This window comes from Symphalangus syndactylus, chromosome 23 (assembly GCF_028878055.3).
Source record: "Symphalangus syndactylus isolate Jambi chromosome 23, NHGRI_mSymSyn1-v2.1_pri, whole genome shotgun sequence".
NCBI classification, from domain to species: domain Eukaryota; kingdom Metazoa; phylum Chordata; class Mammalia; order Primates; family Hylobatidae; genus Symphalangus; species Symphalangus syndactylus.
In genome coordinates, this window is record NC_072445.2 from 39,505,253 (window position 1) to 39,639,551 (window position 134,299).

Below are 134,299 nucleotides of genomic sequence, written 5' to 3' on the forward strand. Positions count from 1 at the left end.
TTAATCTTCCTTCAATTGTTTTAGATAAGAGATCTCTAAAATCCTTTTTCTTTCAATGGTGTACTTAGTTCCAATAGAGACTCAAACACCTTTTTTAAATTGCAGATGGTAATTTTCCAGGTTTTTGCCATATAAGCAGCAAGAGGTATTCCTAGAGGAGGCATCCCCAACTATTCCCTCTTAGAAATGGGTTTAAGATAGCAAAATACAACAAAAGTCTTGTAGAGATAGGACTGTTTTTTTGTCCTAATAAATCCAACCAGCAGAGATGGGACCTTTTAAGACAAAACTCACCTAAGGGCTCGACACATTCAGGACGAAGAGTATGCTAATGTGTCTCAGACTCCCAGTCCTCTCAGACCAGCCACCTGACTTGAACCCAAGAATTTCTACCCTCCAGATGGCAGAGATCAAGAGAGAGAGTACCCCTACATGGTTACAAAGTCGAGCTCTCAACCACATAAAACAAGGCGCAAGGGAAATCTCATCCAGTTTTTGTTTCAAGGACCTGCAGCAAAGTTTGTAACCAACCAGTCTGCATGGCTGGCTTGAACAGCAGGCTTACAGGGATCCTAGGCCTGTGTTCTATCCTGTGGTATCCTTCTCCATGACAGAATGACACAAGAAGGCAAAGACAAAGGAAGATGGCAAAAAAGGTGATTTCTGAGAAGGGGCCAAACAATACAAATATTTATAGTTCAAAGTACCAAAAGTACACAAGATTCACTACAACCTAAGACTAGTCACACAAATCTTCTTCCCTATTAATCAAAACTTTGCAGAGGAGACAAACTGATTTTTATTGTTCACTCAACTCATTTGCACAGAGAGAGAAAGGCCAGAGGCTAGCTGGTAAGAAATTAGCTTTTTACCAGCTTGTCAGGTTTCTGGCTTCCCTTTCTCAGCTGCTTCCAGAAGAGCAGAGTGGCTTTTGATGACCCTGCTTGCTGCACCATAGCTGTGGGGGCCAAGCCACGTTACAAAAGAAAATCATTCCTTTTCTTTTCATGGAACCACAGGCAAAAGACCCCCAGTTTTGCAAGAGGCAGCCCAGCAGGTTGTGTGGGGGAACTAAATTAACGTTTCCCATTCCAACAGGAGTTATACACAAATGTCAAAACACAGACACTAGTCACCCTGCTCAGTTCCCAAGTAGTAACCTGGCAAGGCTCAAACCTGCCCCCATTGGCCCCTATCTGAGTCTCCTCCCGAATATAAGCTTCATGGTGGTAGGGCATATTAAGAAAGCCTGGCAGGCTAGGCGCAGTGGCTCCCGCCTGTAATCCTAGCACTTTGGGAGGCCAAGGCAGGCAGATCACCCGAGGTCAGGAGTTCAAGACCAGCCTGGCCAACATGGTGAAACCCTGTCTCTACTAAAAATACAAAATTAGCCAGGTGTGGTGGTGTGCGCCTGTAATCCCAGCTACTCAGGAGGCTGAAGTAGGAGAATCGTTTGAACCTGGAAGGCAGAGGTTTCAGTGAGCCGAGATCACGCCACTGCACTCCAGCCTGAGTGACAGCGAGACTCCATCTCAAAAAAAAAAAGTACCAGAACTAGAATGAAGCTGTTTTCTCTGCTATGTCTTGCAGTATTCCTTCCAGCGCAATTTACTATCAAAGTCTAACATTGTGCCCAATGGCAAAGAAGAAATGTTTGTAGGGTCCAGCTCCAGAACCACAAGGCAGGACAAAGATGGAGTGGATTTGGAACAAAGATGCAATAAAATAATATTGAGCACCATTCACACCTTTGACTGCACAGTTTTCATATTACATATATTTGAACTTTTTTTTTCTTTTTTTTTTGAGACAGAGTCTTGCCCTGTTACTCAGGCCAGAGTGCAGTGGCACCATCTCAGCTCACTGCAACCTCTGCCTCCCAGGTTCAAGCGATTCTCCTGCCTCAGCCTCCCAAGTAGCTGGGATTACAGGCACCCACCATCACATCCAGCTAATTTTTGTATTTTTAGTAGAAATGGGGTTTTGCAATGTTGGCCAGGCTGGTCTGGAACTCCCGACCTCAGGTGATCTGCCCGCCTTGGCCTCCCAAGTTGCTGGGATTACAGGCATGAGCCACTGTGCCCAGCCTGAACTTTTATACAACAATGAAGACCAATCAAGACAAAGCCACCTTATAAGTGAAGAAATTCTCACTCTGTCCCCAAAATAAAGAGACAGCCCTAGTCATTATATAGCTCAATACAGAGCTATATTATTTACTCTTCAAATTCACAGTATCCTTGACTATATATACTCTTACCAAAAGGACTATATTACGACATAACTTCCAACAATTTGTATGTAAAATCATAAGTGTCAGGAGAAGAAACAGTTGCCGAGAGCAGCACGTGTACTGCCCAGGTAGGTGACCCAGTCAGTGGTGGGGACGAATTTACTGACACTCTCAATCCCATGTAGGTCAGGCCCATCCATGGTTAAGGCTGAAACACGCAAGTCCTAGTGGGAGGAATTTGAAAACCAAGTTATGTGAAAAGACCTAGAGGTCTCCAACCTTGGCCTCCGTCCCTGATAGAATCAGAGGAGAGAGGCCTGAGGTGCTGGAGGCAGAAGAGGCCCTGCCCTGTCCAACCCTGAGAGGCAGATTCTCAGTCCCCAGGATGCCAGACACTTTTTTCTCTCTTGTCACTGAGTCTCCTCTCCACAGGCAGAACTGTGGGCTGAACCCTGAGGCCAGCGCCTCTGCTATCTAATGACCACCGCCAAATACTCAGGGCCACTGTTCACTAGGTGGCATCTTACTCTGAACATTACATATTTATTTCCGTGAATGTTTTAGCATAATACCGTGAGATGGTCCTTACTGTCCTCACTTTACAACTGAGAGACAGAGGCTCGATGATCTGAGGAAACCTGCCCAGGGTCACAGGTCGTGTGGCCAAACCCTAACAGGGGCCAGGTCTACGTCAAAGCTCAGTTGAGCTGTAAACAGGGGGCCACCAGATTAGGGGCACCAGCCCTAGGGGTCCTCCAGGGATCTGGAAAGACAGGAAAGAAGGCAGAGAACATATTAGAACTATTATAAAATCTTTAATCTTATGCCCTTTTAATGTGATTTGCGTTTGTTCTTTCAACCTGCATAATGTTTGCACGTTTGTTAGCTGCATGTTCAAAATATATTACTGAATGGAGTGTGTGATCAAAAGAGTTTGGAGATCCTTGCTCCAAATCTCTGCTCCAGAAATCTTCTCTAAAGCGGCGGGTCTCGGAGAAGGAGGCAGGACCAAGAAGCAGCAGCTGCCTGGGAGGCGCCAGACAGAGGGTGCTCCGTGGACAGGGGGAGTAACTCGAACTCGTGGGCCCGGTCAAAGGCCCCCAGTCTGGTCTCACCGGATTTTCCTCAGCCTCTGCTGCCCCCTTGTGGCCACCACGTGGCAGACAGAAAGAGCAGTTCCCAGCAGGAAGACACCGAGGGAGGGGTACGGAGGATGCAGAAAACAATCTTAGAACCGTGGAAGGGAGCGAAGAAAACTAGACACTAAAGACCTCACGCTGTATCCTCATTCCAAACATGCGAAGTTGAAGAATAGCAAAACCGGCGCGGTGGCTCATGCCTGTAATCCTAGCACTTTGAGAGGCTGAAGCGGGCGGATCACTTGAAGTCAAGGGTTCGAGACCACCCTGGCCAACATAGTGAAACCCCGTCTCCACTAAAAATACAAAAATTAGCCGGAAATCGCTTGAACCCGGAAGGCGGAGGTTGCAGTGAGCCAAGCTCATGCCACTGCACTCTGGCCTGGGCAACAGAGTAAGACTCTGTCTTAAAAAAATAAAAAAGAAAAGAAATGTCTTTTCTCACAGTTCTAGAGGCTAGGAAACCTGAGATCAAGGCACTACTGTCTGGTGAGGGCTGTTCTCTGTTTCCAGTATGGCATCTGTTGCTTCATCCTCTGGAGGGGAGGAACACTGTGTCATCACGTGGCAGGGGGTGGAAGGGCAAAAGGGATGAACTCTTTCCATCAAGTCCTTTTATAATGACATTAATCCATTCATGCAGGCTCTGCCAAAAGGCCCTCCCAAAAGGCCCCACCTTCCAACAGTTGCATGGGAATTAAATTTCCAACACATGAATTTTGGGAGACACATTCACACCATAGTCCAGCGTAAGCAATGCGCTGTGCCAGGATTGCGGGGAGGGAAGGAGTAGCTGCAGAAGCAGGGAATAAAGAATTTGGACTGAGACATGTTTCAGTTGACATCCTGGTGGGGAGTGGAGGAGGTGGCTGATGTGAAGAATGTGAAGAAAACAGTGATTCCACTGAAAACACATCCGACAGTCCTCTGTCCTTACCAGGTGCTCCATATAGTTTGGCGAGAGAGGCAGAAAGGTCTGAGTTCCAAGGAGAGGTCAGGGCTGGAGACATCCATTGTGTGGCCACAGCTTCTTCCCAGAGCTTCCAGGAGACGTGTTCACACCACCTCCCACCACCCTCAAGATGCTGTTTGTTCTGTATGTCTCTCCCACCTAGACTGGGAGCCTTGGAAGCCGGGGCACTGGGGGCCAGAGAGCCTTCCAGGCAGACAGACTCTCCTAATGCCCGAAGCAAGGCTAGGCTCAGAAGCCCCGTGAGGAAGGCAGGTGAGGAACAGGCAGCCCTTGACCCATGACTGTGCCAGGTTGGGGACCTGGGACCCAGGGAAGCCTTCTCCGCCTCACCGTCGGCACAGGCCAGGATTGGAGAGTTTACCTCCTTTGGTGTTTACCAAACACACAGGGAAGACCAGTTGTGAGTAGACCAGGGCAGCCCAGCTGGGTGATCAGCAAGTCTCACCACCTCAGGCTACCCTCGTCACACACCGCAGCCTGTCCCCTGCCCACACTGCGCATCTTGAGTGCTCTGACCCCTTCACTACCCCTTCATCCACCCGCCCCCCTGGACAGCAGCCCCTAGACAGGTCCTGAACCCCCAGCCAAGTACCTGCTGTCCGCCCCCAGTGCCACACCCACCCTTACTAGCTCTCACCCACCCTCCCATCCTAAACCTCAGCCCTCCCACCCCCCATGCCCACCTGAGCCCCCACTTTCAGCTGCCTAAGAACTTCCCCCTGATGTGAAGAAAACAGCGATTCCACTGAAAACACATCCGACAGTCCTCTATCCTTAGCTGGGGCTCCATATAGTTTGGCGAGAGAGGCAGAGAAACAGCAACAAAATACACACACACACACACACACACACACAGATTCACAAACACTTTGGATCCCTGGGGCTTCGAGACATTTTCTAAAGGGCAAGCAGTTGTTTTGCTTATTTAATTTTATTGACAATCATCTTGTCATTCACTCTTGTAATTATAAATTTTTGGATTTACCTTTTTAAATATATTTTAATAGATTCCTTCCCCATACTAGACCCCAGCACACAACTACTTTCCTTGTCATGAAAAAAAATAAAATAAAAAATTCATTTGTGATATCTTTACTTTCGCCTGTAGTTTCTAAATTTAAAATGGAAGATTGTCAATCCGTAATTATATGTGTCCAGTAAAAATTTTAAAGACTGTTTCCAGGGTTAATTGTCAATGTCCCCAGGAAAGGGATAACCGGTAATGCCGCCCCAGCCCAGAGTCTCCTAGGACAGCGGCTGACACTGGCCAAGTCCGCCAGGTGCCTCCTGTCCGTCTCCTTCCCTCTTCATCCAGCACCCACTCACTCACCCACGCCAGCCCCAACCTCTTTCTTTATAGATGAAGGAACCGAGTGAGACTAAGAGAGGTTAGCTAGTCTGACCACCGTCACACTGTGTCAAACTCCTAAGCTAAGTGTTTTCTCCACTATTATATACTCTTCTTCTCTGCCCACCAAAAAATTTCTTATCATGCCTTTGTTGAGAAAGAGGAAGGAAGGAAGGAAGGAAGGAAGGAAGGAAGGAAGGAAGGAAGGAAAGAAAGAAAAGAAAAGAAAGAAAACCTTTTGTCCCCAAAGTTAGAAAAACAAGTGAAAAAGGCCCAAGGCTATCAGTGAGGGCTCCAGAACCAAGGCAGTGCAGCCCTGCCCTTTCCTCCCACCTCACCCCTGCTCTGCTTTCCTCAGCTGCTCCTGACCAGCAGGCAGGACACTGGACATGGGTCCCAGGCCTGTGTCACCTTGGGCAGGTCGCTTCTCCCCTCTGGGTCTCAGTAAAAGAAGAAATGGGACCAAGTAAATGGTTCCAGGCTGTGTTCCCCAGCATCCTACATCCCATGGCAACCGTGAAAGGGCACTCTGGGTAGGGGTGGGGTCTCAGGAGGGGAAAGACTCAGCCAGAGCACTGATCCTATATGTCTTCTCTATTTTGGGATTCTAGATATGAGTTTGATGGACAAAATTCCTCTACATTTGACGTGATGTAAAGAAAAAGTTTGAAAGCCAGAGGCAAGACCATCCTGAAGATTCCTTTCAACTTCGAGGTCCTTTCACTTCCACAGGTGATCTGACATCACCACCTCTCTCACCACGCTGACAGCACTTTCATTTTGACCTCTTCTGATGAGGTCACCTGGTATCCACACAGGATGGGGTTTTTTTGTGGAAAATGAAGGATTTCCATACCTGCAAATTTATTACACAAGAGTTTTAATATGGCTGGGCACAGTGGCTCATGCCTGTAATCCCAGCACTGTGGGAGGCCAAGGCGGGCAGATCACTTGAGGTCAGGAGTTCAAGACTAGCCTGGCCAACATAACAAAACCCCATCTCTACTAAAAATACAAAAATTAGTCAGGTGTGGTGGTGTGCACCTATAGTCCCAGCTACTTGGGAGGCTGGGGCAGGAGAATCGCTTGAACCTGGGAGGCAGAGGTTGCAGTGAGCCAAGATCGCACCACTGCACTCCAGCCTGGGCAACACAGCAAGACTCTATTCTCAAAAAATGGAAAAAAAAAAAAAGAATTTTAATCCCAGAGGTTTTATTCATTAGAATTCACTGCTAAACAAACAACCAAAAAAATGTCAGTTAACCAGAAGGATTGACAGAGGTGTCTGATTAACTGGAAGTGTCCTGAAGATGTCCTGACTTTATAAAGACAATTTTGTAATGAATACATATACATTCTGTGAGGGCAGGGAGGGTTTTGCTAAGCACAGGGTAGATAGTCAAGTTTGGTTGACTTACTGCTTGAATAAATGAATGAATACATGAACTTTTTCTCTGGTGGTCAAGAGTAATGCAGGGCCTTAGCTGCTTTGCAGTACATGTGGCCTCCAACGTCACCCTCAGCTGCTTCTGTTGCCAGCATTTAACAGCCTTCTAGTCACTCCTCACTCTTCACAATTCATTAAAACTTTCAGACCCTGGGTCACTGTCTTTCCCTTCATCCCACTCCTGCTACCATTCTTTGTGGCTTCTCTGTCAACCAAGACACTCCACCCAACACACTGGCCTCTCACCTTGACCTTTTGACCTTCTCACCTCCAGTGATCTTGTCCTCCCCCCACTGCAGCCACTTACTCCACAGTCATACCTAGACCTTGTCATTACCTGTACCTGTACCTGCAACCTCTCCATAATCTCAGTTTTAAGTATCCCCCCCTTCCTGTCTTTGCAGATCACTCCCTCTGGTGTCCACCTCCAAAGATCAAACAATATTTTCACTCTCCAGACCTCCAGCCCCTTTGACCCTGACATTATGATATCCTGTGCCCTCCCAACCTTATCCCGCTTAGGTTTCATGACCCATTGTTGTAAAAGCTATCTTGCATCTCAACTCCTATTCCCTCATTCCCTCCATCATGCCTACCTATCAAAAGCCTAGCTCTGGCTACATCCAACTTCCCACCTACTCCATGCCTGCATCCAAGCAGCTGAAGTGGTTGGATAAAAATACTCAACCATGCTCATCAAACATTTACAAACTTCAAGTTGGCCATTAGAAACGCCCAGCAGATAACCTGTCATGGAATTAGAGTAAAGAAAAGAAAAAGAAGTATACAGCATTTTCCTGGCCACTCACTCACAGAATTTCAAGGCAACTATTTCATACTTTCTTGTATTTCATTACACAGCCTCCATCCTCCTCACTTTCTTTTTTTGTTTTGTTTTGTTTTGTTTTGAGACAGAGTCTCACTCTATGGCCCAGGCTGGAGTGCAATGGCGCAATCTCGGCTCACTGCAACCTCTGCCTCCTAGGTTCAAGTGATTCTCCTGCTTCAGCCTCCCAATTAGCTAGGATTACAGGCATGCGCCACCACACCTGGCTAATTTTGTATTTTTAGTAGAAACAGGGTTTCACCATGTTGCCCAGGCTGGTCTCGAACTCCTGACTCAGGTGATCCACCCTCCTCAGCCTCCCAAAATGTTGGGATTACAGGCGTGAGCCAATGTGCTCAGCTCATCTTCCTCACTTTCAACTAACAACCAACCCCTCCACTTGGGCACCAGACCCCACTGCCTCTCACCTACTCAGGGCCATTCCTCCAGCAATACCCCGTCTCCTGCACACCCCCTTTCCCTCTGCAGTGGCTCACTCCCATCAGCAAGCAAACATGTTATTCCTCCTATCTTAGAAAATAAAAAATGAATAATTACAAACCTTCCTCGGCACCCAAACTGAGGTCTCCTTGTACCATTTCCTCTAAAAAGAAACATATAGCAGCCTATGTACAAGATGAGCCTGAACATCTTATCGCCAGAAAATAAGAAAGGCATCAAAGATATTAGTATTGTATCAACTTGAGGCTCATACTGCCCAAATATGGCATAAATGGAGCCTCAGTAAAAATAATAATAGCAAGGGATTAAAACACATTAAAATCAACTGACTCATAGTGATACTAAATAAAGAGTCATTGGTTACCTTTGGCAGATGCTGGAGAACAAACTCATTATTCTGAAAGCTGCTAAATAAAGGGGAAAGAATGGCATCAATCTGCCTTTCCTAAATAAATAATGTCAAAATAGTAGATGGGACATAATCTGTATAAATGAAATCAGTTTAGACAGAATAATAGACTTAGAATATTTGCATTTTACAATCCCTAAGAAAATAATGGATCTAGCAATGCTCATCATGGCTGCCAACTAGAATTCTATGCCTCCTGATAGAAACACAGCACAATACCACCTATGACGTAGCCTTGCCAGAAAATAGATCATGAATCATATCAAGTCTTTAAATCTAACTACCAGTTTAAGAAAAAAATGGGGGAGGCAGAGGAATATGGTAAATTGTACAGTGATTCAATTAGCAAAATTCAGAATGTGGAAGGTTCTATAGGAAACAAGCCATTTCTTCAACAAATAAATGTCAAGGGGGTAAAAAAGATTTAAAGAGACTTAAGCTCCAAGTCTAACCATGAGAAAATCACCAAACAAATTCCAAAAGGGGGCAGCCTGTGTAACACCTGACTAGTACACCTCAAAACTATCAAGGTCACCAAAAACAAGGAACACTGGCAAAACTGTCACAACCAAGAGGGCCCAAAGAGACGTGACAAATACATGAAATATGCTATCCTGGAAGGCCAGGCGCGGTGACTCACACTTGTAATCCCAGCACTTTGGAGGGCCAAGGCGGGCAGATCACTTGAGGCCAGGAGTTCGAGACCAGCCTATCCAACATGGGGAAACCCCGTCTCTACTCAAAATACAAAAAAATTAGCCGGGCATGGTGGTGGGCGCCTGTAGTCCCAGGTACTCGGGAGGTTGAAGCAGGAGAATCGCATGAAACCAGGAGGCGGAGGTTGCAGTGGGCCAAGATCACACCATTGCAATCCAGCCTGGGCAACAAGAGCAAAATTTCGTCTCAAAAAAAAAAAAGGAAAAGAAATATGGAATCCTGGAACAGACAAAAAGACATCGGGTGAAAACTAAGACAATCAGAATGAATAAAGTATGGACTTTAATAATAATTTATCTTTTTTTTTGAGATGGAGTCTTGCTCTGTTGCCCAGGCTGGAGTGCAGTGGCATGATCTCAGCTTACTGCAGCCTCCACTTCCCAGGTTCAAGCGATTCTCTGGCCTCAGCCTCCCAGGTAGCTGGGATTACAGGTGTGCTCCACCACGCCTGGCTAATTTTTGTATTTTTAGTAGAGACTGGGTTTCACTGTGTTGGCCAGGCTGGTCTCATCCTGGCCTCAGGTGATCCGCCCACCTCAGCCTCCCAAAGTGCTGGGGTTATAGGCATGAGCCACCGCGCCCAACCAATTTATCAATATTGATTCATTAATTATAACACATATACCCACACTCATGTAAGATGTTATTAATAAGGGACACTGAATCCAGGGAGGGCACATGGGAATACTCTGTACTATCCTCTCAATTTCTCTATAAATCTAAAACTGTTCTAAAATGTGAATTCCACTTCAAAGAAGAGAAAGAGAGACTTAAGACACATATCAACTGAATACAATGCACAGATATTGTTTTGATATTGATTCAAACTGTATATATATTTAATGGAAAATTTGGGAAAACTAAACATTTCATATTCGATAATATTAAGAAATTATGTAAACTTTTCAGAAACAATACTAGCATAATGGTTGCATTATTTAAGAGTTCTTATCTTTTAGGATACTGAAATATTTATGATAGAAATGATATGATATCATATCATATTATATCATATCATGTCATATCACATCATATCTGGGATTTGTTCTAAAATAATCTGGTGTGGAGGTTGGGAGTAGAGGTGGAACCAGAGTGGTCCTGAATTTTTTTTTTCTTTAGACAGTGTCTCGCTCTGTTGCCCAGGCCGGAGTGCAGTGATGCCATTTTGACTCACTGCAGCCTCTGCCTTTTGAGTTCAAGCGATTCTCCTGCCTCAGCCACCCTAGTAGCTGGAATTACAGGCATGCACCACCATGTCCGGCTAATTTTTGTATTTTTTAGTAGAGATGGGGTTTCACCATGTTGGCCAGGCTGGTCTTGAACTCCTGACCTCAGGTGATCCACCTGCCTCAGCCTCCCAAAGTGCTAGGATTACAGGCATCAGTGGTCCTGAATTAATGATTATTGCATCTGGGTCATGGGTATATAGGAGTTCTTTTTCATTATCTCTATTTATGTGTATGAATTTTCTGGAATAATGAGTTTTTTAAAATTTCTCATGACCTCATATGCTGTCTCGCTAGACATATTTTCTCTGCAACTCTTGACAGCAAAATTCCTTAAGAAATTCTACAACACAAAATGTCTCTACCTCCTCTCCTCTCACAGATTTATCGAGGCATAATTTACATACCATAAAATTCACCCACTTTGGTCGGGAGCAGTGGCTCACAGCTGTAATCCCAGCATTTTGGGAGGCCGAGGTGGACGGATCACTTGAGGTCAGGAGTCCGAGACCAGCCTGGCCAACAAGGTGAAACCCCATCTCTACTAAAAATACAAAAATTAGCCAGGTGTGGTGGTGGCCCCCTGTAATCTCAGCTACTTGGGAGGCTGAGGCAAGAGAATTGCTTGAACCTGGGAGGTGGAGATTGCAGTGAGCCAAGATGGCACCACTGCACTCTAGCCTGGGCAACAGATCGAGACTCCATCTCAAAAAAAAAAAAAAAAATCATCCATTTTAAGTGTACAATTCAATGATTTTAGTATATTTACAGAGTCGTACAACTATCACCACAATCTAATTTTAGAACGTTTCCATCACACCAAAAAGAAATTTCATGTTCCTTTGCACTTAGCCCCCATTCCAAACCTGAGCCCTAGACAATCACTAATCTTTCTGTCTCTATAGATTTGCCTATTATAGACATTTCGTGTAAGTGGATTCCTACAGCCTTTTGAGTCTAGCTTCTTTCACTTAGCATAATGTTTTTGAGGTTCATTCATTTTGCAGCATGTATCCATATTTCATTCCTTTTTATTGCTGAATAGTATTCGATTGTATGGACACACCTTTTTTTTTTTTTTTGAGATAGAATCTAGTTCTGTCACCCATGCTGGAGTGCAGTGGTGTGATCTCGGCTCACTGCAACCTCTGCCTCCCAGGTTCAAGCAATTCTCCTGCCTCAGCCTCCCAAGTAGCTGGGATTACAGGGGTGCGCCACCATGCCCAGCTAAATTTTTTGTATTTTTAGTAGAGATGGGGTTTCACCATGTTGGCCAGCCTGGTCTCAAACTCCTGACCTCAAGTGATCCACCCGCCTCAGCCTCCCAAAGGGACACACCATATTTTGTTCACCAATTCACTGATCAATGGTATTTGGTTGTTTTTACTTCATAGCTATTGTGAATAATACTGCTGTGAATTCTTATACAAGTATTTGTGTGGACATACGCTTTCATTTTTCTTTTTTTTTTTTTGAGACGAAGTTTTGCTCTTGTTGCACATGCTGGAGTGCAACAGCGCGATCTCGGCTCACCGCAACCTCCGCCTCCTGGGTTCAAATGATTCTCCTGCCTCAGCCTCCCAAGTAGCTGGGATTACAGGCATGCACCACCAAGCCCAGCTAATTTTTGTATTTTTAGTGGAAACGGGGTTTCTGCATGTTGGTCAGGCTGGTCTCAAACTCCTGACCTCAGGTGATCCGCCCACCTAGGCCTCCCAAAGTCCTGGGATTACAGGCGTGAGCCACCGCACCCGGCCTGCTTTCATTGTTCTTAGGTAGATACCTAGGAACCCAATTGCTGAGTCATATGGAAAATCTGTGTTGAATGTTTTAAGGACTTAACCAGCTGCCTTCAAGCTCCAAGACAAGATGACGTAGATGCTCTTCTGATTCTTCCTGCTAAATACAGCTACAATCCTGGATGGTATATATAAAACAAACATAAGAAGATCCTGAAAGATGGAGAGAAGGCAGACTGGCTAGGAATCTCAAGACCCGAAAAACCAGTATAGTGGTGAGTTCCCTGGGTTTGGCTTTTTTGCCTCGTATATACAAGACTGGGTGCTGGAAAAGCCAGCAACCAGGAAGCTCCAACAGGAAGTTGAAAAAAATCCCAGAAAGTCTCTGGCCAAAGGACCAAGAAAGGAACATCCTGGAAAGACAAAACTTTTAGACAATGACTACTCTATTTCAGGCAAAAAAGAAAAAAAAGAAAAAAAAAACACTCTCACCCCCATATCTGCTAACAAAGGCTGAGTGAGGAGTTTAGCCATCAACTCCCACCCAGCTGAGGTACCCCTCCCCAGCAAGTAGGAAGCTGGGGCTCTCAGCCCCGCCTGGTGGTATGAAATCCCCCTCCATCACAACCAATGTCACTGGAGACCCCGTGGGGAACAGGAATGAGGTGCTTCTTACTCTCTCAGCCAGTGTGTGTCAGCAGAGACCTAGTGGGAAGCCTGAACCCCCATCCACACCTAGTAATAACAAGGAGCACGGCTCCCTCAAGTGTTCACAGAGGCCAAGTGAGGAACCTGGGCCTCTCCCCCAACCTGACAGCAGTGAGGCAGCACCCTCTTTGCTCAACTAGTGCGGTGTCAAAGGATGATCACTAAAACAGACTTAAATAAGGTCCAGAGTCTCATAACATACAATCCAAGATGTGCAGGATGCAAGCGAAAATCATTTGTCATACCAAGAATCGGGAAAATCTTGTATAAGAAAAGACAATTAACAGACATCATCACCCAAGTTGACTTAAATGTTGGAATCACCTGATGCATATTTAAAGCAAGCAAGTATTTTAAAACAAGTATTAAAAATGTTTTACAGGCCAGGCACGTTGGCTCACTCCTGTAATCCCATCACTTTGGGAGGCCAAGGCGGGTGGATCACTCAAAGTCAGGAGTTCGAGACCAGCCTGACCAACATGGTGAAACCCTGTCTCTACTACACATATAAATATTAGCTGGGCATGGTGATGCGTGCCTGTAATCCCAGCTACTCGGGATGCTGAGGCAGGAGAATCACTTGAACCCAGAGGCAGAGGTTGCAGTGAGCTGAGATCATGCCATTGCACTCCAACCTGGGTGACAGAGCGACACTCCATCTCAAAAAAAAGCTTCACAGGCCAGGCACATTGGCTCACATCTGTAATCCCAGCATTCTGGGAGGCCGAGGCAGGCAGATCACTTGAGGTCAGGAGTTCGAAACCAGCCTGGCCAACATGGCAAAACCCCATCTCTACTAAAAATACAAAAATCAGCTGGACATGGTGGCAGATGCCTATAATCCCAGCTATTCAAGAGACTGAGGCAGGAGAATCACTTGAACCTGGGAGGCAGAGGTTGCAGTGAGCCAAGATTGCACTACTGCACTCCAGCCTGGGCAACCGAGACTCCATCTCAAAAAAAAAAAAGCTTTACAGCGAAGTGCAGTGGCTAATGCCTATAATCTCAGCACTTTGGCAGCCCAAGGTGGGAGGATCACTTGAGCCCAGGAGTTTATGACCAGCAACATAGGGAAATGCTGTCTCTACAAAAAACAACAACAACAAAATAATAACAATAATAATTACCCAGGAATGGTAGTGTGTACTTGTAGTCCCAGCTCCTTGGAAAAAAAAGTTTTTAATTAGCCAGACATGGTGGTGTGTACTTGTGGGCCCAGCTACTTGAAGGCTGAGGTGGGAGGATCACTTGAGCCTGGGAAGTCAAGGCTGCAGTGAGCCATGATTGCACCACTACTCTTCAGCCTGGGCAACAGAGCAAGACCTTGTCTCAAAAAGAAAAGGGGAAAAAAAAAGCTTTAACAAGCAATTACAAACTCTCTTGAAACAAATGAAAATCAGAAATTTTGGCAAAGAAATGGAAGATATAAAGAAGAATTAGGCCGGGTGTGGTGGCTTGCACCTGTAATCCCAACACTTTGGGAGGCTGAGGCAGGCAGATCATGAGGTCAAGAGATCAAGACCATCCTGGCCAACATGGTGAAACCCCGTTTCTACTACAAATACAAAAAATTAGCCAGGCGTGGTGGCAGGTGCCTGTAATCCCAGCTACCTGGGAGGCTGAGGCAGGAGAATCACTTGAATCCGGGAGGCAGAAGTTGTAGTGAGCTGAGATAGTACCATTGCACTCCAGCTTGGGCAAAAAGAGTGAAACTCCATCTCCAAAAAAAAAAAAAGAAGAAGAAGAATCAAATAGAAATTTTAGAACTTAGAAATATAATCATGAAAATTGAAAACTCAATAGATGGGCTTAACAGCAGATTGGAGAGGACAGAGGAAAGATTCAGCGAACTTAAAGGTAGAAGAGAAATTACTCAATCTGGACAACGCAGAAAAATAGACTGAAAAAAATGAACAGAGGTTCATTTACGGGACTATAACAAAAGAGCTAACAAACATTCTGTCATCAGCATTTAAGAAGAAGAGAGAGAGAATAGAGCAGGAAAATGTACTCAAAGAAATAATGCCTGAAAAACTCCCAAATTTGGCAAAAGATATTAACTTATTGATGCAAGAAGCTAAGTGAACCCCAAATGGTATGTTTTCACGTATTTGATGGCCATTTATATATCTTCTTTGGTGAAATGTCTATTCAAATCTCTTGCCCATTTTTTATTGTTATTATTGAGTTATAAGAGTTCTTTTTATATTCTAGATACAAGTCCCTTTTCTGATAAATGATTTGCAAATATTTGATCTCATTCTATTGCTTTTGTTTATCTTTTCACTTTCTTATGGTTGCTGTTGTTTTTATGTTTGTTTTTAATGAAGGCAATTTCCAGATCTTTTCACTTTCTTTTTTTTTTTTGAAACAGAGTCTTGCTCTATCACCCAGGCAGGAGTGCAGTGGCACGATCTCGGCTCACCGCAACCTCCAACTCCCAGTTTTAAGAAATTATCCTGCCTCAGCCTCCCAAGTAGCTGGGACTATATGCATGCACCACCATGCCTGGCTAATTTTTGCATTTTTTAGAGACAGGGTTTCACCATGTTGGCCAGGCTGGTCTGGAACTCTTGGCCCCAAGTGATCCACCTGCCTCGCCTCTCAAAGTGCTAGGATTACAGGTGTAAGCCACCACACCCAGCCTTCACTTTCTTGATGGTGCCTTTTGGAGTACAAAAGTTTTCAATTTTGATGAAATCCAATTATCAATGTTTTATCTGAAGCATGGGCAATATAGTGAGACCCTGTCTCCACACCAGAAAAAAAAAAAAAATTTAACAATTAACCAAGCATGGTTGTGTGCACCTGTAGTCCCAGCTAACCAGGACGCTGAGGCAGGAGGATCACTTGAGGCCTGGGAGTTGAGGCTGCAGTGAGCTATGATTGCACCATGGCACTCCAGACTGGGTGACGTACCAGGACCCTGTCTCCAAAAAGAAAATACTATTTTATTGCTTGTGTATATGTAAGAAAGTGTCATATGTAAGAAATCATTGCCTAGCCCAACATCATGAATATCTACTTTTAGGCCTTTTTCTAATAGTTTTATAGTTTTGCACTTACATGTAGGTCTATGATCAATTTTGAGTTGGTATTTTCTGTATGGTATGAGGTAATATAGGAATTACAAGCTATAAATCCCCTCTAAGCATAGCTTTAGCTACATGTCAAAAATTCTGATACGTTCTGTTTCAGTTTTCATTCAGCTCGAAATATTTTCTGGTTTTCCTTGTGATTTCTTCTTCCACCCATTGGTTATTTGGAAGCATCCTGTTTAATCTTCACACACTTGTAATTTCCTCAAATTTCCTGTTGTTGTTGATTTCTAATTTAATTATATTGTGATCAGAGAACATCTTTGTATGATTTCAGTCCTTTTAAAATTATTGAGACGTGTTTTATGACCTAGCATATGGCCTATCCTGGAGAATGTTCCATGTACACTTGAGAAAAATTGTATATCCTGCCATTGTTTAGTAGAGTGTTTTATAGATGTCCGTTAGACTTAGTTAGTTGATAGTGTTACCCAAGTCTTCTGCTCAAGGACAGCCCTCACCTGTCAGCCCTCTTTATGGACTGCAGATAACTGCTTCCCCAAGGTCACACTCTTTCTAGGGGCAACCCACCTTCCATGACTGATTAATGTGGTGGGCAAAAACCCAGCTCCCTTGCCCCAGTTGGGGATGGCTCTGAAGGGACATCCCAGCTCCGGATTAAATCTCAAAGTCTGCTTTCTGGAGACCCAACCTGTGTACCCCTTATTCAATCAAACTATAGCCACCCTAGTTTTAAAATATATTCCAAATCAGACTCACCATGCCCCAATCATCTCTCACTGGTCACTACATCGAGAATGGCCTGGGCCAAGAGTTGGGGGCAAGTTGGAAGCAAGGGAGCCAGGTAAGATGCTATTGCAATTTGCAATATTCCTAATTAGAGATGGTAGGGGTGTGGTGATGAGCAGTTTAATTTGGTACTTATTTTGAAACTAAAGTTGCCATCTGTTATTGACCTCTCAGTATTTTTTTTTTTGAGTCAGAGTCTTACTCTGTCACCCAGGTTGGAGTGCAGTGGCACGATCTCGGCTCACTGCAACCTCCACCTCCTGGGTTCAAGCAATTCTCCTGTCTCAGTCTCCCGAGTAGCTGGGACTACAGGCGCGTGCCACTATGCCCGGCTAATTTTTGTATTTTTAGTAGAAACGGGGTTTCACCATATTGGTCAGGCTGGTCTCAAACTCCTGACCTCAGGTGATCCACCCACCTCGGTCTCCCAAAGTGCTAGGATTACGGGTGTGAGCCACCACGCCTGGCCTGAGGCGGAGTCTTGCTCTGTCTCCCATGCTGGAGTGCAATGGCGCAATCTCAGCTCACTGCAACCTCCACCTCCCAGGTTCAAGTGATTCTCCTGCCTCAGCCTCCGGAGTAGCTGGGACTACAGGCATGTGCCACTATTCCTGGCTGATTTTTGCATTTTTGGTAGAGACAGGGTTTCACCATGTTGGCTAGGCTAGTCTCGAACTCCTGACCTCAGATGATCCCGCCTCCACCTCCCAAAGTGCTGGGATTACAGGTGTGAGCCACTGCACCCGGCCAACCTCCCAATCTAAAATAGCCCCCAAGTTCTTCTCTGTCCCCTCACCCTGCCTTATATCATCTCATACTCCTTATCGCTATCTGATATTATATTTCATACTTACTTGGTATCTGTCTATTTTGTTCAAGACCATAAATTCAGGGCCTAAAACATTGCGGGGTATAAAGACTGTGTTCAATAAATACTGTGTAAATGAATTGATAAGTAAATAAGCAAATGACATGCATCAGTACTTACTGAATGCTGCACCGAATGTCAGCAAAGGCATAAGAGAATGTCTGGATCTGTAGTTTCTGATGTAATCGAAGCAGAAACCTGTTTCCCAGCCATGCCCACATTATTTTTTTAAATGACAAAAAATAAACCCTGCTAAGACAGATGGCGCCTCAGGGTGGAAAGAACATGGGTTTGGATGTGAATAACTCACATCTGAAACACACTTAGTAGCTACATGAGCTTGCACAAGTGACTCAACTTCTCTGAGCTCCACGTCCCACGGTGGGTGGAGATAATGGTATCCTCCTCCTGGGGGTATTTTAAGTGAGACAGTGCATGCTGAGTTGAGGTCCTGCTCCACACACTGAGGCATGGTCAAGTCCAAAAACAAGTAAATGAAAAAGACAAAAATCCTTGACTTTGTGGAATTGGCAGTCGGTAAATAAGAAATATAAATGAAATATATGTTAGTTAGATGGTAAGAAATAATGAGGAGAAAAGCCAATGGGGGTGGGGAACACGGGAGAAGGCTTCCAATTTTGAAACGGGGTAGCCAAGGAAGGCCTTGATTAGGTGCCTTTTGAGATGAGGGACAGAGCCACGAAGATAGCTGGGGAAGGAAGAAGTTCAGGTAGTGAGAAGGGCAAGTACAAGGCCCTAAGTTGTGAATGTGCCTGTTTCGAGAACAGCAGGAAGCCAATGGGGCTGGATGGTGAGGAGAAGTAATCAAAGATGAGATTAGAGAGGGAAGGGCCTTGGTGGGGCACAGTGGCTCACGCCTGTAATCCCAGCACTTTGGAGGCTGAGGCAGGCAGGTTAGGAGATTGAGATCATCCTGGCTAACACGGTGAAACCCCGTCTCTACTAAAAATACAAAAAATTAGCCTGGCATGGTGGCACGCGCCTGTAGTCCCAGCTACTCAGGAGGCTGAGGCAGGAGAATCGCTTGAACCCTGGTGGTGGAGGTTGCAGTGGGCCGAGATTGCACCACTGCACTCCAGCCTGGGCCACAGAGCAAGACTCCATCTCAACAACAACAAAAAAAAAAAAAGAGAGAGAGAGAGAAAGAGGGAAGGGCCTTGTGTAGAGCCTTGCAGGCCCTGTAAGGAAGTTAGCTTTACTCTGAGTGAGTGGAGAAGCGATTGGAGACTTTTGAGCAGAGAAGTGAGGTGGTCTAACTTGTATTTCAACTGATTCACTTTCGCTGCTGTGTAGAGATATGGACAAGGAGAGCAAGGACAGCAGCAGGAAGACAAGTTAGGAGATGCAAGAGATGACATAGGCTTGGACTAGGGTATTGGCAATAGGGATGAGAAGAGATGAGAAGTGCTCAGATTCCAGATATACATATTTTGAAGGTAGAGTCCATAGGATTTAAGACAGTTTGGATGTGGAGTATGAGAAAAAGAGAGGAGTCAGCAATATCTTCAAGGATTTGGGCCTAAACAATGGAAAGGATAGAACTGCGAAACTCAATTCCATCAGGAAGGAAGAGAAGGTTCAGGGAGAAGATCAGGTCAGTTCTGGACATGTTAAGTTTGTGGTACTTGTACTTGGAAGTAAAAGTCTGGAGTTCCGGGAAGTGTATGATCTTGAGAGTCATCAGCACAAAGGTGGTCTTCATAGATGGTATCTGAATCTGGTAGGGAGCCAGGAGACTGGATAAGATCACCTAGGGAGAGAGAAAAATAGAAGAGGCCCAAGGAATAACCATGGACACTACAATGGTAAGAGGTTGGAGAAACGAAGAGTAACCAACAGGGAGGCAGAGAGGGAGGGGCCTGGGGCTACAGGGGGCTCCACATCTCCCAAACCATATATTTACAAATAATCTCCAAGAGTGGATTACTCTTGCTTATTTCTTTCTTTTTTTTTTTCTCACTCTGGTCTCACCTTGTCACCCTGGCTGGAGTGCAGTGGCATGATTATGGCTCGTTGCAGCCTCAACCTCCTGGGCTCAAGTGATCCTCCCACATCAGCCTCCCGAGTAGCTGGGGCAACAGGTGTGCATCACCACAGCCTGCTAATTTTTGTATTTTTTCATAGGGATGGGGTTTCCCTATGTTGTCCAGGCTGGTCTTGAACTCCGGGGATCAAGTGATTCTCCCACCTTGGCCTCCCAAAGTGCTGGGAGTACAGGCATGGGCCACTGCTGCACCTGGCACTCTTGCTTATCTCTATGGCTACAGTGGCCTATTGCCTTCTTTGTGTTTGGACACATTATCAGGGCCAACCTCGGAGTTAACCTTAAAAGGTTAACAAGTCCCTATGACTGAAAAAAGTCTCTATGACTGTAAAAAGTTACAAGTCCCTATGACTGAAGTGTGAATGACTGACAGGTTTATCCTTCTCAGGGGGTATACAATGAAAGAAAATCCCTTTAACAAAATGAATCTCTATTTGATGAAATACTGTAGGAAAAATGGTCATTTCCCAGAGGGAACTATCTGTATCCCTGGCATGCTGCAGTTCACTGTAGTGACGATGGTACCACCCTGGTCAGTATCAACCCTTGGGAAGCCATTGGGAAGGAGAAACAAGCTCTTGGGGGAGCATCAATACTGCTTTGGGCTGTAAGGTCTTAGAGGCCAGGAAAGGTATCTGGGACACAAGCATAGCTCATAATGCCTGAGCAAGTGCACACTGCCTTACCTTAAGCAGGATAAAGCAAGAAGTGGGCAGGCAGCTTCCCAACACTGTCTTTAAACTCAGCTTCTGCCCACCACACTTCTGGTTCCCTTCCACCTAACCACTTCTTCTCTGTCTCCGTTGCAATTTCTCCTTTTTCTCAAGCTCCAGCCTAGTGCCCCAGCCTCCTGTTCCACAAATGGTGTTAGATCGTCAACATTGCAGAAATGGTGAGTTCAGTTCTTTCCACCAAGGTCTTCGTGGTTCCATGAGAAACCTGTTGTCTCTTCCTATTTTCCTTTCACTACTCACCAGCACCAAATCCCCAGTCAGCAAACCAGAGAGTATAAAAGCAGGGACTTTTACGCTAGGGTTCCTCTTCCCCATACCCACAGTTGCCTCCTCAACTAAGGAAGGTGATGGGAAAATGACAATGACACCAATAGGACAATGGGGCAAAAGCATGGACAGGAAACTCACAAAAGCATGGACAGGAAACACGAATAGCCATTAAACAGTTAAAAAGAATGTTGACACTTAACAACAAATGTGCAATTTAAAGGAGCAGTAAGAGACCATTTCATCTATCAAAGTGGCAAGGATTCTAACGCGGAGGGTTGGCGAGAGTAAGGACACAGGCAGACACTACTAACTGGAGTAGAAAGGCCTGCACTGCTTTCTGGAGAATGGCTTGGCAACACATAGAGACCAAGAGCTTTAAAACAAGTCTATGCCTTCACCCTTTCACTCATTGGTTTCACTTCTAGAATTTAGCCTAAGGAAATATTAGATAGCCATGCAAATATGTAAGTTCAAGGATATTTACCGAAGGTCCGGGCACTGTGGCTCACACCTGTAATCCCAGCACTTTGGGAGTCCGAAAGAGGCGGGCAGATTACCTGAGGTCAGGAGTTGGAGACCAGCCTGGATAACATGGTGAAACCCCGTCTCTACTAAAAATACAAAAATCAGCCAGGCATGTGCCTGTAATCCCAGCTACTCAGGAGGCTGAGGCAGGAGTAGCTTGAACCCGGGAGGCAGAGGTTGCCGTGAACCGAGATCACACCACTGCACTCCATCCTGGACAACAGAGTGAGACTCCATCTCAAAAAAAAAAAAAAAAAAAAAGAAGAAAAAGAAAAAAAAAGAATATTTACCACAGCTCAGTTTATTATATGTTTAAAACTTGAAGGCCAGGTGTGGTGGTACACACCTGTAATCCCAGAGCTTTGGGAGGCCGAGGCAGGAGGATGCCGTGAGCCCAGGAATTCAAGGTTATAGTGAGCTATGTGTGTGCCACTGCACTCCAGCCTGAATGACAGAGCAAGACCCTGTCTCTAAAAAAACAAAAAGCAAATTGAGACCCACCTAAACATGCTATAATAGGAAATTGGTTTAAATGAACTAGTAGAATACTGAGTGACCATTATAAATGATGCTGGCTCACGGGCTTCCTAATGTGATACACTGGTAATCGTGCCCAAAAATGCATAAACACCAGACATACTCAAATTTAGGAACAGTCTACAAAACAACTGACCTGTATGCTTAAAAATGCCAATATCGGCCAGGTGTGGTGGCTCACGCCTGTAATCCCAGCACTTTGGGAGGCCAAGATGGGTGGATTGCCTGAGCTCAGGAGTTTGAGACCAGCCTGGGCACCATGGTGAAACCCCGTCTCTACTAAAATACAAAAAGCCAGGTGTGGTGGCGGGCGCCTGTAATCCCAGCTACTCAGGAGGCTGAGGCACGAGAATTGCTTGAACCCAGGAGGCAGAGGTTGCAGTAAGCCAAGATCGTGCCACTGCAATCTAGCCTGGACAACAAAGCGAAACTCTGTCTCAAAAAAAAAAAAACAAGTCAATATAATGAAAGGCAAAGTACATTTAAGGTACTGTACTCATATTAAAGGAAACTAAAAAGACTCGACAACTAAATGCAATGCAGGATGCCAAATGAGATCCTAGACCAAGGGAAAAAATTGTCATGAAGGACATTATGGGGCAATTGGCAGTACCTGAATTTGGACTGTCAATTAGATCATAGTATTACATCGGTCTAAGTTTCCTGATTTGGATAATTGTACTATATTATGTAAAAGAATGTTTTGTTCTTAGAAAATTTGCACTGATGGATTTAAGGGTAAAGGGTATCTTGTATGCAACTTACTCTCAAATGGTTCAGAAAAAAAATACAAATGTATATTTATAGAGAAATAATGATAAAGTAAATGTGGTCAAATGATATTAGTGGATGAATCTGAGTGAAGGGTATCCTGGAATTCTTTTTAGTATTCTTGCCCCTTTCCCATGAGATTAAAAGTATTTTAAAATAAAAAGCTAAAAAAAGGAAGAAAGTGGGGCTGGCGAAGTATATTCCCCGGTAGGGGAAGGTTCTCAGCAGCAGCCATGAGTGCCTCAACACCAGGGAGAGCACAGCTGCCAGTGACACCTTCTGCCACCCTGGACTCTCAGTTCCCTGTGCTACTAGAGGAACTCGGTGTGTGGTTGACCCCAGAGTTGTCCTGGGTTGACTCAAGAAGGTAGGATGAGCATTTTGAGGCAAAGAATTCTCCTTTGTGATTTTATTTACTCCAATTTTGCATTCTGACTGGCATTCCCTGCATCCCAAGGACCTCGACAGCGGAGGGAGGCAGAGATGGAGGAAGTGAAAACTACCCAAATTCAGTGTTTGTTACAGATAATTCAGACTGCAAAATTTAGGGTAGACTGTGTTCATTTATCACTGATAATGACAGTCTTAACATTCCCCTATAACAGGAAGACCAAGAGTTCCCCAAAACCAGCCAGCATCTTGCCCATTCCCCAGAAGGAGAAAAATAAGTCCTGGCAAGAGCCAAGATAAGGCCCAGAAGCCCCCTGGGTTCCTTTTGCCAAGGTGAGTCGTTTCAAATTATGACAAGTTGCAGGTTCTCTGAGAAGCATCTGTAATAACCTGGCAAATTAAGCGTCCTCTCCTGGGAGGAGGAATACGGAACTCTGTAACCACCCAAAACCTGTTTCCAGGTCCTGCCCCTGGCAGGAGAATTGCAAGGTGGCTGCCCTGTGCAAAGTAGCTCCCCTCCTATCATCTGCCCTCCAGGCACACCGTCCTACTTCCCCCTACTTCCCCAGGGGTTGTCAGGGACAGAAGGCCCCTCCTTCATCCCCCCTAGTGTTCCTCCACTCTTCCCCCGCCCCCCATTACTAGGGTGTCCAGGACATTGTGTGACTCAGGAAACAGCTCAGACGTGAGGCTTGCAGCAGGCCGAGGAGGAGGAAGAGGGGCAGTGGGAGCAGAGGAGGTGGCTCCTGTCCCAGTGAGAGCTCTGAGGGTCCCTGCCTGAAGAGGGACAGGGACTGGGGCTTGGAGAAGGGGCTCTGGAATGCAGCCCCCTTCACTGCTGCTGCTGCTGCTGCTGCTGCTGCTATGTGTCTCAGTGGTCATAACCAGAGGTGAGGCATGGCGTGGGTGAGGTGGGGGACCCATCTCCCTCAGGAGGATGTCCAGTGGGGTGGGGGAAGAGGGCCAAGCCCCAGGCTATGTGAGGGATGCTGGATGGAGGAGATTCTCACTGCCCAAATAGAGACGGCCTCCAGGGAAAGACGACTCTGCCCATGGAGCTGCTTTGGGCCTGGTGCCAGGGGTGGTGACTGCTGGGGGATGGGTGAGAAGGTGCCCACCTCCAGGAAGAACCTCGTCAGCACTGGCACTGGAGGACTCTTGCAGCCATAGGGAAGAGGGGAAGAGGGAACACACTGACCACCTGCTTGGGGAAGAGATGAGAGGGAAGCAGGAGATGGGGACATGAAAGGTCAGGCCTACTAAGTCCCTTTCTTAGTCTAGCTGTCCCCACCCCCCGGATGGCTCAATGCTGGGCCTTTCCGGGAGGAAATCTCTTCGAAGTCTCAGCCATTCACCTCCCGGGAGCCACCTCCGCCCCTCTTCTGACCCCTGTTGTCTTGCTTCCGAGAGATGGAGTCCGAGCCTGGACTTGGGAGGCCAGAGAATAAACAGGAAAGGGGGGTAGGGATTAGTAACTGGGATGGAGGGCACTGGGGCTGGGGCTGGGTACCATGTGGAGAGTGGGGACAGGTGTGAAGAAGAGGTGGTTTAGAGCACCTGTGGGAGCTGCTGTGGGCAGGTCTCTCAGGAGCACCTAGAAGAGGAAAGGTGGAGGCACAGCACCTAGGGCTTCCACCGCGCCTGCCTCTCCACCCTCAGGGCTGCTGTGTGGGAGTTACCCAGAACCCTGTGCCAATGGAGGCACCTGCCTGAGCCTGTCTCTGGGACAAGGGACCTGCCAGTGAGTGTACCTTGCAGGAGTGGGAGACTGGAGAGAAAGGGGGAGGGAGAGCAGTGGGGGAGAGGTGAGGAAGTGAGACCAAAGAAGAAACGGAGGAAGTGAAGGAGATGAAGGGAAACAAATGAAGGCAGAGGAGGGAGTGGGCAAGAATAGGAAGAGGGACCAGTGATGTGAGTTTTCCTCTCCTCCCCTGCCCAGGTGTGCCCCTGGCTTCCTGGGTGAGACGTGCCAGTTTCCTGACCCCTGCCAGAACGCCCAGCTCTGCCACAATGGAGGCAGCTGCCAAGCCCTGCTTCCCGCTCCCCTAGGGCTCCTCAGCTCTCCCTCTCCATTGCCACCCAGCTTCTTGTGCACTTGCCTCCCTGGCTTCACTGGCGAGAGATGCCAGGCCCAGCTTGAAGACCCTTGTCCTCCCTCCTTCTGTTCCAAAAGGGGCCGCTGCCACATCCAGGCCTCGGGCCGCCCACAATGCTCCTGCATGCCTGGATGGACAGGTAAGCGCTGCTGGGGGCGGCCAGGAGGGGACAGGCAGGAGCAACGGGCCAGGCTGTGGGTGGGGAAGATGGAACTGGAGCCTGAGAAACTGCAAGCCGTTTGAAGACAGAAGCCATGAGAATCAACATGCCAATTCTTGGCAATCCACTTACCCACGACCAACATTCAGCAGCATGGTTGTACTGATTGCTAAAATGTTAAAATATTTCCAAATTAAGGGTGCCATGAGCCCCCTTTGTGCACCATCCTGATGCCTATCCTAGCCCCCTTAATCTCCCCCCTGCCTAGCAGCTAGAGGGTCATTGCTCTGCATACCAGGGGTCCTCCAGGCTTTTGCATTCTGAACATCTGAATGGCTCCCATTCTGAGTGGAGGGAGCCATTATATCACCTGAGAAAACTGCAGTGGTGGGAGGCACACCGGGAAGGAGGGATGTGACCCAGAGAGTGGAGTGGGGGCCGCCCCAGGAGGAGGGGTGTAACCCTGGGGCAAGCTTAGTGCTTCAGACTAGGGGCTCTGGGCCAGCCCCTGGATCCAAATGCCAGCTCTGCCACTGACCAGCTACATGACCTCATATAAGATATTTTAGCTTTCTGGTGTTCAGTTGTCAGCTGACAAACAGGGAGAGTAATGGCCACACTTCATAAGGTTGCTGAGAGGACACAAGGAGCCGATGCTCAGGAAGTGCTTGCTCAGCTCAGCACCTGGCACCTCCACTGCTGCCGCCATTACCACTGGTGCACATGGACTGTGAAGTGAATCTCCAGGTGCCTAAACCCACTTAAAGTTTAGGAAATCAGGATCAGAAAGGCAAAGTGGCTCACCCAAGGGTATACAACCAGTTGTGGCACAGCAAGGTGCCACCTGAGTCTCCTGCCTGCAGACGTGGGGTGCTTTTCACCTCCCCCAAGATCACCCACATCCGATTTTCTCAGGCAAGGCCAATTTGCAATACTCTCATCATCACTTTAGAAGATATGGTCACTCCAGAGAGACCCTCCCAAGCCATGACATCACTGAGAGCAGGGGTGATGGAACAGAGCAAAGAGAGTGTGGTAATAAAGGGAAGGAAATATGAAAATGAGACCCAGAGATAATCCAGAATGAGCACTGGGTAACCTCAGATGGGCTAGAATTCATTCAATGCTAGAAATGGCTCCCTCTGTCCTCTGCCTCAGGTGATCAGTGCCAGCTTCGGGACTTCTGCTCAGCCAACCCATGTGTTAATGGAGGGGTGTGTCTGGCCACGTACCCCCAGATCCAGTGCCACTGCCCACCGGGCTTCGAGGGCCATGCCTGTGAACGTGATGTCAACGAGTGCTTCCAGGACCCAGGACCCTGCCCCAAAGGCACCTCCTGCCATAACACCCTGGGCTCCTTCCAGTGCCTCTGCCCTGTGGGGCGGGAGGGTCCACGTTGTGAGCTGCGGGCAGGACCCTGCCCTCCTAGGGGATGTTCGAATGGGGGCACCTGCCAGCTGATGCCAGGGAAAGACTCCACCTTTCACCTCTGCCTCTGTCCTCCAGGTGTGTCCTCACAGGGGATCTCCGGCCGCCCCTCTCTCTGGGCAGGGCAGGATGTCTCCCTTGGATCCCCCTCCCCCAGCTGATCCCCTGACCCTGTCAGGTTTCATAGGCCCGGACTGTGAGGTGAATCCAGACAACTGTGTCAGCCACCAATGTCAGAATGGGGGCACTTGCCAAGATGGGCTGGACACCTACACCTGCCTCTGCCCAGAAACCTGGACAGGTGAGTTGTTTAAGCCACATTCATGACACCCATGGCCCAGAGAGTTGGCCCCTGGCCTCCCCTACTCATAGGGCTCCCAGCCTTAGCCCTTGTTCCCTTCCCAACCCCCTGCAGGCTGGGATTGCTCCGAAGATGTGGATGAGTGTGAGACCCAGGGTCCCCCCCACTGCAGAAATGGGGGCACCTGCCAGAACTCTGCTGGGAGCTTTCACTGCGTGTGCGTGAGTGGCTGGGGGGGCACAAGCTGTGAGGAGAACCTGGATGACTGTATTGCTGCCACCTGTGCCCCGGGATCCACCTGCATTGACCGGGTGGGCTCTTTCTCCTGCCTCTGCCCACCTGGACGCACAGGTATGGGGGTAGAGGGTATCAGGAGGTGGGAGGTAGAGAAGGAGGGTGAGAGAAGTACCAGGAGGACTGCTAGGAGCTTCAAGTGGCCTCTGAGAGCCTCACCCCCTCTTACCCCTCCAGGACTCCTGTGCCACTTGGAAGACATGTGTCTGAGCCAGCCGTGCCATGGGGATGCCCAGTGCAGCACCAACCCCCTCACAGGCTCCACACTCTGCCTGTGTCAGCCTGGCTATTCGGGGCCCACCTGCCACCAGGACCTGGACGAGTGTCTGATGGGTGAGGCCACTCCCACTTCAGAGCCTCTCTGAGCCTCAGACAGGCCTCTGCACTGAAGACAGAAAAGGGCAGATTGCTTTTCCAATTAAAAAACCAAACATCTTTTTCCTCGAATTTGCCCAGATTTGGCATCTCTTGCCTACATGACCCTCTCTCCAATGCTCAGCCCCTCAGTCCCCGTGAATTTGGTCCCTTATTTCCTCTCCATCTTAAAGACACAAGCCCCTTCCCCAATTTGGTCTCGTCTGCCACACGCAGGCCCCCACACCTTCCCTGACAGTCTGACCTCCTTGCCCTTCCCGCCCTGACCCCTGTGGACTCCCAGCTCTTCTCTCCTCCCAGCCCAACAAGGTCCAAGTCCCTGTGAACATGGTGGTTCCTGCCTCAACACTCCTGGCTCCTTCAACTGCCTCTGTCCACCTGGCTACACGGGCTCCCGTTGTGAGGCTGATCACAATGAGTGCCTCTCCCAGCCCTGCCACCCAGGGAGCACCTGTCTGGACCTGCTTGCCACCTTTCACTGCCTCTGCCCACCAGGTACCAGCTGGGTGCGGCCTTGGGTGGGGAAAACAGGGAACTAGTCCTGAACCCACTAGGAATGCCCCCTCCAGGGTAAGGACAGCCTCAGGCCAATTGGCATAAGTTACCACAGATGCTTCTCTCTCTACCCCCAGATGAAAACCCAGGGACAGCCGTGACCCCTAGGAGAAGGCTTACCACAGATGGTAGTGAGGTTATGCATTCCTCAATTTGGGAGGGAGCTGCCATTCATTTCATGGTCGTCATAGAGGCTGCACAACCTGGTCCACTGTACAGCCCAGCAAGAGAGGGTAAAAGAGCAGTTCATAAACTTTCTGTGCCGCAGCCTTTGCTCAGGTCAACCCAGAATACTCCCTCTAATCATAGAAATTCTCCTATGTAGAGATTCAAGGTAATCCCTTAAAATCCCAGAAGCCCTGTGATACAACAGGAAAATCTGGTACAACAAGAAAAAAACTGCTGCAAGACAGCACCGACCTCCAGGCTAGTTTTAAGGGGGAAAAGCCGCCCCAGGGAGAGAGCAACAGAGCCAACATCAAGGAGCTGAATGAAATCAGAAAAACAATCGCCAACTTTATGCCAGGTACTGTCTGGGCATCTTACAGGCATTGTCTCATCTACTTATTACAATAACCCTATGAGGTCAGCACTGCCCATTTTATAACTGAAGAAACTGAGGCACAGAGAGTTTAAGTGACTTGTCCAAGGTCACCCAGCTAGCAAGTGGCAGAGCTGAGATTCAAACCAAGGGCTTCAACAATTATAACCGCTAGCCCATATTGACTTTCTAAACTGAGCGGCACCCAAAGATACTGGCTCTGGTCACCGCACAGACAATCATAGAGGAATAAGAGAAAATGGTTCGGTAACCCAAGGGACAACGTTGTAGATATCAAGGAGCTTCAGAAGCAGACTCCTCAGGCAAGAAGAGAAAGGAAGCCAAGGTCCAGAGGTTGATCCCACCTCAATTCAGGATGAGACAGTGGAGACCAGGATGAACCCGAAGCAACGGGACAAATATAGGAGCAACAAGCTTCCCAGATGCACTTCAAATTCCTCCACTTTGGGATCTCCGTTCTCCCTGGCATGGAGGCCCGCCCAGGCAGAACAAGAGGCGGGACTCATTCTCCAAGCCAATTTATTCCTATTTGTACCCTGAGGTCCTCCAGGCTGATCAGCCTGCCCTGGTGAGCCCCGCCCTCTATATACACAGGAATGACCACAAAAAAGCCTTGCAGTCCTCCCGCAGGTCCCCAGCAAGCACCCTGTTCCCTGGCCTTTCACACCTCAAGGAGCAGGGCCACACACTGCAAAGCAGCGGGGCCTCAGGGTTCATCTTGTTCAACCCCATGCAGAAAGCACCTCGGGGGAGGACCGCCTGAGTGGGGCAAGTCAGGAGCAGGGCCAATTCTAGAACACAGGTCTCCCGGGCAGACCTGGCTGAGCCACAGCCCTCATGACCCCCATGTCCCCAGGCTTAGAAGGGCAGCTCTGTGAGGTGGAGACCAACGAGTGTGCCTCAGCTCCCTGCCTGAACCACGCGGATTGCCATGACCTGCTCAACGGCTTCCAGTGCATCTGCCTGCCTGGTGAGTACAGATGCCTCTCTGGCCACCCTCAGACCCCAGGCCTCTGAACCTGCAGAGTTCAGGCCCAGTAATCACCCAAGGCCTCTTGAAGCTCTCTCTAGCCTAGCCAAGGAGTCCTCCAAATCTGTCTTTTCTCCCCAAAATCTCTACTGTTATATCCCCAAATCTTCCCTTGCTTACTTGCCTATTCTCATCTCTGTCCTGCCAAATCACCCAAAGATCCCTCCTTTCCAGCCCTCCTGCACAGCCTCTGTGTATGCATGTTGAGGTCCCAGGCTGGTCTTGGCACTCTCATCATAAACCCAGGGAAAGCTGCCCCAAGCCTTTCTTCTCCAGCCTCACCGGACACCCGTCTGTCCCCTGCTATTATAATAACTACATTTATTCACCACTTACTCCAGGCTAGCCATTTGGCTGAGTACTTTTCAGGCGTTATGTCATTTAATCTTTTTAACAGTACTATGAGGTAGGTTCCATTATTATTACCCTTTTACACAGAACGAACAGGAAACTGGGGCCTAGAGGGTTGACCAGCTTGCCCAAAGTGACACAGCTGTCAGGTTACTGAGCTTCACCTTTTCTGCATCAGTCTCCTGTCACCCCATGCCCACCCGCCCCAGGTGTCTTCTCTGGGAAGCTCTGCAAGTTCACCTTTCCTGGCAAGGGAAGGCGCCATGCTGTGCCTCCCTCGATGACCTTGGCCTCCTCTCCCCACCCACTTCCGCCCCACCAGGATTCGCTGGCACCCGATGTGAGGAGGATATCGATGAGTGCAGAAGCTCTCCCTGTGCCAATGGTGGGCAGTGCCAGGACCAGCCTGGAGCCTTCCACTGCAAATGTCTCCCAGGTAAACTGGGGCACACACTGTGGGGGACAGCGGGGGCAGGAGGCAGACATCTGTGCAGGTCCCTGACCTTCCTGCTGTGCCACAGGCTTTGAAGGGCCACGCTGTCAAACAGAGGTGGATGAGTGCCTGAGTGACCCATGTCCCGTTGGAGCCAGCTGCCTTGATCTTCCAGGAGCCTTCTTTTGCCTCTGCCCCTCTGGTTTCACAGGTTAGCAGGGGAGGCATTGGAGAGAACTGGCAGAATATTTTATTCCATTTGGGTTGGGGCAGAGTTCATTGGTGGGTGTTTGATGGTTGGGATGTGAGAGTAGAATGAGAATGGTATCCCTTAAAGTTATTTAGTGTAAAACCTGCACAATTGTACAACCATGGGGACAAGGGCAGGGGTTACCATAAGGCCCACATGGGCCCAATGTAAATGGTGTGATTGCGGCTTGGGAGCAGAGGATGGGGCTCAAAGAAAAGGCATTCACTTGCTTATTCAGCAAGCACTTACTAAGTGCCTACTATGCCAGATGCAGAGGCAAACCTGAGTAAGACAGTTGCCATCCTCATGTGACTTCAAGTCTAATACAGAGAGACCAACAAGTCTCCTGTTGGTTATAGCCCACAGAGGTGCTCTGAGAGAAAAATGTGCAGGATGTTACAAGAGCACAGAGGGCCAGCCAACCCAGACTAAAAATGGAGGAGGTGATGGCTAAGACGAGTCTTGAAAGATAAGCAGAGGCTGGGCGCGGTGGCTCGTGCCTGTAGTCCCAGCACTTTGGGAAGCCAAGGCAGGTGGATCACCCGAGATTAGGAGTTCGAGACCAGCCCGGCCAACATGGTGAAACCTCGTCTCTATTAAAAATACAAAAATTACACTTTGGGAGGCCGAGGTGGGTGGATCATGAAGTCAGGAGATCAAGACTATCCTGGCTAACACGGTGAAACCCCGTCTCAACTAAAAATACAAAAAATTAACCGGGCGTGGTGGCGGGCGCCTGTAGTCCCAGCTACTCCGGAGGCTGAGGCAGGAGAATGGCGTGAACCCAGGAGGTGGAGCTTGCAGTGAGCCGAGATCGCGCCACTGCACTCCAGCCTGGGTGACAGAGCAAGATTCCATCTCAAAAAAAAAAGTACAAAATACAAAAATTAGCCGGGCATGGTGGCGGGCGCCTGTAATCCCAGCTACTGGGGAGGCTGAGGCAGAATAGCTTGAACCCAGGAAGCAGTGGTTGCAGCCAGCGGAGATCACTCCACTGCACTCCAGCCTGGGTGACAGAGCAAGATTCCATCTCAAAAAAAAAAAAAAAAAAAAGAAGGAAGGAAGGAAGGAAAGAAGGAAGGAAGGAAGGAAGGAAGGAAGGAAGGAAGGAAGGAAGGAAGGAAGGGAAGGAAGGGAAGGAAGGGAAGGAAATGAAGGAAAGGAGGAAAGGAGGAAATGAGGAAAAGAGAGAAAGAAAGAAAGATGGATGGGCAGGAGTTTGTCTAAATAGAGTGCCAGATAGCATGTTTTAGCTGGAGATAACTGCATGTGCAAAGACACAGACGGAAGAAAAGCCCACCCCATTTAAGGAACTGTAAGAAAGCCAGAGTTAAGGGTACAGCAAGGCAAGGATGAGAAACGCAGCTGTTGTACAAATGTCATGTCCTGTGGGACTGTGCGTATCATTCCGAGAAAGTTAAACAATATCTTAAAGGCAATAGGGACCCATTGAAGGACAGGTTCACGGGTTCATGGGGAGTGAGTAAGGCAAGCATAAGAAGTGGCTTTTGGCCCAGTGAAGGATGTGGAGGAGCTGTTTTCTTTTTGACCCATCTTCCCATCCCAGGCCAGCTCTGTGAGGTTCCCCTGTGTGCTCCCAACCTGTGCCAGCCCAAGCAGATATGTAAGGACCAGAAAGACAAGGCCAACTGCCTCTGTCCTGATGGAAGTCCTGGCTGTGCCCCACCTGAGGACAACTGCACCTGCCACCATGGGCACTGCCAGAGGTAACATCTTCCAGGCCCTCCCCATCTGCCCCCTCCTTTGGGCTCCCTTCGCTAGGACAGGAGAAGACAGCCAGTGAGATGTAGGTCTGTGAGAGATGACCAGTGAGGAAAAGGAAGGAGATGGCAAAGTTCTTGGGGCAAGGCAGTGGGAGGGTCAACTGGTAAGTGTTATCCAAGGAGAATAGAGTCCACAAAAACCGGTGGAAACAGAGGACCAGGGGGTCAGAGCAGAAAGAAGAGCATTAAATCCCAGGGCGAATTAATCATTCATTAGAAAAATATCTGCTGAGGCCAGTCGCAGTGCTAATTACGGTCTCATGCTGGTAATCCCAGCACTTTGGGAGACCGAGGTGGGCAGATCACCTGAGATCAGCAGTTCAACACCAGCCTGGCCAACATGGTGAAACCCTGTAGCTACTGAAAACGCAAAAATTAGCTGGGCATGGTGGCGCACCTGTAATCCTAGCTACTTGGGAGGCTGAAGCGGAAGGATCGCTTGAACCCAAGAGGCGGAGGTTGCAGTGAGCCAAGATCATGCCACTGCACTCCAGCCTGGGTGACAGAGCAAGACTCCATCTCAAAAAAAAAAAAAAAAATCTGCTGAGCACCTACTTTGTGTGGCTACTGTTCCAGGCCCTGGGGGAAACACAAAGCAAAAGAGATAAAGCAACTGCTCTCATGGAGCTTTCATTCTAATGAAGAAAGACAGAAAATAAGCAAGTTACACAAAGAAAATATATATATATATATATATATATATATATATATATATATATATACATAGATATGCACATATCTAGTTGGAGAAAATGAGCAGGTGTTCGGGAGGATGGGGGCGGTGCTGAGAGCAAAGTCACTGAAGAAAGAGGCCAGAATCTCAGGGCCAAAAGAAGAAGTCATAGGGGTCCAGGCAGCAGGGAGGGGAACAGATGCAGTAGGAGAAGAGAAAAACCCTCCCCTTTCGCTTTACAACCAGATCCTCATGTGTGTGTGACGTGGGTTGGACGGGGCCAGAGTGTGAGGCAGAGCTAGGGGGCTGCATCTCTGCACCCTGTGCCCATGGGGGGACCTGCTACCCCCAGGCCTCTGGCTACAACTGCACCTGCCCTACAGGCTACACAGGTGAGACCCTCCCTAAACCATATACACCCTGTGCTGGTCACCCCCTAACTCAAGGATAAGGCAGGTGACCACGGGCCCTGAGTCTCAGTCACCACTAAGGAGAACTGGGCTGCAGGGGACACGGGTGATGTGTGGGAGGTAGTGAGAAAGGAGGTTGATGGGAGAGAATAATAGGGTTGGGGATGAGGAAGGGAAGGAAAAGGAAAGAGGAGGAGAATGGAGGGAGGGAAGGAGGACACCCTTTCTCAGTCCCCACCTGTTTCCTTCAGGACCCACCTGTAGTGAGGAGATGACAGCTTGTCACTCAGGGCCATGTCTCAATGGTGGCTCCTGCAACCCTAGCCCTGGAGGCTACTACTGCACCTGCCCTCCAAGCCACACAGGGACCCAGTGCCAAACCAGCACTGACTACTGTGTGTCTGGTGAGTGCCCACTGTGTCATGGGGCTGGAGGCCACAGGAGAATGGAGGAACTGGGGAGAGTATGCTTGTGTCATATTTTTTAAACTTTAATTGGACAGACCAGCCTGGGAAACATAATGAAACTCCATCTCTAAATTAGCTGGGCACACAGTGGCTAAGGCCTGTAGTCTCAGATACTCGGGAGGCTGAGGTGGGAGGATGACTTGAGCCCAGAAGGTTGAGGCTGCAGTGAGCTGTGACGGCACCACTGCCTGAGTAACAGAGCAAGACCCTATCTAAAAAAAATTAAGTATCATATAAATAAAAATTAATTGGATGGCAGTGAGCTGTTGTTTTGATGGGGGCGTGTATGTCCTATGTACAGTGTGACTGAGGTCACAGGCCAGGTTACAGGCAAGGAACCCAAACCCTCACAGCCTCCTCTCTCCAGCCCCGTGCTTCAATGGGGGTACCTGTGTGAACAGGCCTGGCACCTTCTCCTGCCTCTGTGCCATGGGCTTCCAGGGCCCACGCTGTGAGGGAAAGATCCGCCCCAGCTGTGCAGACAGGTGAGCAGGGCCCAAAGACTCCTAGAAGGGAGAAAGCCCCTCAGCCTTCCCACCCCTCCTCTCATCTCCCCCTGGGCTCCAGGCTGCCTCCCACCCCACACCCCTCGTTCCGCCTTCCCTCCTCGCTTGCCACCTCCCTGTGGTTGCCTCCCGACAACATCACACACTACCTTCCCCTTGTTTCCTGAACTTCTTCCTATCATGCCCTGTCTCTGTCTTGTTCAGTCCCTGTAGGAATAGGGCAACCTGCCAGGACAGCCCTCAGGGTCCCCGCTGCCTCTGCCCCACTGGCTACACCGGAGGCAGCTGCCAGGTGAGGGCCATTGAAGCCAGGCGTGCTGAGAAGGGAAGTGGCTGGGAGGGAAAACAGGGAGGGTCACCTGGTCCCAGCCATTCAGGAGAAAGTTTTTGAAGTGAGGGATTTCGAGGAGCTGGAGTGGACAGAGGACCATCTCTGGGCTGGGAATCTGATGCTGTGTCCTGCCTCACGCTCCCTCCCACCCCTCAGACTCTGATGGACTTATGTGCCCAGAAGCCCTGCCCACGCAATTCCCACTGCCTCCAGACTGGGCCCTCCTTCCACTGCTTGTGCCTCCAGGGATGGACCGGGCCTCTCTGCAGCCTTCCACTGTCCTCCTGCCAGAAGGCTGCGCTGAGCCAAGGTAACCAACCCCAGCACTGACTGGAGAGCAGATGAAGAAAACATGGGTGTTCTCACCTGCCCCATTCCTGCGGGCTTCCACACAACCTTTGGCCGAAACAACCACCTGAGAATCAAAACCACACAGACAAATCAGTTCTTGATTGCACAGGTGTTGAACTGTGCAATCAGAGAAGCCTAACACAATTCCTGTTACCTCATTTAACACAATTCAAGCAACACCAACCAGCCCATTCCACAGGATTCCAGTTTAACCAAACCATGGGGGACATGACTCAACGTGGAGCAACTCAACTCTGTTCTGATCATCATAACCCAGGCAGAGTGGACCACACTTAATCCAGCTACACTCAACGCATTTCACCCCACCCCACTCACTTCGATGTCACGCCAACCTCTTCGTAAAATGACACTAAAATAAGGTCTGATATGAGAAGAGCTTAGGAAAGAGACTATGATGCAGTTAAGGGATAGCTGATGGGAATCACAGGGAGAGAACATTAAAGGAATGCGGAACTCAGGGGACAGACTTAAGCCACATGTCCTCACCTGAGGCATACCTTGAATTATTTCTTGCTCAAGCCTTGTTTTAAGCCAAGAAAACAGTTGCTTTAACACTATGATAAGCTTTAGAGGTATGTCTCCAATATTCTGGCAGAAAGGGTGAGGAGAGAGGTAAAACTCATTCTAATTTCTTCAGTGCCAGGAGTTATTAACTCCTTGGGCCCAGACCAGTCTCCATCCAGGAATGTTAGTGGTCCCCAAGGTAAAGGCCTCTACACCCAGAGATTGGGCCCTGAATATATCCTTCCTCCTCCCCACTTACCTTATTTTTTTTTTTTTTTTTTGAGATGGAGTCCCAGTCTGTCACCCAGGGTGGAGTGCAGTGGCACGATTTCAGCTCACTGCAACCTCCACCTCCTAGGTTCAAGTGATTCTCCTGCCTCAGCTTCCCAAGTAGCTGGGATTCGTGTGCCACCATGCTCAGCTAATTTTTTTTTTTTGAATTTTTAGTAGAGATGGGGTTTCATCATGTTGGCCAGACTGGTCTCGAACTCCTAACCTCAGTGATCCACCCGTCTCAGCCTCCCAAAGTGCTGGGATTACAGGTGTGAGCCACCGTGCCCGGCCACATCCCCACTTAGCGCTTTTGTTTGTTTGTATTTTTGAGATGGAGTCTTGCCCTATAGCCCAGGCTGGAGTGCAATGGCACGATTTCGGCTCACTACAACCTGTGCCGCCCAGGTTCAAGTGATTCTCCTGCCTCAGCCTCCCAAGTAGCTGGGACTACAGGCGCCTGCCACAACGCCCAACCAATATTTTGTATTTTTAGTAGTGACGGGGTTTCACCATGTTTGCCAGGCTGGTCTCAAACTCCTGACCTGGTGATCCACCTGCCTCGGCCTCCCAAAGTGCTGGGATTACAGGCGTGAGCCACGGCGCCCAGCCCCCACTTATCTTTGTATATCCCTGTTTGTCTCTCTCCCCAGGCATAGACGTCTCTTCGCTTTGCCACAATGGAGGCCTCTGTGTCGACAGTGGCCCCTCCTATTTCTGCCACTGCCCCCCTGGATTCCAAGGCAGCCTGTGCCAGGATCATGTGAACCCATGTGAGTCCAGGCCTTGCCAGAATGGTGCCACCTGCATGGCCCAGCCCAGTGGGTATCTCTGCCAGGTGAGAGGGTCTGCAGGAGAAGGGGGAGGAAAGACAAGGGGGGGCTGGATGGGAGACAGTAGTGATTGAGGGAAGACCTAATGCATCCATTTCTCCTCCCTTTTTTTTTTTTAACCCCACACACCCAACTAACCACAAAGTCATGCCACTTTATCTCCTGAAGTTTTCTCAAGTCTGTGCTTTCACCTTCGCCCTTTGTCCCACTGCCTGAGTCCTGACCTTTGTTGCGTTCCAGGTAGATACTTGCATCAGCCTCCTAACTATCGTCCCTGCCTCCACACTTGTCCTTCTATAGGTTCAGCCTTTACCCCGTGGCCAGGGTACTCTACTGAAAATGTCCAGTTGACCTGTCTCTCCCCTGCTGAACCTTCAGGGGCTGCCCGCCTCATTCAGAATAAAGTCCAAGGCCTGCATGACCCAGCCCTGCCTGCCTCTCAGGCCTCAGCTCTCCCCATCCCACCCTTCTACACTCTGCTCCTGCAACACAAAACTGCTGCTGACTTTGCCACATGCCCCATACTGATTCTTGCCTCTCAGCCTTTATCTCTGCTATTGACACTACCTGGAATGGCCTTCCCAACCCCTCCTCCACGGGCTAGTGTTAAGGAGGTACCTTCCTCAGGAAGATGTCCCTAACTTCTCCCCAGGCTGGGTTAGGGCCTCTTCTTCGCGGTCCAGGTCACTAAGCCGAGAGAGGCAAAGCTGGCATTCAAGTCTAAGCAGCCTGATTCATATGCTCAGAACCACAACTTTTGTGTCTGTGTGGTTGCTATTTTATTTTCTTTTGTTATTGACGAACGGTAGTCGTACATATATATGGGGTACATGTGAGTTTTGGGGGTTTTTTTTTTTTCGTTTTTGGAGACAGAATCACTCTATCCCCCCAGCTGAAGTGCAGTGGCACGATCTTGGCTCACGGCAACCCCCGCCTCCCAGGTTCAAGCAGTTCTCATGTCTCAGCCTCTCGAGTAGCTGGGATTACAGGCACGCACCACCACGCCTGGCTAATTTTCGTATTTTTAGTAGAGATGGGGTTTCACCATGTTAGGCAGGCTGGTCTCAGAACTCCTGACCTCAGGTGATCCACCCGCTCAGCCTGCCAAAGTGGTAAGATTACAGGTATGAGCCACCGCACCTGGCCACATGTGATATTTTGATACATGCATACAATGTATCATGATCAAATCAGGGTAATTGGGGTATCTATCATCTCAAACATTTATCATTTCTTTGTGTTGAGAACATTTCAAATCTTCTCTTCTAGTTATTTTGAAATACAAATTGTTAACTATCATCATCCTTCTCTGCTATCTAAGACTAGAACTTATTCCTTCTATATGACCATAATTTTGTATCCATTAACCAACCTCTCTTCATCTCCCCCTCCCTGCCACCCTTTCTAACCTCTGGTAACCATCATTCTACTCTACTTCCATGAGACTAACATTTTAGCTCCCACATATGAGTGAGGAGCAATATTAGACATGCAATAGGAGGCTGATGCAAGTATCTACCTGGAATGCAAGAAAGGTCAGGACTAACTAAGGCAGTGGCACAAAGGTGAAGGTGAGAGACATGCAGTATTTGGCTTTCTGTGCCTGGCTTATTTCACTTAACATAATGTCCTTCAGTTTCATCCATGTTGCTGAAAATGATAGGATTTCATTCTTTTTCTGACTGAATAATATTCCATTGTGTATATATGCCACAGTTTCTTTTTTCCATTCATTTGTTGATGGCACTTCGGTTAATTCCATATGTTAGCTATTGTGAACAGTGCTGCAATAAATATGGGGATGCAGATATCTCTTCAAGATACTGATTTCCTTTGGATATGTAATCAACAGTAGATTGATCATATGGTAGATCTATTTTTAATTTTTGAGAAACTTCCATGCTTTTCTCTGTACTGGCTGTGTTAGTTTACATTCCCACCAACAGTGTATGAGGGTTCCCCTTTCCCTGCATCCTTGCCAGCATCTGCTATTTTTTGTATTTTTTTTCCTTTTTGAGACAGAGTCTTGCTCTGTGGCCCAGGCTGGATCACAGTGATTTGATCTCAGCTCACTGCAACCTCTGCCTCTCAGATTCAAGCGATTCTTGTGCTTCAGCCTCCCAAGTAGCTGGGATCACAGGCGTGGACCACCACGCTTGGCTAATTTTTTGTATTTTTAGTAGAGATGGGGTTTCACCATGTTGGCCAGGATGGTCTCGAACTCCTGACCTCAAGTGACCTTCTGCCTCAACCTCTGAAAGTGTTGGGATTACAGGCATGAGCCACCACACTTGGCCCTTGTCTTTTCAATAATAGCCACTTTAACTGGTGTGAGATGATATCTCATTGTGGTTTTGATTTACATTTCCCTGATTTGCATCCATATACCTGTTGGCCATTTGTATGTCTTCTTTTGAGAAATGTCTGTTCAGATCATTTGCCCATTTTTTAAACCATATTATTTGTCGGTGGTGGTAGTGGTGGTGTTTGCTGTTGAGTTCCTTATATATTCTGATTATTAATCCCTTGTCAGATAGATAGTTTGCAAATATTTTCTTCTATTCTGCAGGTTGCCTCTTCACTCTGTTGTTTCCTTTGCTGCACAGACACTTTTTAGCTTGATGTAATCACATTTGTCTATTGTTGCTTTTGTTGCCTGTGCTGTTGAGGTCTTACCCAAAAAACTTTTGCACAGACCAATGTCTTGAAGCATTTCCCAAATGATTTTTTTTTTTTTTTTTTTTTTTGAGACGGAGTCTCGCACCTTTGCCTGGGCTGGAATGCAGTGGCGCGAATTTGGCTCACTGCAACCTCTGCCTCCCGGGTTCAAGTGATTCTCCTGCCTTAGCCTCCCAATTTGCTAGAATTACAGGCGCCCACCACCACGCCCAGCTATTTTTTTGTATTTTTAGTAAAGACAGGGTTTCACCATGTTGGCCAGGCTGGTCTCAAACTCCTGACCTTGTGTTTGAGGATTACAGGCGTGACCCACCGCACCTGGCTGATTTTTTTTTTTTTAGTGGCTTCATGGTTTCCAGTTGTACTTGTAAGGCTTTAATCTATTTTGTATATTATGACAGACAGAGGTTTAGTTTCTTTTTTTTTTTTTTTTTTTTTTTTGAGATGGAGTCTCGCTCTGTTGCCCAGTTGCCTAGTCTGGAGTGCAGTGGTATGATCTCAGCTCACTGCAACCTCCGCCTCTCGGGTTCAAGTGATTCTCCTGCCTCAGCCTCCTGAGGAGCTGGAACTACCAGTGCACGCCACTACGCCCGGCTAATTTTTGTAATTTTAGTAGAGGTGGGGTTTCACCATATTGGTCAGGCTGGTCTCAAACTCCTGACCTCAGGTGATCCACCTGCCTCTGCCTCCCAAAGTGCTGGGATTACAGGCGTGAGCCACCGCGCCTGGCCTAGGTTTAGTTTCTTCTGCATATGGATATCCAGTTTTCCCAGCACCATTTATTGAAGAGAGTGTCCTTTCCCCAATGTGTGTACTTGGTGCCTTTGTTGAAAGTAAGTTGGCTGGCCGGGAGTGGTGGCTCATGCCTGTAATCCCAGAACTTTGGGAGGCCAAGGTGGGCAGATCACAAGGTCAGGAGTTCGAGACCAGCCTGACCAACATAGTGAAACCCCCATCTCTACTAAAAATACAAAAATTAGCCAGGAATGGTGGCGTGCACCTGTAATCCCAGCTACTCATGAGGCTGAGGCAGGAGAATTGCTTGAACCTGGGAAGTGGAGGTTACAGTGAGCCAGATCGTGCCATTGCACTCCAGCCTGGGCAACAGAGCAAGACTCTATCTCAAAAAAAAAAAAGAAAAGAAAAGAAAAAAGAAAGTAAGTTGGCTGCAAATGTTTGGACTTGTTTTTCTGGGCTCTCTATTCCATTCCATTGGTCTATGTGTCTGTTTTTATGCCAGCACCATGCTGTTTTGGTTACTATAGCTTTATAGTATATTTTGAAGTTAGGTAGTGTGGTGCCTCTAGTTTTGTTCTTTTTGCTCAGGACTGCTTTGGCTATTTGGGTCTTTTACAGTTCAGATAAACTTTAGGGTTGTTTTTTCTATTTCTGTAAAGAATATCATTGGTATTTTCATAGCGGTTGCATGACTCTGTAGATTACTTTGGTAAGCACAGACATTTTAACAGTATTCATTCTTCCAATCCACGAACACAGGATATCTTTCCATTTTTTTGTGTCCCCTTCAATTTATTTCATCAATGTTTTATAGCTGTCATTGCAGTACTCTTTCACTTCTTCGGTTAAATTTGTTTGTTTTTATTTTTTGTAACTATTATAAATGGGATTGCTTTCTTGATGTCTTTTTCAGATTGTTTGCTGTTAGTGTATAGAAATGCTACTACTTTTTCTACACTGATTTTGTATCCTACAGCTTTACTGAATTTGTTTATAACCAGTGTTTCCTTTAGGTTTTTCTAAATATAGGACTATGTCATCTGTGAACATGGATAATTTGATTTCTTCCTTTGCAATTTGGATGACCTTTATTTCTTTCTCCTGCCTAATTGCTCTGGCCAGGATTTCCAGTATTACCTTGAATAAAAATAGTGAAAGTGAGCATCCTTGTCTTGTTCCAGATCTTAGAGGAAAGGCTTTCAAATTTTCCCCATTCAATATGATGTTAGCTGTGGGTTTGTCATATATGGCCTTTATTATTTTGAGATATAGAACTACAACTTTTTTTTTTTTTGAGACAGAGTCTTCTCTGTCGCTCAGGCTGCAGTGTAGTGGTGCAATCTCAGCTCACTGCAACCTCTATCTCCCGGGCTCAAGCACTTGGCCTGCCTCAGCCTCCCCAGTAGCTGAGATTACAGATGCCTGCCACCACACCTAGCTAATTTTTTTTTTTTTTTTGTATTTTTAGTAGAGATGGGGTTTCACCATGGTGGCCAGACTGGTCTCAAACTCCTGACCTCAAGTGATCCACCCGCCTTGACCTCCCAAACTGCTGGGATTACAGGCGTGAGCCACCGTGCCTGGCCAGAACCACAACTTTTGATAGAAGGCTCAAGACAGATCCCCTAACCTACCCTCTTTTTTCACTTTTTTATTTTATTTTTTAACCTTTTATTATGAACATGTTCAAACATAAACAAAAGCAGTATACTGATCAGTAGTAAACCTCTGGGCACCCATTACTTAGCTTTACTTCTTCTTTTATGAAGCTCCCTCCTACAAAACACCCCCATCACCTGTTCCTTCCAGCTCTCAGACCACTCCTTGGATTCTTTGTGAATTCCCTTTTCTCTCTTTGAAGCCTGCCTTCCTGGTACTCTACTCTTGCACACTCTCCTTCCTCTTGCAAGAAGCCAGCACGTGGTACAGATCTTGCCAATGACCATTCTCTCACTAGCTGAGTGGCATGAAGAAGCAGAAAATGGTTGAGAGCATTGGTTATGGAGTCACAGACCTTCAATGATTCCCAGCTCTGCCACCTATAACTATTTGACTTGCACAAGTCACTTAACCTTTCAGAGACTCAGCTTCCTTACATGCAAAGTAAAAATCGAATGAGATAAACCAAATAAAATGTCATTAGGGGAATTTTTAGGTTATGTTTATAAATCATGCAATAAATGCTAGCCATTTCTTTCCTCTGGCTGACTGAGAGCTTCCGGGAAATAGGAATGGGTTCTAAATTTCTTTGTATTCCTAGTGCCTAAAACAGTGCCTGACACAAAGTCGGCATTCAATAGATGCTTATGAATTAATAAAGTATAAGAGAGCCTGGTAGGTATTTAGCAGGGGAGGAAGGTTTTACCAAAAATGGTGCTGTGAGGCCGGGCGCGGTGGCTCACGCCTGTAATCCCAGCAGTTTGGGAGGCCGAGGCGGGCAGATCACGAGGTCAGGAGATCAAGACCATCCTGGCTAACACGGTGAAACCCCATCTCTACTAAAAATACAAAAAATTAGCTGGGCATGGTGGTGGGCACCTGTAGTCCCAGCTACTCGGGAAGCTGGGGCAGGAGAATGGCGTGAACCTGGGAGGTGGAACTTGGAGTGAGCCGAGATCGCGCCACTGCACTCCAGCCTGGGCGACAGAGCAAGGCTCCGTCTCAAAAAAAAAAAAAAAAAATGGTGCTGTATTTGGTGGCAGTGTGTCATAGAGATTGTTTGGGACTGGTGAAGGTTGAGTTGTGTGTCGCCGAACAATTGTGTCTCATAGGGAGTTGAGATAGAAGGGTCGTGACACATGGCCATGATGGATGGTGAGTTGAGTGATGCTGTTGAGCTGGAAGGTGGGGGACTGGACAGACTATCTTGAGCTGGGTCCCTTGTAGTGCTGGGTTGGGCTCATCCACTGGTTCCCTGTCTAACCCTCTTTGTCTGCAGTGTGCCCCAGGCTACGATGGACAGAACTGCTCAAAGGAACTCGATGCTTGTCAGTCCCAACCCTGTCACAACCATGGAACTTGTACCCCCAAACCTGGAGGCTTCCACTGTGCCTGCCCTCCAGGCTTTGTGGGGCTACGCTGTGAGGGAGACGTGGACGAGTGTCTGGACCAGCCCTGCCACCCCACAGGCACTGCAGCCTGCCACTCTCTGGCCAATGCCTTCTACTGCCAGTGTCTGCCTGGACACACAGGTGAGGCCCCAAGACAAGGGGCACAGGTGTGTCTGGAGCACAGCCGAGCAGGCCATGGAGAGAGAGCCAGATAGTCTCCACCCCTGCGGCAGCCATCACCTGGTCCGTCCCTTGCCTCCACGCCCATCCCCGCCCAGAAAAGATGCCCCAGGATCCCTTCACCTGCACATCTAGCACTGGGCCAACATCCAGGAATGAGCTAGAACAGAGGCAGTGACTGATACAGTGTGTGACGTCTAATCTCCCCCACAATTACAGGCCAGTGGTGTGAGGTGGAGATAGACCCCTGCCACAGCCAACCCTGCTTTCATGGAGGGACCTGTGAGGCCACAGCAGGATCACCCCTGGGTTTCATCTGCCACTGCCCCAAGGCAAGTGACCACAAATCTGCCTTCTCTGTTGCCTCCTATACTGACAAAAGGCAAGAATACCTCAGTTGGAATCCCAGAAGGGACTGTGGGTGAGCACTGATGTGGAAATTATTGGAAAAAGCCATGCCAAGTTCACAGTGGCAAGTGTCTCTCAGAAGCAGTCAAAGGAAAGGCAGGATCAGTTGATAGCATGAATGGAATTTTCAGAAATCACAGGCGTTGCCTAAGGGAAGGTCAGGAGCTCCCAAAGCTCAAGCTGCGTAGTGGGTGGCCTCAGATAGGTTATTTTAACTCTGTGTGTGTTTGTGTATGTATTTATGGACCTCAGATGCATGGAATTAGACTAATCTTAAGCTTTGGTTCCTGATATACTGACATTGGTTTATGCCTGGTCTTCTTTTATTTTATTATTCTAACAATGTAACACCCATGAACCTAACCCAAGAATTTCAATATTAATAATAACTTACATCTACTTAAGTCCTCCTCCTGTATCCTGTTCCCTCTCCAGAGGAAGAGGAAGACATGTGATCCTATTTTTAAGGAGTAAGATAATAATATAATAGCCAGCCAGGCACAGTGGCTCACGCCTGTAATCCCAGCACTTTGGGAGGCCGAGGCAGGCAGATCACCTGAGGTCGGGAGTTCGAGACCAGCCTGACAAACATGGAGAAACCCTGTCTCTACTAAAAATACAAATTAGCTGGACATGGTGGTGCATGCCTGTAATCCCAGCTATTGGGGAGGCTGAGGCAGGAGAATCGCTTGAACCCGGGAAGCAGAGGTTGCAATGAGCCGAGATCACACCATTGCACTCCAGCCTGGACAACAAGAGCAAAACTCTGTCTCAAAAAATAATAATGATAATAGTATTCTATTAACTGTTTAGTCTTCTAGGACTTGCACTATAATGCCACAGTCCATCAGGTTGTTGCACACAGCTGTGCTTCATCCATTTTCAGCAGAATGTAATATGTCATTGTGTGAAATTACCATGGGACATGGTTTCAACATCCACAAAATGATTAACTTGATGCTCTCTGAGGCGCCTTTTAGATATGAGAATCTAGGACCCTCTGCACTGTCTTAACCCAAGAGTTTGCTTGATGGGGAGTGGGAAGAATAATGCAAGTTCCATCTCCAATATCTCCCCTTCCCTTCACAGGGTTTTGAAGGCCCCACCTGCAGCCACAGGGCCCCTTCCTGCGGCCTCCATCACTGCCACCACGGAGGCCTGTGTCTGCCCTCCCCTAAGCCAGGCTTCCCACCACGCTGTGCCTGCCTCAGTGGCTATGGGGGTCCTGACTGCCTGACCCCACCAGCTCCTAAAGGCTGTGGCCCTCCCTCCCCATGCCTATACAATGGCAGCTGCTCAGAGACCACGGGCTTGGGGGGCCCAGGCTTTCGATGCTCTTGCCCTCACAGCTCTCCAGGGCCCCGGTGTCAGAAACCCGGAGCCAAGGGGTGTGAGGGCAGAAGTGGAGATGGGGCCTGCGATGCTGGCTGCAGTGGCCCAGGAGGCAACTGGGATGGAGGGGACTGCTCTCTGGGAGTCCCAGACCCCTGGAAGGGCTGCCCCTCCCACTCTCGGTGCTGGCTTCTCTTCCGGGACGGGCAGTGCCACCCACAGTGTGACTCTGAAGAGTGTCTGTTTGATGGCTACGACTGTGAGACCCCTCCAGCCTGCACGTGAGCCTGAAACCCACTGGAGCCAGGGAAGGAGAGGGGTGGGTGAGAGGAGGAGGAAAGACGGAGATGGCTCTGAGTTACAGTGTGGCCACAGCCTTGGGCTCCAGGGAGTTTCCACCCTAACAACCATCACTAAACAGGGGTCGAAGACTCTGGACTCCAACCTAGGGTAATGGGGTGGCATCAATATTTAATGTGGGGCGTGGCCTTTGGGCCCTCTCTGAGAGTTGTAGGAACTCAGGCCTCAAGCCTCCTTCCCTAAGCCTTGCTGCCATGGAGTATTTCCCCTAGCAGTCAGCACCTCACAGAGGGAAAAGGGCCTTGGACTCTCCTTCAGAAACAGAGGAGAGCTTGGGAGGGTACAGAGAGGGGACAGTCTAGGGAGACAGGGGTGTTAGCAGACACTGGGGTGTCTGGACTGCCATCCAGGACTTGACTAAGCTCATTGCTCCACAGCTGCCCCCACTTAGCAACCAAAGCCCTAGAGGGCACAAAATATGGGGAATTCTCTCTAGGGTGAAGAAAAGAGTCAGGTTTTAGGGAGGTCCTGAGTCCCCATCTCCTTACCCCACAGTCCAGCCTATGACCAGTACTGCCACGATCACTTCCACAACGGGCACTGTGAGAAAGGCTGCAACACTGCAGAGTGTGGCTGGGATGGAGGTGACTGCAGGCCTGAAGATGGGGACCCAGAGTGGGGGCCCTCCCTGGCCCTGCTGGTGGTACTGAGTCCCCCAGCCCTAGACCAGCAGCTGTTTGCCCTGGCCCGGGTGCTGTCCCTGACTCTGAGGGTAGGACTCTGGGTAAGGAAGGATCGTGACGGCAGGGACATGGTGTACCCCTATCCTGGGGCCCGGGCTGAAGAAAAGCTAGGAGGAACTCGGGACCCCTCCTATCAGGAGAGAGCAGCCCCTCAAACGCAGCCCCTGGGCAAGGAGACCGACTCCCTCAGTGCTGGGTAAGAAGCTAGGTGGAGGGAAGGGCCAGACACCAGTTTTTTTAAGAGGGCAGAGGGAGGGAAGGGAGCCAGGGACCAACACAGAGGTCTCTGAGGTGCCTCCTCTACAGGTTTGTGGTGGTAATGGGTGTGGATTTGTCCCGCTGTGGCCCTGACCACCCAGCATCCCGCTGTCCCTGGGACCCTGGGCTTCTACTCCGCTTCCTTGCTGCGATGGCTGCAGTGGGAGCCCTGGAGCCCCTGCTGCCTGGACCACTGCTGGCTGTCCACCCTCATGCAGGGACCGGTAGGTGACCCCTTGCCACTTTCTCTGACCTCTGTTCCCAGGCCAGCTCTCATGCTAGCAACATGCAATGGAGGCTGAATCAAACAGAACAGCTGAGACTGAAAATGTTCTTTGTGGGGACTTCCTTTCCCTAACCCCGCTTTCTCTAACTGAATCTCCCACTGGCCCATTTGTTCTACAGTCTCCTTCCTTATCTCCCTAAGCACATTATTCTAACCTCTGTCATAGCCCTCCAACAAAGGGATGGTTTATCTTCTCTACCAGACTGAGAATATCTCATCGTCTTTGTATCAGACAACTCATAGTACATGAAAGAATAATAGGCCGGGCGCAGTGGCTCATGCCTATAATCCCAGCACGTTGGGAGACTGAGGCAGGCGGATCACGAGGTCAGGAGATCGAGACCATCCTGGCTAATGCGGTGAAACCCTGTCTCTACTAAAAATACAAAAAAATTAACCGGGTGTGGTGGCGGGCACCTGTAGTCCCAGCTACTCAGGAGGCTGAGGCAGGAGAATGGCGTGAATCCGGGAGGTGGAGCTTGCAGTGAGCCGAGATTGCGCCACTGCATTCCAGCCTGGGCGACAGAGCGAGACTCCGTCTCAAAAACAAAAAAAAAGAAGAATAACTGCTATATCATACTTTGTGCCTTACTCTAAGCATTTTACATTGTTACCTCATTTAATCCTCCCCCACAACCCCATGAGGCATGTACTGCTGGTTGAGTATCTCTTATCTGAAATGCTTGGGAACAAAAGTGTTTCAGATTTCGGATTTTTTTGTTTTGGAATATTTGCATTATACTTACTGGTTCAGCATCCCTAATACAACATCCAAATGCTACAATGAGCATTTTCTTTGAGCGTTATGTTGGCACTCTAAAAGTTTCAGACTTTGGAACATTTCAGATTTGGGATTGGGATTATGGATACTCAGCCTTTTTTTGTGTGTTTGTTTTCTGAGACAGTCTCACTCTGTCACCCAGACTGGAGTACAGTGACGCCATCTCAGCTCACTGAAACCTATGCCTCCTGGGTTTAAGCAATTCTCTTGCCTCAGACTCCTGAGTACCTGGAATTACAGTGGCATGCCGCCATGCCCTGCTAATTTTTTGTTTTGTTTTGTTTTGTTGTGTTTTGTTTTGTTTTGTTCTGTTTTGTTTGAGACAGAGTCTCGTCTTGTCTCCCAGGCTGGAGTGCAGTGGCGCGATCTTGGCTCACTGCAAGCTCCACCTCCCGGGTTCACGCCATTCTCGTGCCTCAGCCCCCCAAGTAGCTGGGACTACAGGCGCCGGCCACCACACTCGGCTAATTTTTTGTATTTTTAGTAGAGACGGGGTTTCACTGTGTTAGCCAGGATGGTCTTGATCTCCTGACCCCGTGATCCACCCGCCTCAGCCTCCCAAAGTGCTGAGATTACAGGCGTGAGCCACTACACCCGGCCACTAATTTTTATATTTTTAGTAGAGAGGGGGTTTTGCCATGTTGGCCAGGCTGGTTTCGAACTCCTGGCCTCATATGATCCACCTGCCTCAGCCTCCCAAAGTGCTGGGATTACAGGCATGATCCACTGTGCCCAACCTCAACCTATATTATCATCCCCATTTTGCAGATAAGGAAATCGAGGCAAAGACAGGCTACTAAACTTGTCCAAAGGTCTCCCAACAGTAATCAGTCTCATCAGGAGTGGCCTTTCTTTGTGACTCTGTCTCTCCCACCAGCACCCCCTGCCAACCAGCTTCCCTGGCCTGTGCTGTGCTCCCCAGTGGCCGGGGTGATTCTCCTGGCCCTAGGGGCTCTTCTCGTCCTCCAGCTCATCCGGCGTCGACGCCGAGAGCATGGAGCTCTCTGGCTGCCCCCTGGTTTCACTCGACGGCCTCGGACTCAGTCAGCTCCCCACCGACGCCGGCCCCCACTGGGCGAAGACAGCATTAGTCTCAAGTGAGAATGAGGAGAAACCCAGGCTCAGGAAGGGGAGTCTCTCCTATGGCGATATTTACAATCAGAAAAGATAAGAAATACTATTGCAGAAGTCAAAGATAGGGGAAGGAGAGAGGGGTGGGAAGCCTGCTGGAAATCTTGGAGACCCTGATGGTCATAATTCCGTGTAACCTCTACCCACCCATTCCCTTCCAGGGCACTGAAGCCAGAGGCAGAAGTTGATGAGGATGGAGTTGTGATGTGCTCAGGCCCTGAGGAGGGAGAGGAGGTGGGCCAGGTGAAAGGGCTGGGGCAAGAATAGTCTGGAGGTGATGGAAGGGATGAAAGGGCAAATCAATCTTCATTGATCCTTGCTCTTACCCAAAGGCTGAAGAAACAGGCCCACCCTCCAAGTGCCAGCTCTGGTCTCTGAGTGGTGGCTGTGGGGCGCTCCCTCAGGCAGCCATGCTAACTCCTCCCCAGGAATCCGAGATGGAAGCCCCTGACCTGGACACCCGTGGACCTGGTATGTGAGTCACCCCAGACCAAGAAAAAAAAAAAAGTCCTTTGACCCTATTAGAATCAGAGAGTCCTTTAATATCAAAACTAGAGGAACTAATTTTAGACTGAGTGCCTTAGAACAATGATTCTCAAAGTGTGGTCCTCAGGCAGCAGAATCAGCATCACCTGGGAGTTTGTTAGAAATGCAAATTATTGGGCTCCACTACAGGGCTACTGACTCAGGAATTCAAGATGTTAGGCAATCTGTTTTAATAAGCCCTTCAGGTGAATCTGATCCAGACTCGTTTGAGAAAACCACTGCCCTGGAATGTCAGAGAATTAAGCTGCAGGTTCCTTTTACAGAGGAAGAAACTGAAGTCAGAGAAAAGTAGAAAAATCACTTGACTAAAGCCACACAGAGCCGGAACTTAGCTTCCCAACACCTCAGGTTTTGATTCTCTCTGAGCTTACATGTTGTCCCTTCCCCTTTGTTGTGTCCTTTAGATTGACCCATTACTCATGTCTTACCAACAGATGGAGTGACACCCCTGATGTCAGCAGTTTGCTGTGGGGAAGTAGAGTCCAGGACCTTCCAAGGGGCATGGTTGGGATGTCCTGAGCCCTGGGAACCTCTGCTGGATGGAGGGGCCTGTCCCCAGGCTCACACCGTGGGCACTGGGGAGACCCCCCTGCACCTGGCTGCCCGATTCTCCCGGCCAACCGCTGCCCGCCGCCTCATTGAGGCGGGAGCCAACCCCAACCAGCCAGACCGGGCAGGGCGCACACCCCTTCATGCTGCTGTGGCTGCTGATGCTCGGGAGGTCTGCCAGGTTAGCACACACTGAGGTCCCTACAGGGAATGGGGCGAGCTTACAAGTAAAGCTGGACAGAAGCATCCCCTAGAGTTTGACAAAGAGGAAATTGGTGTGATTGGGAACCTGACAGGGAAACTGCGGAGGATGGCTGAATATGGATTGCGAAAGGGGTTACAAGTGCAAGGAACTTGAGTTGGCAGTCCAGGGTACCCCAGGGGTCACTGGCCCTCTGTCTCCCCAGCTTCTGCTCCGTAGCAGACAAACTGCAGTGGACGCTCGTACAGAGGACGGGACCACACCCTTGATGCTGGCTGCCAGACTGGCGGTGGAAGACCTGGTTGAAGAACTGATTGCAGCCCAAGCAGACGTGGGGGCCAGAGATAAATGGGGTATGTAGAGGAAGGGGTGATATGTGCTATAGAGAAGTTGAGCAGACGGGGTGGGAGATAGCGTGCAAAATATAGGTGCAGCGGAGGGGCATTCCCTCTCATCCTGCTGTTACGGCGGTCAATCTGCGATGCGGTGGAAGTACGGGCCGCGTGAGTTTCCCCCCCAACTGCCATCCTCAACACCGCACTGGCCCTCCGCTCCAGCTTGCTGGGGAACTGGCATGGAACACAGTGTCTGTGGAAAGGGGGCGGGATCTCGTGGGGGAAGACTGTCTCCCGGTCTCACCGACCCCAGAACAATGCTCCATTGTCCCTCCCGCGCACTGGTGACGTCACCAGGGCAACACTTCCTGCAGGCCAGTGGTCTCCTGGGCAACGCTTCCCGCCTTTGAGGGACCAGCCGGCTTGAATAGCCCTTCCCCCAAGGCCAGAACCCGTGGGAAACCGGAACCCAGGCGTCTGGCCCCCAACTGCGGTAACAACCTCCCACGTCGTCCCGTAGGGAAAACTGCGCTGCACTGGGCTGCTGCCGTGAACAACGCCCGAGCCGCCCGATCGCTTCTCCAGGCCGGAGCCGATAAAGACGCCCAGGACAACAGGGTTAGATGGGACAGAGGGCTTCCCACAAAACAGTCGGGCGCAGGAGAGATGGAAAGTGCGGTAACCCGCAAAGCCTGAAGGGAGAAGGGCCAGTGGTCCCGTAAGTGAAGGCAGAATGGCCCAGTCCTGTGGGCGTGGCCTTCCCTGATATCGCCCCTGGCTCTTTCCTCCTGTGCAGGAGCAGACGCCGCTGTTCCTGGCGGCACGGGAAGGTGCAGTGGAAGTAGCCCAGCTGCTGTTGGGGCTGGGGGCAGCCCGAGAGCTCCGGGACCAGGCTGGGCTAGCGCCCGCGGACGTCGCTCGCCAACGTAACCACTGGGATCTGCTGACGCTGCTGGAAGGGGCGGGGCCACTAGAGGCCCATCACAAAGCCACGCCGGGCCTCGAGGCCCGGCCCTTCCCGCGCGCACGGACGGCGTCAGTAAGCGTGCCCCCGCATGGGGGCGGGGCTCTGCCGCGCTGCCGGACGCTGTCAGCCGGAGCAGGCCCTCGTGGGGGCGGAGCTTGTCTGCAGGCTCGGACTTGGTCCGTAGACTTGGCTGCGCGGGGGGGCGGGGCCTATTCTCATTGCCGGAGCCTCTTGGGAGTAGGAGCAGGAGGAGGCCCGCCCCCTCGCGGCCGTAGGTTTTCTGCAGGCATGCGCGGGCCTCGGCCCAACCCTGCGATAATGCGAGGAAGATACGGAGTGGCTGTAGGGCGCGGAGGCAGGGTCTCAACGGATGACTGGCCCTGTGATTGGGTGTCTCTGGGAGCTTGCGGTTCTGCCTCCAACATTCCGATCCCGCCTCCTTGCCTTACTCCGTCCCCGGAACGGGGATCCCCTCAACTTGACTGTGGTCCCCCAGCCCACCAAGAAATGCCCAAAAACCAAGGAGGAGAGGGTAAAAAATAGAAGAATACATGGTAGGGAGGAATTCCAAAAATGATTACCCATTAAAAGGCAGGCTGGAAGGCCTTCCTGGTTTTAAGATGGAGCCCCAAAAATGAAGGGTTGTGAGTTTAGTTTCTCTCCAAAAATGAATGTATGCCCACAAGAGCAGGCATCTTCCACGTGGAGAAGCTGCAGCTCTGGAAAGAGGGTTTAAGATGCTACGATGAGGCAGGCCCAGTCCTCCTCCAGAAAATAAGACAGGCCACAGGAGGGCAGAGTGGAGTGGAAATACCCCTAAGTTGGAACCAAGAATTGCAGGCATATGGGATGTAAGATGTTCTTTCCTATATATGGTTTCCAAAGGGAGCCCCTATCATCCATTGTCCCCACTGCCCACAAATGGCTGACAAATATTTATTGGGCACCTACTATGTGCCAGGCACTGTGTAGGTGCTGAAAAGTGGCCAAGGGCCACCCCAGCTGATGACTCCTTGCATTCCCTCCCCTCACAACAAAGAAACTCCACTGCGGGGATGAAGCGCTTCTTCTAGCCACTGTTATCGCTATTTAAGAACCCTAAATCTGTCACCCATAATAAAGCTGATCTGAAGTGTTACCTTTGTTTGGAGGAGTTGGGGAGAAGAATGGGAAAAAAGATGGGAGTGACTGCATAGTGTCAGCATTTTGTGCTTTCGGCTTAGCATTTGGATTGGATGGAGGATGTAAGTATAGTTTAAAAGCAAGAATAAGTATATTTAGGGGCCCTATGATAATTTAGGGTATTATCTGAAAGCAAGAGTCTAGTAGCCAAGGAAGAACCCACACACACTAGGTCGGGGTCCCCAACCCCTGGGCCGCAGACTGGTACTGGTCCATGGCCTCTTAGGAACTGGGCCACACAGCAGGAGGTGAGCGAGCATTACTGCCCAAGCTCCACCTCCTGTCAGATCAGCATAAGCATTACATTCTCATAGGAACTCGAACCCTATTGTGAACTGCGCATACAAGGGATCTAAGTTTCTCGCTTCTTATGGGAATCTAATGCCTAATGATCTGGGGTGGAACAGTTTCATCCTGAAACCAGCCCTCCATCCCCACCGACCATGGAATAATTGTCTTCCACGAAACTCTTCCCTGGTGCCAAAAAGGTAGGAGACCACTGCACTAGATGATGCACACACTTTGTCCCTCATCCTAGGGTTTTTAGTTATGGCCACTTAGGAGATTCCTAAGGCCACAAGTCAAGTAGATGGAGAGAGTGTCTTGAAACTTTGTCCACCTTGCAGCAATATGTTGCTAGGTTTGAAACATGGAGTCATGAGGCATTTTGAAAGCCAATAATATCTACAGTTTATTAAGTATTCACTATGCATCAAGTGCTTTATTACATTATTAATACATCAACTCTATGAAGTAGGTGCTATTAAAACCCTATTTCACTCAGAAATTGAAGCACAGAGATCTGCCCAAGATTGCAAGCCATAAGTGGCAGGACCAGACCTCTTCATCACATTTCACATTCCAAATCACTCAGTTATAAACTCCCTAACATGACAGGTTGCCATTTAGAGGTACCAAATGGTTGTCTGCCCTGCTCCTTCCTTAATGCCAACCAGCCTGATTAGCATTGATCAAAGACCAAGCCAGAGAGGTAGTCCTCTCCCTTTTCAATTTCATTTCATTTCTTTCTTTTTCTGAAACAGGGTCTTGCTCTGTTGCCCAGCCTGGAGTGCAGTGGCACAAATGGCTCACTGCAGCCACAACCTCCTGGGCTCAAGCAATCTTCCTATCTCAGCCTCTCGTTTTTCCATATCTATATATTTTATGCCCAAAATAAGCTTTCCCCGGCCCCTTGTCTGCACTAAACTATAAGTTTCCAAAATGAACCCTTCTATACTCTCACATTTGGTACACGTCTTGTCTCCTGAATAGAGTGTATATTTTATTTTATTTCATTTCATTTCATTTCATTTCATTTCATTTCATTTCATTTATTTCATTTTATTTTATTTTATTTTATTTTTAGAGACAGAGTCTCGCTCTGTCACCTAGGCTGGAGCGCAGTGGCACAAGCTCAGCTCACCGCAACCTCCACCTCCCGGGTTCAAGCAATTCTCCTGCCTCAACCTCCTGAGTAGCTGGGATTACAGGCACATGTGGCCACGCCCGGCTAATTTTTTGTATTTTAGTAAAGATGGGGTTTCACCATGTTCCCCAGGCTGGTCTCCAACTCCTGAGCTCAGGCAATCCACCCGCCTCAGCCTCCCAAGTGCTAGGATTACAGGTGTGAGCCACCGCAGCTGGCCATCTCCTGAATAGATTATAAATACCTAGAGGTCAGGGATGATTATTCAATACATATATATTGAATACTTACTATGTGTTGGACCCAGTGCTAGGGTTTTATGTATATATTTGAGGGCTCCACATCCCTGGATCTGAATCCTCCACTTCCCACTGGAACCATGCCCCTCCCAGTCCCAGTAAGTAAGAGGGAAGATCGGGAGGGCCAAATCCTACACCAGGGTCTATCTTAGGGAGGGAAGGGACCTGGCTGGGGGGAGGGGGATTCTGAGGAGTGAAACCACTTCCTGTGTAGCTAGTTCCTGTGTTGACAGAAACAGCAGAAGAGGAGGTGGGGTGGAGGGAGCAGAGCCAGGGATTAGGGGGCCACTGAGGCTCTGGAGATGAGACTGCCAGGAGTCCTTCCCCACCATGAGCCCCCTCCACTCCTGCAGCTGGAGGAGTTTTTCCCAGTCTCGGTGCTCCCCTGGGGCGAGAGAGACTGAACAAGCTGTTTGGGTGGGAAAAAAGAGAATGGAGGAAGTTGACAGGGATGGGCGGGGCCCGTGGGGGGGCTGACCAGGAACCCAGCTTCCTGCTCAGTACCCAGGCATCCAGCCCCCAGCTCACCCCCACCCCTTCCAGCCCCCACTCCCCTCAGGAACCCAAGGTTCCGGCCCTCTCCCAAATCCCAGCCACCCCTCCCCCACCAGTTTCTCCCCTCCAGGGGATGGAGGCTGAGAGACCCCAGGAAGAAGAGGATGGTGAGCAGGTGAGCTGGGCACGGGGTTGGGGAGGCTGACACTGGGAAAGAAGGGAGGTGAGAGGACCTGGGGCAGAAATGTAGGCACACAGGGGCCTTGAAAGGCTTGGGCAAACTGAGGCAGGAACAGAGACACCCAGAGAGGAAACGGGCCACTGGCCTAGCCCCCTGTCCACTCCTCCCCGTTCAACCACCACTGCTTGACTAGAATGGACATATTTTGGCATCAGGGCCCCCCTCAGGATGAGGAAGGCTGGCCCCCTCCAAACTCCACCACTCGGCCTTGGCGATCTGCTCCTCCGTCCCCTCCTCCTCCAGGGACCCGCCACACAGGTACCCTTACCCACCCAGGGAGAGCCCCGACCCTGGTGCCCACATCCTGACCCCATTACCAAGGCCCACTCCATTGTGGGCCCTCTCCCCACCTCCTCCAGACTCCCCTTGGGATTCCCCATTGCACCCCCTCTCCTCTGATCCAAAGTCCCTAATCACGTCACCCTGTCCACACTCCCCCACAGCTCCTGTCTGCTAACCACTCTGGGTCTCTGAGCCCTCCACACCCCTCTCCCCAGCCCTGGGACCCCGCTCGGCCTCCCTGCTCTCCCTGCAGACTGAGCTCCTTCTGGACCTGGTGGCTGAAGCCCAGTCCCGCCGCCTGGAGGAGCAGAGGGCCACCTTCTACACCCCCCAAAACCCCCCAAGCCTAGCCCCTGCCCCACTCCGTCCTCTCGAGGACAGAGAACAGCTTTACAGCACCATCCTCAGTCACCAGGTAAGACATCCCCCCAGGAGGCAAACCCAGGCCTCCTGGTCTCTTGGCCCCTGTTCTCTTTTGGGCTCTACTCCTGTTTCTCCCTAGGCACCCCATCGCCTTCACAGGTTTCCTATATGCCTCCCCATACCAACCCTTGATCCTCTCAAGAACCTCCTCCCCTCAGACCCTCACCAAAGCTCTCCCTCTCCCTCCACTCCTCCAGTGCCAGCGGATGGAAGCCCAGCGGTCAGAGCCTCCCCTCCCTCCAGGGGGGCAAGAGCTCCTGGAGTTGCTGCTGAGAGTTCAGGGTGGGGGTCGGATGGAGGAGCAAAGGTCCCGGCCCCCCACACACACCTGCTGAGACTTGAGCCCCCAACCAGCCCTTCCTCGACACTGGTCTCAAAGCTGGGCAGCCCATTGCATGCCCTCAACCCTTGCTTGGCAGGGGTACCAGAGACTGAAAGACACAGCACAAATCTCAATATTCATCTCCCACATCACCTTCCTTGGGAACTGGACAGGGTTAAAGTCCTCAAACTCTGGGAACAGGCGAGGTGGAACGAGAATTTAACTCCCCCCCAACAGGTCCATGGGAGCTTCAGGCAGTAAGGGGGATCCCAGGCACCCATCTCAAAGAGTGGCTGGGAGTCTTTTCCCTAACTTGTGGGGACACCACCAATTGTCAAGCTACTAGGCACTAGGGTCTGAGGGCTCAGGCCTCCACCTGAGAGGTTATAACCTGAGAGACAGCTCCACCCTTCCTCCCAGTAAGAAGGGAAGGTGGGTGGGCACCTGAAAGATTAAGACTATTCTCCCAGTCCCACTACCAGCACCCCCCATCCCTGAGACTGAGGGGTTTACAGGCTGTGAATGGACCTTTAGCCCTGCCCACCCTCCCTCCCCACTGCTGCTGAGTCTGTCTGATGTTTTGATTGTGTGAATAAATGTAATTCCCTCTGGACTGAAGACTGGTGTCTGGGGGGCCCAGGCGGGGTGAAAGGTAGGAAGGTGAGGCCAGAGGCCGCCTCTCTCCCCAGTCTGGCCAGAGGCCAGCTCCCCTCCCTGGCTGGTTAATTACTGGCTCATTAAGCAGCGGCTGGAGACCTCCCTAATTATCTCCCCCAGCCCCCCTCTCCTGGTTTTAATTAAGTAGAACAGGGAGGGGAGTCATTAGAACAAGAAATATGAACTGAGCTGCCGGTGAACCCAGGCATTCCAGCGGCCTGAGTCCGCATCGCCTAGATCCCTGATTCAGGACGCAGGTGGCAGACCCTCCCAGCCGCCAACACGGCCCCACTCCTAGGCCGCCGAAGTCCAGCCGGGGGCTTTCCCATATTTTTCAGATGGCCCGTCTCCTCCTCTCATCTCCTCTTCCCTCTCCCCTCCTCCACTCGGTCTCAGTTCCTCTGTTTCTGTGTCTCACTCTCCGCCCCCAGCTCCTCCCTGTTCCTCCTCTCTTCTCCCCTCCTCTTCCTCCCCGGCTCCCCTCCCCCAGCCTCCCTCCCTCGCTCCCCCCCTTCTCCCTCCTCCCTCCTCCCTCTCTCTCACACACACCCCCGCTTGGGCCTCCTCTCTCTCTCCGGCTCCATTTTCTCCGCCGCCGGGGGCCGGGGTCTCCTGTGGGGGGCCCAGCCGGTACCCCAGGTCTCCCTTCAGTGCCGGGGTGAACCCCCGGGGGAGCCGGGAGCCGGGGGCAGACGGGCGGGGGTTGGGGCGGAGGGAGCAGCGGCCCCAGCGAGTTTGGGGGGAGAAGTAACCAGGCGGGGGGAGGGGCGGAGCAGGGAGGGGGCCTCAGGGCCCCCCCCCAGCTATGGACGAGCGGCTACTGGGGCCGCCCCCTCCAGGCGGGGGCCGGGGGGGCCTGGGATTGGTGGGTGGGGAGCCTGGGGGCCCTGGCGAGCCTCCCGGTGGCGGAGACCCCGGTGGGGGTAGCGGGGGGGTCCCGGGAGGCCGAGGGAAGCAAGACATCGGGGACATTCTGCAGCAGATAATGACCATCACCGACCAGAGCCTGGACGAGGCCCAGGCCAAGTGAGTGCCCCCACCCCGGGACCCCACACAGACCCAGCAAACCCCCTTCACATGCTCTGAATCTTCTGGGAGCCCCCCCAACTCCAGGGCCCTCTCCAGGATCCAACAGCTCTCTTCTCTCCTTATTCCTGGGAGCCCCTAGAAAAGTGATCCCTCTCAAACCTCCCTTCACCCCCAGGCCCTGAAACCTTCACAGAGGGAACCCCCGGTGGCCCCGCTCCCCACTCCTAACCTTTTGCTGACCCCCGCACTCCCCTGGAACAGCCCCATCTCCGGGAGCCCCCTCTGGCTCCCAGACTAAGAAACTGTTCTTGGGCTATGTTATCTTCTCTCCTAACTCTCCACCCAGCCCCCTCATTCTCTCCAGATGTGGAGACCTCCACACCCTCTCCAGAGCCCCTAAAGCTCCTCTCCACTGCTCAGCCAGACACTAGGTGCATCAAAGCCTCCCACCTGCTCAGCCCCAGGACCCCTTCACACACCCTACACTGATCTCCCCAGTTAGCTCGGCACCCCCAGCCCCGCTCTGCCACCTCAAACTCTGACTCTTCCCAATCCCAGCCTCTGTCTGTCTCCCTCTGAAACCTACCAAGTCACTTTCCTTCTCCATCCACTACCAGATTCCTCCTCATGCCTTTCTAGACCAGCTCCCAAAGCCCCCAGCCTTTAGCCTGCTGCCTGCATCTTCCCTGTGTCTCCTGAAGCCGAGCAGCTTCCCCATGCTCTGGGAGCTGATCTTTTCCCAAGAACTCCCCTCCCCAACTCATTCCACCCCCAATCCGCTTCCTCCCTCCGCAGATTGACCCTCCTCCCTCCTTGTTCTCAGGCCCCCTGCTCTGTTTCTCTAGCTCCTCAACTTTTCTCTTTCCCCACTCCCACTCCTCCCAAGGAAACACGCCCTAAACTGCCACCGAATGAAGCCTGCTCTCTTTAGCGTCCTGTGTGAAATCAAGGAGAAAACCGGTATGTGGGCCCCCCGATTGCTCAACTCTGGGAACAGAACCCTGTTCATTATAGGACTAGAGTGTGACAACTTGGGGCCCTGAGGAAAGTGAGGAGTCAGGAGGACTGGGGAAGGAACCAAAGCCTGGGAACTTGGCTCTCCAGGAAGCACCAGGAGGACTGAGCACTGGGTATCGGGGTCTCTGGGTCCCTAAGTCCACTCGCCTGCACGCTAGGCCTCAGCATTCGGAGCTCCCAGGAGGAGGAGCCGGTGGACCCACAGCTGATGCGCTTGGACAACATGCTTCTGGCAGAGGGTGTGGCTGGGCCCGAGAAAGGGGGTGGCTCAGCAGCAGCAGCTGCAGCTGCTGCAGCCTCTGGGGGCGGCGTGTCCCCTGACAACTCCATCGAACACTCGGACTATCGCAGCAAACTTGCCCAGATCCGTCACATATACCACTCGGAGCTGGAGAAGTATGAGCAGGTAAGGAGAGGAGGCTTGGGTGGGTGGAGGGAAGGGCTCTTGCAGGGGAATCCCATGGCCAAAGGGCTCCTCCTCACCAGCCCACTGGCCCCCACTACAGGCATGTAATGAGTTCACGACCCATGTCATGAACCTGCTGAGGGAGCAGAGCCGCACCAGGCCCGTGGCCCCCAAAGAGATGGAGCGCATGGTGAGCATCATCCATCGAAAGTTCAGTGCCATCCAGATGCAGCTGAAGCAGAGCACCTGTGAGGCCGTGATGATCCTGCGTTCCCGTTTCCTGGATGCCAGGTGGGCCCAGGGACCCCGGGCTGGCCCCCAGCACTGGGCCCCTTCCCATTCCTCTCCAAGACCCTGAGCTGCCATGCTGCACAACATGGTACTCCATGACAATGGTGACTCTGGGGTCATGCCATGTGACAGCCCTGCCAGGACATCAACATCCTCCTCACCGCTCTTCTCCCTCCTCTGTAGACGAAAGCGCCGTAACTTCAGCAAACAGGCCACTGAGGTCCTAAATGAGTATTTCTACTCCCACCTGAGTAACCCATATCCTAGTGAGGAGGCCAAGGAGGAGCTTGCCAAGAAGTGTGGCATCACCGTGTCTCAGGTATTATGGAGGTTTCGGGAGGAGTTGTCAGGCAAAGTGCACACATCTCAGCTAGGTGCAGTGGTGTGTTCCTGTAATCCCAGCTACTAGGGAGGCTGAAGTGGGAGGATCACTTGAGTTGGAGACCAGCCTGGGCAACAGCATAGTGAGACCAGGAAGCATAAAAAAAAAATGCTCTCACTCGCATCTTATTCAGTGAAGGACTTCAGAGGCAAATGTTTCTACCCGACCCTCCTTTCTGCCCCACAGGTCTCCAACTGGTTTGGCAACAAGAGGATTCGCTATAAGAAAAATATCGGAAAGTTCCAAGAGGAGGCAAACATCTATGCTGTCAAGACCGCCGTGTCAGTCACCCAGGGGGGCCACAGCCGCACCAGCTCCCCGACACCCCCTTCCTCTGCAGGTGGATCCCACTGTCACCCCGGCTGTTTTGCACACTTCCTGCTTTTGTTCCCACTTCCTATCTAGGCAGGATCATAGCAGAGAGGGGGCCTTTTGGGGTGAGAGGGACCGAGCTGAGATAGGCTGGAGATGTCAGGGGACAGAGGCCATTCCAGTGAACTTAGTTCTGTCTTTCTTCCCACGGGTGGCCATGGAAGGCTAAAGAACAGCCTGCTCTTTCTGTGTGTTGGGATGTTATTTTGTGGATAATTGGAGTATAGTAGCATGTCCCCACAAGAGCTGAGAGTTGTGGTTCATCCCCTTTCTACCATCATGGGCTCTATTATACTCTTCCCTCTCTGCCCCCCCAAGGCTCTGGCGGCTCTTTCAATCTCTCAGGATCTGGAGACATGTTTCTGGGGATGCCTGGGCTCAACGGAGATTCCTATTCTGCTTCCCAGGTCAGATGCCCATCTCCTCTCGAGTAGGGCTTTCCCCAGCTCCATTCCCCCTGCTTTAGGATACAAGACCTCTTTCCTCTGATGCTTCTCTTCACTGTCATACCTTCCTCTGCTGCCTGCAGGTGGAATCACTCCGACACTCGATGGGGCCAGGGGGCTATGGGGATAACCTCGGGGGAGGCCAGATGTATAGCCCACGGGAAATGAGGGTGAGTGGATCCTGAAGCCCCTCTCTGTCCAGTTCTCACAGGACAGAGGGGCATTTTCCCTAGTGTTGTGCCCACACAGGGTTCCCAGGGCCTTCTCTGTTTTCTGTACTCTGTCTCTCCTTTCAGGCAAATGGCAGCTGGCAGGAGGCTGTGACCCCCTCTTCAGTGACATCCCCAACGGAGGGACCAGGGAGTGTTCACTCTGATACCTCCAACTGATCTTGCCCCTCAGGGTCACAGGGGTGGGGGCTCTCACAAGGCGACTCTCGAAGAGGACGCAGGCTTCCAGAGGACAAACCCCAATACAGGAGAAGCACAAGACAGAGAAGGGCCAATGGGGTCATCCCCTCCCTAACAAGCTCTGTGCTGGGGGTGCTAATTACATGGCAGGAAGAATGGGGCCTCTAAGGGGAGTGTGGGGTCTGTCTCTCCCTTTTTTCCATCTTTTTCCTCTCCCGCTTGCTTTCTTACACAGAAACATACACATACCCAGAAACCTATTTCTCAGACCCCTTTTTCTCCTGTGTCTTTCTCTCTCCCTCTCCCACACCTCACACACACATACTCCCACTTGCAACTATTCTGTTTCTCTCTCTGGGCTCCCCGACTTTCCCTTCCCCACCCCACTTATATGCTCTGGAATCTGTGGAGACGCCAGCCCTGCCCAATCAGAGATGCCAAAAATGGGGACATGACTTCTGGACAGAGGACATGGGCCACGCCCCCATGCATCCCCACCCCTGCCCTCCAGACGGCTTACTTACCTCATATGCAGCTCATCTTAAACCAATAGAATCGCTCGGTGGACGAGAGTGTCTGACTCAGATATCTACCTCGGAGGGAGTTTCTGCTACTTTAGGGAATTATTGACTGGGCTTTGGGGTTGAACGTTTTTCTTTTTTTTAAAGAAAGAAAAAGAAACCCTGGGATCCATCTGTTTTTTTGTTGTTGTTGTTTTTGTTATTGGTGGTGGTGGTGGTGGTGGTGGTGGTTCTTAATTTTTAATTTAGTTTGGGGAAGTAGCTTGTTTTTTTTTTTATAAATATGTTGATTTCTTGTCTTTTTTTTTTATTTCTTACGTTCCCATATTAGGGGTGATAAGCCAAAGGGGTCCTGGTAAGAGAAAGGGGGACAAACAGAACTGGTAAAGAGGCCGCCCTGGCTCCAGGCCTGTCCATCAGGAAGTAAATTTTACAGGGCACCAAGCTTTGCCCCCTAAAATCCCTTAGGTGTTCTTTGCTCATGCAGGCAGCTTTCTGCCGCATTTGATGTGGAGGCAGTGAAGGGCTTGCCCTGCTGGCCTCTCATCCCCCTTCTTCCCACAACCCTTGGGCAGGGCTGGACTCAGTAATTTTGAGGAAATCGAAGATGCCATCTTCCCCTGTGAGTGACATGTCTTTAATTTTTTTAAAAACTACTATTTGAAAATTGGAGGGGGAAGAATGGGAAGGGAGTTATTGCCAAATATGTTAAATATGGGTTGGGGTGCTTGTATATGTATCTTCCTCAATTTCCCCAGAAATGAGGTATCTTTTTGTCACACCAAAATCAAGGGGTAGGGAGAGGGAGGAGGTTGCAAAAAGCCAGATGTGGGGGAAAAGTAACATCAACACTGTCCCATCCTCAGCCCTGAACCCTACCATCTGATCCCCTCAGACATTCTCAGGATTTTACAAGACTGTCAGAGTGGGGAACCCCTCCCGTTAAAGATCCGGGCAGGACTGGGGACAGGTTGGAAGTGTGATGGGTGGGGGGGTGGGAGGCATGGGCCGGGGGCAGTTCTCTCCTCACTTGTAAACTTGTGTAGTTTCACAGAAAAAAAACAAAATGCAGTTTTAAATAAAGAAATTTCTTTTTTCCCTGGGTTTAGTTGAGAATTTTTTTCAAAAAACATGAGAAACCCCAGAAAAAAAAATGATTTTCTTTCACGAAGCTCCAAACAGGTTTCTCTCCTGTTCCCCAACCTTGCCTTCAGGATGCAGGCCCAATTGCACCCTTGCAAACAACAGTCTGGCCTGAACCCTATTGATGCAACCTTGCCCAATCAAGATGGGGATCCAGTGGGTCACCAGGCAGCCCTGATGGACCGATGGAATAAATAGGATCAGGGGCTCTGAGGGAATGAGACCCTAGAGGGTACACTCCCCATCCCCCAGGGAAGTGACTGTACCCAGAGGCTGGTAGTGCCCAGGGGTGGAGTGATAATTATTTCTCTAGTACCTGAAGGACTCTTGTCCCAAAGGCATGAATTCCTAGCATTCCCTGTGAAAAGACTACTGAAAGATGGGGGCTGGAGAGAGGGTGCAGGCCCCACCTAGGGCGGAGGCCACAGCAGGGAGAGGGACAGACAGAGCCAGGAGCCTGGAAGGAAGCAGGATGGCAGCCGGAACAGCGGTTGGAGCCTGGGTGCTGGTCCTCAGTCTGTGGGGTGAGCCACTCCCCCCACCCCACTGACCCTCCCTGCAGAAAGCACTTTAACCCCACACCCCAATCGTCCTAGAACTTTTCCCAGAACCCGAGGAACTGCTTTTCAAGGTCCCTCACCCACCCTGTCCAAATTTTGTTAGCCCTCATTCCCTTCCTGCCCCTCTACCATGGTGCTATCTCCCAGGGGCAGTAGTAGGTGCTCAAAACATCACAGCCCGGATCGGCGAGCCACTGGTGCTGAAGTGTAAGGGGGCCCCCAAGAAACCACCCCAGCAGCTGGAATGGAAACTGGTAAGCGGGGCTCCTGTTGCAGCCTCCCAACTTCCAGGGAGACCAGCAATGATTTGGATCCCCGTCACTCTGCCTCACAGTCCTTTCCCAAAGGCCTTGCACTGTTTAGGCCCCGCTTCTCTGCTTCTAGAACACAGGCCGGACAGAAGCTTGGAAGGTCCTGTCTCCCCAGGGAGGAGGCCCCTGGGATAGTGTGGCTCGTGTCCTTCCCAACGGCTCCCTCTTCCTTCCGGCTGTCGGGATCCAGGATGAGGGGATTTTCCGGTGCCAGGCAATGAACAGGAATGGAAAGGAGACCAAGTCCAACTACCGAGTCCGTGTCTACCGTAAGAATTCCAGGGTCTTCTCCAAGGTCCCCCTCTTATCTAAGAAAAAGCCTTCAACCCCAGCCTTGGCCCATGAGGGCCTCTGACTTCCACTGGCCCCATTTCCACACACACAGTTTGAGAACCTTCACAATTACAGCCTCTGACTGGATTTTTCCTCCTTCAGAGATTCCTGGGAAGCCAAAAATTGTAGATTCTGCCTCTGAACTCACGGCTGGTGTTCCCAATAAGGTAGTGGAAGAAAGCAGAAGTAGAAAACGGTCCTGTGAACAGGAGGCGAGTGTGTGTGGATGTGGGTGTGTGGCATCTCTCATTTCCAAAGGATCCTGAGGTCACCACTCTTTCCCCAGGTGGGGACATGTGTGTCAGAGGGAAGCTACCCTGCAGGGACTCTTAGCTGGCACTTGGATGGGAAGTCCCTGGTGCCTAATGAGAAGGGTGAGTCCTAAGGTGCCCCCCAAGCTGCCTTCTCCCTGATCTCACTCCCACACCCACCCTGGGATAATTTGTCTCATCCTCCCATCATAGGAGTATCTGTGAAGGAACAGACCAGGAGACACCCTGAGACAGGGCTCTTCACACTGCATTCGGAGCTAATGGTGACCCCAGCCCGGGGAGGAGATCCCCATCCCACCTTCTCCTGTAGCTTCAGCCCAGGCCTTCCCCGACGCCGGGCCTTGCACACAGCCCCCATCCAGCCCCGTGTCTGGGGTGAGCAGAGGTGGGGAGGGCCCCAAGCTCACGTGAGCACATTCTGGAAGTCTGACCCTTAGGGAAACAGGGAGTCAAGCCCGTGGCCACTGGGATCACTCACAAGTGTAACTCTCCACCTCATAACCCTTCCAACTCCCAGAGCCTGTGCCTCTGGAGGAGGTCCAATTGGTGGTGGAGCCAGAAGGTGGAGCAGTAGCTCCTGGTGGAACCGTAACCCTGACCTGTGAGGTCCCTGCCCAGCCCTCTCCTCAAATTAACTGGATGAAGGATGTGAGTGACCTGGAGAGAGGGGCTGGGAGGTAGGGTGAACCATAACTAGCAACAGGGAGGGTGGAGGGCTAACGAGGGAAAGGCAGGCTAGGCGCTGAGAAAGAGAGGGTATCTGAAGATGTGGAGACAAAAAGACAAGGGTTTTGAAATAGTCTCCTCTCCCCTTCCCCCACCAGGGTGTGCCCTTGCCCCTTCCCCCCAGCCCTGTGCTGATCCTCCCTGAGATAGGGCCTCAGGACCAGGGAACCTACAGCTGTGTGGCCACCCATCCCAGCCACGGGCCCCAGGAAAGCCGTGCTGTCAGCATCAGCATCATCGGTGAGACCTCTCCCCCAGCCCTACAGACCCAGGGACTAGGGTGCAGGACAGCACAGGCTCTAATTTCCTGCCCCATTCTGACCTTATCCCCAAGAGCCACCCCACCTCTCCCTCCGTGCACCCACACCCAAGCCTCCCCTGCCCCACCCAAATTCTGCCAAGAGAGCAGCCAAGCCTCTCCCTTCTTCCCTCTGAACTAAAAAAAGGTAAAGATGGCTGGGTGCAGTGGCTCACGCCTGTAATCCCAACACTTTGGGAGGCTGAGGCTGAGGCTGAGGCTGAGGCGGGCAGATCACCTGAGGTAGGGAGTTCGAGACCAGCCTGACCAACATGGAGAAACCCCGTTTCTACTAAAAATACAAAATTAGCCAGGCGTGGTGGCGCATGCCTGTAATCCCAGCTACTTGGGAGGCTGAGGCAGGAGAATTGTTTGAATCCAGGAGGCGTAGATTGCGGTGAGCCAAGATCGCACCATTGCATGCCAGCCTGGGCAACAAAAGCGAAACTCCACCTCAAAAAAAAAGGGAAAGACTCCACTGGGGCTCCCACTAAATAACCCTCTCTCAACCCGAAGTCTTCTTTCTGACTGAATCCAACTTTGTCTTCCAGAACCAGGCGAGGAGGGGCCAACTGCAGGTGAGGGGTTTGATAAAGTCAGGGAAGGAGAAGATAGCCCCCAACACATGTGACTGGGGGGATGGTCAACAAGAAAGGAATGGTGAGTGGTGGGGGCTGTGCTCTCAATTTTCCCTGTCTCCATACAGGCTCTGTGGGAGGATCAGGGCTAGGAACTCTAGCCCTGGCCCTGGGGATCCTGGGAGGCCTGGGGACAGCCGCCCTGCTCATTGGGGTCATCTTGTGGCAAAGGCGGCGACGCCAAGGAGAGGAGAGGTGAGTGGAGAAAGCCAGACCCCTCAGACCTAGGGCTTCCAGGCAGCAAGCGAAGAGGGGTGGGGGGTGGAACAACAACGTGCAGCATTCTCCCCAATCTTCCTCCTCAGGAAGGCCCCAGAAAACCAGGAGGAAGAGGAGGAGCGTGCAGAACTGAATCAGTCGGAGGAACCTGAGGCAGGCGAGAGTAGTACTGGAGGGCCTTGAGGGGCCCACAGACAGATCCCATCCATCAGCTCCCTTTCTTTTTCCCTTGAACTGTTCTGGCCCCAGACCAACTCTCTCCTGTATAATCTCTCTCCTGTGTAACCCCACCTTGCCAAGCTTTCTTCTACAACCAGAGCCCCCCACAATGATGGTTAAACATCTGACACATCTTGCTCTTGTGTGTCTGTGTGTGTGTGTGTGTGTGTGAGACACAACCTCACCCCTACACCCTTGAGGGCCCTGAAGGAAAAGGACTCACCCCCACACTTCCCCATACTACACCAAACATCTACTCAAGTTGAGGAGAAGTGCTTCTGTCGGGGGAGGGGGTGAACTTGGGAAGAGATCCCATCAATATATTTCACCTTTTTTTTTTATTGAATTTGTATTAAAGGAGGTAGTGAGGGGGAGGAAGCACTTAAGAGTCAGAATCCATATTAGACTCTGGGGAGTGAAAAATTAAATTAAATCAATAAGATGGGGAGTGGGGGAAGAGTCAGAGGGAACTTTGCCCACCTTTCAAGATCAAATCAAGAAATCAGGGAAGGCAAAGACTTAGGAGAGGAGAAAGACATTCTCTCAATCCATCCTCCATCCCCAGGGCAGAGAATTACAACGTTACCGAGTGAGCCTCTGAGCAGAAGGCTCTCGATCTATGCACAGACTTCACTCCTCCTCCCCAGGCCTTCCTGGAGAATGTCCAGGGCTGGCCTTAGCCAACAGAAATAGAGGGGTCAAGGGGGTCCAGGAGTAAGGAAGGGTCGGCAGGGACCCCCAATACTGATTCTCCTCTGGCTGGAGGTGGGCAGGAAGGAGACATAGCTCAAATACTGAGCAGCCAAAAAAAGAAGAAGATGGCGAGAAACAGGAAGAGGGAATCCTGCCAGCTGGAGGCCGGGTGACCCTGTCCCAGATCCACACCTGTGGGAGAGAGGAAAGCTGTGGAAGCATATGCTCCTAGGCTTGGAGGGGGCCTGAGGGGATTCACAGGGCTCCCTGATGGGAGCTGAGTGTGACTCTTACCTGTACCCCGGCGGAAAGGCTCATGGGCATTGAAGACGGTGGTGAAAAAGCCAAAGGGAAAAGCACCAACACCAAATGAGAAGTGGAAGCCCCCGGTATCACCAAATGGCTGGAATCCCTAGGGAGGCAGAAAAAGTCAGATGGGAAACCGGCAAATCTGTCAAGGAAGGGACACAACTGGACAAGAAGACTCACCCCTCTGCTCTCTGGAGCTGGTCTCTGGCCCTGGGGGCGGGGTGGAGTTTTTAATCTGAGGAAGAGGAGAGAGAAAGTTAACAGGGAATTTTCTCCTCTCATCTTCCGCACAGTTTTACACGGGGAGAAGCCTTCAATCTTCCCTAAGCAACACCTCCAGTCTCTCACCTGGGATCCTGGGGCTTCTGGCTCCCTCGCCCATAAAGCGGGACAACCTTCTCTCTGCTGATCCCAGCTTTACATACCGGACACTCTTGCCGCTCTGGCCGTGTCTCCAGCCACTGGGGAGAAAAAATAGTGGTTTCCAGTAATAAAAGAGGGTCTTCCAGCTCCTCAGACCTCCCCATTTCCCTCTTCATCTCCTGAGTACGCACCTGATGAAGACATGGCCAACTGGATGGGGGAGAAAAAAAAAAGGTCAAACTAGCTACAGAAAAGACAGACACAGACCCCAGACTTCGCAGAATCCCATCTGACCCCTCTTCCCAAGCAACCTGCTGTTGCTTTTCAGATTTTCTGCAACCTCTACCATGCCAGCCAACTTGGCCTTCCTGCTTGTCTGATCTTCCAACACCTAAAGCTCAGTCCATCCTCAACACACTCAACCCTCTCCTTTCTCCTCTCCCCAACAAACACATACAAATTTTGGTGCCCTCTCTCGTCTGCCTTTCAAGTTAATTTCTAATTCCCTTCAGCCACCTCTTTCCAGGTCTCCTCTTTTCAACCCCAACCCCATCACTCCACACCAAACCCCTTTACTAGCACATTCCCCCATTACTCACTTCCAAGCTCAATAATGTCCCTATCTTTACGACCCTTTAACCTTTCAAGTCTGCCTCTCCACAGTGCCCTTACACCAGCCCCCTCCCAGATCTCATCTGAATGTGATCCATATTTCCTGGTTCTCCCCGACTCAATTGATGCGTGCCTCCCCTAACCTTTGTGTCTCATTTGTTTCCACCTGCACGGCTAAGACCCCTCACTTCTCTGGGGTAAGGTGGCTCGGGTCTCACATTGTCCCGCCACTCCCCGCCCCACCTTCTCTTCTCAGCACATCACATGCCCCCGCTCCTGGTTCCTAAGACCTTTCTTTCCACAGATCTCGACCGTTATACTCCCACCCACACATACCAGCAAAGTCTTATGTCTCCTGTCGGGCCTCACCTACGGGAACGTGCCCTCCGATTATCTGTATGACTGTATGATTACTCGCTCCTAGCCTCTCCAGTATATAAGCGAGACCCACCGCCTTCCGCCCCCCTCCTCGATTCTCACCAGTACAGGTGGCCACACACACTGACCACAGCTTCCCGAGCAGTCTCCAAACATATATTACATTCGAAGGTCGCGCCCGCCCCGCCCCGCTCGCGATTTGGCCCTTCGGGGCCCCCGTCCTCCTCCTCAGCTGCTGCCATGGCCAGTTTTGTTTCGCCCCACGTACCCTTCAGTCCCCCCAAATACACATACACACGCCCCAACAAACCAGAAACCACCTCCTGCCCACGATCGTTGGGCAGGCTTCAAGGTTTCCTAATCACTATTGGTCTGAATGCCTACCAGTCACAAAGAATTCAAAAGAAAGGATTGGCCCAATGGGTAGGGGCGGGAAAAGGTTGGTGCAGTCCTGCCTTCCCACAATGGCTATTGGCTGATACGGTCTAAGTCAATGTGCAATGCCAAGGGATTGGTAATAACTCGCTACACCCTGTTGCCTGGCCAAGGAGGGCTTTATTCGTCTGAGTAGTTGTCAGTCATAACCAAAGCCATAAGCAATTTGCTCGGGAATACCTATAGACCTCGCCCACTATAAGCCTCTTTCTTTCCTTCCCTTCCTCTTTCAGAGAATGTCCGGATTGCTATTGGACTTTGGAGCGTATGGCTCCAAAGCAACTCATTGGCTAGAACTTGACGGAAAATGGTGGTTAGGTAAAACGCGCCTGCGCAGCAAGCGGCGGGACGGGGGTGGGCCAATCCTGTGAGGGTTGAACCTTCTCTTGTTCCACCTCTTCACCCCTATCTTGTCGCCATGGTGACTGCTCTACAATTGGGGAGGCTTGCACTTCAAAGTCCTCGGCTCGCTTCATCCGCGTCCTTCAGCTGTGGACTTTCTGCTGATTGGGCCTTTTCCTTTTCCCCTGATTGGCCGACATCGGGAAAGACGGCGAAGAGCTAGGGAAAGAGGGAAAACACTAGGGTCGCAGGGTTCAAAATGGCTCCAACCTCTTTTGGTGACGTAGAGAGCAGAACTTGGGTCTGCCCCTCCCTTTTAGTTAAGGGAGCAGAACTGGGATTAGCCCGACATTTGGATAGTACGAACATCGATCTGCGGCGCTGGTGCTAACCCAACTCATTCGGCTGGACGACTCAGCCCTCCCCACATTAGGTGATTTACAGAGCAAAACTGAACTAAAGGCCCACCCCTTTCTTAATGTTGTACACAGAGTAGAACAGGATTGACTTCAACTCCGTTTTAAACCTTCAGAGCAGGAAAGCTCTGGGCTCAACCCTTTCGTGAGTGGTGCAGAAAGGGCAAAGCCCGCCCCTTTTAAGGAGACCCGTGGGGGTTAGACCCGCCCTTTCCTCCTTATAATTTGCCCATCAGAAATAGGGTCTTCTTCCCGGGTTGGACCCCGGGGAGTTTGGGCTTTTCCTACAGTCACTGACCCTCACTGTGACCAAAGGAGCAGAACTAGGTAACGGTCCTCCCAGTACCAATCCTCTTCCCGAGGGCATGTAAACTCCTGCAGGGTAAAGGTGTGGCTAGAGGTGGGACCTTGATAAAAGATCCCATGTGACTCAAGAGTAAGGAAAGATGAGAAGTTAGCAGTTGCGTAAAGAAGGACTGGGGCAGATGAGGATTCAGGAAACTTGAGGTTTAGGAAGGAAAATATTGAGAGGGAAAGGTGGAAATGAAGGAGAGTGAAGTGATGGAATGATCCTAGTAAAGGGATAATGGGAGTGGAGGAAGAGAAGAGGGGGTGGAAAACTAGACACATGGCTACCAAATTAAGGAGGCACCCTCCTTCCAGAGGAATCGGCATTCTTCCTCACTTTTTATTTTTCTAGAAAGCACCCCTGAAGCCAAATTTCCATTGGAAGAAAAGATGTATCCATATTGTACGTTGTGAGAAGGGGTTGTCTCAGCTTGGGCAAGTAAGGAGACTGATAGGAAGGAAGGAGGAAAGAAAAAGTACAGAGGTAAAAGAGCATGGAAAAGGAAAGGGTCAGGGATAAGGCCGAAGAGATCTCTTCTCTTTAAAGGCCAGAGAAGGCAGGTGGAGGGGGGAGCTGGACTGCTGGGAGATAGTGAGGGACAAAGAGCAAAGGAAACCAGACCAGAGGACTGGAGAGTGAGATGGGGTGAGATGGAGTCCTGGAGAGAAAAGGAAGAGAGGTGAACTTAATGTTTGTCATATGGTAGATAGATGCTTGATAAATGTTTAGAATTGAATGGGTACGGGAAAAGGGGTCTTTAAGAATAGTTGGGAGGAATAAGCAGCAGATAACCGGAGTTGAGAAAAAAACAGACCAAGTAAAAGTGGCTTGAGTGGCCGAAGGAGGAATACAGCACCAGGGGATCCAGAGCTGAAAGGGAGTTAGAGAAAAAAAAGATGCAGCTGGAGCCAGAGATGGGGGCAAAGACCGAGGGAGAGCCCTGGGGCGGGGCTCGCAAGAGGACACTGGTAGATGTGGGGAGGAGATGCCTGAGTTTCTGGGAGACGATTGGCAAAACAGGCTGCCCATCACCGCCCTCCACTTCCTGGCCGGCCCCGGAAACCAGCAGGCGTTGGGGAGGGGTGGCGGGGGAATAGCGGCAGCAGCAGCCCCGGCCCTCAGAGAGACAGCAGAAAGGGAGGGAGGGAGGGTGCTGGGGGGACAGCCCCCCACCATTCCTACCGCTATGGGCCCAACCTCCCACTCCCACCTCCCCTCCATCGGCCGGGGCTAGGACACCCCCAAATCCCGTCGCCCCCTTGGCACCGACACCCCGACAGAGACAGAGACACAGCCATCCGCCACCACCGCTGCCGCAGCCTGGCTGGGGAGGGGGCCAGCCCCCCAGGCCCCCTACCCCACTGAGGTGTGGGCGGGAAAGGGATGGGAGGAGGAGGGAAGAGGGTGCTGAAAGCGACTAGGATGAGGGGAAGGGGAGAGATTGGGTCTGGGAGGGCCGACGCGGGGAGAGGGTTGCTGGGGAAAGGAGAGGGGCTGACTGGGAAAGGGTTGCTGGGGATAGGAGAGGGACCTGAGAGGGAGGAAGGATGGAAGAGACACGGGAGGGAGGAGAAATGGAAACCCTTGTGAATTTGGGGCTGGGAGTGTGCACAGGGAATCCTGGAGAGGGAATTCCCTACACCTTTCCCAATTCCTTTTCTTGCCCTTTGACCCCACATGACTCTTGAAGAGTCACGAGGGGAGAAGGCCAGCAGAATTTGCCTCTTAGGAATACCCTTAGGCGCCTCTGTTTCCATCTAGGCACAGGACCTCTTGTTTCTCAGTGGCCTTCCACACTGCTAGACCCTTACTGACACACAAATGCCTTATGGGAGCCATGTTTTCTACATTGAGTCTGTGTGCCTTTGACATGTTTAATGGCTTGTGTGCAACTAGGTTGTCCCAATGCTATCCGTAGGCTGTGTAGAAATGGTGTGTTATTTTCTATCAGAATTGCCCATTCTCCATTCTTGTGTCCATGTCTCACATCCAGTTTTGACATGTTCAAGTACCGCATGTGTGTGAGTTTTCATATATTGCACCTGTTCTATAGTTTCATGTTACTTGCACGTTTTATGTTTTGGCATGTTTATTTCAGCATGTGAAGGTTATATACCTTATTTTGCTTTGACTGACAGGTCCATGGTCCTACCATTTGCAGTAGTCTTCATGTGTAGGATCCCATGGCTTGGCTGAATAGCCCACACTCTCATGTCTGACTGAATTGGCCTGTTTGCTGTTTTCCCAGTCACAGTTCACAGAACACATGTGTATGCACCTTTGCACGATACACTGATGTAACAGGACCATAGAATGTGTGTTATAAATTTGTCATCAGTATATTTTGTGAGCTGTATGCTCATTAAATTGGCCCTCCATTGCATTTCTAAATCCTTGGACTTTTGTTCTCCAAAGAGGGTCACTTAATATCAAATGTTAGAGAAGAAGGTAACTGGGTCTCCAGGTCTGCAAAGAACCATCCCTGCATGCCTTACCTTGGTGACCTCCCTGGCCCATACCTCTCTACACAAACATTATCTTTCCACTGGCTGTGTACAGTCTGTGTCCATGAGCTCAATGCATGTCACAGGGTCAACCCTGCTGTGAACCCCATTGTTGATATTTATTTATGGACATTATCCTCCATTCTTTGCATGTTGGCACACATTTGATGAGAGCAGCATCTTTCCCTGTGGCATGTTGATCCCATTCTGTACATTTCTCTTGTGAGATGACCTCTTCCTGATTATTGTTACTCTGCCTTCATTATGGCCATGTATTGCATGTATCTATTCAGGGTCGGTTACCATTAGGCTTGGTGTGTTCGTTACTTTCTCAGTGACTTTTCTTTTAGTAGTCAGTTCTTCTCAAGAGGATAACTAATTTGTGATCAGAACTGCCATTTCTGTCATTAATTGTGGCTCTGTGGGTGTGTATACAGCCTTAGAATCTGTCCAGCAAGTGTTTATTGAGCACCTACTCCATCTCCTATTGTCCTGGCATTGGAGAGAAGACAGAGTCCCTGTCCTTAAGCTGTTTGCAGCCTAAGGAGGGAAACAAAAATGCCAGTCAACACATAGTGTGTTGTCAAGATCAGTGGTTCTTAAATTCAGGCGCACATCAGACTCACCAGAGGGCTTGTTAAAATACAGATTGCTAGCCAGCCACGATGGCTCACACCTGTAATCCCAACAGTTTGGAAGGCTGAGGCAGGAGGATCACGTGAGGCCAGGAGTTCAAAACCAGCCTGAGTGACAGAGTGAGAAAAAGAGAAATAGATTGCTGGACCTAATGCCCAGAATTTCTGATTCAGTAGATCTGGGGTGAAGTCTGATAATTTGCATTTCTATACTTCGAGACCCACTGATCAAGATAAAAGTGTAATGAAAGCACAGGCCTGGAGGGGTTCGGGCAGCCCTCCAAAAGGTGACACTGAGCTGTGTGAGGCAGGAGAAGAGACGGGCATTCCAGCCAAAGGGAACAGCATGTTCAAGGTGCGGAAGCATGAAAGATCATGGTGTCTGAGGAACTGAAGTGAATCAGTTTGACTGGAACAAAAAAGAGTTTTGTGAGGATGTGGTCGAAGATGTAAGCAGAAGTCAACTTGTCAAGAAGAGCCTTTAGGCAAGACAGGGAAATGCTCTGTGTTTCAGAAAAATTTGTGCTAACAGAAAAATCTCTGTGGTTGCTACGTGGAAGATGGATTGGAGGGAGTTGGGAGCCTACTCCACATAGTTCAGGGGAGAAATGATGCTGCTCTGAACTTGTAGGGGCAGTGGGATGGAGCAGCTCAGAAAGCCTACGGTGTTCCAACTGGCAGGGTCTCCTGTTTCCTCTATTGCCTGTTACCTTCTCGCTTGGCAATAGGCTTACCTTTGAGCATAGCCCTTCCCGTCATGGGAAGACAGTGCCTGTGGCCTCAGTAGGAATGACAGGTATTTGCCTGAACACCCTTTTTGTGAATTGTTACCCTGCCCCCAACAGTGGGGCAGAGTGGAGGAAGGAGGAAGAACCTAGATCGCAGGTTCTATGTTCCTGCCTCTCTTCCTCTTGAGCCCTTTCCTCTCCCAGGGCAAGTGCTGTTAGGTCCCCTTTACTCCATTCCCTCCTTTTTTCACTTCGTGAGGCCTCACACACTGTACCTGCCCAGGCAAAGTGTCACTAGAAGGAAGGGAAAGGGTAGTAGGATTCGTTTGCCTGTCTGGAGGTAGGATTGGTCTTTGTAGCTATTCCAGGTATGTCCATAAGTTTACCTAGGAATGGGGGAGCTGCCTGGGTGGAGAGGGATTTTTCTAGTTACGCATCTACATTCTTTTATCTGTCACTGGGTGTAATTATAAATTTGTGTCTGTGTGTGAACATGTTAGTCTTTGTATGACTGTGTGTCTGTTGGCATTAGTGATACAAACTTTTAATCTTGCCATTTGGCCCCTGGGTATATGGCTGTGAGTGTTCTGTCACAATTACCATATATGCTGTGTGCTGTGTTCGTATATGTATATGCAGTACATACCAGTGTCAGCGTAACAGAGTGGTTAGGAACACAGGCAGCTTAGATTTAACCTAGAAACTGCTGTTTACAGGAGCTGTATGACCTCAGGTAAGTTATTTAGCCTCTCTGGGCCTATTTCCTATAAAATGTAAATAATAATAGTACTTTCTAGACTATCGTATGCATCATTTTAAGAGTTTAACTTAATGTGTAGACCAGTGCTGTTCTACAGAAATATAATGCAAGCCACAATGTAATTTTTTTATGGTAGCCACATTTTTACAAGGCAAAAAGAGTGAAATTAATTTTAGTAATATATTTTCTTGAATCTGATAACATCCAAAAGATTATAATTTCTTTTTTTTTTTTTCTTTTTTGAGACAGAGTCTCACTCTGTTGCCCAGGCTGGAGTGCAGTGGCGTGATCTTGGCTCACTGCAACCTCCGCCTCCCGGGTTCAAGCGATTCTCCTGCCTCAGCCTCCCGAGTAGCTGGGATTACAGGCCTGGCTAATTTTTGTATTTTTATTAGAGACGGGGTTTCACCATGTTGGTCAGGCTGGTCCTGAACTGCTGACCTCGTGATCCGCCCACCTCGGCTTCCCAAAGTGCTGGGATTACAGGCGTGAGCCACCACGCCCGGCCCAAGGTTATAATTTCAAAATGTAGTCAGCATAAAAGATCAATAATGGATACCTTACATTTTGTTTTTTATTCAGTCTTTGAAATCTGATGTGTATTTTGCATTTCCAGCATGTCTCAGTTCAGACTGGCTGTATTTCAAGTGCTCAGGAGCCACATGTAGGTGGTGGCTACTTTCTCGGACAGCACAAGTATAGACCATTATAAGACCCTTACCAGCTACAAGTGTTAGCTATTATTCTTGTTGTCATTTATTATCAGGTATCTGTGAATTGTAGATGTCCGTGTCTTGTGTCTCTTGTCTGAATATATCCGGAGCCTTTGGGAAGAGGGGTGGGAAAGCAGTCCTGAGCTCTGTCTCTACCACCCTCATCCTAGAGAGCCTTCCTGGGAAGGTTTCAATGAGAACCCTGCCCCAGTTTGTGTCTCAGGCCCTTGTCCTCATAGCACCAGCCCCCAACCCTGCCTTCTGTGCCTTGCCTACCCCACTCTCCTCCAGAAACCAGGCTGATTGTGCCTTGCCCCATCCCCTGCAGGTGGCCAGAATGGATTTGTGGCCAGGGGCATGGATGCTGCTGCTGCTGCTCTTCCTGCTGCTGCTCTTCCTGCTGCCCACCCTGTGGTTCTGCAGCCCCAGTGCCAAGTACTTCTTCAAGATGGCCTTCTACAATGGCTGGATCCTCTTCCTGGCTGTGCTCGCCATCCCTGTGTGTGCCGTGCGAGGACGCAACGTCGAGAACATGAAGTGAGGGGCAAGGGGTCTTGGGCAATGAGGGAACTTAAGGGTACAAAGTGAGTAGTGGATTGGGGGAAGGGGGCATGGTGTGTGTAGCAAAGACTGAGAGAGACCAGAGACAGGGAATGGGGAGAGGACTGCAAAGGTGGTCAGAAAGACAGTAGGGTGGGGGGAGCTGAGGTATGCAGATGGACATCAATGGATCCCACTGGGACCCCTTGCCATGACCCCACAGGATCTTGCGTCTAATGCTGCTCCACATCAAATACCTGTACGGGATCCGAGTGGAGGTGCGAGGGGCTCACCACTTCCCTCCCTCGCAGCCCTATGTTGTTGTCTCCAACCACCAGAGCTCTCTCGATCTGCTTGGTGAGACCCCACCACAGGGCACACCTCCCCCAGCCATGCCTCCCCTCCTGGAAGCTTCCCTAGAATATCTTCTCCTAGAGATCTTCAATTCCCCGTCCTCTGGGACATTGCCCCCTTGCCTCCCGCTCAGGCCTTCATTCCCTGGGTAGAACTGCCCTCATAAGCAGGGTACATATACTTTTGGTCACCCTTTCCTTCACTTGGGGCCCCCCCTGCCTAGTCTCCTCCTTCACCTCCAGTCCCTACCAGAGTGGGTGATGATCTGGGTGAGGTGGGTTGCCTTCTGTGACACTCTGCCTCCACCTCGATCCTCACCCACCCCCACCCTGCCCAAGGGATGATGGAAGTACTGCCAGGCCGCTGTGTGCCCATTGCCAAGCGCGAGCTACTGTGGGCTGGCTCTGCCGGGCTGGCCTGCTGGCTGGCAGGAGTCATCTTCATCGACCGGAAGCGCACGGGGGATGCCATCAGTGTCATGTCTGAGGTCGCCCAGACCCTGCTCACCCAGGACGTGAGTCATCCTGGGGAAATGGGGGATTGGAGGGATAGAGAGTAGAACAGTTGTAAATAAACTGATATGCAGGGCCAGTGGGCCTCAAAGATCCCATTGTAACATCACACCTACTCTGACTCCTCCATATGTATTTGTCTTCCTTGACCCTCTTTCTCCCCCAGGTGAGGGTCTGGGTGTTTCCTGAGGGAACGAGAAACCACAATGGCTCCATGCTGCCCTTCAAACGTGGCGCCTTCCATCTTGCAGTGCAGGCCCAGGTGACTACTGCTCCTCGTTCTGCTACTCAGCTGCCAACCCCCACCATTCCCTCATCTCTGGGCAGGGGCTTATTGTAAGAGTCTCTGAAGAGAGCTGTGGACTGACCTGCTTTACCCCTTCCCCAGGTTCCCATTGTCCCCATAGTCATGTCCTCCTACCAAGACTTCTACTGCAAGAAGGAGCGTCGCTTCACCTCGGGTGAGGGCTTTGAGCAGTTCTGGGGTAGGGTGTGTCCAGAGAGGCTGGGAGGACATCCCTGTGAGGCAGGGGGATCATTCAGTGTCAGAGCCATGAGATGTCTACACAGTCATCTAGTCTAACTCCACATCAGCCAATAAGTCTTTACCAAGCACCCACCATACCCTGCCAGATGGGTAGCACTTGGTCCCACCAAGAGAGGCTGTTACTAATCTTAACAGGAAAGATAAGGCCTGTGTGCACAAAGCTGTAATGAATAACATTCATTCAGCAGTAAATGCCAAACCCAGAGGAGGGGGGCTGGAGGGATGCTGAGGAGATGTCTGAACTGGGGATTGGAGAAGGCTTTGTATAGGAGAAGGGCCTCAGAAGTGGCAGCTGGCAAGCCCAGGGGTGGTTGTCCAGGGTTGGGGGAAGAGAACTGAAAGGTTGAGGAAGAGTATCTCTCGGAAGCTGGGCCCCACCTGTGGGCAAAGACCTGGGTGGACAGGCCATGATGGTGCTCCCCTTGCCCCAGGACAATGTCAGGTGCGGGTGCTGCCCCCAGTGCCCACGGAAGGGCTGACACCAGATGACGTCCCAGCTCTGGCTGACAGAGTCCGGCACTCCATGCTCACTGTTTTCCGGGAAATCTCCACTGATGGCCGGGGTGGTGGTGACTATCTGAAGAAGCCTGGGGGTGGTGGGTGAACCCTGGCTGTGAGCTCTCCTCCCATCTGTCCCCATCTTCCTCTCCACACCTACTCACCCAGTGGGCCCTGAAGCAGGGCCAAACCCTCTTCCTTGTCTCCCCTCTCCCCATTTATTCTCCTCTTTGGAATCTTCAACTTCTGAAGTGAATGTGGATACAGCGCCACTCCTGCCCCCTCTTGGCCCCATCCGTGGACTCTTGCCTCGGTGCAGTCTCCACTCTTGACCCCCACCTCCTACTGTCTTGTCTGTGGGACAGTTGCCTCCCCCTCATCTCCAGTGACTCAGCCTACACAAGGGTGGGGAACATTCCATCCCCAGTGGAGTCTCTTCCTGTGTGGTCTTCTCTACCCCTCTACCCCACATTGGCCAGTGGACTCATCCATTCTGTGGAACAATTCCCCCCCACTCCAAAGTCCATGGATTCAATGGACTCATCCATTTGTGAGGAGGACTTCTCGCCCTCTGGCTGGAAGCTGATACCTGGAGCATTCCTCCCAGGCTCATCCTGGGAGCTTTCCTCAGCACCTTCACCTTCCCTCCCAGTGTAGCCTCCCATCAGTGGGGGCTGGACCCTTCTAATTCAGAGGTCTCATGCCTGCCCTTGTCCAGATGCCCAGGGTTGTGCACTCTCTGGGATACCAGTTCAGTCTCCACATTTCTGGTTTTCTGTCCCCATGGTACAGTTCTTCAGTGGACATGACCCCACCCAGCCCCCTGCATCCCTGCTGCACCATCTCCCAGACACAAGGGGAAGAAGCAGACATCAGGTGCTGCACTCACTTCTGACCCCTGGGGAGTTGGGGAAAGGACGAACCCTGGCTGGAGGGGATAGGAGGGCTTTTAATTTATTTCTTTTTCTGTTGAGGCTTCCCCCTCTCTGAGCCAGTTTTCATTTCTTCCTGGTGGCATTAGCCACTCCCTGCCTCTCACTCCAGACCTGTTCCCACAACTGGGGAGGTAGGCTGGGAGCAAAAGGAGAGGGTGGGACCCAGTTTTGCGTGGTTGGTTTTTATTAATTATCTGGATAACAGCAAAAAACTGAAAATAAAGAGAGAGAGAGAGAGATCTGGGTGCTTGGTGGTTGCATTTGTTAAGGAATTGAAGAAGCGGTTCTTGCCCAGGCAACCTGCCCCCAGCCAGAAGACCCAGGGGTGGGCCAAGAACACAGGCTCCCCCTTTCTTCAGCTCTCTGAAGTTTCCATTGTTCATTGCTCTTTGGTGGCTGATAGCCTTATCTGCAGCTCACAGTCGGCCAATCCCAGAGGATTAGTGGGTCCAGTTTCTGTATAAATTAGGGGGCAGGGGTGCTGTAGAGGCTTCTTATCGATGATTGACACCGAGGCCCAGGCTGTTGTCCTCACAGGAGCCTGGTTAATGACATGGCAGACACAGTGGCTGTGGTCAGCCTGGAGTAGACTACACTGCCACTCTCACCAAACAATAAGTGAAACTATTGGGCTGGGGACAGGATTTCAGAAGAGAACGATGGTGAAGTGGAGAGGCATGAGGATAGTGAATGTTGGAGAGGAGCTTGGAGAAAAGAGGGAATGCCTGAATGGGGAGGGGTCTTGGGGAAAGTTGGGGAATAGAAGTCAGGGCGGGAGGAGCGTGAGGACTCACAGGCACCTAGCCTCTCCTCCAGCAGCAGCACCTGGTCGCTGAGAGATTCGATCCGGTCACCCCGGCCCCACAGCTCAGCCACCTGTTCTGGCTGCAGCTCTTCAGGCGGCATGGGCAGAACCGCGCGGACCCAGGCCCCAGCCTGACCGGCCCACTAGAAAGGAAGAGATGCCTCAGGGTATTGACAGTGACGTCTGGCCTCGCCCCACCCACCAGGCTTCACTCACCTGCTCCAGCCGCTCCAGGCGCCCTCGCAGCTCGCGAATCTCCTGCTTCAGAGCGCGCTCATCATTTTCCGCCTCCCGAACTAGGGACAAAGGAGACCAAGAGCGTGACCACTGCCCGAGCCCGGACGCCTGTCCCGAGTCCCCCCCGGTGGCCCGTACTCCTGCCCACTCACCGGCCACGCTGAGTATGCTGGCACTGGTTGGGGGCTCTGGGGACCCCTCTGTGCAGGTGCGCCCGTCCAGGCCTAGCACTAGGTCGTGGGGGCAGCCGCAGGTGAAGCTGCCTGCCGTATTAAAACAACGGTGCGAGCAGAGGGTGATGCTGGTCCTACATTCATCTACGTCTAGTTACCGAAAAAAGGAAGGGGCTGAGAGAGGGGGCGGGGGCAAGCACCTGGGTAGGTGGGGAGGACAAGCTGACTCACCCACATGACAGTGCTTCCCTCCCCAGCCGGGGGCGCACTCGCACTGGTCAGGCCTAACGCAGACGCCTCCGTTCAGGCAAGGCTTGGCGCAGATGGCTGCGGACAGAGGAAGTGGGGTTCAGACTCGAACCGACGACCCATCTCCCCACCTCCGTGGGGCGCGCCTCCCGCAAGGCCCAGCCTCACCTTCACAGGTGAGCGCCCCCGGGTGCCGCTTCTTCCAGCCCTGGCAGCACACTGCATGGGTCTGCTGAACCTCCCGCCTCACCTCCCGCCACATAACGCGGTACGTGGTCCTGGAACACAGCGCCCGGCTCAGGACCCTGAGTACGGGTCCTGGTCGGGGTTCTTGGGGTCCCATCTCCCCATCCCTCACCTGTAAGTGCTGCAGATGCGCCTCCCAGCGCACAAGGTCAGGTAGGGCTTGTACACTGGTTGGCTGTAGGACTCGTTGTAGCGGAGCGGGACCACCAGTGTCTGCTTGGAGCAGACTCCCTGACTGCGTCCATGCCAGAGGATGAGGTGGGAGAGATTGAGTAGGCCAGGCCCTGGCGAGCCAGGAGTCCCACTTCCCTCAAGAGGCTACGGAGGCCCCGCTCTCCCTCCAGATGACAGCCTCTCACCCCCATGCTAAACTTTCAGTTATGTTTTGCCTCCTGTGAAGCCCCACCCCCAACAGAAGGCTCCTGAGAAGAGCTCACCCCGGGCCCAACCCCCTCTGTTGTCACCTCTCTCTGAGGGATCCACCCTTGGCCCCCTCGCCTGATATCAGTAGCAGGAGGAAGGAAAATCCGCCTAAGAGAGTGCACAGCTCAGCCCTGGACCCCATGATTCGCTTTGACGCTGGACCCTACAGGCTGCAGGCAAGAAAAGGTTAATGGATGCCCGTCCCCTCTCCTATTAATTTCTCCAGCACTAGTCCCTCCAAGGGCACTCCGCAGGTGCCCTCTAAGGGAGTCAGGACATTCACTTTTACATACTAGCCACCAGGATTGCCTACACCTGTGTGTACAACCCAATGCTATCCTATCCTTAGCATATCATGATCCATTCAGCATCATAAAAGCTCACACCCCAGCACACTCCCTCCACCTCCCCTCTAACCTACTTACTTCTAATCCCCTCTGCACAACCTGGAGGGACACACAGTCAACCCTCCCCTTATGACCCTCCTGTCTTTTTTTTTTTTTTTTTTTTTTTTTGAGAAGGAGTTTCGCTCTTACTGCCCAGGCTGGAGTGCAATGGCATGTTCTTGCCTCACCGCAACCTCCGCCTCCCGGGTTCAAGTATTCTCCTGCCTCAGCCTCCCAAATAGCTGGGATTACAGGCATGCGCCACCACGCCTGGCTAATTTTGTTTTGTTTCGTTTTGAGATGGAGTCTCACTCTGTCACCCTGGCTGGAGTGCAGTGGTGCGATCTCCGCTTGCTGCAAGCTCCGCCTCCCGGGTTCATGCCATTCTCCTGCCTCAGCCTCCCCAGTACCTGGGACTACAGGCGCCTGCCACCACGCCTGGCTAATTTTGTTTTGTATTTTTAGTAGAGACAGGGTTTCTCCTTGTTGGTCAGGCTGGTCTCGAACTCCCGACCTCAGGTGATCCGCCCACCTTGGCCTCCCAAAGTGCTGGGATTACAGGTGTGAGCCACCGTGCCCGGCCAACCCTCCTGTCTTTAACATGCCCTCTTATAACTTCATACCTTCAAAACCCTAGCTGGTCGGGTGCAGTGGCTCACACCTGTAATCCCAGCACTTTGGGAGGCTGAGGTGGGTGGATCATGAGGTCAGGAGTTCGAGACCAGCCTTGCCAAGATGGTGAAACCCCATCTCTACTAAAAATACAGAAAATTAGCCAGATGCAGTGGTGAGCGCCTGTAATCCCAGCTACTCGGGAGGCTGAGGCAGGAGAATCACTTGAACCCTGGAGGCAGAGGTTGCAGTGAACCAAGATCATGCCACTGCACTCTAGCCTGGGCGACAGAGCAAGACTCCATCTCAAAAAATAAAATAACCCTAGCTATATACCCTCACACCATACACACAAACCAAGCACCTGGAAACTCCACACCTTTCACACACTGCTACTCCCCTCATATACCCACACCATCATATACGTCCTAAATGCACATCCCTTGCTCCAACAAAACACCTCTCAACTCATGCCCACCCTAAGTCTCTGAGTAAACCCCACTCTTTCCCCATTTGAAATTCTCTCCCCACCTGCCTTCCTCTCTCTCTCCATTCCCACCTGGCTTCTTTCTCCTGGGAGGCTTCAGGCAGACCAGCCTCAGCAGAAGCAGCTCAGACTGGTGGGTGGGCCTGGCAGGCTAAGAAGGAGAGGAGGGGCTGGGCCAGAGAGTCCTCCCATTCCTGCCCCCTCCCACAAGCCTCCTCCTTAGCTCCAGCAGGGTCAGCTCAGTAGGGTCAAGTCCCACTACCCTCATCCCCACCCCAGCAAAGGGCTCCCTAGCAGTATCTTTCCAACCCTCGGAGGCCCCTATTTCTGGACTCCCCAAATCAGAAGCTATGAGCTCTGTAACACCACCAGTACCCCCTTGAACCCAACACAGACTAGGGGAGAGTTAGGGGGCAGGGAGAGAACCAGCTGCAGGGAACAAAGCAGTTCTCAGGTTATGGGAGAAAAAGCAAGATCAGCTGAGGAAAGCTAGAAGGGCAAGTCGTCACAAAGGGGCAGGGGGGCAGCCCAGGGCACCAAGGGGAAAACTGCCCCCCTCTCTTGATGACATTTGTTAGGGCTTAGGGGGAACAGAATTGAGTCAGCCACCACCCCCCATGCCAGAGCAGACAGGGCCCAATTGTCTCAGCCAAAATTCCTTCTTTCAAGGAAGAGGAGGCTCATTGTCCAGCCCTACACCCAGCTCTGGCCCACAAAGCTCAAAAGGGGCACAACAAATGCCCACCCTGACCCTCTGCCCCCTCGTCTAGCCTGGGGGTGGCAGGCGCATTCCACCCATGAGGCTGAGGCCCAAACCACTGGAGCCCTGAGCTTAACCCCCCAGTCTTGGGTACTGGGAGAGGAAGAGAATTGTCTTCAGCAGGAAAGAACCCGCAGAGAACCAGGAACCCACAAAGAATGGGCATTGAGAGAGAGCGGAAACACCAAGGGGGTCCCCACCCTAGACCAGGCATCTGGGCACCCAAGCCTCAGTCTCCGTCCCCACCCTCCTTGGGGAGCCAGGTCCCCTCCACCTGGAAATGAGCCAAGTCACACTGAGGAAATGGAACTTTATTTCCATAAATACAGGCATAACACCTATTCAAGGGTAGTTAAAAGAGGGCCTGGGGCCTCAAAGAAACTAGGCTCTCCCAGGGGGGTACTCCAACACTGATCATAGGGACTGGGGGGATCCCCAAACCTGAGATGGGCCTCATAGGCCACAGATATTCCCCAACACTGACACTTCAAGAACGGAACTGTCCCCATAGGGGAGCCTCAGAACCCCACTCTCATGGGTAGTCCCTCTTAGGAGTTGGGAGGGCTGATGACAGGGGACTTTAGAGAAAAAAGGGAACATGGGGAGAAGAGAAGCTAAAAATGTCCTGAGTGGCCTGGAAGGAGACCCCTGTGGTGGGCAGGGAGTGGGTTCTCCACCCATACAGCCAGATACGGAGGAGCAGCAGCAGCAAAAGCAGCCACAAGTTAAAAACATGGTTTCTCACTTCCCAACTTCGGCCTTGAGAGAAAGGGATAGCACGGAGCAATCCCCCAAATGAGAGGACATGAGGTAGGGGAGGCCTGGAATTGTCATTCATGGAGGAGCAGAGGAAGGGGGTTCCGGGAGGCCAAGTCTCTACTAAAACCCCGTCTCTACTAAAAACGGGGGATAATATGGGAGCAATGAGGTGGTCACAGGCACACCAAAGCCTGACATCTGCTTTCCAAGGCCACCACTTGGTCTCTGGACCGAGGAGTTCCTGGGGACCCCTGAATATATCCTCAGGAGAGCCAAGGTTCAATGCAGGTCTCATAAAGGGTACGGTTGGAGTGCCAGGCTGTGTGGGAGATCCCGGCCATTGGACACCTCACTATGGCCCCCCGGGCCAATAGAGTCTTCAACCCAAAAGAATCCCGCAGATAAACCTTCAAGGTGGTCGAAGGGGCGTGGAAGCATGGAAGAGAGACACAAGGAGAGACAAAGTGAGTTACTGCTGGGATCCTGGACCTCCTCCCCACAGGGTGAACCCTTCAGCTCAGGAGTCACAGAGAGGGCTCTGGAATAAGGTGGGACAGCGGCTGGAAGGGGAAGTAATCCCAGGGGGCTCACCAGTTGCTCCTCCATCTCCAGGACCGTCTCATTTGCATCATAGAAACCAAAGAAGCTACAAAGAGATTTGGGGGGAGGTTATCAGAAGAGCTGGAGAAAATCTGGCCGGGCGCAGTGGCACATGCCTATAATTGCAGCACTTTGGGAGGCCAAGGCGGGCAAATCACCAGAGGCCAGGGGTTCGAGACCAGCCTGACCAAAATGGTGAAACCCCATCTCTACTAAAAATACAAAAATTAGCTGGGCATGGTGGCAGATGCCTGTAATCCCAACTACCCAAGAGGCTGAGGCAGGATAATTACTTGAACCCAGGAGGTGGAGGTTGCATTGAGTCAAGATCGTGCCACTGCACTCTGGCCTGGGTGACAGAGTGGGACCCCGTCTCAAAAAGGAAAGGAAATAGAAAAGGAAAAAGGAAAGGAAGAAATCAAGGTGGGCTAAGGTCCCAAAGGAACCCAAGGCCTACCGGGGAGGCAGGTAGCAGGGAGGACACTCAAAAATACCTTACTGGATATAATGTACTTCATGAGGTGATACACTGAAGATACAACCTCACTTCTGTAGAAACCCATCAAAAATGCATTACCGGCCGGGCGAGGTGGCTCACACCTGTAATCCCAGCACTTTGGGAGGCCAAGGCTGGCGGATCACCTGAGGTCAGGAGTTCAAGACCAGCCTGGCCAACATGGTGAAACCCTATCTCTACTAAAAATACAAAATTAACTGGGCGTGGTGGCTCAAGCCTGTAATCCCAGCACTTTGGGAGGCAGAGGCAGGAGAATTGCTTGATTCTGGGAGGTGAAGGTTGCAGTGAGCCGGGATGGCACCACTGCACTCCTGCCTGGATAACATCTCAAAAAAAAAAAAAAAAAAAAAAATATTACCTAAGCATGAGGAAATATCCAACCCACACTGAGGGAAATTCTACACAACAGCTGATCCATATGCTTCAAAAATATCAATGTCATGGACAAAGACTAAAAACCATTCCAGATTAAAAGATACTAAAGAGGCCTGGTGCAGTGGCTCATGCCTGTAATCCCAGCACTTTGGGAGACCAAGGTGGGCAGATCACCTGAGGTCAGCAGTTCGCGACCAGCCTGGCCAACATGGTGAAACCCCGTCTCTACTAAAAATACAAAAATTAGCTGGGTGTGGTGGCATATACCTGTAATCCCAGCTACTCGGGAGGCTGAGGCACACTTGAACTTGGGAGGCAGAGGTTGCAGTGAGCCGAGATCACGCCACCGCACTCCAGCCTGGCAACAGAGTGAGACTTTGTCTCAAAAAAAAGGCCAGGTGTGGTGGCTCATGCCTGTAATCCCAGCACTTTGGGAGACCAAGGTGGGCAGATCACCTGAGGTCAGCAGTTCACGACCAGCCTGGCCAACATGGAGAAACCCCGTCTCTACTAAAAATACAAAATTAGTTGGGCATGGTGGCGGGCGCCTATAATCCCAGCTGCTTGGGAGGCTAAGGCAGGAGAATCACTTGAACCTGGCAGGCAGAGGTTGCAGTGGGCCGAGATTTGCCACTGCACTCCAGCCTGGGCAACAAGAGCAAAACTCCAACTCAAAAAAAAAAAAAAAGATACTAAAGAGACATAACAAGATCATGCAACTCAAGATCCTGATTTGGATCTTCCACTGTATATTTTTTTCTATAAGGACAGTTGGAAAAATTTGAATAATCTGTGAGCGCATATTCAGGGAAATTGAATCTATATTTGTATTTAAATATAACATTAACATATAAATAAATGTATATATATTTAGAGAAAAAAGATATTAATGTAAACATGACAAAATGTTAACATTTGCGAAATCTAGGTGAGGAGTATAAATGACTGCTTTTTGCTATTTTGGTAACTTTTTTTTTTTTTTTGAGACAGGGTCTTACTCTGTCACCCAGGCAGGAGTGCAATGGCAAGATCTCGGCTCACTGCAGCCTTGACCTCATAGACTCAAGCGATTCTCGAACCTCAGCCTCCTTAGTAGCTAGGACTACAAGGGCACACCACCACGCCCAGCTAATTTTGTATTTTAGGTAAAGACAGGGTTTTGCCATGTTGCCCAGGCTGGTCTCTAACCCCTGGGCTCATGCCTCAGCCTCCCAAAGTGCTAGGATTACAGGCACAAACTTTTCTTAAGTATGAAATTATTTCAAAATAAAAAGGTCTTAAAATCTTTTTTTTCTTTTTTTTTTTGACACAGAGTCTTGCTCTGTCGCCCAGGCTGGAGTGCAGTGGCACCCTGTCGGCTCATTGCAACCTCCACCTCCTGGTTTCAGGCAGTTCTCCTGCCTCAGCCTCCCGAGTAGCTGGAACTACAGGCGTGCGCCACCACGCCCGGCTAATTTTTTTGTATTTTTAGTAGAGATGGGGTTTCTCCACGTTGGCCAGCTGTTCTCAACTCCTGACCTCTGGTGATCCACCCGCCTCAGCTTCCCAAAGTGCTGGGATTATAGGCGTGAGCCACCGCGCCCAGCCAGATGGAGTTAAAATCTTTTAATTTAAAAATAGGCCGGGCGCGGTGGCTCACGCTTGTAATCCCAGCACTTTGGGAGGCCGAGGCGGGCGGATCACGAGGTCAGGAGATCGAGACCACGGTGAAACCCCGTCTCTACTAAAAATACAAAAAAAAAAATTAGCCGGGCGTGGTGGCGGGCGCCTGTAGTCCCAGCTACTCGGAGAGGCTGAGGCAGGAGAATGGCGTGAACCCGGGAGGCGGAGCTTGCAGTGAGCCGAGAGCTTGCAGTGAGCGCCACTGCACTCCAGCCTGGGCGACAGAGCAAGACTCTGTCTCAAAAAAAAAAAAAAAAATATTGGCCGGGCAAGGCCGGGCGCGTGGGCTCACGCCTATAATCCTAGCACTTTGGGAGGCCGAGGCGGGTGGATCACGAGGTCAGGAGATCGAGACCATTCTGGCTAACACAGTGAAACCCCATCTCTACTAAAAATACAAAAAAATTAGCCGGGCGTGGTGGCGGGTGCCTGTAGTCCCAGCGACTTGGGAGGCTGAGGCAGGAGAATGGTGTGAACCCAGGAGGCAGAGCTTGCAGTGAGCCGAGATCACACCACTGCACTCCAGCCTGGGCGACCGAGCAAGACTCCAACCAAGCGAGACTCCAAAAATATATATATCTATATATATAGATATAGATATATAGGCTAGGCACGGTGGCTCACGCCTGTAATCCCAACACTTTGGGAGGCCGAAGCAGGCAGATCACAAGGTCAGGAGATCGAGACCATCCTGGCTAACACAGTGAAACCCCGTCTCTACTAAAAATACTAAAAATTAGCCAGGCATGTGGTGGGCGCCTGTAGTCCCAGCCACTTGGGAGGTGAGGCAGGAGAATGGCTTGAACCCAGGAGGCAGAGGTTGCAGTGAGCCGAGATTGTGCTATTACACTCTAGCCTGGGCGACAAGAGCAAAACTCTGTCTCAAAAAAAAAAAAAAGAAACAGTGACTTGGAACATTAAAAATGTTATATAACCATGAGCTATCACTATCATTCATAGGGTTGTGGTAGATGTGAAATGACATGATGTATATAAAACTCATCACTTACTATTATATTATTACAATATTGTAAGGGATGTCCTGCCTTCACTGAAAACCGTCCAGTGCCTTCCCATCTCACTCAGAATTAAAAAAAAAAATCAAAAGCCTGGTTACCAGGACTGTCGGGAAATAGGGATGAGAATATATATATATATATATTTTTTTTTTTTTTTTTGAGATGGAGTTTCGCTCGTTGCCCAGGCTGGAGTGCAATGGCGCAATCTTGGCTCACCGCAACCTCTGCCCCCCAGGTTCAAGCGATTCTCCTGCCTCAGCCTCCCAAGTAGCTGGGATTACAGGCATGCATCACCACACCCAGCTAGTTTTGTATTTTTAGTACAGATGAGGTTTCTCCATGTTGGTCGGGCTAGTCTCAAACTCCCGACCTCAGGTGATCCACTGCCTCAGGCTCCCAAAATGCTGGGATTACAGGCGTGAGCCACCACACCTGTTCTATTTTTTAATGGTTATACAGTTTCAGTTTGGAGAAAAAGAAGTTCTGGAGATGGATGGTGCTGATGGGTGATGGTTTTACAACCATGTGAGTATACTTAATGCCACAAAACTGTACATTTTTAAATGGTTAAAATGGCAATTTTATGTTATGTATATTTTATCACAAAAAAGAAAAGAAAAAAATATCAAGGGCCTTACCTTGGCCTGCTAAGGTTTGACATGCCTGGTCCCCTGCTACCACTTTTAGCTCCTCTCCTGTCCTCTCCCCAGCTCCTTGTGCACTAGCCATGCTGGCCTCTTTATTCCTCACACGTGCCTCAGGGCCTTTGCAGGTGTTATACCTTCTCCCTGGGGGGTTCTTCCACCCAGAGTACAACTCCCTCCTTCACTTCCTTCAGTCTCTAATTGAATGGTGACTCTTCCAGGAGGACTTCTTCGGCCACTATTGAAACTAGGCCCCGGTCATCCTCTAATCCTTTCCCCTGCTTATATATTACCTGACATATATATTTGTATATATGTATCAGCTGTCTTACAAACTAGAATATAAGCTACATAACATTAGGGACTTCTCTTTTATTTACCACTGCATCCCCAGGGCCCAGAACAAGCCTGCGCCCATAATGTTGAATAAATATTTGTTGAGCGATTCAAGTAGCTCAGGTGACATTACAGATTACACATGGTGACCTATAACACAGGCAAGCACATAGTACCACGGAGCCATGGATTTTTTTCTAAGGAATAGGATGGAGGGGACAAAGCTGGAGGCTGTTATAATAGTCCAGGTAAGTAAAGAGGTGGTAGGAAATGTGATAAAATGGTATAGAACTACACACACACATTGAACCAATGTGAATTTCCTGGTTTTGATATTGTGCTATAATTACATAGGATGCAACCACTGGGGGAAGCTGGGTGAAGGGCCTCTCTATACTATCTTTGCAATTTCCTAGGAATCTGTAAGAATTTCAAAATTTAAAGTTTTTATAAAGTGGGGGAGGGGTTGATAGGGATACAGAGGAGAAGAGTCAGCAGGACTTAGTGATTGGCTTGATACAAGGGGTTGGGATATGACTCCCATGTTTTGGTCTTGGGTGACATGATAGGGGAGGAGCACTAACTGAACAGTGGAAGGAGCAGGCCAGTTTAGGCATGAGATAAAGACCAATTGGGGTTGGGGGATATCTTTAGCCAATCTTCAGGCCACACAATCCCTTATTACCTGGACTGCCAGGGAGTAATAACACCATCATCAGGGCCCCCAATCAGCACCAGGTGACCCACACGAAGAAAGTTCTTCCGCCATACTGTAGGATGAGAAGAAGAGAGGCTGAGTCAGTCACAGGGGTCAGGCCAGGTTGGAGAGGGAGACATAGGGAGTCAAAGAAGCAGAAAAAGTGACACAGGTAGGAGCCTGAATTCTCACCTGTGGCATTGGGATGGTCTCTTTCCCCATTGATCAGGGCCAGGAAGCTGCTGGCATTGAGGTACAAGTCATCGTGGTGGGGATCTGGGTACAAATGGCAGTTAGAAAAAGAAGCAGAAAAGGGAGGCAAGACTGGTGGTGAAAAGCCCCATAAGGAAGCTGCAGCAATAGTCAAGGTGGATAGTAATAAAATAGTAGTGATAATGTGGGCCAGGTGCGGTGGCTCACGCCTGTAATCCCAGCACTTTGGGAGGTCGAGGCAGGTGGATCACTTGAAGTCAGGAGTTTAAGACCAGCCTGACTAACATGGTGAAACCCTGTCTCTACTAAAAATACAAAAGTTAGCCAGGCGTGGTGGTGCATGCCTGTAATCCCAGCTACTCGGGGGCTGGAATCACTTGAACCCAGGAGGTGGAGGTTACGGTGAGCCGAGACAGCACCACTGCACTCCATCCTGGGAGACACAGTGAGACTCCATCTCAAAATAATAATAGTAGTGATAACAACTGTAAACATAGTAACAAGTACTTTTTTTTTTGAGACGAAATCTCACCCTGTCACCCAGGCTGAAGTGCAGTGGCACGATCTCCGCTCACTGCAACCTCTGCCTCCCGGGTTCAAGCAATTGTCCTGACTCAGCATCCCGAGTAGCTGGGATTACAAGCGTGTGCCCACATTCAGCTAATTTTTTTTGTATTTTTAGTAGAGATGGGGTTTCACCATGTTGGCCAGGCTGGTCTCGAACTCCTGACCTCAGGTGATCCGCCCACCTCCACCTCCCAAGATGTTGGGATTACAGGTGTGAGCCACCACACCTGGCAATAGCAAGTACTTCTATCTAACATCTACTATATGAGCCAGGTACTATTCAAAGTACGTTGCATTCATTTATTTATTTAATCCTTACAACCACTTGGTGAAGTACATGCTATAATATTTTACAGATAAGGAAAACTGAGTAACAGAATGGTTAAGTAACTTGCCCAAAGGCACCCAATACAGTCAAGATTCAAACCCAAGTATTCTGGCCCCATGGTCTGGTCTAGAGGTTGGCAAACTGTGACCAAAGGGCCAAATCCAGCCTGCTGCTTGTTTTTGTAAATGAAGTTTTATTGGAACACAGGCACATTCATTCACATATGGTACATGGCTGCTTTCACACTACAACAGCAGAATTGAGGAGTTGTGAAACAGACTATATGTCCTACAAAGTCAAAAATATTTACTCTCTGGCCCTTTATAGACAAGGTTTGCTGACTCCCGCATCAGACTAAACCTTCTAAGGCAATAAGGTGACACACTTAAAACATTCTGGGCCAGGTGCAACGGTTCACACCTGTAATCCCAGCACTTTGGGAGGCCGAGTCGAGTGGATCACCTGAGGTCAGGAGTTGGAGACGAACCTGGCCAACACGGCGAAACTCCATCTCTACTTAAAATACAAAACTTAGCTGGGCATGATGGCGCCTGCCTGTAATCCCAGCTACTAGGGGGACGGAGGCAGGAGGATCGCTTGAACCTGAGAGGCGGAGGTTGCAGTGAGCCGAGATGGTGCACTGCACTCCAGCCTGGGCAACAGAACAAGACTCCGTCTCAAAAAAAAAAAAAAATTCTGAACAGAGCCTGTTCAAATAGCTCAATAAATGTAAGTTATCTTTATTGTCATCACTGCTATTGGTTGTAGCAGAGGTGGAAGCAACTGACCTGATCCATGGAAGCCCCAGTTCAGCATCCCCACTCACCATGCCAGTAGTTGCAGATGGAGAATTCCTGGCCCCAGGGGCTATAGCAGATCCGATAGAGGTTAGACCGCATGGAGGTGGGGAACAGCCACTTCAAGTAGTCCGTGTCTGGCAAGAGAATGGCAGTGCTAAGTGACCATAAACCTCTGTTCCCCCAAAACTCAGGGCATTCTATGGAGTCTAGTGCCCACTCACCTCCATACTGTCCCATCTGTGGAGAGGAGAGAGAGATGAAAGAATCCACATTGTGATCATCCATGACAGAAAGCAGAGCCCGGCACACAAGGCCCCCTGTAGGCAGAACACCACATTGGGCAGGCACTTAAGGACAGCAAAGCCAGCAGCACCCCCCCACCCCCACCACACACACACACACACACACACAGACACACACTGTACATAAAGGAGACTGAGGCTTACGGAAGGCAGGCACACCCTGTGCCAAAAGGTCACACATCATATAAGTGACTGAGCCCGAATTAGATGCTGGGCCTCCTGCCTCTAATTCTAGGATGTTTTTACCTGCCCCATTAGTCCTTATGTCCAAGAACCATGGGTAACAGGAAGCAAAGGAGCAGCAGTGTAGGGAGCCTCCCTCCCATTCAAGACAGAGATGAGACCCAGGTGCTGAGGGAAGTCAGAAAGGAAGGGCTCAGGTACCAGGGTTGTGCCTGGAGCAATGTGTTTCAGAAAAAGGGACACTAGGAAGTGTCCCTCAGATAAGGATCAAGCCTCAGATAGGGCTTAGGAGTTAGGGGCAGGGGAGTCGCCTACCCTGCGAGTAGCAGATGAGATGCACCCCTTGAGGGGCCTTTGCCATGATGGGGACCACAGCCTCTCGGAACCCTTGCACCTGTTCCCACAGGGGTCGCAAGCTCTCTCTCCCATCGAAGAGATCGAGCACTGTCACCACAGTCCCGGGGTGTGTCTGTGGGAAGGGGGCAATGCAGCCACCGGGGATAGGCTAAGAAGCTCCCACACGCCACCCCCTGGCCCGCGTCCACAGGTCTGTTGTACCCTGCTAGAACCAGGGATCCCGTCCCCCAACTCTCCCCCACGCCAGCAACAGCTCCCTGAGGAACTGGGCAGGCCCAGAGGGGTGGCTTTCAGTTCCCCGCTCTCCCTCCCCTGCCACAGTAGACGCCTCTAACGCCCTGCACCCAGGTGTCCCCTGTCAGACCTCATTGATGTATTCCAGCAGGTGGCGGAAGCTGTACGAGCTGTCGAAGAGCCCATGCACCACGATGACCGGCTTGTAGGACGCGCGGTGGGGCGCGGGAGCTGCAAGCAGCAGCAGCGGCAGGAAAGGCAACAGGAGCAGGACCCACACCGCGGGGAGCCGCTGCCCCCAGAGCCCCAGCATGCTCCCGCCTGAGAAAGGGGTGATAATGGCATGTGAGGGAGATGGCAACACCCTCCTTCCTCGGAACAGACGCCCGGCAATCAAGCCACCTCCTCTCGCTCCCACACCAGGTCCGTGTCACAAAATAGCCTACTTTTAACTTATTCCAGCCCTCTCCCTACAAACACACCCCCCCACCACGTTGACGCACCAACGCGCACCCGAAGTCCCGCCCCCAACTCAGCGTTCGGGGGACTTGTTCTCTAGGTCCAGGATCTTCCTAATGCATCGCCCCAGCCATGAACAACGCGGAGTTCTTTAATACCCCTGAGCAGCAGCCCAGGCCCCTTGAAGAGTGCAAACTCCCACCTGGCCTGGGTCCGTAGGCCTCGCTCCACCCGCCGTTTACTTATCCCAAGTCCGGAACCCACGGTGGGGGGCGAAGGGTGAGGAAAGAGAGCGCAGGGGAATGACGGAAGGGAGGGGGAAGGGCGGGCTGCTTGGGGTCGCGCAAATCCGTCACGTCCGGGGCTTTCTCTGGCAACCGCGCGAGCGTTCCCCGCAACACAGACCCAGGACAGGAGGGGCAATGGAATATTCCATTGCGCCCTAGGTGCTGGGGAGGAAATAGGCGGAGCGATCCATTTAGGCCAGTGGGGAGAGGAAAAAGCAGCAAACATATTCTGGGAATGGAAAGAAGGCCTCTCCAGGCTTCGTTGCCCCCAGCGACCCAAAGGTCCGATTTCCCCGCCTTGATTCTCCCCACTTCCCAATACAGGCGTCTGGCTCCGCAGCAGAACACGAAGTTTTCATTACCCAAGGGGCGGCCAGGGGGCGGACCAGGGAAAGGTAGTCCTCTGCATTTTGCCGTGTGCTGGGTGAGTGGCAGGGTGGCCTGGAGGGCTGATGCCAGCCCAGGCGTGCCCCTCAACACCCACCCCCACCCCACCCTCCAGTCTGCCCCAGGTCAGCGACTTACAACTCTTCATTCTGAAGTGCGTGTAGTGCCCCTGTCTCCAGAGACGCGGAGAGTCCTCGAGGCCCCTTGAGCTAAGTGCAGCCTGGCCCAGTTTCTCCTGCCCTACTCTACTCCCCTCCCTATAAGCGACCCACCCTCAAGGGGTGGAGGGCGCGTAGGGATGCGCTGACTCATGCCCGCGTAATTTCGACCAGTCTTTCAACCTGAGCGACCCCCAGAATCTGGCTGTCTGAGTTATCTGTGGGTGGCTCCCTACCGAAACCCCCAGGCGCCCCACCTCTCCGCCTGTGACCCCTACCCGACACACTAGTGCCTCAGGGCTTTTACTTAGCATTTAAAGACGTTTCTCTAGAGATAAGGATTTCTCAGCATGTCTGAGCCCCTCTCTCTGTTTACAAGGTCATTGCTTGGTCTAAATTTGTCTCAATCAAACCATTTTTGCGCTCAGAATGGTGTAGAGTGACGATGGGGTGGCGGTAAGGGGTTGACGGCTCACGCGAACGCCTAAGTGACCAGAACGACTGGTGTGAAGCCGTGATCTGACTCTGGAGCCTGGGACTGGTTTCAGCGAGAGCCTCTATACTGCTCTGTAGTTTCCACTAGGGCATGGACGAAAAGGGACGCAGCCGGGAAAGCGACTGCCCCAGGTGGGGGCTGGGGGGACGTAAGAGAAGAATAATGATTATCTGGCTGTGTTTTTGTTTAAAAAAAAAAAAACAAAACTGGTGTAAATCTCCATAGACTTCCTATCCTCGCTCCCTTCACCCACCCACGCGCTCCCAAGATGCAATAAGCAAATAAGACTAATAACGCTGTACCGCAGGTGGACTCAGGAGGTGGAGATGCGTCTTGGTAGGAGGTGGTGGGTGGGAGTAGGGGGGGTTTAGGGAATGGATCTGAACATTGACTGGCCCAGAGACTCTAAGCAGCCTCAAAAGCAAAGGGAAAGTGGGGGAACAAGCACACATTACCAACAGAGCTGCCAGAAATGAGCAGTTAAGTCATACCCCCTACCCCCTCCAAAACAGCTTCAGCTCTTTAGTCCTGGACGAAGAAGGTATGTATGCACACCGCCCAAACTCTCTCTCTCTTTTCCCTCCAAGGCCCAGCTCCCCCTGATTTACAGACCTGGGCCTCCCTCTTTACTGCTAGGTTGGCAGGTTCACCATACCCTGGGAACTTTTCAGACCATCGCAGTTCTGAACTCTGCGCAATTCTCTCTCACACACAAGTATTTATCTCTTCTAAGGAGGAGACAACTGGGGCTAAGGATTTGGGAGAAGACCCTGGCACCTTGCAGGGAGCTAAGAGAGGGAGACGACCTGCCTCTGGAGGCACCTGGGTTATTAACTCCACTGAGAACCTGTTCACTTCCTCCCACAATACAATCACTAAGTGAGTCTTGGAGGGGGAGACTCCAGAGAGTTCTCTCTCCCTCCTTCCTTTCCTTAGTCCCACCCGCCTCGCCTGGTCTAGCCTCCGTGTTTCCATGACAACTTCAAAGGAGCCCAAACTGGGGGCTTGAATGCCGGGGTGAGAGGAGGAGAGGTGGTCCGAGAGCAGAGAGAGCCGAGTGGGAAACGTCTGAAGCGCTCGCCCTCCCTCGCCTCGGTCCCTTTAAGCTCCCCCCCTCCCCGCTCTCCCTCCGCCCGCCCCCCCACCTCCCCCCCCACCCCCCGCCGCTGCCTTCATCTCTCCATCTCTGCGCTGCTGCCGGCTGCGCCATCCAGCACCTAGACTCCAGCACCGGCCAAGGACCCCCACTCCGGCTGCAGGGACCCTGTCCCAGAGAGACCGCAGTCATGTCATCCGAAAAGTCAGGTAAAAACAATAACAAAACCTCCCACCCCCTCCACTGTCTCCAGACTCTCCATCCCCCTTGCCCCAACCCCCTCCCTTACCCCTCCTCAGCTGTGGTTCTATTTCATTCCCCTTCTCTCCAGCTCTCAACACTCTCCCAGTCCCCCTCCTCTTCCTATCTCCCCCGTTCTCTTCCTTTCCTCTTTCCAGTCGCAGCCTTTGCCCCTTGCCAACAACATGGGCAGGGGGGTAGGTTGAGAGGGTGAAGGAGGTACAGCCAGGTTCTGCAGGGATGGCATCACTGGGAGTGACAGATGGACAATCACTGGCTGGCATGGAGACATCCTGTGGGGAAATATGGAGACATGACCAGATGGGGGTTGTCAAGGGAGCAAAATCCAGAGGGCTCTTCTTAATCTGCCCTAAAAGAGGTCCCGAGATTCTCACAGAGGCTGGGGCACTCCTCCCCCCACTGAAGGAACAGCAGAGTGGAACACATGTCATCCCACATGTGTTTATACAACTGTTGAATTGAGCACATATTAACACAGGGTTGCATGTCTACGCATACGCACACACAGGACTAGCTCGGATAGGCCAGCCCAAAGGCAGCTATAGCAAAGGAGAGGGGATTGGGTCTGCAGGTGAGAGCTGGGTGCATGGTGATGAAAAAGACAGAAAAGAAGCAGACCAGAGTTGTGACCTCAAAACTAGATTGGAAGGAAGAAGGAGGGGGGCAGATGGCCTAGATACAGCCCCTCTCTTGCCCCTCAAATTAGAGATGGTTTCTCACCCGTCTCTCTCTATGTGTCTCTCCCATTATCTTTCTCCATCCCTGACCGGCTGTGTTTCCCCTTACCCCCTCCTCAACTCATCACTGTGTCATCTTTCCTCTTATACTCTCCTCCACTCACCTCCCCCAGGACTCCCAGACTCAGTCCCTCACACTTCTCCACCGCCCTACAATGCCCCTCAGCCTCCAGCCGAACCCCCAGCCCCACCGCCACAGGCAGCCCCTTCCTCACACCATCACCACCACCACCACTACCATCAGTCTGGCACCGCCACCCTCCCGCGCTTAGGGGCAGGGGGCCTGGCCTCTTCCGCGGCCACCGCTCAGCGCGGTCCCTCCTCCTCCGCCACGCTGCCGAGGCCCCCCCACCACGCCCCTCCCGGCCCTGCTGCCGGGGCACCCCCACCCGGCTGCGCTACCTTGCCCCGCATGCCACCCGACCCTTACCTGCAGGAGACTCGCTTCGAGGGCCCACTTCCCCCGCCGCCGCCCGCTGCCGCTGCCCCGCCCCCGCCGGCGCCAGCCCAGACTGCCCAGGCCCCCGGCTTCGTGGTGCCTACGCACGCGGGGACTGTGGGCACGCTGCCGCTGGGGGGCTACGTAGCGCCCGGATACCCCCTGCAGCTGCAGCCCTGCACTGCTTACGTGCCGGTCTACCCGGTGGGCACGGTGAGTGCCGGGCAGACAGGGGCATGGGAAAGAGGGCGGCGCGATACAGGACTTGAAATTGGGGATACGCTGGGGGCTGGTAGGAACAAGGGCAGGGAACAGGTAGTGTTCCTGGGACAAGCCCTAGAAAGAAGGAAGCCTGAGACAGGAAGGACTAGGGAGAGACCCGGGAGTAGGAGTCTACTGGTGCCCAAAGTCAGGGCCTGGGAGGGGGATCGGAGCCTAGAAGTTCAGAAGAGGTCTGAAAGTAGGAAACCGCCTGGCGGGGGAGGGAGGGGAATGGAAGCTGGGAACCAAGAGGGATGTGGGAGAAGCCTGGGACTACGTGGGTAGGGGAGGCCTGGTAGGTGTCTGGAGGGAAGAAACAAGGTCTGCCGTGAGGCCAGGACAGCCCCAGTGGGACCATACCTTGCGGGAGAGAATGTAGAAAGCCCAAGAATAGGATGGTTAATGAAGCAAGGAAGGGAGGAGAGAGGCTTAGGTGGAATTTATGGGTGTCCTGGAAGGGTAATGGGTGCTTTATTTTGAGAAGCCATAGGTGAAAATTGTGCTTTTAAAGCCACTCTGCCAGCCGCCCAACGCTGGTAGGCTGGGAGAGGGTCGGAGTGATGCCCCTTCCCCCCAAATTTCCTTCCGCAGCCATATGCAGGCGGGACCCCGGGGGGGACAGGAGTGACCTCCACTCTCCCCCCGCCGCCCCAGGGCCCAGGGCTGGCCCTACTGGAGCCGAGGCGCCCGCCACACGACTACATGCCTATCGCGGTGCTGACCACCATCTGTTGCTTCTGGCCTACTGGCATTATTGCCATCTTCAAGGCCGTGCAGGTAGGGGGCAGGGGCATACTCGGTTTGGGGGCGGGGACAGGGAGTTCTGGGCGTTCTGGGGACCATCTTAGAGAAAGGCTGAGGCGTTCGAACGAGGCCGCAGCTCTTTGACCTCCTTCCCCCACCCCTCCTCCTTAGGTGCGCACAGCCTTGGCCCGCGGAGACATGGTGTCGGCCGAGATCGCTTCACGCGAGGCCCGGAACTTCTCCTTCATCTCCCTGGCCGTAGGCATCGCGGCCATGGTGCTCTGTACCATCCTCACCGTAGTCATCATCATCGCCGCGCAGCACCACGAGAACTACTGGGATCCCTAAAAACGCCCCCGGTCCAGCCCCACTCTGCGCCCCTCGATCTCCCAGGCTCTTTCTGCAGTCATACGGCGGACCCAATGGGCGCCCTGCACACCCGTTTCTGGGGCCGTCAGACTTGGATACATCGTAAACTCCGCCTCCACGGAACGTCTCGCCTTGCGAGCAAGCTCCGAATCCAGTTCCTCAGGAACCCCTCCAAAACCCACACCGCCAGGGACGCCGCTTTCCGGGATCCCGGCCAAACGCCGGACCCTCAATCGCTACAGGCCCCCTCACCCTCAAAGTGTAGCGCCCCCAGCCGAGCAACCTCGGTTTGGTCCCTAAAACCCCGCCTCCTCTATAAGCTCCGCCCCAGCTCTGACAAAACCCCGCCTCCAGGTCGGCAGGCTCCGCCTTCTTTTCTTCTCCGCGGGGTGATTCAGTCCAGTGATTGGGTTTGTGGCCCCAGGCCTCGCCCACAGACGGACAGACCCCTCCCTTTCTTCCGGCAAAAGGACCCAGCCCTTGGGTAGTAAGGCCCCCACACTCCTGTTTTTCGCAAGTACACTTTTGTCCCTCCTCCACCCAGGTCTCTGCCTATTTTCTTGCTAATCCCAGAACCTTTCCTTTTGTTTTTTTTTAAGGACATTTGGGAAGTTCTCCCTGGGATAAGAAACCTGCCTGTAAACACTCTGTAAATACTCCCTTCCACCCATCCCAGCCCCTGGGCAGCCGGGCAGAAGGGAATCCAGGCTATGGACCTCCCAAGTCCCCGCTCCCCCGCTCCCCTCGGCGGCCCCGCCTTGTTCTGATCTGTGTGTGAGTGTGTGTGAACTTCTGAAAGACAATATTAAAGAGACTTAGTTGATTTATCGCCCGCAATTCCAAAGACTGCGGCCCCGCAAAGACCCTCCCCTCTTTTCGTTCTCCCTTTCACTTCCCTTCATCTCCTCTTCCAAGGAAAAAAAAGAAAACCCGACAGAGACTAACGTGAGGGAGGCAGATTCCCAGATCGCCAGAGAGACACATGAATATGGGGGACGGAGGGGAGCTCCCTTGGAATCGACCAAGGAAGACCTTGGGATCCATTTTCAGTGAGGCTTTATTTTCTCAGTGAGGCTTTATTTCCCCAGTACCCCTTTTCCATTCCCTACTATCCCCAGAACTCCAGGAAGACAAGAGGACAGAGAGGGCAAACCATGGTGAAGAAGCTGGTCAAGGATAGAGTGATGGGGGCCAAGAAGAGATGCCAGCTGCCCATAGCTGTTCCTGACTGTGGGCTGGAGGGTGGCAGACAACTTGGATTAGAGCCCTGCATGCTGGACTGTAGGGGATATAGGAAAGGCAAAGAGAGCAGATTGCTGTGGGAGCCCAGGGAGGAGGTCAATGGCCTCTCAAGTCTCCCTGGGACTAGTTGCCCTCTCTTATCCTGAGGTCAACCAACAGGCCTCTTTTTTGAGGGGAATGGTGATTAGGGGATGGTGCCAGCAGTGGGCTTGGGTCTCTGGTTGTACACCCACAGGACAGAGTCCTATCCTGAATTTATGCATTTATGCAACATGCAGACTCCATGCTGGATGCTGGTGAGACATCCACCCAGACAGCAGGTGTGACCCCTGACCTCATGGAGCTTACAGTCTAGAAGGGAAGCCATGCACTGAGATAGGAAATGTGATAGGAGATGTGGGAGGAGGGTGGGGTGAGGTGTGAATATCATGGGTTCTCCCTTGGATGTTTCGCATTTAATGTGCCTACCTTACCAAACTTCTTGAAAAACAGAATTCACGGCTGGGCGCAGTGGCTAACACCTGTAATCCCAGCACTTTGGGAGGCCAAGGCAGGCGGATCACTTGAGGTCAGGAGTTCAGGACCAGCCTTGCCAACATGGTGAAACCCCATCTGTACTAAATAAAAATAAAAAATTAGCCAGGCGCGGTGACGGGCGCCTGCAGTCCCAGCTACTTGGAAGGCTGAAGCAGGAGAATTGCTTGAACTCAGGAGGCGGAGGTTGCAGTGAGCCAAGATCACGTCATTGCACTCCAGCCTGGGCAACAAGAGCGAAACTCCATCTCAAAAAAAAGGGGCCGGGGAGGGGGTGGAATATTGCTATCAGAGATATGTCTGTATCTGTCTTTTTTTCATACCCACTATTTCTTGACTTATTGAAATATGCATCCACACCCTATTCTCCTGAAACCTCTCTCTCAAATGGCAACCAATTACCCAGATCCCAAATCAATGGCATTTTCACAGTATTCTGCCTCTCTAAACCCTCCCATATTTGTCCCTTAACTCTGAATTCCCCACACACCCAGGTTCAGGAACATATTACCTCCCTTCCCCCCACCGCCTCCACACAGACCTCTAACCATTCCACCTCTGCCTTCCCTCCTTGCTTTTTCTCCTCCCTTCCCCTAAGTGTCCATCTCTGATTCTTTTTCCTTCTCTGAGACTTTCCTTTGAAAAGCTCATTCACTCAACTCAGCTAATCAAATGCTTTTCCAACCTGTATTTTACATGCAGACATTTTTTTCCAGTGCCTGTAGATCATAGCCACATGGAAGATGCTTGCTTGTCCTCTAAAATCAACACATTCCAAAACAAACTGATGAAATGCCACAGAAAACCTGCTTCCCTGTCTCTGTTAATAGACCATTTTCTCAATCACTCTTCCTTATCTGGAAATTTGCTGCCTCCTCCCTCTCCCTCCTGCCTTATTTTTGGTGTGCTCTCAAGCCTAGTCAGTTCTGCCACCACAATGTCTTTTGAATCTGTAATTTTTCCCCAGCCCTTGCTGGAAAAATTACCTCATTAGGATTATCGCATCAGCTTTCCCAACAGGTCTCCCTGCTTCCTACCTCTCCCTACCTCAAGTCTCCATCCACACTATTGTCAGATCAGCCTCCCTAAACACACTTTCATAACTCCACTGCTCAAAAGCCCTTCAAGGTTCCCTACTGCCTACTCTATTATTTACAAAATTTTAATCTGGCCTTTAACACCTTCCATAATTTGAAATCATCCAGCTTCTCTGTTCATTCTAATTTCTAACCATACTGAATTACTCATCATTCCCACCTTCAGGTATTTGCCCAGCTGTTCCCAAATCTTAGACCTCCTTCCCAAATCTCTGCCTATTATAAACCAAATTGTTTGCAGCTTGTCACAAGATGCAGAGGCTTTAGACCACATCTAGGCTCTTGCTCATGATGTTCTCCCCCTCTTCACATCTGCCTCTCTACTTGGTCAAATTTTATCTATAATATCTTTCAAGATCCAGATCAGTTCATCCCTCACTGTAGCAAAAAGGTGTCTCTCTTTCCTCTGGGTTAGATTAAAGCAGTGGGTTTCCAAACAGAGCTTCAGGCATTCGTCGGAGCAACGGTTCTTACCCCAGGTTACACATGACAATCCACTGGGCAGCACTGAAACATCTGAAAGCCCAGGTCGCATCCTAAAACAATTAAATCAGAATCTCTGGGCCCAGTGCCAGTGGCTCACACCTGTAATTCCAGCACTCTGGGAAGTCGACGCAGTAGGATCGTTTAAGCCCAGGAGCTCGAGACTAGCCTGGGCAATATGGTGAGACCCCATCTCTACGAAAAAGTTTAAAAATTAGCCTAGGCCAGATCGAGACCATCCTGCTAACACGGTGAAACCCTGTCTCTCCTAAAAATACAAAAAAATTAGCTGGGCGTGGTGGCGGGTGCCTGTAGTCCCAGCTACTCAGGAGGCTGAGGCAGAAGAATGGCGTGAACCCGGGAGGTGGAGCTTGCAGTGAACCGAGATCGCGCTATGCACTCCAGCCTGGGCAACAGAGAGAGACTCCGTCTCAAAAAAAAAAAAAAAAAAAATTAGCCTAGGCCGAGTGCTCACACATATAATCTCAGCACTTTGGGAGGCCGAGGTGGGTGGATCACTTGAGGTCAGGCGTTCAAGACCAGCCTAGCCAACATGGTGAAACCCCATCTCCACTAAAACTGCAAAAATCAGCCAGGTATGGTGGCACATGCCTGTAATCCCAGCTACTCAGGAGACTGAGGCAGGAGAATCGCTTGAACCTAGGAGGCGGAGGTTGCAGTGAGCCCAGATCACACCACTGCACTCCAGCCTGGGCGACAGAGAGGCACTGTCTCAAAAAAAAAAAGAAAAAAAAAATTAGCCGAGCCCCATGGCTCACCTGTAGTCTTAGCTACTTGGGAGGGTGAGACGGAGGATTGCTTGGGCCTGTGGGGCAGAGGCTGCAGTGATCAGAACACCGTGCTCCAGCCTGGGCAACAGAGTGAGACCCTATCTCAAAACAAACAAAAAAGAATCTCTAGGGGTGGAACTCAGGCATCAGTATTTAAGACATGACCAGGTGATTCCAAAGGGCAGCCAAGGTTGGGAATCACAGGTTTACAGACACTTTAAGAACCACCCAGGGAGAATGGAAAGGCCAAAAAATGACTTCAACCGGGGCAATTTTCTTTAGGAGAAAAGTATCTAGATCTAAGATTCATATTATCTGCATATTTTCTCATCTCTTCCCACCTGATATCTTGATGTACACAGTTTACCTTGTGAGCTACTTGAAGGCAGGAGTCAAATCTGGCTTATCTCTGTTTTTTGGATCCTCATCAGATAAAACCTCCTCTACCAATCTTTGAACTCAATTGAATTGAAAGGAATTAGGCAAAGGGAGAGATGAATAAAAAATGACTTAGCTTTCTTTTGCTTTTCCTTAGGAATGTTTGTTTCTTTTTTTTTTTTTTTTTTTTTTTTTTTTTTTTTGAGACGGAGTCTCGCTCTGTCGCCCAGGCTGGAGTGCAGTGGCACGATCTCGGCTCACTGCAAGCTCCACCTCCCGGGTTCATGCCATTCTCCTGCCTCAGCCTCTCCGAGTAGCTGGGACTACAGGCGCCCGCCACCACGCCCGGCTAATTTTTTGTATTTTTAGTAGAGACGGGGTTTCACCGTGGTCTCGATCTCCCGACCTCGTGATCCCCCCGCCTCGGCCTCCCAAAGTGCTGGGATTACAAGCATGAGCCACCGCGCCCGGCCAGGAATGTTTGTTTCTTAATCTCAGATCTCTTAACCTCACCCAGACTCCTCCCTCAAGAGGAAATAAAATGTTACAATGTGTGGCCAGGCGCGGTGGCTCACGCCTGTAATCCCAGCACTTTAGGAGGCCGAGCTGGGCGGATCACGAGGTCAGGAGATCGAGACCATCCTGGCTAACATTGTGAAACCCCATTTCCACAAAAAGTACAAAAAATTAGCCGGGCGTGGTGGTGGGCACCTGTAGTCCCAGCTACTTGGGAGGCTGAGGCAAGAGAATGGCGTGAATCCAGGAGGCAGAGCTTGCAGTGAGCCGAGATTGTGCCACTGCACTCCAGCCTGGGCAACAGGGTGAGACTCTGTCTCAAAAAAAAAAAAAGTTACAATGTGATCCTCTTCCTATCTGACTCACCTCCCTCTGCAGGTGATACCCTTGGCTCTGGCACCTCTATTGACAGAGACTCCATCCTCTAGGAGAGGCTCTGCCCTCCCATAACATCTGTATGGATGCTCTCGTTCCCCCAAGATTAGATTCTGGGTCATCATTCCCCCTCCACAATGGAAGATTCAGCACCTGATCACTCTACTTCCACCTCTCATTTCATTTTCTTCTTTTTATTATTATTTATTTATTTTTGAGACGGAGTTTTGCTCTTGTCACCCAGGCTGGAGTACAGTGGTGCAATCTCGGCTCACGGCAACCTCTGCCTCCTGGGTTCAATGGATTCTCCTGCCTCAGCCTTAGTAGGTGTGATTACAGGCACCCGCCACCACGCCCAGCTAATTTTTGTATTTTTAGTAGAGACAGGGTTTCAACATGTTGGCCAGGCTGGTCTTGAACTCCTGATCTTAGGTGATCTGCCTACCTCGGCCTCCCAAAGTGCTGGGATTACATGCATGAGCCACCGAGCCCAGCCTCTTTTTCTTTTTTCTTTTTTTTCTGAGGCAGAGTCTCGCTCTGTCGCCCAGGCTGGAGTGCAGCAGCAGGATCATAGCTCACTGAGCTTCGATCTCCCAGGTTCAAGTGATTCTCGGCTCAAGTGATCCTCCTGGCTAATTTTTTTGATTTTTATTTATTTATTTTTTTGAGATGGAGTCTGGCTCTGTCGCCCAGACTGGAGTGCAGTGGCACAATCTCAGCTCACTGCAACCTCTGCCTCCTGGATTCAAGCAATTCTCTGCCTCAGCCTCCGAGTAGCTAGGATTACAGGCGCCTGCCACCACGCCCGGATAACTTTTGGTTGTTTTTTTTTTTTTTTTTTGAGACAGAGTCTCACTCTGTCGCCTAGCCTGGAGTGCAGTGGTGCGATCTCGGCTCACTGCAAGCTCTGCCTCCCGGGTTCATGCCATTCTCCCGCCTCCCACCTCAGCCTCCCAAGTAGCTGGGACTACAGGTGCCCGCCACCATGCCCAGCTAATTTTGTTTTTGTATTTTTAGTAGACATGGGGTTTCACCGTGTTAGCCGGGATGGTCTCAATCTCCTGACCTGGTGATCCGCCCTCCTCACTCTCCCAAAGTGCTGGGATTACAGGCGTGAGCCACCGCCCCTGGCCTGTTTTTTTGTTTATTTGGTTTTGGTTTTTTTGAGACGGAATTTTACTCTTGTTGCCCAAGCTGGAGTGCAATGGTGCCATCTCAGCTCACTGCAACCTCCGCCTCCCGGATTCAAGTGATTCTCCTGCCTCGGCCTCCTGAGTAGCTGGGATTACAGGCGTGTGCCACCATGCCCGGCTAATTTTTTGCATTTTTAGTAGAAATGGGGTTTTACATATTGGTCAGGCTGGTCTCGAACTCCTGACCTCGTGATCCACCCGCCTCGGCCTCCCAAACTGCTGGGATTACAGGCATGAGCCACTGTGCCTGGCCTCTGATATTTAATAGAGATGAGGTCACACTATGTTGCCCAGGCCGGTCTTGAACTCCTGAATTCACACAATCTGCCTGCCTCAGCCTCCCAAAGTGCCGGGATTATAGGCGTGAGCTACAGTGCCTGGCCCCATTTTATTATTTTGTTTTCAATGTTCATGCAGATTATCTAGTACCCTGCCCTTCTCTTGCAGTGATTTATTTCTCCCTGCTTCCCTCTCTCCCTATGTCATACCTTCAACTTGGTTGCCACCAATACCTACTGCCCTTCTAAAATCTCTTCCTCAGTCTTTTCATATTGCTCCCCAGTACCCCTATCCCAAAAATTCTTCAACCCCATCTGGGCCTCCCATCCACTAACTCTTACTTTTCATTGTTGTTTGATCTCAATTCTTCACTTTCCTCATTACCCAGTTTAGATTCCAAGGTTCAACACGGTAATCGCCTCTCAGCCCTCACCCTGTACTCTTGGCCCCCCTTCCTCTGGCACATTTTATCCCTGGTCAAATCCCACTCTGCCTGCTCCACACCTGCATTCAACAGCTGGGGAGAAACACACAGTCATACTGACTGGTCTTGCTTCCTGCGGGCCCTCAGTGTGGCATGCCAGCTCGCCTTTCCCTACTCCGTTCACATTCGCCAAATCTGAGACCACAACTTCACAAGATGATGACCTGTCTTCCTATTTCATGAGAAAACAGAAACTTTCAGAAGGGAACTTCCTCATGGTCCCACCCCAAATTCACCAGTCTACCTGCAACTCTACCGCAGAGAAGCTGACCTGCTCCCATCTGCCACCTCATCTGTACCCCGGGATCCTGTTCCCTCTCACCTGCTCAGAGATGTTACTCCTGAAATTATCCCCTATCTCTCTCTCTCTCTCTCGCTTAATCAGTTTACCCCTCTGTACTGCAACACTGCCATCATTATACATACATGCTATAATATTATACTTCATCTCTGAAAAGAAAGAAAAAAACTCTTTTGCTACTCACCTAGGTAGTAAAAGCACAACATTCAGAGAATGGTGCTTACCCTTTGGCAGAAAAGGAATCTGGAAAGGGAAATTCAGGGAGCCTCAACTATACTGGGGAAGATTTTGTTTTTTTGTTTTGCTTCTTGTTTTTGCTTTCTTGTTTTTTTTTTTTTTTAGAGTTGGAGTCTCCCTCTGTCACCCAGGCTGGAGTGCAATGGCACGATCTCAGCTCACTGCAACCTCCGCCTCCCGGGTTCAAGCGATTCTCCTGCCTCAGCCTCCCTGGTAGCTGGGATTATAGGCACGCACCACCACACCTGGCTAATGTTTTAGTAGAGACAGGATTTTGCCATGTTAGCCAGGCTGGCCTCCAACTCCTGACCTCAGGTGATCCGCCCACCTCGGCCTCCCAAAGTGCTGGGATTACAGGTGTGAGCCACCTCGCCCTGCTGGGAAGATTTTACTTCATAAGCTGCCTGATGAAGAACATAACTATTCTTTGTAATACCTATATATTTATGCATATAAAAGCGCCTCTGCCCGGCCACCCCGTCTGGGAAGTGAGGAGCGCCTCTGCCCGGCCGCCCCGTCTGGGATGTGAGGAGCGCCTCTGCCCGGCCACCCATCGTCTGGGAAGTGAGGAGCGCCTCTGCCCAGCTGCCCCGTCTGGGAAGTGAGGAGCGCCTCTGCCCGGCCGCCCCGTCTGGGAAGAAGTGAGGAGCGCCTCTGCCCGGCCGCCCCGTCTGGGAAGAAGTGAGGAGCGCCTTTGCCCGGCCGCCCCGTCTGGGATGTGAGGAGCGCCTCTGCCTGGCTGCGCCGTCTGGGATGTGGGGAGCGCCTCTGCCGGCCGCCCCGTCTGGGAGGTCTACCACGGAGGCCAGAAGCAATGTGGGGGCTGGATGTGGTGGCTCACGCCTGTAGTCCCAGCACTCTGGGAGGCCAAGGCGGGTTGATCACTTGAGGCTAGGAGTTCAAGACCAGCCTGGCCAACATGGCAAAACATATGAAAAATACAACAGACAAACCAACCAACCAACCCAGCGACAACAAAACAGGTCTACCCTGGAGTCATACTCTAGTTTTTTCTATTTTCCTCCCTTTCTGATCCTTTATCCCACTGTCTTTTTCTTCCTCTTCCTTCTCCTTCTTCTTTGTCAAATAGAGGATTGAGTTATTATCATTGATACATACAAAGTCCCTCTCTCATTTATTTTCTTTAATTCCCACCCCCCATTTCTATTCCCCATCTTACCATGTGCAACCTTCCTAATATGTTTGATATGCATCTTTTTGTTTGTATATATTTTTAGAAAATGTTTGTTTTGTGTGCAAAAAAAATTAAAAAAAAATTTATACGTATAAAATAATGCATTTATTTTTAAATTTATTTTTTATTTTTTATTTTTTTTTTTTGAGACGGAGTCTCGCCCTGTCCCCCAGGCTGGAGTGCAGTGGCGCGATCTCGGCTCACTGCAAGCTCCGCCTCCCGGGTTCATGCCATTCTCCTGCCTCAGCCTCCCGAGTAGCTGGGACTACGGGCGCCTGCCACCACGCCCGGCTAATTTTTTTGTATTTTTAGTAGAGACGGGGTTTCATCGTGGTCTCGATCTCCTGACCTCGTGATCCACCCGCCTCGGCCTCCCAAAGTGCTGGGATTACAGGCGTGAGCCATCGCGCCCGGCCCTATTTTTAAATTTAAAAACTCTTCCCTGACCCAGCTCACTCCCTCGGTGTTTCACTTCTCTCTCCACTTAACAAAACTTCTCACTGCCTCTACTTTCTCACCTCTCATTCACTCTTGAATTTCCCTCAGTCAGGCTCTCATCCCCACCACTTTACTTAAACCACATGTCAGAGTCACAAATGACCTCCAGGTTTCTCAACCCAATGGTCAAGGGTCAGTTTGTGGCAGGCCAATTCTCCCTGACAGTCACACAGACAGGCCTGCATAGCACCCCAGTTACACAGACAGATTTCCACAGCATTGCCTTAACATTGAGCAAATAGTTAAACCTAGGGAAATTGGTGCCCAGACATCAAAGCTAGAAATGAAACACATGGTCAGTAAGAGCCTTGCATGGGCTTCTCCCTTGCTGGAGCAAGTCAAAATAATAGAGACAGCCTTACATTCCTCGTGCCAGGACCCGTCTCGGGTCGACGATATCTGAGACAAGTCAAGGTAACAGAGGCAGCTGTTTGAATAGATTCATTGGAGAATCTAAGGCAGCTCTCCGCACCAAGCTGTAAAGGAGATAAGATAGAAATAATTACTCTGGTACCACAGTAAACAGGCCTTGAAGTTACTGGGGCCCTCACAGCTTAATCAGACTTAGCAAGAATTTTTTTGCCTCTGACCTTCTAGTTGAAACAAAATTAGTTACTGATAGACTTAGGTGAATGCCATACTGCATGTAGGCACATAACCTAAACCTATATAAACACTAAGAAAATAGTAACACTGTCCAGGTGTGGTGGTTCACACCTGTAATTCCAGCACATTGGGAGGCTGAGGTGGGTGGATCACAAGGTCAAGAGATTGAGACCATCCTGGCCAACATGGTGAAACCCTGTCTCCACTAAAAATACAAAAATTAGCTGGGCGTGGTGGCGCGCATTTGTAGTCCCAGCTACTAGGGAGCCTGAGGCAGGAGAATCATTTAAACCCGGGAGTCGGAGGTTGTGGTGAGCCGAGATCACGCCACTACACTCTAGCCTGGCAACACAGAGAGACTCCGTCTCAAAAAAAAGAAAAAAAAGAAAACTGTAACACTTTGAGTTAGTCTGGTGGAATTATCTCCAACCCTTTCCCTATATCCGGTGACAGCAATAAATTCCCTTCTTTCCTAGTTTGTCTGCTTCTCGTTATTGGGCCATGAGAAAACACAGCCAAACCTGGCTTGGGTCCAGGAACAAGTTCTCAACTGGAGTCTAAACTAGGGTCTCTCAGTTTCGGGGATTATTGACATTTTGGGTCAGATAGCTCTTTGTCATGGGGGTCTGACCTGTGCATTGTCTTGCCAAGTATCTCCTGTGGGACATCTTGACCAGTGGTTTTCAAGAGTGAGTGATCCTCCCATCCTACCCCCAGGAACATTCGGCAATGTCTAGAGTTGTTTCAGTCATCACAACTGAGGAGGTGCTCCTAGCGTCTAGTGAGTAGCGGCCAGGCGTGCTGTTAAACTCCTTGCAATTGGAGGACACAATAAAGAATTATTTCACAGCCATAGAAAAGTATGAAACTGGCCGGTCACGGTGGCTCACGCCTGTTATCCCACCACTTTGGGAGGCCGAGGTGGGCAGATCACCTGAGGTCAGGAGTTCGAGACCAGCCTGGCCAATGTGGTGAAACCCCGTCTCTACCAAAAATACAAAAATTAGCCGGGCGTGGTGGCACGTGCCTGTAATCCCAGCTACTCGGGAGGCTGAGGCAGGAGAATGGCTTGAACCCGGGAGGCGGAGGTTGCAGCGAGCCAAGATCATGCCATTGCATTCTAGCCTGAGTGACAAGAGCAAAACTCCATCTCAAAAAAAAAAAAGAAAGAAATCATGTCCTTTGCACCAATGTGGATGAAGCCGGAGGCCATTATCCTAAGTGAACTAACTCAAGCATAGAAAACCAAATACTTGGCTGGGTGTGATGGCTCATGCCTACAATCCCAGCACTTTGGGAGGCCGAGGCAGGCGGATCACTTGAGCTCAGCAGTTCGAGACAAGCCTAGTGTCTACCAAAAACACAAAAAATTAGCTGGGCATGGTGGTATGTGCCTATGGTCCCAGCTACTTGGGAATCTGAAGTGGGAGGATCACTTGAACCAGGGAGGCAGAGGTTGCAGTGAGCTGGAGTCACACCACTGCACTCCAGCCCAGGTTACAGAGTGAGACCCCATCACGGAAAAAAAAAAAAAAAAAAAAAAGTCGGGCACAATAACTCATGCCTGTAATCCCAGCACTTCGGGAGGCAGAGGCGGGCAGATCACCTGAGGTCAGGAGTTCGAGACCAGCCTGGCCAACATGGCAAAACCCCGTCTCTACTGAAAACACGAAAATTAGCCTGACGTGGTGGCGTGCGCCTGTAATCGCAGCTACTCAGGAGGCTGAGGCAGGAGAATCACTGGAACCTGGGGCGAGGAGGAGGTTGCAGTGAGCAGAGATAGTGCCACTGCACTCCAGCCTGGGCAACAGAGCAGAGCACTGTCTCAAAAAAAAAAAAAAAAATTACCTATTGGGTACAGTGTTCACTATTTGGGTAACAGGTACACCACTAGAAGCCCAATCCCCACCAGGATGCAATGTAATCATGTAACAACCAACCAGGTGTACTGCTTGGATTTAAAATTGTGGGGAAAAAAAAAGAAAGAAGAAGAAAAAAATTATCCTGCCAGGTGCAGTGGTTCACATCTGTAATCCCAGCACTTTGGGAGGCTGAGGCAGATGGATCACGTGAGTTCAGGAGTTTGAGACCAGCCTGGGCAACGTAAGGAGTCCCCGTCTACACAAAAAATTAAAAAATTATCTGGGCATAATGGCACACTCCTGTGGTCCCAGCTATTTGGGAGGACGAGGTAGGAGGATCACTTGAACCTGGGAAGTCGAGGCTGCAGAGAGCCATGACAAGCCCACTGCACTCCAGCCTAGGCAACAAGCTGTCTCAAAAACAAAAAAGGAAAGAAAGAAAGCATTCCCTAGTTCCTTATTTACTGCTCCTTCTCAGTCTTCGTTGACAGCTCCTATTCCTTTTCCAGACCCTTAAATATTAGAGAGCCTCTGGACTCTATTCTTGGCCCTCTCCTCTATCCTAATCCAAGCTCCCATGATTCCATTGTCCCTTCATTTGTCCCTTAATTGGATTTTCTGCTTCTACTTTTTACTGATGTGGTCTACCCTCTATGAAGAAACCAGAGTGATCTTTAAAATTACCAGATGATATCATTTACCTGCTCAAAACCCTCGGATGCCTCCTGATCACATGTGGAACAAAATACAAAGTCCTTCCCATGGCCTATGAAGCCTACCTGGCCTTGTTTCTCCCCGCCTCTCTGTCTTCATCCCTTACCACTCTTTCCCTTGCTCACTCTGCTCCACCCACTCTGACCTCCTTTCTGAATTTAACATAAAAATCCAATTCCTTTCTACCTCAGGGCCTTTGCCCTCTCTTTTTCTTTTCCTGGACACTCTCCCTCCAGATACTTGCATGACTGCTCCTTTACGTCATTTATATCTGCACAAACATCACCTCCACAAGGAGGCTTTCTCTCATCACCTGATTAAATATAGTACCATGGCCAGGCACAATGGCTCTTGCCTATAATCTCAGCACTTTGGGAGGCAGAGGCAGGAGGATTTTGCTTGAGGCCTGGAGATTGAGACCAGCCCAGGCAACATAGTGAAACCTCGTCTCTAAAAAAAAAAAAATTAGCCAGACATGGTGGCATGAACCTGCAGTCCCAGCTACTCACGAGGCTGCAGTGGGAGGATCACTTAAGTCCAGGACGTCAAGGCTGCGGTGAGCCATGATCACACTACTGCACTCCAGCTTGGGCAACAGAGCAAGACTCTATAAATAATAATAATCATCAATAAAGATAGCACCACGCACACCTGGGAGCACTTTCTATCCCATTCCCTTACCCCTTACCCTGCTTCATGGTGTTCATAGCACTTGTTAGTGCCTGACATTGTATTATATTTTATTGATTTTTTTATCGTCTGTCATCTTCAATTCAATGTAAGTTACCAGAGATCCAAGGCTTTTTCCACTGCCTTATTCCCAGCATGTAGCACAGTGCTTGGTACAAAGGAGGCCCTCAGTAAAGATTTCTTGGCTGGGCGCAGTGGCTCACACCTGTAATCCCAGTACTTTGGGAGGCCGAGGTGGGCAGATCACGAGGTCACAGATTTGAGACCAGCCTGACCAACATGGTGAAACCCTGTCTCTATTAAAAAAATACAAAAGTTAGCCGGGCATGGTGGTGCACAACCTGTAGTCCCAGCTACTCAGGAGGCTGAGGCAGGAGAATCACTTGAACCCGGGAAGCGTAGGTTGCAGTGAGCCGAGATCATGCTACTGCACTCCAGCCTGGGTCACAGAGCGAGACGCCATCTCAAAACAGCAACAAGAACAAAAACCAACCAACCAAACAAACAAAATTCCTTGAATGACTGAATGAATAAGTAGTTCATAGAGTTGTGTGAGAGGAAAAGAAGCTAATATATACAAGACATTTAGAACAATGCATGGCCAGCGTTTAGTAAGGTGAAGCTGTTATCATTAAATACTTCACTGCCAAAAATGCTGCCTCCCTCCTGCTTGAAAACCCTGCCTATAAGGGAAGCACAGCAAAATACTTTGGGACCAAAAAGGAGGGAGGAACAATTTTGACACAAATCCCAGCAAAACTAAAAGCCACAGAAACCACCAAAGCTAAACAGAAGGGAAAATTTATTTAGCTTTTGGAAAGCTAGAATTTTTGTCTCTCATGCGGATAATAAATGGAAGAGAGTAAGTGCAGCATATGGTTCCATGTGGTAAGTATAGAATGCAGGGGAATGTGAGAGTGTAAAAACTTCCAACCGGCTCAATGCCTGGTGACAGGGCAGCACAAAGGAGTACTGGAATAGCCTGGGAAAACTGAGACTTACAAACTGGAGAGGAATAATCCTGGGTGTTAAGTGGCTTTCTTTACTTCTCCTGCCTTGTGCTGCTTCCTCCACCTGCAATAAATGTCTTCCATGTTTCTTTTTTTTCTTTTTTTTTTTTTTTTTGAGATGGAGTCTCACTCTGGCGCCATGCTGGAGTGCAGTGGCGCCATCTTGGCTCGCTGCAACCTCCGCCTCCTGGGTTCAAGGGATTCTCCTGCCTCAACCTCCCAAGTAGCTGGGACTACAGGCGCATGCCATCACGCCCAGATAATTTTTGTATTTTTAGTAGAGACGGGGTTTCACCATGTTAGCCAGGATAATCTCGATCTCTTGACCTTGTGATCCACCTGCGTCATCCTCCCAAAGTGCTGGGATTACAGGCGTGAGCCACCGTGCCCACAGTCTCTTCCATTTCTGCGTATCAAATTTGCGGCCCTCTTTCAAGTCTCAACCCTCTGAAGCCATCCATGAGGTATTTTCAGATCACCCCCAGTTGAAAATAACTCCCCTGCCACTTATTACTTTTTCCCTTGCATCTGGAGCATTGGCTAATCTGACTTTTTACCCTCATTAGATTACTGGTGGGGATTCTCCGTATTTGTCTTCATATTTCACTGGCAAATTCTGGGTATTCAATAAGGGCTACTGAACGAATAAGAAAAAAATTCTACTTCATCCATTTAGAGGGCAAGCATCATATGCTCTGCGTGCAGGCACAAGATGAAACAACCACTAGCTGGCCAACTACCTCGAACCAGCTCCCGAACCTCTCCTTGGGTTCTGCCTCAGGTTAACTCTTTTTTTTTTTTTTTTTTTTTTTTTTTGAGACAGAGTCTCGCTCTGTCACCCAGGCTGGAGTGCAGTGGCGCGATCTCGGCTCACTGCAAGCTCCGCCTCCCGGGTTCACGCCATTCTCCTGCCTCAGCCTCTCCGAGTAGCTGGGACTACAGGCGCCCGCCACCATGCCCGGCTAAATTTTTTTTTTGTATTTTTAGTAGAGACGGGGTTTCACCGTGGTCTCGATCTCCTGACCTCGTGATCCGCCCGCCTCGGCCTCCCAAAGTGCTGGGATTACAAGCGTGAGCCACCGCGCCCGGCAACTCTTTTTTTTTAAAAAAAAAAAAAAGACAGGGTCTCACTCTGTTGCCCAGGCTGGGGTACAGTGTTGTGATCCTAGCTCACTGCAGTCTCAACTCCTGGGCTCAAGTAATCCTTCTGCCTTAGCCTCCTGAATAGCTAGGACTACAGGTGCACCACCATGCCTAGCTAATTTTTATTTTGTAGAGGCAGGGTCTCTATGTTGCCCAGGCTTCAGGTTAGATCTTGAATGAATGCAAACAATGCCCTTCTGGGATAGAACAAGGAGAATAACAGAATATGGCCAGTTTCTCTGAGCCATCTTAGAAGGGGAAAAAAGGAAGGAGGGAAGTGACTCCAGGTAAGATGTAAATATATTTGCAGGTAAATCCCCAGAAACTTGTCAAATATGGTTTCCCTCAGTCCAATCTTCTTCACTTAAAGGAGTGGAGAATTGTTCTTTTGGAACAATAATGGAGTTAACATTCTGCAATCATAGAGAGCGGAATTATTGCCCTCCTCCCAAGTTCTTCCATTCTCCCAGATGTCTCTTTGACCTTTTTTTTTTTTTTTTGAGACGGAGTTTCACACTATTGCCCAGGATGGAGTGCAATGGCGTGATCCTGGCTCACTGCAACCTCTGCCTCCCAGGTTCAAGCGATTCTCCTGCCTCAGCCTCCCAAGTAGCTGGGATTACAGGCGCCTGCTACCACACCTGGCTAATTTTTATATTTTATTAGTAGAGATGGGGTTTTACAATGTTGGCCAGGCTGGTCTCGAACTCCTGACCTCAGGTGATCCGCCCGCCTTGGCCTCCCAAAGTGCTGGGATTACAGGCGTGAGCCACTGCGCCTGGCCCTCTTTGACCTTCTTAACCCAGAGTCTCACTTTTTGAGAGGTTTCTGTGTAGCAAGACAGAGTAAGTATGTCCCATTTGTATTCACACGATTTCTGGAGGTACTGGTGATGTTGGTCCCTACAACACCAAAGGAAGAGAGGGAGCAGAGGACAATTTGTAGTGACAAGAAGAGACTGGATCCAGTCCCTTGGGGAAGAAGATTCCTTTTAATCTCTTCCCCTCATGCCTGCTCATCTTCCATTTCATTCTCAAATCTTTAGGGGAAAGGGAGAGGAGAGAGACATTGCTGTTTCCCCACTTTCCAGTCCAAGCATCTATCCCAACAGATATGCAACTTTCACTTGTCATCCTCTTTATGTGTCTTTCTCAAATGTCTTGTTCTCTAGCTAGGCTTAAGGATATAATCTTCCTGGTTTGTGGCTCTCTTTCATCTTGATTTCTTGATGACTACCTCCAAAGAGCTGAGCTCTGGCACAATTAGAATTAAGGGAGATAGTGTGAGTCAGTCAACATGCATGTAGTATCTACACTTTGGGGAGAGAGCCTATACTCTTTCCTTTTTTTTTTTTTTTTGAGACGGAGTCTCGCTCTGTCACCCAGGCTGGAGTGCAGTGGCGCAATCTCGGCTCACTGCAAGCTCCGCCTCCCGGGTTCACGCCATTCTCCTGCCTCAGCCTCTCCGAGTAGCTGGGACTACAGGCGCCCGCCACCATGCCCGGCTAAATTTTTTTTTTGTATTTTTAGTAGAGACGGGGTTTCACCGTGGTCTCAATCTCCTGACCTTGTGATCCGCCCGCCTCGGCCTCCTAAAGTGCTGGGATTACAAGCGTGAGCCACCACGCCCGGCCTGCCTATACTCTTTCCTGTTTCTTTTTTTACAAATTATTATTTTGAGACAGTTTCACTTTGTCGCCTGGCTGAAGTGCAGTGGTGTGATCTCGGCTCACTGCAACCTCTGCCTCCCGGGTTCAAGTGATTCTCCTGTCTCAGCCTCCCAAGTAGCTGAGACTATAGGCACACACCTCCACATCAGGCTAATTTTTGTATTTTTAGTAAAGACAGGGTTTCACCATGTTGGCCCGACTGGTCTCAAACTCCTGACCTCGAGTGATCCACCCACCTCGGCCTCCCAAAGTGCTGGGATTACAGGCGTGAGCCACTGTGCCCGGCCACTCTTTCCTATTTCTGAATCTTCACAGGTTGTTGGCCCCTTCCTAGTCCTGTGTTTCTCAAGTTAAGACTAGGGGGAATCTACAGGTCCATGGCTATCTTCTCTGGGGACCTCTTCTAAAACTTTAAAAGTTTGTGCTTACATCTCTATGGGCCATATTTTAAAAACAGAAATATTGTCATACATGATGATTTGGATTAGGCTTCTTTTAGGGGTTTCAATGCCTATGTTTGTATTTGTGTTTATTTATTTATTTACTTTTTGAGACAGAGTCTTACTCTGTCACCCAGGCTGGAGTGCAATGGTACGATCTTGGCTCACTGCAACCTCCGCCTCCTGGGTTCAAGCGATTCTTCTGTCTCAGCCTCCCAAGTAGCTGGGACTATAGGCACGCGCCACCACGCCAGGCTAATTTTTGAATTTTTAATAGAGACAGAGTTTCACCATATTGACCTTGTGATCCGCTAGCCTCCGCCTCTGTGCAGTGGCTCGATCTCAGCTCACTGCAACCTCCGCCTCCCAGGTTCAAGTGATTCTCCTGCCTCAGTCTCCTGAGTAGCTGGGACTACAGGCATGCACCACCATACCAGCTAATTTTTGTATTTTTAGTAGAGACGGGGTTTCACCATGTTGGCCAGGCTGGTCTCAAACTCCTGACCTAATGATCCGCCTGCCTTGGTGCCGTGGCTCATGCCTGTATTCTCAACACTTTGGGAAGCCGAGGTGGGCGGATCACTTCTGGTCGGGAGTTTGAGACCAGCCTGGCCGACATGGTGAAACCCTATCTTCACTAAAAATACAAAAATTAGCCAGGCATGGTGGCAGGTGCCTGTCATCCCTGCTACTTGGGAGGCTGAGGCAGGATATTCGCTTGAACCTGGGAGGCGGAGGTTGTAGTGAGCCGAGATCTCGCCATTACACTCCAGCCTGGGTGACAGAGTGATACTCCGTCTCAAAAAAAACCAAAAAACAAAAAACGAAAACAAAAAAACAAACAAAAAACACCAGGGAGGGAATTGTTTTGACACAAGTCTTTGGCTAATGATGAAACTGTCTCCCTTCCTGGCTGTCCTGGCATGGTTTTTATAGTCTGAGGCACAATGGTGAGAGTATACTGAAGAGGGAGCCAAAGTGAGGTACTCAGAGTGGGATCCTTCTTTCCTGGAGAACTGTGGTAGCCCAGGCTGTGTAGGTAGCTGGACAAGCAAGACTGAATCACAATAGGTCTCTACATCTTCTACTAGGAGGAGGACCTGCAACATCCAGTGGAGCAGGTCACACCAGTTATACATGTAAAATGTAGGATAAACTAAAGGGGCACAGAGCCAGGGGAGAAGAAAATGGGATGAGACTATTCTAGAATCTCATCCCATTCGTTCATTGCTGGGTGTGGTGGCTCACACCTATAATCCCAGCACTTTGGGAGGCTGAGATGGGATGATGGCTTGAGGCCAGGAGTTTGAGACCAGCCTGGTAAACACAGCGGACCCCATCTCTCCAAAAAAAAAAAAAAAAAGAAAAACATGTGGTTCATGAACCAGTAGCATCTGCATTAACCAGCTCATTGAAATGCAGAATCACAGGCCCCACAACAGACTTCCTAAATCATAATCTGCAATTTAACAAGTTCCCTAGATGATATGTATGCACACTTATGTTTGAAAAGCACTAAGATTTCTTGATGAAGGAGGGCTTGAAAGGCAATGATGGATGTGAAAGGAAAGGTAAAGAGAAGCCTCAGGGACAGGGCCGATTGAAGAGAGAGTCCCGAGGTTTTATCTTGGAGAACACCCTGTACTGAATGAGCTCCGAACAAAAGATAGTTAGCATAGGAGGGCCTGAAGTCTCCAGATAAAAGGCTGCTGCCACTATCATTTACCACGACCTCCGCCATTCTCCACTCTATCGTCATCTGCCCCCAGTCTCCATTCTAGGACTTCTCTACACTGACTTTTTTGTTTGTTTGTTTGTTTGAGACGGAGTCTTGCGCTGTCGCCCAGGCTGGAGTGCAGTGGCGCGATCTCAGCTCACCATAACCTCCACTTACTGGGTTCAAGCGATTCTCCTGCCTCAGCCTCCGAGTAGCTGGGATTACCGGCGTCCCTACGCCCGGCTAATATATATATATATATATATATGTAATTTTAGTAGAGACGGGATTTCACCATGTTGTCCAGGCTGGTCTTGAACTCCTGGCCTCAAGTGATCCCCCCGACCCCCGCCGCCTCGGCCTCCCAAATTGCTGGGATTACAGGCGTGCGCGATGCCCAGTTTTTTTTTTTTTTTTTTTTTTTTTTTGAGGCAGGAGTCTTGCTCTGTCGCCAGGCTGGATTGCAGTGGCACCGTCTCGGCTCACTGCGGCACCATCTCGGCCCACTGCAACCTCCGACTCCCTGGTTCAAGGGATTCTCCCACCTCAGCCTCCCGAGTAGCTGGGATTACAGGCACACGCCACCATGCCCAGCTAATTTTTTGTATTTTTAGTAGAGACGAGATTTCACCATGTTGCCAAGATGGTCTCGATTACCTGACCTCGTGATCCGCCCACCTCAGCCTCCCAGAGTCTCAGCTGCCAAGGCTGGAGTGCAATGGCGCGATCTTGGCTCACCGCAACCTTCGCCTCCCAGGTAAGCCATTCTCCTGCCTCAGCCTCCTGGGTAGCTGGGATATAGGCGCCCGCCACCACGCCCGGCTATTTTTGTATTTTTAGTAGAGACGGGGTTTCACTATGTTGGCCAGGCTGGTCTTGAACTCCTGACCTCAACCTCCCAAAGTGCTGGGATTACAGGCGTGAGCCACCGCACCCGGCCCACCTTTTTTGTTTGTTTTTGAGACGGAGTCTCGAGTCTCGCTCTGTCGCCCAGGCTGGAATGCAATGGTGTGATCTCGGCTCACTGCAAAGTCTGTCTCCCGGGTTCAAGCGATTCTCCCGTTTCAGCCTTCCGAGTAGTTGGGATTACAGGCGCACGCCACCATGACCTACTAATTTTTGTATTTTTAGTAGAGACAGGGTCTCACCATGTTGGCACACTTTGACTCTTGAGCAGCCTGGCCAGCCGGACCTCGCCAAATTCTGTTCGATTCTGCTAGTTCGGTTGCTCTGGCCTAGTTCAGTTGCTAAGGCCTGGAGCTTCATGGTTGCGGAGGAAATGATGTCACGTTCAATAGGCGGGTTAACCAGATTCCTCCCTTCTCCCGATTGGCTGCCAGGAATTTTACTAGATTCGGAGTCTCGCGGGCTCCAGGGTTAGTTGTCAGTATCTTCCCAGTTGTTCCGCCCCCCGCCCCGCGCCCCTCTCCGGCTTCCCTCTCCGCGTGGGGCAAGGCTCCGAGGGCAGTATTCAGTAACGATTTAGCTTTGGAAGGAGAGGTGATTCGAATGGCCCGGCTCTTCCTGCCACCATGCTAGGCACTTTGGCCTCGCAGGTACTTATTGACCTGACCGGGTGTCCGTAGTTGGCGCGGCTACCTTAACCGCAGGGAATTGTGGAATTTATAGTTCTAAATTATATATGGGTGGAACGGGGAAGCTCGAGCAGATTTTTGGAGGAAAGCAAAACTGGGGACTTTCAGGACTAGGGACCTGGGTCTCAGAAGAATGAGAAAGGAGTCTAAATAAGAACCCTGCTATTGGCATTGTTTGGTTTTCTTTTCAGGTGCTGACCTGAACCTGGTTCATCCCTTTCTGACCAAAACTGTTCACTCACCGTGGAAGGGACTAAGCATCCATATGGAGACGCCACCAGTCAATACAAATGGAGAAAAGGACCCCTCTCAGCCGCAACAAGCGTGGGAAAACAACCTTCGGGAGAACCTTGATACAGTTACTCAGATTAGGCAGCAGCCCCGAGACCCTCCTACCGAAACGCTTGAGCTGGGAGTAAGCCCAGATCCAGCCAGCCAAATTCTGCAGAATACTCAAGGAACTGCAAAACTGGTTGCTGAACTTGAAGGAGACTCTCATAAGTCTCATGGATCAACCAGTCAGATGCCAGCGGCCCTTCAAGCTTCTGATCTCTGGTACTGCCCCGATGGGAGCTTTGTCAAGAAGATCATAATCCGTGGCCATGGCTTGGACAAACCCAAACTAGGCTCCTGCTGCCGGGTACTGGCTTTGGGGTTTCCTTTCGGATCAGGACCGCCAGAGGGCTGGACAGAGCTAACTATGGGCGTAGGGCCATGGAGGGAGGAAACTTGGGGGGACCTCATAGAGAAATGCTTGGAGTCCATGTGTCAAGGTGAGGAAGCAGAGCTTCAGCTGCCTGGGCACTCTGGACCTCCTGTCAGGCTCACACTGGCGTCCTTCACTCAAGGCCGGGACTCCTGGGAGCTGGAGACTAGCGAGAAGGAAGCCCTGGCCAGGGAAGAACGTGCAAGGGGCACAGAACTATTTCGAGCTGGGAACCCTGAAGGAGCTGCCCGATGTTATGGACGGGCTCTTCGGCTGCTCCTGACTTTACCCCCACCCGGCCCTCCAGAACGAACTGTCCTTCATGCCAATCTGGCTGCCTGTCAGTTGTTGCTAGGGCAGCCTCAGTTGGCAGCCCAGAGCTGTGACCGGGTGTTGGAGCGGGAGCCTGGCCATTTAAAGGCCTTATACCGAAGGGGGGTTGCCCAGGCTGCCCTTGGGAACCTGGAAAAAGCAACTGCTGACCTCAAGAAGGTGCTGGCGATAGATCCCAAAAACCGGGCAGCCCAGGAGGAACTGGGGAAGGTGGTCATTCAGGGGAAGAAGCAGGATGCAGGGCTGGCTCAGGGTCTGCGCAAGATGTTTGGCTGATTAAAAGTTAAACCTTAAAAGAGACAGGAACTTGTGAATTGTGGTCTGTGCTGTGAGATTTGGGGGTGGGGGGCCAGAGGGAAGGTTTCAGCCCATATCCTATTCTCAGCTTTTGGCTTCCTAGGGGAGGTAGCAGTGGTCCCAGTGCGCCCCTTTTGAGGGGCTTATCTATCTCCGAAGACACGCAGAAGCTGTCTAAACTAAACTTAGTAGTGGCTGGGGGAGATGGTGGACCCTAATACTGGGTACTACATCTCCCAGGTGCTTTATCACTGGAGCCTGTTTGGCGCATGCGCTTGGCGGTCTGGCACTGTCTGGAAGTTACTTCCTGCTGCTGTGCTCTCATTGGGCCCGCCTACACAGTCATCTGCATCTGTTGATTCACGTGCTCAGCACCCAGGTCTCTTACTGGTCGGTAGAGCTTCCGGGACGCCCCCTTTTTTAAAAGAGTCAACTGATTAGTTGGTGATGGGGAGAGGCGGGCCTTGGGAACCTTCTCATGTTTGGGGGGTGGGGGGGAAAGATGGCGGAGCTGATGCTCCTCAGCGAGATTGCTGACCCGACGCGTTTCTTCACCGACAACCTGCTTAGCCCGGAGGACTGGGGTCTGCAGAGTGAGGCACCGGGGAGAGGAGAGGGCTGTGGCAAACTGTGTCCCTGAGGCACGCGGGAAAGAAGCGGGGGCCTGAAGAGGAAGTCTGGGCAAATACGGAATCCGCCATCTGAAGGAGAGCGGAGCGGGGGGCTCGTTGTGCATTAAGGGGATACAAAAGTCGGGGAAGAACTCTGCTCTCTGCTGGAACGTCGAGTTGTTCCGGGGTCGGGGAAGGAGGGGCTGAAGCACTCTGGTTGTATCATTTTTCAAGTGGGCGGGCGGTGGGTCTGGCCGAGCGGAGCCAATGAGGGATGGGGCGGGGGCTTGTGTGCGATCTGTAGGCTGGGCCCACCGAACGAGCCCCCGACACTCAGCATTTCTTGCAGACAGCACCTTGTATTCTGGCCTAGATGAAGTGGCCGAGGACCAGACGCAGCTCTTCCGTTGCCCGGAGCAGGATGTCCCGGTATTGTGTCCCCAGCCTTTCTCTAACCCTTGGTGGGTGGAAAGTGAGCCCAGAACCTGGACTCATTCACAGGCCAGAGCTCATCTGGAGTCACCCCTGCTTTCTCACCCTTTCTCACACTCCTGCTCTCTTGTATCCTCCCTTATTTAGTTTGACGGCAGCTCCCTGGACGTGGGGATGGATGTCAGCCCGCCTGAGCCCCCATGGGAACTCCTGCCGATCTTCCCAGGTAAGGTAGTCTTTGTGGTTCCCTGAGATTTCCAGAAACCCTCATCTTCCCACTGTTTCCCAGAAACTATGTAGCTTCCTGTATCATCACGCCTCTACATAAGTGCCTATCCTCTCTCCTTCAATACCCTATTTTTGTTTCTGCTCCCTTGCTGTGGTACAGGAATCCCCACCGACATGTCCTTGGGTACTTTTTGGACTCTTCTTAAGCTCTGCTTCCTGATAATTTCTAACTCCCTTTCCTCCAGATCTTCAGGTGAAGTCTGAGCCATCTTCCCCCTGCTCTTCCTCCTCCCTCAGCTCCGAGTCATCACGTCTCTCCACAGAGCCATCCAGCGAGGTGAGAGAGCCATATCCCTCCTACTCTCTGTGGCAGGGACTCTGCTTCATTCCCTTCACCCGTAGGTGACAAAGAAATGATTTAAATGATTTGTGTGCTATGAGTCATGAGGTGTGTGAGGTGTGGGGGGCCTTCTCCACTACCTTTGCCGTTTCCTTAATATCCTCATTTTCCACATCCCCTTTGGTTATCTAGCAGTGAAGATTTTTGTTTGTTTGTTTGTTTGAGATAGGGCCTCCCTCTGTCATCCAAACTACAGTGTAGTGACGGGGTCACGGCACACTGTAGCCTTGACCTCCTGAGCTCAGGTGATCCTCCTGCCTCAGCCTCCTGAGTAGCTGGGACCACAGACACATGCCACCATGTCTGGCTAATTTTTTTTTTATTGTTTGTAAAAATGGGGTCTCCCTATGTTGCCCAGAGTGGTCTTGAACTCCCGGGCTCAAGTGATCCTCCCACCTTGGCATCCCAAAGTGCTTGGATTACAGGTATAAGCCACCACGCCTGATCTGGGGTCTTTTTAATATAAAGAGTTATGTGAGGCTGGGAAGAAGAGAGTTATTAACTGCTGAGAATTCTGGAACTGTTCTTGCCCAAGTTGTCCACTCTAAGGCCATATTTGAAGTCAAGAGACTTCATCAATTCTCCTAGAAATAAAGTAGAAAGAATGAACAGGTTAGAAAGATGGTCAGTACCATTCAGACCAGAATGTCAAATAATTGATGGCTTGTAAGCCCTAAACTCCTAAAGCTTTTGTTCTTGCTCTTACTGTCAACATCTGCCTTGTTTTTTGCCCTTCTTTCTGCCCCCTGCCCCACACCAACTCTTACCCAGGCTCTTGGGGTAGGGGAGGTGCTCCATGTGAAGACAGAGTCCTTGGCACCCCCACTGTGTCTCCTGGGAGATGACCCAACATCCTCATTTGAAACCATCCAGATCAACATAGTCCCCACCTCTGATGATTCCTCAGGTAATAACAGCCTGCCCCCAATCCTTGGCTTTACTACGGGAGAATGTGTTATGTGTGTGTGTGTATGTGTGTAGATGGAGGGGAAGTGCAGGCAGCAGGACAGGGAGAAAAAGGTGGGGAGCGGAAATGGCAGAAAACCAGGAGGGAAGGCAGGAAGGAAAGGAAACATTTCAGGGAACCACAGCAGGCGCAGTGCTGAGGAGATGGATATTATTTTTCTCTCTTTTTCTTGTTCCTAGTATTCTGTCATGCCATTCAACTTACTTTTTAAAAACTTGTGAGCAGTTTAGGGCGTATCTATCTGTGTGATTCCCCTCCACCCAACATTTTATTATAAACATTTTTGTTGTTGTTGAGACAGAGTCTCACACTGTCGCCCGGGCTGAAGTGCAGTGGCGTAGTCTCGGCTCACTGCAACATGCACCTCCCAGGTTCAAGCGATTCTCCTGTCTCAGCCTCCCAAGTAGCTGGGATTACAGGCGCCCACCACCATGCCCAGCTAATTTTTTGTATTTTTAGTAGAGATGGGGTTTCACCATGTTGGCCAGGGTGGTCTTGAACTCCTGACCTCATGATTCGCCTACCTCAGCTTCCCAAAGTGCTGGGATTACAGGCATGAGCCATCGCGCCCAGCCCATAAACATTTTTAAACATACAGAAAGGCTAGAACACCATATACTAAACTAGATTCTACAATTAACATTATTTGTTCTATTTTAAAGTGTTCCCAAGTTTATTTACTCGTAGCTGTGTATTTAGTAAATGTTTATTGATGTGATCATATCTGAGGTATAATAATTTTAAAAAAGAAATATTTATTAAGCACCTACTCCATGCCAGATACTGAGCAGAGTGCTGGGAATGCAAAGATGAACAAGACCTGACCACTATGCTGACTTTCAAACCCTGTGATTTAGTAATGGGAGAAAGAAAAGTACCAGTCAATACAGGTGTGGTTATTCTAGGATAGAAATCACTAGAGGTGGGGCCGGGTGTGGTGGCTCATGCCTGTAATCCCAGCACTTTGGGAGGCCGAGGCAGGCGGATCATGAGGTCCGGAGATTGAGACCATCCTGGTTGACATGGTGAAACCCCATGTCTACTAAAAATACAAAAAATTACCCTGTAGTCCCAGCTACTCGGGAGGCTGAGGCAGGAGAATGGCATGAACCCGGGAGGCGGAGCTTGCAGTGAGCCGAGATCACGCCACTGCACTCCATCCTGAGCAAAAGAGCAAGACTTCGTCTCGAAAAAAAAAAAAAATTCACTAGAGGGTACCGTGAAAGCTCATAAGAGGGGACATTTCATCCACATTGGGGCTGAATCTAGGACATGCTCCTGGAAGAAGGGTTTCCTGAGAGTTTTAAAGGACACATAGAAATTAGCCAGGAGGACAGTGTGGGGGTTGACTTGTGTGAGAGGACCCTGCATTTCTTCAGAGTGGGTGTAAGAAGGATTTGGGGAGTGATGTGGAACTGCAGAGGCTACAGGGCCAGGTAGGGCCCCTGCTAAGGGGCCCTTAGCTTTTACCTGTGGATAGGTGGGGGCCTTTGAAGAATTAAGCAGGAAAGCAATATGATTAGGAAGATGATTCTAGTGGCAAAGTAGAGAATGGGTTGCAGAGGGGCAGGGCCGGAGGCAAGAGAACCAAGGAAGAAGCTTATGCAGTTGATCAAGTAAGATACTCGGGTGTCGTGAAGAAAGCAGACTTGAGAAAGAATGAAGTGGAATAGATGAGTTGTGACCTCCTGGACACTGGAGAGAGGTAGGAGTCAAAGAGGTTTGTGGCTAGGATGGCTGTGGGTGGGTGATGTTACTGTTCACTGGATGGAGACTGCAAAAGCAGGGGCTTTCTGGTCAGGGAAGATGATGAATTCAGCGTTGGACGTGTTGATTTTTTTTTTTTTTTTTTGTTACGGAGCTTCACTCTTGTTGCCCAGGCTGGAGTGCAATAGTGGTGTGATCTCGGCTCACTGTAACCTCCGTCTCCTGGGTTCAAGCGATTCTCCTGCCTCAGCCTCCTGAGTAGCTGCGATTACAGGCATGCTCCACCACGGCTGGCTAATTTTGTATTTTTAGTAGAGACAGGGTTTCTCCATGTTAGGCTAGTCTTGAATTCAAGACCTCAGGTGATCCACCCACTTTGGCCTCCCAAAGTGCTGGGATTACAGGCGTGAGCCACCATGCCCAGCTGACATGTTGACTGTTGATTTCAAAGTACCTTCTGGATCTCCTGGCACCATCTCTCACTGGCTGAACTCCAACCAGGGAGCCCACTGATGCAGTTCATTCAGATTCTTCCTGGATCTCAGAGCACAGCAGGAAGGGATGGAGAGTGGATTTGGAGGGACAAACAGATTATATCCAGCAGATTAATAAATGTTATAAAGAAGACACACAAAATAAGGATTGAAATACCATTAGCAGGCCAGGCGCAGTGGCTCACACTTGTAATCCCAGCACTTTGGGAGGCCAAGGTGGGCGGATCACAAGGTCAGGAGATTGAGACTGTTCGGGCTAACATAGTGAAGCCCCATCTCTACTAAAAATACAAAAAATTAGCCAGGCATGGTGGCAGGCACCTGTAGTCTCAGCTACTCGGGAGGCTGAAGCAGGAGAATGGCGTGAACCCGGGAGGTGGAGCTTGCAGTGAGCCGAGATCGCCCACTGCCATTAGCAGCAAAAGGATTGTTGGTGGCTTTGCATTGCATAGTGTTATTAGAGTCAGATTCTCCTCCATACTTAGGTATTTTTTGAGGGCCTGTACTTTACCCTCAATGGACATGAGACATAGTTCTTGCTTTTGAAGAGTTTTGTGAGGGTTATAATACATCATGGTTAAATAGTTCCCTTTTTTTGGAGGGGGGGGAACAGAGTTTTGCCCTGTCACCCAGGCTGGAGTGCATTGGTGTGATCTCCACTCACTGCAACCTCCGTTTCCTGAGTTTAAGCTATTTTCCTGCCTCAGCACCCCCTAGTAGCTAGGACTACAGGCACGTGCCACCATGCCCAGCTATTTTTTTGTATTTTTGGTAGAGACAGGGTTTTGCCATGTTGTTCAGGCTGGTGTCGAACTCCTGGCTTCAAGCAATGCACCTGCATTGGGTGTCGGCCTCCCAAAGTGCTGGGATTACAGGCGTGAGCCACCATGCCCAATCATGGTTAAATAGTTCTTTTTTTTTTTTTTTTTTTTTTTCTGAGACAGAGTCTCACTCTGCCCAGGCTGGAGTGCAGTGGCGCAATCTTGGCTCGCTGCAAGCTCCACCTCCCGGGTTCATACCATTCTCCTCCCTCAGCCTCCCAAGTTGCTGGGACTACAGGTGCCCGCCACCACGCCTGGCTAATTTTTTGCATTTTTTTTAGTAGAGACGGGGTTTCACCGTGTTAGCCAGGATGGTCTCGATTTCCTGACCTCGTGATCTGCCTGCCTCAGCCTCCCAAAGTGCTGGGATTACAGGCGTGAGCCACCGCGCCTCGCCAAGATTTTTTTTTTTCACTTAATTTTCCTTTGTTCCTTTGGATTTGTATCATGACCGTATTATCTATTCAAAAATATAAATTGAAATTTTAAAAACCAATCTTAGTGATCGTATAATTAAGTACCAAAGTGAACGGTATAGACCAGAGGTAGTCGTAGACTGTTGACCTGTGGGCTGAATCTGGCCCTCAGAAGGGTTTTATTTCACTGACATGGGGCCTAGCATTTTCTTTCATGGAGTGATCAACAAGTCATAAAGGCAGATTTAATGGAGGCCATGAAGGCTCAGAGGTGATTGAGGCTTTGCTGTTTGGTGCCTGGGAGGAAAACTTGTGTGACGGGGCAATCAGGAAGCCTCATTTATGGCCAGTTAGATTTGGGTGACTGGTGAGGCATGAGAATGGAAGGGACCAGCAGGCAGCTTGGAAGTCAGAATCTGGTGTAGGTGAGCAGCCAGGGGGAGATGCACACTTTGTGGTTGTCAGCATGGAGATGCATTGGGCCAGGATAAAGTGGAAATCCAGCAAGACAGGAATTCGGGCCATGTGAATGCTGGAGACCCCCCCCCGCCCCGCCCCTTCCCCTGCTCAGGCCTATTCTATGCGAATAGACAAGTTCTGTGAACAAGAAAGAGGGAAAAGCAGAAGGGCAAAGACAGCTTTGAGGAACATGGAGCAGGGATGAGAAAAATTAGAGGAGCCACTAAAGGAGAAAGGGAAGCACTAGGCGAAAAGCAGGGCGGAGAGCCAGCAGGTGAGCAACTCTGTGACTGCCCCTCCTGGATGGCCTGCAATCTAGGGCCAGAAGAGTTTTATTTTCAGGTTCAAAGAGAAAGGACCCATTTCCCTATCTTAACCCTCTTTTTTATTTTATTTTATTTTATTTTATTTTTTTTTTGAGACGGAGTCTCGCTCTGTCGCCCAGGCTGGAGTGCAGTGGCGCAATCTCGGCTCACTGCAAGCTCCGCCTCCCGGGTTCACGCCATTCTCCTGCCTCAGCCTCTCCGAGTAGCTGGGACTACAGGCGCCCGCCACCACGCCCGGCTAATTTTTTGTATTTTTTAGTAGAGACGGGGTTTCACCGTGGTCTCGATCTCCTGACCTCGTGATCCGCCCGCCTCGGCCTCCCAAAGTGCTGGGATTACAAGCGTGAGCCACCGCGCCCGGCCCTCTTTTTTATTTTTTTGAGACAGAGTTTTGCTGTTCTTGCCCAGGCTGGAGTGCAATGGCGTGATCTCAGCTCACTGCAACCTTTGCCTCCCAGGTTCAAGCGATTCTTCTGCCTCAGCCTCCTGAGTATCTGGGACACAGGGATGCGCCACCGCGCCCGACTAATTTTGTATTTTTAGTAGAGACAGGGTTTCTCCATGTTGGTTAGGCTGGTCTTGAACTCCTGACCTCAGGTGATCCACCCGCCTTGGCCTCCCAAGGTGCTGGGATTACAGGCGTGAGCCACCATGCCCAGGCTCCCATGTTAACCCTCTTAACCCTTCAGTGTTTACATGATATCCAGCTTTTGCCTCATCCTGCCTCCCACAGATGTCCAGACCAAGATAGAACCTGTCTCTCCATGTTCTTCCATCAACTCTGAGGCCTCCCTGCTCTCAGCCGACTCCTCTAGCCAGGTGAGCACCAACTTCCTTCCTCCCTCCAGGTTTTCCAGTGAGTTCCTCCTGACCTAGAGGTATGAGAGCTTTCTCTTCTTCAGCTCCTTCTCCTCAACACTCCTGACTAATGTATCTCTGGAATGCCCCACATAGGCTTTTATAGGAGAGGAGGTCCTGGAAGTGAAGACAGAGTCCCTGTCCCCTTCAAGATGCCTCCTGTGGGATGTCCCAGCCCCCTCACTTGGAGCTGTCCAGATCAGCATGGGCCCATCCCCTGATGGCTCTTCAGGTAATGGGGTCTCCTGACACTTGGAATCCCTAGTGAGAGGCCTGTGGTCCTGATATTTCTTGTTCTTTTCCCTCACCTTCCTTCAGGGAAAGCCCTGCCCACCCGGAAGCCGCCACTGCAGCCCAAACCTGTGGTGCTAACCACTGTCCCAATGCCACCCAGAGCTGTGCCTCCCAGCACCACCGTCCTTCTGCAGCCCCTCGTCCAGCCACCCCCAGGTACTGAGGAAGGAGAAAAGGGCTGGGCGTGGTGGCTCACGCCGGTAATCCCAGCACTTTGGGAGGCTGAGGCAGGCGGATCACCTGAGGTCGGAAGTTTAAGACCAGCCTGGCCAATGTGGTGAAACCTTGTCTCTACTAAAAATACAAAAATTAGCGTGGAGTGGTGGCACGCACCTGTAATCCCAGCTCCTCAGGAGGCTGAGGCAGGAAAATCACTTGAACCCAGGAGGTGGAGGTTGCAGTGAGCCGAGATCATGCCACTGCACTCCAGCCTGGGCGACAAAGCGAGACTTTGTCTCAAAAAGAAAAGAGAAAAACCAAAAAATTAAAATAAAAATAAATAAATAAATTAAAAAAAAAAAAAAGGCCGGGCACAGTGGCTCACGCCTGTAATCCCAGCACTTTGGGAGGCCAAGGCTGGCGGATCACAAGGTCAGGAGATCGAGACCATCCTGACTAACACAGTGAAACCCTGTCTCTACTAAAAGTCCAAAAATTTAGCCAGGTGTGGTGGCGTGCGTCTGTAGTTCCAGCTGCTGGGGAGGCTGAGGCAGGAGAATGGCGTGAACCCGGGAGGCGGAGCTTGCAGTGAGCCAAGATCGCGCCACTGCACTCCAGCCTGGGCGACAGAGCAGGACTCCATCTCAAAAAAGAAAAAGAAGGAGAAAAGGAGGCGGGCTGCATTGACCCTTTCAGGGAGCTCGCAGCCATTGAGGCTGCCAACCCTTGGGTGCTGTGGTGTGGGTGTGGACACGACCCCACCCAGCGCACAGCCCTCTGACCTCCTCTGCTCACTTGCCCCAGTGTCCCCAGTTGTCCTCATCCAGGGTGCTATTCGAGTCCAGCCTGAAGGGCCGGCTCCCTCTCTACCACGGCCTGAGAGGAAGAGCATCGTTCCCGCTCCTATGCCTGGAAACTCCTGCCCGCCTGAAGTGGATGTAAGTGTTGGGGAGGAGAGGAGTAGGGCGAGTGATGGGAAGGGAAGAGGGAAGTCTGTCATGGAGAGAACTGTGGGATGAGGAGGGAGTTGAGACCTAGGAGCAAAAAATGAGGAAGCAGACCCATTAGATCATTCTGGGGGTCAGAATGGACTCCTGTTTCTATATGAATATCAACTCCAGGTAGTTTTAGGGTCCTTTAGGTTTGCTGTCACTGCAGATGGAGAAATGGGGTTGGTCTCCATAAATTAAAGGCAAGGAAGTCATACTGTACTATACGACTACGGTCGTGGCCATAGTTGGGGAGGGAGGCTGCCTCCTAGGGGAAAATCAGGTAAACTGTATAAGCAGTATAACAAGATTAAACTTTGAACCCTACAAATGTGGGTTGACAGGAAGTAAGAGTTATGAAGGAAAGAGTTTCCACCAGCTTGGAGAAAGTTCTTCCCACACTCTAACCTTTCCCACCTCTGAGGAGCAGTAGCAGGGAATGTTTGAGAGAAGGGCCCCTTCCCTAGCATGTTTGAGTAGAGAGGAAAAACCTCTCTGGCTGTGTAGGTGGGTCAGGAAGGCGGGGAAGTGGCCATGTGAGCTTTGGGTAAATCATTCCCTGGGGTTTGGGAGCATAGTCCCCTTCTGCCAACTCATCTGTCATTCTTTTTTGACCTTCCGGGTGCCTAGGCAAAACTGCTGAAGCGGCAGCAGCGAATGATCAAGAACCGGGAGTCAGCCTGCCAGTCCCGGAGAAAGAAGAAAGAGTATCTGCAGGGACTGGAGGCTCGGCTGCAGGCAGTACTGGCTGACAACCAGCAGCTCCGCCGGGAGAATGCTGCCCTCCGGCGGCGGCTGGAGGCCCTGCTGGCTGAAGTAAGACCAGTCTGTCCCTGGGACACCAACAGGAATACAGCCTCCTTGGAATGATTCCCCTTTTTCTTGTCTCTTTCTTTGTACCTTAGAACAGCGAGCTCAAGTTAGGGTCTGGAAACAGGAAGGTGGTCTGCATCATGGTCTTCCTTCTCTTCATTGCCTTCAACTTTGGACCCGTCAGGTGAGACCTTCCCTGCTTCACTAGAACCTTCCAGGTGGAGCCCACGTTGCAGCCTCCTAGCTGCCTGCTTTGGCCCAGGCCATTTCCTTCTGCTTATACACAAATGGTTCTGGTGTCCTTGGCACCGATGATGTGTCTGGCCAGCCCCTTCCTACTCCATTATTTGTCTTTTTTCTCTTTTTTTTTTTTGTGACGGAGTCTTGCTCTATCACCCAGGCTGGAGTGCAGTGGCCCGATCTCGGCTCACTGCAAGCTCCGCCTCCCGGGTTCACGCCATTGTCCTGCCTCAGCCTCTCCGAGTAGCTGGGACTACAGGCGCCCGCCAGCACGCCCGGCTAATTTTTTTGTATTTTTAGTAGAGACGGGGTTTCACTGTGGTCTCGATCTCCTGACCTCGTGATCCGCCCGCCTCGGCCTCCCAAAGTGCTGGGATTACAAGCGTGAGCCACCGCGCCCGGCCTCTTTTTTTTTTTTTTTTGGATACAGAGCCTTGTTCTGTTGCCCAGGCTGGAGTGCAGTGGCACGATCTCGGCTCACTGCAACCTCCGCTTCCTAGGTTCAAGTGATTCTTCTGCCTCAACCTCCCGAGTAGCTGGGATTACAGGCGCACGCCACCATGCCTGGCTAATTTTTTGTATTTTTTTAGTAGAGACAGGGTTTCACTGTTGTTGCCCAGGCTGGTCTCGAGCTCCTGAGCTCAGGCAATCCGCCCACCTCAGCCTCCCAAAGTGCTAGGATTACAGGCTTGAGCCACCTTGCCCGGCCTCCTGCTCCATTGTTTTTCCAGTGGAGAGTAGATGATGGTGATAATGTTGGTAGAAATAGTGACTATTAAGTGCTTACTGAGTTCTAGGCTCTAGGTGATGCACTCTCTTTTTCATATGTAGGAACCATCCTTATTCCCATCTTACAGAGGCAGACTCAGGCTTGTATAACAGATTGCAACTCAAGCAGTCCATCTGCAGAGTCTTTATTCTTAACTAGACACTTGATACAGCTGAAATTCTTCATTGTGCTCAGTCCTTCTTTATCCACAGCATCAGTGAGCCTCCTTCAGCTCCCATCTCTCCTCGGATGAACAAGGGGGAGCCTCAACCCCGGAGACATTTGCTGGGGTTCTCAGAGCGAGAGCCAGTTCATGGAGTTGAACCTCTCCAGGGGTCCTCCCAGGGCCCTAAGGAGCCCCAGCCCAGCCCCACAGACCAGCCCAGTTTCAGGTGAGGACAGAGAGAGAGGGCCCTCCTCTCGTTTGAGGGTATGAGTTGGTCTTCTCCCTGCTTTCAGTGAGGGGGACCCAAAGCTTTCTCTTGCCATCGTCGCCTTCTTTGTTGTGGGAGTGCTGGACAGTCTCCAAGTGTTGTCTCCTTCCTGCTTCACTCCAGCAACCTGACAGCCTTCCCTGGGGGCGCCAAGGAGCTACTACTAAGAGACCTAGACCAGCTCTTCCTCTCCTCTGATTGCCGGCACTTCAACCGCACCGAGTCCCTGAGGTGTGGGATTCATTGCTGGGGCATCCAGCCCCCCTGGCCTCCCAAGGCCTTCTGCAGTCAGCCTGGCTGGCCTGTGTACTAAAGCGCCAGCGCTTCTTGCCCTCTCCTCACTTCTGTGGGTGGGCAAGGAAGGTGGGAATCTTGGCCTGGCGTGGAGGTCCTGAGCCTCCTCCACTTCCCCAGGCTTGCTGATGAGTTGAGCGGCTGGGTCCAGCGCCACCAGAGAGGCCGGCGGAAGATCCCTCAGAGGGCCCAGGAGAGACAGGTAGGGCGGGTGGCTGGTTCACGGAAGGTCACTTGAAGACAAGGGCTAAAGACCTCTTCTGGGGATTTCTAGTGGGCATCTCGCTGTGGAAGTTTGAGGGATCGTTTGAAGTGGAGGGTTGAGTGGGAGGTGGCATCAGCTTCCAGGGGCCGTTTGTCTCTTTCCTTTTTCCCTTCACCCTCTCCAAGTCCTTAGATATTTCTCCTTCCAGAAGTCTCAGCCACGGAAGAAGTCACCTCCAGTTAAGGCAGTCCCCATCCAACCCCCTGGACCCCCGGAAAGGTGAGTGTGGGGTGGGGTGCTTACTTATTAAGTGAAATTCCACTCTCAAGAACTGTACCCCCAGTAGCTGTCCTGTGCCTGTCATTACTGTCACCAGTGGGATTATACCTCCCTCCTCCACTGGGGGTCTCCTGTCTTTTTCTCTCATCCTACCCCCTTCCCTGGTAGAAACTGAGCATTGGGCTTAGTTCCCCTCAAATCCTGTTTCCCCACCTGCCTAGGGATTCTGTGGGCCAGCTGCAGCTATATCGCCACCCAGACCGTTCGCAGCCAGCGTTCTTGGATGCAATTGACCGACGGGAAGACACATTTTATGTTGTCTCTTTCCGAAGGGTGAGTTTCTCCTGCCCTTCCATCTCTGTCACCCCAGGTTCCCAGCAGTCTGTCTTCAGTGGGGGGATGTAGAGTAGGGCTGGGGAGCTTGTTGGCATCTTTGCCTCCACCCTTCTGGCCTGGCCCATCTGTTCCCCAGGACCACCTGCTGCTCCCAGCCATCAGCCACAACAAGACCTCCCGGCCCAAGATGTCCCTGGTGATGCCTGCCATGGCCCCCAATGGTAACTCTTTCCCTGCTGGGTATGGGGGCAGTTCCAACAGGGGGATCCAGCCTGGGAGCTGAGGGGGAAGGGGGAGAGGAGCAGGGCATCCAGAGGGCTGCTGGACCCACAGGTGAGAAGCAGCAGGAAGTGGGTGGAGGGAAGAGCACCATGCAGGAGACTTGGGAGGGAGACGAGGGTGAGGGTCCTTCCCTGGTGAAGGTGCTTGGGTAGATGACTGGGCAGAGGCGGGGGGCCGGGAACCTGCTA

At 50.7% G+C, this 134,299-nt stretch overlaps 11 protein-coding genes across 34 annotated transcripts in view; 8 read left to right on the top strand and 3 right to left on the bottom strand.

Moving 5' to 3' along the window:
- The first annotated feature begins 23,916 nt into the window (after positions 1-23,916).
- Positions 23,917-52,843, top strand: NOTCH4 (notch receptor 4). 2 transcript variants are annotated; one of them, XM_055264725.2, is made up of 30 exons: positions 23,917-24,125; positions 24,895-24,976; positions 25,175-25,470; positions 26,650-26,997; positions 27,098-27,220; positions 27,335-27,571; positions 27,692-27,847; positions 28,190-28,384; positions 29,863-29,976; positions 30,710-30,823; positions 30,909-31,031; positions 32,638-32,797; positions 33,774-33,919; positions 34,189-34,341; positions 34,772-34,889; positions 35,115-35,202; positions 35,398-35,551; positions 37,041-37,225; positions 43,576-43,828; positions 44,087-44,199; positions 45,365-45,888; positions 46,463-46,846; positions 46,957-47,132; positions 48,853-49,072; positions 49,268-49,349; positions 49,439-49,577; positions 50,087-50,382; positions 50,609-50,756; positions 51,259-51,356; positions 51,535-52,843. In XM_055264725.2, the coding sequence occupies exons 1-30, from the start codon at positions 24,056-24,058 to the stop codon at positions 52,246-52,248; spliced, it is 6,009 nt and encodes a 2,002-aa protein (XP_055120700.2). In that variant the 5' UTR covers positions 23,917-24,055; the 3' UTR covers positions 52,249-52,843. The 2 variants fall into 2 exon arrangements, with proteins under 2 accessions (XP_055120700.2, XP_055120701.2); XM_055264726.2 differs by having other exon boundaries at positions 23,943-24,125; positions 49,268-49,340.
- A 1,969-nt stretch (positions 52,844-54,812) lies between these two features.
- Positions 54,813-56,988, top strand: GPSM3 (G protein signaling modulator 3). Its single transcript, XM_055264755.2, has 4 exons — positions 54,813-55,282; positions 55,504-55,606; positions 55,846-56,045; positions 56,251-56,988. Exons 1-4 carry the CDS (start codon positions 55,064-55,066, stop codon positions 56,386-56,388), a joined length of 660 nt encoding a protein of 219 aa, XP_055120730.1. The 5' UTR covers positions 54,813-55,063; the 3' UTR covers positions 56,389-56,988.
- A 236-nt stretch (positions 56,989-57,224) lies between these two features.
- PBX2 (PBX homeobox 2) lies at positions 57,225-63,009 on the top strand. 3 transcript variants are annotated; one of them, XM_055264736.2, is made up of 9 exons: positions 57,225-58,058; positions 58,948-59,021; positions 59,237-59,484; positions 59,585-59,775; positions 59,959-60,157; positions 60,344-60,497; positions 60,848-60,941; positions 61,040-61,145; positions 61,272-63,009. In XM_055264736.2, the coding sequence occupies exons 1-9, from the start codon at positions 57,838-57,840 to the stop codon at positions 61,362-61,364; spliced, it is 1,380 nt and encodes a 459-aa protein (XP_055120711.1). In that variant the 5' UTR covers positions 57,225-57,837; the 3' UTR covers positions 61,365-63,009. The 3 variants fall into 3 exon arrangements, with proteins under 3 accessions (XP_055120711.1, XP_055120712.1, XP_055120713.1); XM_055264737.2 differs by having other exon boundaries at positions 57,275-58,058; positions 59,959-60,094; XM_055264738.2 differs by having other exon boundaries at positions 57,288-58,058; positions 59,959-60,094; positions 60,848-60,936; positions 61,059-61,145.
- Positions 63,010-63,160: 151 nt separating this feature from the next.
- On the top strand, positions 63,161-66,768 carry AGER (advanced glycosylation end-product specific receptor). Of its 8 annotated transcripts, none has more exons than XM_055264728.2 (11): positions 63,161-63,573; positions 63,757-63,863; positions 63,994-64,189; positions 64,356-64,465; positions 64,540-64,627; positions 64,718-64,900; positions 65,043-65,173; positions 65,350-65,491; positions 66,101-66,127; positions 66,256-66,382; positions 66,493-66,768. In XM_055264728.2, exons 1-11 carry the CDS (start codon positions 63,429-63,431, stop codon positions 66,587-66,589), a joined length of 1,353 nt encoding a protein of 450 aa, XP_055120703.1. In that variant the 5' UTR covers positions 63,161-63,428; the 3' UTR covers positions 66,590-66,768. The 8 variants fall into 8 exon arrangements, with proteins under 8 accessions (XP_055120703.1, XP_055120704.1, XP_063489288.1 ...); XM_055264729.2 differs by having other exon boundaries at positions 64,356-64,420; XM_063633218.1 differs by having other exon boundaries at positions 64,356-64,420; positions 66,497-66,768.
- Positions 66,769-66,944: 176 nt separating this feature from the next.
- On the bottom strand, positions 66,945-69,364 carry RNF5 (ring finger protein 5). The gene is made up of 6 exons (XM_055264756.2): positions 69,083-69,364; positions 68,182-68,200; positions 67,976-68,088; positions 67,808-67,862; positions 67,613-67,730; positions 66,945-67,510 (listed from the first exon to the last, which is right to left on the bottom strand). Exons 1-6 carry the CDS (start codon positions 69,220-69,222, stop codon positions 67,413-67,415), a joined length of 543 nt encoding a protein of 180 aa, XP_055120731.1. The 5' UTR covers positions 69,223-69,364; the 3' UTR covers positions 66,945-67,412.
- Positions 69,365-69,967: 603 nt separating this feature from the next.
- On the top strand, positions 69,968-79,485 carry AGPAT1 (1-acylglycerol-3-phosphate O-acyltransferase 1). 3 transcript variants are annotated; one of them, XM_055264753.2, is made up of 7 exons: positions 69,968-70,190; positions 76,191-76,399; positions 76,626-76,759; positions 77,095-77,270; positions 77,435-77,530; positions 77,657-77,729; positions 78,247-79,485. In XM_055264753.2, the coding sequence occupies exons 2-7, from the start codon at positions 76,200-76,202 to the stop codon at positions 78,417-78,419; spliced, it is 852 nt and encodes a 283-aa protein (XP_055120728.1). In that variant the 5' UTR covers positions 69,968-70,190; positions 76,191-76,199; the 3' UTR covers positions 78,420-79,485. The 3 variants fall into 3 exon arrangements, with proteins under 3 accessions (XP_055120728.1, XP_055120729.1, XP_055120727.1); XM_055264754.2 differs by lacking the exon at positions 69,968-70,190 and adding an exon at positions 70,481-70,500; XM_055264752.2 differs by lacking the exon at positions 69,968-70,190 and adding an exon at positions 71,757-71,888.
- On the bottom strand, positions 79,415-83,016 carry EGFL8 (EGF like domain multiple 8). 3 transcript variants are annotated; one of them, XM_055264748.2, is made up of 8 exons: positions 82,939-83,016; positions 81,423-81,551; positions 81,071-81,193; positions 80,881-80,990; positions 80,695-80,790; positions 80,443-80,613; positions 80,270-80,349; positions 79,415-80,196 (listed from the first exon to the last, which is right to left on the bottom strand). In XM_055264748.2, exons 2-8 carry the CDS (start codon positions 81,521-81,523, stop codon positions 79,873-79,875), a joined length of 1,005 nt encoding a protein of 334 aa, XP_055120723.1. In that variant the 5' UTR covers positions 81,524-81,551; positions 82,939-83,016; the 3' UTR covers positions 79,415-79,872. The 3 variants fall into 3 exon arrangements, with proteins under 3 accessions (XP_055120723.1, XP_055120724.1, XP_063489299.1); XM_055264749.2 differs by lacking the exon at positions 82,939-83,016 and having other exon boundaries at positions 79,415-79,789; positions 80,043-80,196; positions 81,423-82,620; XM_063633229.1 differs by lacking the exon at positions 82,939-83,016 and having other exon boundaries at positions 81,423-82,624.
- Positions 82,709-94,575, bottom strand: PPT2 (palmitoyl-protein thioesterase 2). 2 transcript variants are annotated; one of them, XM_055264742.2, is made up of 9 exons: positions 94,491-94,575; positions 93,350-93,540; positions 92,944-93,097; positions 92,365-92,460; positions 92,170-92,277; positions 90,428-90,511; positions 90,224-90,308; positions 84,977-85,031; positions 82,709-83,017 (listed from the first exon to the last, which is right to left on the bottom strand). In XM_055264742.2, the coding sequence occupies exons 1-9, from the start codon at positions 94,498-94,500 to the stop codon at positions 82,859-82,861; spliced, it is 942 nt and encodes a 313-aa protein (XP_055120717.1). In that variant the 5' UTR covers positions 94,501-94,575; the 3' UTR covers positions 82,709-82,858. The 2 variants fall into 2 exon arrangements, with proteins under 2 accessions (XP_055120717.1, XP_055120718.1); XM_055264743.2 differs by lacking the exon at positions 82,709-83,017 and adding an exon at positions 83,923-84,792.
- On the top strand, positions 93,428-99,736 carry PRRT1 (proline rich transmembrane protein 1). Of its 5 annotated transcripts, none has more exons than XM_063633225.1 (5): positions 93,428-93,642; positions 95,943-96,311; positions 97,537-97,752; positions 98,392-98,577; positions 98,716-99,736. In XM_063633225.1, exons 2-5 carry the CDS (start codon positions 96,293-96,295, stop codon positions 99,399-99,401), a joined length of 1,107 nt encoding a protein of 368 aa, XP_063489295.1. In that variant the 5' UTR covers positions 93,428-93,642; positions 95,943-96,292; the 3' UTR covers positions 99,402-99,736. The 5 variants fall into 5 exon arrangements, with proteins under 5 accessions (XP_063489295.1, XP_063489298.1, XP_063489297.1 ...); XM_063633228.1 differs by lacking the exon at positions 93,428-93,642 and adding an exon at positions 94,109-94,389; XM_063633227.1 differs by lacking the exon at positions 93,428-93,642 and adding an exon at positions 95,003-95,137.
- A 19,084-nt stretch (positions 99,737-118,820) lies between these two features.
- FKBPL (FKBP prolyl isomerase like) lies at positions 118,821-121,301 on the top strand. 2 transcript variants are annotated; one of them, XM_055264747.2, is made up of 2 exons: positions 118,821-119,124; positions 120,154-121,301. In XM_055264747.2, the coding sequence occupies exon 2, from the start codon at positions 120,228-120,230 to the stop codon at positions 121,275-121,277; it is 1,050 nt and encodes a 349-aa protein (XP_055120722.1). In that variant the 5' UTR covers positions 118,821-119,124; positions 120,154-120,227; the 3' UTR covers positions 121,278-121,301. The 2 variants fall into 2 exon arrangements, with proteins under 2 accessions (XP_055120722.1, XP_055120721.1); XM_055264746.2 differs by lacking the exon at positions 118,821-119,124 and adding an exon at positions 119,704-119,923.
- Positions 121,302-121,726: 425 nt separating this feature from the next.
- ATF6B (activating transcription factor 6 beta) overlaps positions 121,727-134,299 on the top strand; it is a 13,546-nt gene continuing 973 nt past the window's right edge. The window contains exons 1-17 of one of the 4 annotated variants that reach the window (XM_055263706.2): positions 121,727-121,891; positions 122,259-122,338; positions 122,489-122,567; positions 122,815-122,906; positions 123,741-123,876; positions 128,893-128,978; positions 129,114-129,249; positions 129,336-129,467; positions 130,275-130,408; positions 131,090-131,275; positions 131,365-131,456; positions 132,494-132,673; positions 132,839-132,946; positions 133,130-133,211; positions 133,423-133,493; positions 133,715-133,826; positions 133,966-134,050. In XM_055263706.2, the coding sequence (XP_055119681.2) occupies positions 121,777-121,891; positions 122,259-122,338; positions 122,489-122,567; positions 122,815-122,906; positions 123,741-123,876; positions 128,893-128,978; positions 129,114-129,249; positions 129,336-129,467; positions 130,275-130,408; positions 131,090-131,275; positions 131,365-131,456; positions 132,494-132,673; positions 132,839-132,946; positions 133,130-133,211; positions 133,423-133,493; positions 133,715-133,826; positions 133,966-134,050 (1,906 nt within the window). In that variant the 5' untranslated portion in view covers positions 121,727-121,776. The remainder of the gene's footprint in view (positions 121,892-122,258; positions 122,339-122,488; positions 122,568-122,814; positions 122,907-123,740; positions 123,877-128,892; positions 128,979-129,113; positions 129,250-129,335; positions 129,468-130,274; positions 130,409-131,089; positions 131,276-131,364; positions 131,457-132,493; positions 132,674-132,838; positions 132,947-133,129; positions 133,212-133,422; positions 133,494-133,714; positions 133,827-133,965; positions 134,051-134,299) is intronic. The other 3 variants (XM_055263707.2, XM_055263708.2, XM_063633214.1) reach the window with 3 other exon arrangements.

What these genes read in the sequence shown, in the direction of transcription:
- NOTCH4 (XM_055264725.2), top strand. Translation starts at nt 24,056, where the DNA reads ATGCAGCCCCCTTCACTGCTGCTGCTGCTGCTGCTGCTGCTGCTATGT. An exon ending in CGCCCCAGCTGTGCAGACAG is followed by an intron (nt 34,890 to 35,114) that starts GTGAGCAGGGCC and finishes TGTCTTGTTCAG; the next exon opens with TCCCTGTAGGAATAGGGCAA. An exon ending in GAGACCCCTCCAGCCTGCAC is followed by an intron (nt 45,889 to 46,462) that starts GTGAGCCTGAAA and finishes CTTACCCCACAG; the next exon opens with TCCAGCCTATGACCAGTACT.
- GPSM3 (XM_055264755.2), top strand. Translation starts at nt 55,064, where the DNA reads ATGGGCGGGGCCCGTGGGGGGGCTGACCAGGAACCCAGCTTCCTGCTC. An exon ending in AAGAAGAGGATGGTGAGCAG is followed by an intron (nt 55,283 to 55,503) that starts GTGAGCTGGGCA and finishes TTTTGGCATCAG; the next exon opens with GGCCCCCCTCAGGATGAGGA. An exon ending in TCCAGGGACCCGCCACACAG is followed by an intron (nt 55,607 to 55,845) that starts GTACCCTTACCC and finishes CCCTCTCCCCAG; the next exon opens with CCCTGGGACCCCGCTCGGCC.
- PBX2 (XM_055264736.2), top strand. Translation starts at nt 57,838, where the DNA reads ATGGACGAGCGGCTACTGGGGCCGCCCCCTCCAGGCGGGGGCCGGGGG. An exon ending in CTGGACGAGGCCCAGGCCAA is followed by an intron (nt 58,059 to 58,947) that starts GTGAGTGCCCCC and finishes ACTCCTCCCAAG; the next exon opens with GAAACACGCCCTAAACTGCC. An exon ending in CATCTCAGCTAGGTGCAGTG is followed by an intron (nt 60,158 to 60,343) that starts GTGTGTTCCTGT and finishes TCTGCCCCACAG; the next exon opens with GTCTCCAACTGGTTTGGCAA.
- AGER (XM_055264728.2), top strand. Translation starts at nt 63,429, where the DNA reads ATGGGGGCTGGAGAGAGGGTGCAGGCCCCACCTAGGGCGGAGGCCACA. An exon ending in AGCAGCTGGAATGGAAACTG is followed by an intron (nt 63,864 to 63,993) that starts GTAAGCGGGGCT and finishes CTCTGCTTCTAG; the next exon opens with AACACAGGCCGGACAGAAGC. An exon ending in AACGGTCCTGTGAACAGGAG is followed by an intron (nt 64,466 to 64,539) that starts GCGAGTGTGTGT and finishes CTCTTTCCCCAG; the next exon opens with GTGGGGACATGTGTGTCAGA.
- RNF5 (XM_055264756.2), bottom strand. Translation starts at nt 69,222, where the DNA reads ATGGCAGCAGCTGAGGAGGAGGACGGGGGCCCCGAAGGGCCAAATCGC. An exon ending in CAGCTCCAGAGAGCAGAGGG is followed by an intron (nt 67,731 to 67,807) that starts GTGAGTCTTCTT and finishes CTGCCTCCCTAG; the next exon opens with GGATTCCAGCCATTTGGTGA. An exon ending in GCCTTTCCGCCGGGGTACAG is followed by an intron (nt 67,511 to 67,612) that starts GTAAGAGTCACA and finishes TCTCTCCCACAG; the next exon opens with GTGTGGATCTGGGACAGGGT.
- AGPAT1 (XM_055264753.2), top strand. Translation starts at nt 76,200, where the DNA reads ATGGATTTGTGGCCAGGGGCATGGATGCTGCTGCTGCTGCTCTTCCTG. An exon ending in GAGCTCTCTCGATCTGCTTG is followed by an intron (nt 76,760 to 77,094) that starts GTGAGACCCCAC and finishes ACCCTGCCCAAG; the next exon opens with GGATGATGGAAGTACTGCCA. An exon ending in ATCTTGCAGTGCAGGCCCAG is followed by an intron (nt 77,531 to 77,656) that starts GTGACTACTGCT and finishes CCCCTTCCCCAG; the next exon opens with GTTCCCATTGTCCCCATAGT.
- EGFL8 (XM_055264748.2), bottom strand. Translation starts at nt 81,523, where the DNA reads ATGGGGTCCAGGGCTGAGCTGTGCACTCTCTTAGGCGGATTTTCCTTC. An exon ending in GGTGGATCCCTCAGAGAGAG is followed by an intron (nt 81,194 to 81,422) that starts GTGACAACAGAG and finishes GCATGGACGCAG; the next exon opens with TCAGGGAGTCTGCTCCAAGC. An exon ending in CAGCATACTCAGCGTGGCCG is followed by an intron (nt 80,350 to 80,442) that starts GTGAGTGGGCAG and finishes CTTTGTCCCTAG; the next exon opens with TTCGGGAGGCGGAAAATGAT.
- PPT2 (XM_055264742.2), bottom strand. An exon ending in TGCTGGAATACATCAATGAG is followed by an intron (nt 93,098 to 93,349) that starts GTCTGACAGGGG and finishes CCCTTCCCACAG; the next exon opens with ACACACCCCGGGACTGTGGT. An exon ending in AGACCATCCCAATGCCACAG is followed by an intron (nt 90,309 to 90,427) that starts GTGAGAATTCAG and finishes CTCATCCTACAG; the next exon opens with TATGGCGGAAGAACTTTCTT.
- PRRT1 (XM_063633225.1), top strand. An exon ending in CGGTCTACCCGGTGGGCACG is followed by an intron (nt 97,753 to 98,391) that starts GTGAGTGCCGGG and finishes TTCCTTCCGCAG; the next exon opens with CCATATGCAGGCGGGACCCC. An exon ending in CCATCTTCAAGGCCGTGCAG is followed by an intron (nt 98,578 to 98,715) that starts GTAGGGGGCAGG and finishes CCTCCTCCTTAG; the next exon opens with GTGCGCACAGCCTTGGCCCG.
- FKBPL (XM_055264747.2), top strand. Translation starts at nt 120,228, where the DNA reads ATGGAGACGCCACCAGTCAATACAAATGGAGAAAAGGACCCCTCTCAG.